This window comes from Panthera tigris, chromosome C1, assembly GCF_018350195.1.
Source record: "Panthera tigris isolate Pti1 chromosome C1, P.tigris_Pti1_mat1.1, whole genome shotgun sequence".
In the NCBI taxonomy this organism is placed as follows: Eukaryota; Metazoa; Chordata; class Mammalia; order Carnivora; family Felidae; genus Panthera; species Panthera tigris.
Window position 1 is genome coordinate 105,901,019 of NC_056667.1, and position 144,179 is coordinate 106,045,197.

At 40.1% G+C, this 144,179-nt stretch overlaps 1 protein-coding gene across 1 annotated transcript; it reads right to left on the minus strand.

The window, feature by feature from the left end:
- Positions 1-39,008: 39,008 nt before the first annotated feature.
- Positions 39,009-105,530, minus strand: LOC102970728 (filaggrin-2). Its single transcript, XM_042993876.1, has 3 exons — positions 105,393-105,530; positions 96,641-104,591; positions 39,009-39,115 (listed from the first exon to the last, which is right to left on the minus strand). The coding sequence occupies exons 1-3, from the start codon at positions 105,528-105,530 to the stop codon at positions 39,009-39,011; spliced, it is 8,196 nt and encodes a 2,731-aa protein (XP_042849810.1).
- Positions 105,531-144,179: the final 38,649 nt, after the last annotated feature.

The window sequence follows — 144,179 nt, forward strand, 5'->3', positions numbered from 1 at the left end:
TCCTTAACTTTCTGTCTGATGCTTTTATTGGCATGACCATTCATAGCCTGTATCCCTTGTTGCTGCCTACCTGAGGCTTTCTGCATGCAGGCTTGGTTGATCATAGTAGGCAGATGGGGGAGAGTGATGGAAAGTGCTCCTTGGGGACCCTCCAAGTGTTACATGTAGGTGACACAAAACACCTGCTAGCATGGGGGACATTGGGGATGGGGGTACATCTGAGCTTCAGGTATGGGAAGGGAAGAGCCAAGACATAGATAGAGAGCCCTTGGGTGTTGGGAGTCAGATCCAGAGCCTTTGCCTGTGTGTGCATGCGTGTGTGTGTGTGTGTGTGTGTGTGTGTGAGAGAGAGAGAGAGAGAGAGAGAGAGAGAGAGAGTGTGTGTGTGAGTGAGTGTGAGAGACAGACAGACAGAGGGAGAGGGAAGGATATATTTTTTAAAATTTTTACTCAAATTCAAGTTAGTGAACAGTGTTATATTAGTTTCAGGCGTACAATATAGTGATTCAACACTTCTGTACAACACCCTCTGCTCTTCATGACAGGTGCACTCTTGATCCTCATCACCTATTTCCCCTGTCTCCCCGTCCACCTCCCTTCTGGTAACCATCAGTCTGTTCTTTATGCCTCCACATTTTGGCAGAAGAAAGAAAATTACGGTCCCCTTTATGCCAAGCACAGTGCTTTGCATGCTTGCATTCATCACCTATTTCCTGGTTTCTCTCTCTGTCCCTCTCTCTTTTTCAAGAGGGAGGCATACTTTAGTGTGAATGTGATGAGTATGACACTGATCAGGCCCCTTTTTCTTCTCTGACTTTCCTCCAGCGCTCTTTCCTCATGGACTCTGATGAAGCCATACTGCTTCCTTGCTATTCTCTAAAACCTCCCAGGCATTCTCTTTCCTTAGGATTGCCATTAGGAATGCTTTCACCCCGAATATCCACTTGGTTTTATCCTTTATTTCCTTCAAGTGCTTGCTCAAGTGTTGCCTTCTAATAAGGCCTGCCTTGACCACTCCGTTTGGCACATGCTCCTAACATACTGTATGGTTGGCTTATTTATTATGCAGGGGTTTGAGCAGAGGAGAGACATGACCTGACTCACTGCTGTGATGATGCTTGACCGTGGGGAGCTGAGGTAGAACAAGGAAGATCAATCAGGTGAGAGGCAAGGGAATGGACGTAATCAGGGGTCTGGCTTGGATGACTGTGTATATGGTGGTGTATGCACTAGGAAAAGCAATCAAGGAGAAAGAGGAGGCTTGAGATGAGGGGAGTGATGATGATTTCTCATCTAATTTATTCCCATCAGATCTTTCTACCTCTTCATAGCCTAACTCCATAGCGCTCCCTGTCCCTCACCTTTCATTTACTTGTCAACACTTTACAATCTGATTATTGCACCTCTTTCAGTCTTTCTTGAGGGCTCCTCTTCCTTGGCCAGTGCTTAAATGTTTTTGCTCTCCAGAGCTCCATCATTAATTTCTCTGCATGTTTGGGTCAGTTTCCAGCCTTCCCACTTATTAAGTAGAGTAGTGGAGCATGAAAGAGGCAAGATATATTGTTCATAAATTTTTATTGGCTATTTTTTTTGCATTTGCATAGTCTGAAACCAGAAGCTTGGAAGTTCGATCTGTAAACTCAAAGGAATTGCAGTCACAGTGATGTGATGATGCTGTAACACCTAATACATCTCCTTAAAGGATCATGTATAATATAGAAATTTGCAGAAATGTTAGAACTTGAACTCTCACACTTAACACTCTAATGAACTCCACGTAACAAAATTTTTTATAATATTATTAAAATTTAAACTTATACTGCTAACATGCTGAAGAAGACATACACATTATCCTTCAAAAGAAGGTTAATATTAAGAAGGATTAAAGTAGATTTACATTTTTAAAGGATTTTTTAAAGTTTATTTATTGAGAGAGAGAGAGAGAGAGAGAGATAGAGAGAGAAGCAGAGAGAGAGAGGCAGGGAGAGGGAGAGAGAGAGAGAGAGAGAGAGAGAGAGAGAGAGACTCCCAAGCAGGCTCCACACTGCCAGTGTGGATCCTAATACAGGGCTTGAATTCACAAACCCACGAGATCATTACCTGAGCCTAAATCAAGAGTTGGCCACTTAACTGACTGAGCCACCCGGGTGCCCCAAATAATTTACATTTTTAAAGAAAAGGGGAGAGACATAACTCTGTCCTCAAAAAGGAGTTTTTACAATAAATTCCTGTACTTTATATTTTTCTTTTCATGTCTTTGCTTAGTTCCTCTTCTGCTGGTGTCTTGCTTAAGATAATGTTCCCTTTGTTCTATTTATAGGGTAGAGTGTTGGTACAAAATATAGTAACACCTTGTTTTTTTGCTTGCTTTCATTGTTACCTGTTGTCTCAGAGCTGCCATTTTGATAAATATCCTCATCCTGTCTGTACCTTCCACTGTCCCTCAGCTGACTATGGTAAGATTCCTGTCTATGCCTTACATTAAGCCCCTTGGTTTTGGTACTAAATGACTAGTAATAGTTCTACTCTCCTATTCTTTTTGGGCCTTTGCTGTTACCAGATAGGTAAGAACTGGAGACCCGAGCTCTGCTTTTGTGAACTTGATTGCCCTCTGTTCATACCAAGATCACCTGGAGAACTGGACATTATGATGCTGCTTTCTATTTACTAGAATTGAGCTGATTGTGGATATAGCTCACTTAAGTGGGTATTACTATGTTTCTATCTTCCAGTGTCATCGAGTTGAGTCCTGGTCCTTTATGGCCAGAAGTCATCTGTCCACTAGTTGATAAGTGCTTTCTATTTGAATATCCTGACTGAATTTCACAGTCACTAGAATGTCCATTGCTGGGTGCTTGTTTTCTAGTGGAAATGTATGATGGACCATGAGGGGAAGTAGATGTAGATTAAAAAAATGACAGGATTATGTGTCATTCAGGGGACTGGCTCTAAGTAGTTGGTGGTCTTCCACCTATGTTAGATCTACACTGACCATTAGTGTCAAATTAAATTTATAGCTTATCCTTGAGTATCCAAAGTTAAATCTTTGCTCCAGACCTTGAATGATCAGAGGTATACCCTGACTGTTCAAGACTAAGCTTGTTTGTACTTCTATTCCCAGATTTCAGTGGACTGGAATCAAGGCTGAGTTCTGTTGTTTTCATATTATCCATAGTCCTATCCTGTGCTTTTGTAGTTGATGTGTTTGTAGCTATAAACCAATCCTTGCTTTTATTTACACTACTGTGTATATATTATTAGGCCAAAATTAATCTTGGGTTTGACTTGTTTGGCTTCTAAATGTGCTGTTTCTTGCCTGATTATAATTATGACTGATTTGTTCCTCTAGAGAACTTCCTGGATTCTGACTACTTATGGGTTGACGTTGTCCATTTATGACTAGACCCTGAATTTCTTGCATTGTCTTCAGAATATTCATGGATGGGTCCTTTTTGGCTTATCTTATTGAGTTCCAGTTGTCCATGGCCCTCCTCATACTGTCCATAGGTTGATATTGACTCTCTATTTGAGTCTTTGTCACTACCTTTAAACTGACAATAACTATATCTACACTATCTATTTTTACTAGGATAAGGCTGTGTAGATGAAATTTGTCTGTAAGCTGACTTGCATGTCTGGATCTATTTTCTGATTGTTGGTGGCTTGACACATGTCTTCTGTTGTGCCAGACCTAAATTCCTCATGGGTAGACCCAAACTCCATTAGTGGGTGTCTGGTCATGATGAGATCCTGAATATCTATTATATTTTCCTGCCTGCTCCTAGTGGGAGGCTTGCCTTCTTGTTGGGTTGAATCCTGACTGTCCATGAGTGGCTCTCTGACCCCATTGCAATTCAGACTGTATGGTCCTATCTCCTTGTCTTCCTCTGTGCTGGACACATATTTCAAATGTCTGTATCCGGACCATCCATGAGTTAGTGCTGATGCTGTCCCTGAATCTTCTGCTTGTCCTTCACTCTCCCTGACCTGATGGGATACACAAAACTGAATCTTTGATGTCTGCTTGCCCTGTACCCAGATGATGATCATCTGTGTCCGGGCTGAGTCTCTAGAGCTGTGTCCTGTGTGTTTATGGAAAGATCTTTGTCTTCCTCTTATACTTGATCTTGATGGTCCACAGAATCAGACTCCCCACAAAGTCTCCTGACTTTCATGAGACCCTGAGTGTCAAGACTATTGCAGTTAGTCTCCCTCTTTCCTCTTGCTTTGTCTCACAGTCTGTGTCCACATAGCAATCAGCCTTTTAAATCAGCTTAAAAGAAATTTTAAATGTGCAAATCAAGAGTGTTACTTTCTTGCTTAAAACTCTCCAAGAACTTTCCATTGTACTTAGAATAGTAGACAAACTCCTTGCTATTATTCTCTTTGTGATTTGATCCTCATCAACCTTTTTCATTGTATTTTGTACCTTTATCCCCCTTGTTGATCATGCTTTAGACATACTCACTTCTCAGCTCAAAAGATTTTTCAGCCTGTAAAAGGGCAAGGACCTTGCCCTTTGATTTGATTGTTGGTTCTTTGTTTTCTGCATTGCTGACTTCTTTTTTTTTTTAATTTTTTAATGTTTATTTATCTTAGAGAGAGAGACAGAAAGAGAGAGAGAGAGTGCATGAGCAGGGGAGGCACAGAGAGAGGGAGACACAGAATCTGAAGCAGGCTCCAGGCTCCGAGCTGTCAGCATAGAGCCTGAAGCAGGGCTCAAACTCACGAGCTGTGAGATCATGACCTGAGCCAAAGTTGGACACTCAACTGACTAAGCCACCCAGGTGCCCCTGCATTGCTGACTTCTGTTTGTAATTCTGTTCTCTGCTCAGATGATGCCTAATACAAGTAACTTTCCTTCCTACCTAGACACCCTGACACCTTTATTTTACTATAGTATTTATTACCGTTTGAAATTTGTTTAGTGTCTGTCTCCCCCTACAAAATGTATAAGCTGTCTGAGAGAGTGATTTTGTCTGTCTCGTTCTCTACTATAAACTCAGAAGCTAGAATAGAGCCTGGCTTATAACAGGTAGGCACTTATTAATATCTGTTGTATGAACAAATGAATATTTTTATCTATGTAGAGTCTTCTTCATTATTCCTTAGCACATTGTTTACATTGTTTCCTTTGCATGCTTAGCATATTGTTCTACATATAGGAGGTAATATACTAAATTGTAGTTGCCATTTATGGGATTATCTCATGTTATGAGTTATCATTTTGAAGGAAATTTATTTTTTTCTCTATCTCCACAGCTTTTTCATCTTTGTGTCTCTAGCATGTATCAAAGTACTTATTTAATGCTAGAACTCAATACATATTACCTGAATAAATGTAATCACTAAATTAGAATTAGATGAATCATTGGATTAGAATTTAGTCATTGCTTATCTAGATAATAGAGAATCATGGAATTGGTCTCCTTAGATCACCTCTCCTTAGATCTACCTCAATGAAGACTTGTCTAAATTATCATATAGCCAAAAGGAGTAGAAGGACACAGAATTTCCTACATCTTTAGATTCAATAGCGCAGGAGGCAGTATGACTCATCTGTTCCACAGTAAGAGCTATATGATATTTGCATAAAACTCTCTGAAAATCGACAATGCTGAATCTCTTTTGGCCTGCCATGTCTTAGGGCTGTATAATGCAGCAATGCAAAGTGAGTGTAGAGCTATCTCAGAGAAGGCACATCTCTGTCCCCAATTTCCTCTCCATACAGGCTCTAATGACAACAGAGTAACAAAAATAATCAAAGCATGTATTGATGTTATGCCTTAGAGCACATTTCTAGATTTCTACCTTGGTTTATACTGAGTAGGAATAGTTGGATGGATTCCCTCTTACCTAGTTTACCAAAGATGTGAGTAAGATATGGACCAAAGTTGATGGCAGGATGCCGAAGGTGAAGAGAGTGACTTTAGCAAGCAGCTAAAGAGCCATGCTCAGGAGGAGCCATCTTTCATGAGATGGTCTGATTTATTCATAATCATATTCTGATTCACTGTATATCCACCTTTCTTTCTCTACTGTTTATTTCCCAGCGTTTTCAAGTATTCATTTCCCCTTGTGTTAGCAACTTCCAGATTTAGGTTGACATTAGTCCTGTGTAAAAGAAATTTCAGAGGAGGCTGTTTCTTCGTGTACATCTATCATCCCTTGAACTGTCTTGTGTCTTCCATATTGACCTAACAGATCCTTGATATATATTTGCTCAAGAACAGCAATCCTTGTCAGCATCTGTGCTGACAATGGATGGGCTTCTGAATCTTGATGATTCACGGGTTGCTAACAGTTTGCAGTGTGGTTAGCTAGCATCCTGAGGTGCTATTTCCTTGATTGTGTGGAGGTCACCATTTTAAACAGTGACTTGAACAACACTGTGAATAGATGGCAAACATGTATGTAAGATTCAAGATGCATGAAGATTGTATATGCCGGAATGAAATGGTGTGAAGCTTTAATAGAGGTCATTTGAATAGTGGTAGATGTTAAAAGCTGAATTTGGGAATAAAATAGCAATGTAAGCACAAGATAGAAAATATGTATTTTAGCAGAAATATGTATGAGACTGTGTGTGTGAGAGACAGACAGAGAGATAGAGATTGTGAGTGGGGGAGGGGCAGAGAGAAGGAGACAGAATCTTAAGCAGGCTCTCCACAATCAATGCAGCGTGCATGGCTGGAACTCACAAACCATGAGATTCTGACCTGAGTCAAAAATCAAGAGTCGGATGCTTAATCGACTGAGCCACCCAGGTGCCCCTTTACTTAGATGTTTAAAAGACTGAATCCTGGAATAATGAACCCTGTCCCCACTGAGAACTTTTTCTCTTCCCATTGTGACCAGAGTGGCACAGGTGTTTCTTAGTCATGTTGACTTGCACAGTGAAGCCAAGATTTAGTAAGGGGTGAAAGTGACCAAACTCCAAAGGCAGAGATCAGTGACAAATAATAATTTATATAATTTCAGACGGTTGTCCCATTAGCAATTCTGTAGTCTTCCTGCTCGATGAGCTGGAAAAGTAATATCCATTCTGTTTCTGTAAGGTCTCTCTGATGCTGATGTGGGCCAGTCATGGTTGGTCATGGGAAATGCCCTTTGAGATGTGTAACCATAATTGTAGGGCTGAAGAGGAGTTGCAGTTTTTGTTGAGTGGTTTCCAGAAGGAGGTATTTGTTACCACTTAAGGAGGAGTGATTTTGAAGTTGGTATTCCAGGTGAAATACTTTACTGTATTCCACAGCTGAAGCCAATAGTCCTGCACACCCATCAGGACTATTGGCTGCAGTGTCTGTTAAAAAATAACCCTGGTCAGGACTGTCTTAGTCTGGGCAGGATGATGGTCAGGCTGACCCCACACACATTTTGCAATTTGTCTCTGGTGTTCTTGCCCTCTGTGTTCACTACAATTGATTTGCTAGGTGATGCTCTGCTCTTAGAGGTGAAAGTGAGCCAGTTAGGGCAAGGAGAGTTTATAAGTTGGTAAAATACTCAACACATTCAATCTTTTTATTCACTGCTGCATCACTTGAGACATGGAAGGAGACATTCTTACCAGAAATGGTTGGAAAGACTGGAAGGTGAGTACTTTGGGAGGATGTCTCTATAGCTAAGTATCAGACACCTCCTTGTGGCTATTGAGGCAGGTGGGAAGAGCACAAAGAAGAGCTAGACCTCATGAAGGACTCTCCTGCCTCCCCCATAAACCCCATGTGGAGCCATGTTCTGGAAGGATAAATATAGTTCTGTGTAATTGAGGGAAGTTCAAAAGAAGAATCTCAGTATCCTGAGGTCATCATTTCATTCACAAGCATTTTTTGAGGGCCTACCTCATGTAGGGCACCGAACTAGTCATTGGGTTATAAGTACAAAGAAGACATGGCATCTGCCCTCAAGTGGTTCATAATCTAATGCAGGGTGTAGACATGCAGCAACCGCCTGGAATATGAGGTAATGATTCTAATCCAAGTGTTTCCAAATTGCTGTGTAATGACAGATGAGGGAGTAACTTGTTCTTCTCAGAAAGATCATGGAATGTCTCCCAAGAGGTGCTGCAGAAGCAGACCCTTGCTTGCTAGATTCTTCCATTCCTCACTGTATTCTCAGTGCTTTGCAGAATGCTGGACATGTAGAAGTACTCAATAATTACCTGTTGATCATGCATTCTAGGCAGGGGGAGCATCCTGAGAAGGGCAGTGATTCTCACAGTGTTGGTAACTATTGGTAGCCCAGTGTAGCTAGTTGATGGTGTGGGAAAGAATACGGGAAATGTGTAGGTAAGGAAGGCCACATGAGAAAGGTCTCATTTGGAGTACCTCATAGAGTGAAACAGGTCTTGAAATATTTTTGAATTAAATTAAGCTAAAATTTTTTGAATAGATAATATGTATAAAAGGCATAAAAGGATATACAAAGATGAATTTCATTCCTACCCCTGCCTGTCACTGCTGAGTTTTACTTACCTAGAGGCAATCAGTGATACTATTTTATCTGTAACTTTCCAGACATAGTCTGTGTACATCCAAGCAAATACTTGCATGTAAATATTTTTCCATTTCCCCCTGTAAGTGATGGCATATATACGTTCCTGGAACTTAACTTTTCTCACTTGATAATACCTTTTGGAAATTGTACTGGCACATAAGGAATGTCTTCATTTCTTTTTACGCTGGTTAGTATTCCATCCTGTGGGTGTACCCTGTTGTCTGAGGTGACTGGGGGTGTGTAGGGGGTGTCCTTTCATTTTGTTCTGCTTTCATTGCCACCCTCCCCCTTCCCCCCCCCCCCCCCCCACCCCCAGCCTATCTTTCCTTGTAAGAATCTTCACACTTGGAATCATGGTTTTCTGGTGACCTCTTGCTTGCCTCTTGGTAGTTTACCATTTTCTTATCCTTCATCCTGATCGTGGACATCATTGATCTGGCTTTGCTAGGACTCTGTCTTTGCCACGCTGTTCTCCCCCAGGTTTGATAGGATTAGTCAGGAGGCCTGAAATAGGTGGAGAGAGGAGGATTGTGCAGACTCACCAGCATAGGATTTGTTTTTTTCCAGCCCACATATAGCTTGGAGGAGAGTATTCAGGAGATAATGACAATAGTATCCTAAAGTATCCCGAGCTGTGAATCGCTCTACAGCCAGAGTACTCACTGAGGTGGGGTTCTGGAAGTCCTTCAAGGATGGCCTCACGTCAACAACAGTGCATGTTTGGGCTGAGGCTGTCAATTCCTTAAGGAGTGCAGGTCTTGTTGGGGGGAAGCCTGGCTCAGTCTCTCCACAGCATTTTCTAATTCTCTTATCAGCCTCTCTTTGTAGTGAGCTGCTTGCACAGTGTCCTGTCATTTCCTAGGGATTCCTCTCTATTTTAGGGGGTCTTCTCTATTTTAGGGTATCCTAAGCAACCTGGGAAAAATCTCTTGAGTCAGGAGCTGACATTTTTAGTGGTGGGCTCTGTGGCGGGAAGCATACCAGGGCAATGGTGTGGGACCCAGGGCCTTTGACTCTTGACTGCTTGAGGGTGAATTCCCTTCCCTCCTGGGGTACACCTCAAGGGAGTTGGGATGGTCTTTGCTTCCTCCCTTTGTTCAAAATGTTTGATTCACATTCCCTGGAACCCAGCTCTGCTCCCACTTTTTTCTCATCCTTTCTCTCTTGGACCTATTAGTGCTCATGCACAGTATATTTCTGTCACCCAAAATAATTTTTGCTGAATTACACATAATTTGTATATAGTGTGGCTATGTTTTATTGAATATTTTAATTTCCCTTATGCAGTTCCTGTTCTTTTTTTAAAATTTTTTTTTTTAACGTTTATTTATTTTTGAGACAGAGAGAGACAGAGCATGAATGGGGGAGGGGCAGAGAGAGAGGGAGACACAGAATCGGAAGCAGGCTCCCGGCTCTGAGCCATCAGCCCAGAGCCCGACGCGGGGCTCAAACTCACGGACTATGAGATCGTGACCTGAGTTGAAGTCGGACGCTTAACCGACTGAGCCACCCAGGCGCCCCTGCAGTTCCTGTTCTTAAGAAGCCTTTTGAGGAAAGTTTGTATGATGGGGTTGACTTAACATACCTATCGCTACATTGGTGCCCTTCTTGTGTAGACCAGGCCACAAGCCAGCCTGGAACCATGCCAGCTGCAAAGGTTCTAGAGTTGGCTCACCTGAGTGCCTCCCAGCTTTTTCCTTCACTTCTCTGTGACCTCAGGCAGCTACTTAGCCTCTCTGTTTCCTCATCATTAATATGAGGATAAAGTGCCTGTTTTAAAGGGCTGTTGAAAGTATTAAATAAACTAATCATGTCAGTTATCTGGCACATTACCTAACGTTTTAGTTATATTAAAACTCATAGATATTATTCTATAATTATCAGAGTTTAGTTGCCAACCTAATGTTCGCTGTTTTAATTGTGTGAATGTAGGTACTCGTATGTGTTTCCAGTAAGAGGGGATCTGAGAATGTAAATGCCTTTTTCAAGGACTTTTCCCTTTGAAGGTTATTTTCCTGGAGGCCCCATGAAGAATGGCTCAGGGGGCACAGTGTGATCTGAGTCCTACCCCGTCCCATATCTAAACTTCAGAAATCACCATAGGTCTCTGTCTCTCGGAGCACAGCTTCAGGGGAATTGTGGTTTCTGACTGAGTTCCTCCAACTAGTGCTTTTTGCTTTTAATCTGATTTCCTCTGTATTTCCAGAGGAATGAATGAAGAAGCCCTTACTGGAAAAACATAGCAAAAGAGCCAAGAATGTAGTGAGGAGAAATAGTAGTAGAGAAATGAGATTAGGGTGGGGATCCCACTCAGAATTTGCATTTGTTCCTTCTTTTTGTCCCTGACTTCAGATGTCCTGTGTTATGTGTTCTCTTCCCTCCAAATGAAAGATGATCTGCTATCTAAAGTCACATTATATGCAGTCAGCGAGACTTCATTTGGGGGGACACAGTTAAGTACCTGGCTGGGGTTTTGTGGGCCTGTGTGTAGGAACTTTTTAGCAGGAGAATGTGTGTCTGTAGGCCCTGGCCGCTCTGAGTCCCGCTCTAGCCTGCACCTGCAGCTCTGCTCCGTGAGCGCTAATCTTCCTTTCTTTCTGATTTCAGTCTCTGGTTATTTCTCTCCTTCTCTATCAAGACCCTCAGAGGTCAGCGTCCCCAAACTTAATTCCCAGGTGCTTTTTGTCTCCCTTTAAGCTTTCCCACCATCCTAGAGTGTTCTCCCTCACTCCTAAGATTATTTCATGATAATTTTGTGCTTCAAACCTTTTGGCATCTTGAGGTTCTCAGCATTCAGGGCACTGAAATCTAATCTTGCCATGTGGGATTGAAGGCAGAATTAGAAAGTAATTATCAGGGAGTTCTCAAATGACTAGCGGATGTCTAGGAGAGGGAAGCATAGGGGAGGAATACAAGTTACCTTTGGTGGGAGGGATAGGAAGAGCAGGGAAGATGAGCAAGGGATTCTACTTCTTCACATGCTTTCTGCATCCTAATCTCCTATTTTTTTCCGTGAGCCTTTTATTGAAGCATAATATATATACACAAAGATACACAAATCAGCAAGTGTATAAATTGATGAGTTTTCTCAAAGTGAACTCTCCATGTAACCAACACCCAGATTAAGAAACAGAACACTACCAGGGTCTCTGGGTGGCTCAATTGGTTAAGCGTTGGACTTCAGCTCAGGTCATGATCTCGCGCTCCGTGAGTTCAAGCCCCACATAGGGCTCTGTGCTGACAGCTCAGAGCCTGAAGCCTGCTTCAGATTCTGTGTCTCTCTCCCTCCCCTCCCCAACTCGTGCTCACTCTCTCTCTCTCAAAAATAAATGTTTAAAAAATTTTTTTAAATTAAAAATAAAGAAACAGAACATTACCAGCACCCCCAGAAAGCCCACAATTGTATCCCCTTCCAGGTACTCCTGACTCCCCAGAAGACTGTTATGCTAACTTCTAACACTGTAGATTAATTTTGCCTATTTTTGTACATAGCCATGGTTATTAATTTTCATTGTTCTACTTTATTGCATTATATGAATGCATTACAAATTACATATTTTTTCTACACTTGGATATTTGGGTAGTTTCCAGTTTTTGACTATTATAAATGGTGATACTATCTATGTACATTTTTGTACATGTGTTTTGCTTATGTAAGTATGCAAGTCTGTTCTCTTCATAGTTTGCTGAGAGTTTTTAACCAGAGTGGGTATTGAATTTTGCCATAACAGTAAAGGATTATTTGGTTATTGGCAAGTGACCTGTTATGTTTCCAAAAGAATATGTGGAAAGTATGAGGCTAAGGCAGAGAACCAGTAAGTCACAGCATTCACCATTGATTGTTTAATTTGGATATTTTTGCAGTCTACTCATTTGAACTCATGGGCCCATAGGACATGTCAGTGAGTTCAAGAGCCTCTGAGTCCTAAAGGCCAGACAATGATTGTAGACAATCTTTATTCCTGACCCAACTCCTGAGTTGTGTAGGGATGCAGTATTCCACATTGCCAGGAATAGAAGTCTTGGAGTTTTACTGCCAGGGATTAAAATCTAGTCCCAGCCTTACTTCCTGTATGTCCTTGGGCAAGTCAGTTACCTTACTTATTATGTTCTAATTGTCTCATCTCTGAAAAATGGATAATAACAGTACCTACCCCAAGGTTATTATGAAGATTAAATGAGTTAATCCAAGTATAATCTCCAGCAGAATGCTTGGCATATAACAAGCAGCCAACATATCATACAACTCTGTAATGGAATGTGCTACAAGATGTTACAGGTGCAGCTTTGGACTCCAGAATCAGAAATCTAGGCCTGTAGTTTTAACTCCTTGGAGAATTGTGACCGGCTTTTACAAGATTAATTTATAACACCTCAAAAAGTCAGAAACTTTAGCTTGGAGATTAGAGAGATTTTTGGTTGAATCTCAAATGAAATAAGTGTCTTCAGGGGCACTGGCTAGCTTAGTCAGTAGAGTGTGTGAGTTTAGTCTCTACATTGGGTGTAGAGATTACTTAAAGTTAAATAAAATTACTTAAAAATTAAAAAGAGTGGTATGATTCAGCTGTTCAGAAAGTAGATGACAAGAGAAATGAGTGTCTCAACTCTCTGTCCAGTGCTTGGCAAATGGTAGGCAGGCAAATTTTGGTTTTACCACAGTTTTTCTCCCATTTTTTCCACTGTTTTCACCCAAGAAGCTCAGGTACTTATAGAATACCTAAACCCTAAGAATAAAATTACATTTTAGAAAGGCTAACCAAAATTCTCTTTGGAAATAACTAGAGTTTACATAAATAAAATACTTGTTTATGAACTAAAAACAGAGTTAGTTTCACCTCCTTTTCATTCTGCTAGAATCATCAGAACGAATGGTTTGGTTTGTTTTTTTTTTTCTATGAAACCTTTCTTTTTTAACTCAGGATTGGAGACAGTCTTCCTGCATGCATACTCTGTTGAGAGTGCCAACTTAAACTGGATTCCTTTTGTTTCTAGTTAGGAGAATATGGAAATGAATTAATGAGAAAGGCTACAGTTGAGAATTTTATTTGCCAGTAGGCTTATGTTGATCAAAGCTTGGTGACTGAGTACTCCTCTCTTATTTTAATTTTATTTTCGTCCTCTATAAATCCTGGATCACCATCTCTTTCCCTTTATTTCTATTACTGTGGAGAATGGTTGGTAGTCACCAGTGAATGATTGGAGATAGATTAAACTCTCTGTCTTCAACATCCCCGACTGAGGAAAGTTTGACTCATGTCCTTTGATGTCCAGTCGGTCACTAGAGTTCTTATCTTCTCCACGCCCAGAAGCAAGACAGCCAGTTCTATGCTCTTCTTTGCTAAATCGCCTGAAGGAACAAGGATTTAACTTTCAACAAGCTGCACTAAACTTGGTTTCACTCACTCTTTCTGTTCCGTGAGTGACCTGGGCTTGACCTATGCTGTTCCTTACCTGATCCCTCTATGTTCCTGTGAGTGACCCCACTGTCTCCATTCCTCCTCTTCTGCACTCTCCTCACCAAGAGGGGGCTAACTCCTATGATTTTCATTCCTTTTCTCTTGTTACTAATGAATAATACTTAGCTTTGACCTTGATGCTGATGGTACAGCTTTCTGTTACCAGTGTTGGACTTGTCACTGATGGTCCTGAATTCCTGTGTACCATTCTAAAACAGTTGCTCCGTTTTGTCCAGTCTTAGCATGGACTCCTAGTAATGGTAGTTGTAATCTTTGCTTGGGTCTCTCAATGAGCATTCAGGGAACTTTAATGTTTAACACTGTTCAGCTACATCTCTAGAAAATTTTCCTTTTCCCTATCTACTCCTCCCCCTTCCCCACCATATCCTAGCTGGTTTAGAGCCTTTCTGTGCTTTTAAAAAATGTACAAATATGCTGTTTTTATTTTTAGAGAGGAATAATGATTTGCCTATTTACTTATTAAGAAGGATATTACAAAATGTTCAAGCACTGAAGAAACTATAAAAAAGAAATTAATACATTACCTCACATCCCACTACATAGAAATAACTAGTGTTATCATTCTAGGCATATTTCTTTGTTTATATACAAATGGATGGATTGATGGATAATAGACAAATAGACATATAGGCAGATAGAGAAAAATGGCATCTTATATTTCATACTATTTAAAATAAAGTTATTAAATTCAATTTTATATAAATTTCCAGAAGAAAAAGAAAATGAAGTGAAAGTGGAGTATTTTCTGGCCTTCAGATAAATATTTCTTTATCACAAGGGATCACAGTTTTTTGAATAATAACCTACTGTTAAGAAAAAGAATTATGAAAAACCTTGAGATGTGGTAGTTTATGTTTTAAAAACCTAAATGTTTCAAGTTTTGACTGTATTAATTGGCTTGGTTAATTGTGAGCAATTTTCTACTTCCTGTCACCTGCCTCTCTCCTCTTTCCTATTCTTTCCAATGAAAGGGCGAGGTAATGTCTACAGATTTGGATAATAGCATGTGTGTATATACACATCTATGTTGTTTTGTTATATATGCTGTTATCTGAATCTGTACACATTATTCTTTTTCTATTTTTATGTATAATTATGTTATGTGTTAAGATTTTTTAATATTTACATTCTATTGGCAAATATAATTCTCATAATTGTTAGCCTTTTTTGAACTCTTTTGAGTTCATATTTTAGGTTTATATGTTTGAGTGATAGCTTCACGGATGCCATATTCTCTGAGGTCTGTGACATTTGAGACCATCTGCTGCTTGAAGGACCCTGGCGAGGCACTATGTTCTTGATCACACTTTCCTTCAAATGCTGCTGTTGCTGTCAGCTGGCCTTGAATTTTGGGTAGCAAAACTTGAATCTGACTTTGTGCCTTGAGAAAATATCCTTTTTCTTCTTCAAGGTTTGGAAAATTCTTTAACTCTTAAGTTTAGTCATTTCTTTCAAGTTTATTTATTTATTTTGAGAGAGAGCAAAAACAGGGGAGGGGCAGGGAGAGAGGGGGAGGGAGAGGGAGACAGAGAGAGAGAGAGAGAGAGAGAGAGAGGGAGAGAATCCCAAGCAGGCTCTGCAGGGTCAGCGCAGAGCTGGACATGGGGCTTGAACTCACGAAACTGTGAGATCATGACCTGAGCCAAAATCGAAAGTCGGACGCTTAACCGACTTAGCCACCCAGACGCCCCTAAGTTTAGTGATTCAGTTGAGATATGTCATTTTATATTGATTTTTTTCTGGTTATATGATGGACCCTTTCTTGGTATCTAGCTAGTTTTTAATTCTGGGGAGTTTTCTTTGTTGTATATCTCTGAACACCTTCTCTAGTCCATTTATTTGTTTCTCGCCAAAGGTTTATCAACTATCTTCCTACCTTTAAACTTCTCGTTAGTAACTTTAATCTTTCTATCACTTTTCTGCACTTTCAGTAGGATTATTTTAAGTCTTTTCACCCAGTTAGTAACTTGATTTTGAGCTGTTTCTTCATGTTTGTAATTTATGTGTTAGATTTGCAAAAGGATTGTTACTAGGGATGTTTGTCTGACTTCCTACAAATCTAACTTAAAGCAGGCTGGCTTTCTGGGTGGTTTATTGTAGATAAGGGGTTGGTTTCCTGGTCAGGTTTCTGCAGTTTGTGGGTCAGAGTTCTATTATTTTTTTATTTTGAGAGACAGAGAGTGAGTGAGTGAGACAGAGAGAGAAAGAGAGAGAGCCAGAGTGCATGAGTGGGGGAGAGGGGCAGAGGGAAAGAGAGAATCTTAAGCAGACTCCATGCTCAGGATAGAGCCTGACATGGGGCTCAATCCCATGACCCCGAGATCATGACCTAAGCAGAAACCAAGAGTTGGATGCTCAACCGACTGAGCCACCCAGGCACCCCCAGAGTTCTGTTTTTATAGATGGTCTGGCCATTGTCTGGATGAAGGTAGAAACTGCCAGTCTTTTTAAAGACTAGGCCTAGAAATGGCATAAGTCACTTCCACTTTAACTCTGTTGGCCTGAGCAGTCACAGGACAGCCCAGACCAAGAATAGGGGAAATAGACTTCACCTGTTGATACCAGGAGTGTTAAAGAGTTTGTAGCCATTTCAGATCTGCCACAGGGTGCGTGTATTTTACCCCTGGAAATATAGTTCTCTTCTTATTCTTTAGAATTCTTCATGAAGGATTTAATGTGAAAATTGACTTATCTCTCATAGCTGACACATTATGAACTCTGTTCCAGGAAGATAGATACCCAAGGATACACACAAGAGAAATGCATACTCCTCAAGGTTCAGCCTCATATCCTGTCTGCTGTCTTATCCAGATGACCTCTGTGACCAGGGAGAACTTCATGAATTTCTTTTAGCCATTTAGTTTGAGACCTGGAAGAGTGGCTAGTCCAGCAGCTTGTTTTAGGTTTCCTGCTTCCAATCCCACTCTGATTCCCTCTTGGCATTTTATACTACCAGACATCTCAGAATGTATGAGAGATCCAGTGATAAAAAGAGAATTTTAAGCCTTTTTATACCATCACGGAAAGGCCCACCTCCTGTTCCTTTTGGTACCAGTTTTTTCTTGAATGATTTCAGGTTTACCTGTGACTGTGGAGTGAAATGGGGGTTGGTAGTGGTAAGGGGAGCTTCACTGTACTTTAGGCATCAGGGGCGCCTAAAGGGATCAGGTCAGAGATGGAGTTAGGCAGGTAGATGATCTAAATAAGTGAGGCCGCCTTCAGTTAGAGGGTATGAGGGCTGGTATCAGTGTAGCCAGTGGGTGGCAATCTTACTTCTCAAGTATTGCTGATTGTTACCAGAAGATGCTAATCCACAGATGCCTTAACTTAGAATTTTGAAGAGAAGTCCTTTCTTTGAAGCTGTCTGTGTTTTTATGTGGAATCATCTAAAACAAACTCAGATTCAGAATACTTGGGTTAACATGGTGCAAGCCAAGTAAAACTCATCTGTAGGCTAGATATGGCCCTCAGGTGATTAGTGTATCATCTCTGGTTGGCATGTGATTCAATGGTAAAATTCTTAGATAGTGCATTCATTTATAAAAGCATTGCGTTTCCACCTCAGACATGCTCTGTTTACTTAGAAGTCCAATCCAGAAATCTGGCAGATTACCCAAGACTCTTTCCACCTGCACGATCACTACCTTCTATCTGTCCCTGCATCATATCCATGTTATCTGTCATGTCTTTGACACTCCACACTGCTTTGCTCTTACTGATTAGATATTGCAGCAGTCTCCCAGCTAGTCATCTTGCCACAAATGTCACCCCCTTCCTGTCTTGCCACCAAAATGACCTCTTAAAATACAGATCTAGGGGCGCCTTGGTGGCTCGGCCGGTTAAACATCTGACTTTGGCTCAGGTCATGATCTTGTGGTTTGTGAGCTTGGGCCCCGCGTAGGGCTCTGTGCTGACAGCTCAGTGTGTCACTCTGCCCCTCCCTCACCTGCTCACGTGCGCACTCTCTCTGTCAAAAATAAATAAACATTAAAAAAAAATAAAATGCAGATCTAATTATGTGACTTCTCTGTTTAAAACCCTTTGTTGGTTCTTCCTGTCAGAAGATAAGAGGAGTTAAGGTGGCAGAGTGGTAGGGAGATCTTATGCTTGCCTCATCCCTCGAGACAGCTAGATAAATATCAAATCATTCTGAACAGCCAAGAAATTGATCTTAGGACTGAGAGAGCAAAACTGCACATCTAGAGGTATAAAAATGGTCACATTAGGGAAGGTAGGAGCTGCGGAGATGTGATTTGGGGGAGAAAAGAATCTCGGATGCTGCGGAGAGCAGGGAGCCCTGATCACAGAGAGGGGTGTAGAGAAAGAGCAGCACACAGGAGACTGCACAAGAGAAACACTTCCCCAGAATCATTGACTGGGAGAGTGAGAGGGGCTGATTATTGTGAGTTTTTACAACCAGTGGAGCTCAAAGGCTGGGGTTTTAGAAGTCCATGTCATGGAGGGTGTGGAACCCAGCAGGCACAGTGGTGCTCCCATGGAGGAGGGCGGAGGCCCTGGAGCACACAGCATGGTCTGAGGAACCTCTGAGTTGCACTGGGAGAGAAGGTTCCTTTTCTTGGAGTGCATTTGGGAGAGGTGGCACTGCCTCTCAGGGACAGAAGAGCCAGGGGATGCCATTGTGCTGTCCTGTTCATTAGCATAGGGGCAGAGACACCTGCTGAGGGCTGCTAACCTGGACGCTGGTGCTTTGCTGTGTTTTACTCTAAATTCCAAGCCCCTGTGTGTTTGTGCAACTGCCCTTCTGGGACAAATGGGCACCAGCCACAGCCCAGTGAGACCCTTCTCATGAGGATCATCGAGGGTCCATGGTGCACTGGATACCTAAAATTTGGAGTTTCGAAACTCAGCTGGTGTACCTGAGAGAAAACACAGGTGCACTGTGCTGCAGGGCAAGCAGACGGCCCCATCACAGACAGGATTGAGGCAGGGATATGAGGGAGGCCAGCACAGACAGGATCAAGGCAGGGATATGAGGGAGGCCAGTGCAGACAGGATCGAGGCAGGGGTATGAGGGAGGCCAGCACAGACAGGATCGAGGCAGAGATATGAGGGATGCCAGCGTAGATAGGATCGAGGCAGAGATACGAGGGAGGCCAGCGCAGACAGGATCGAGGCAGGGGTATGAGGGAGGCCAGCGCAGACAGGATCAAGGCAGGGGTATGAGGGAGGCCAGCACAGACAGGATCGAGGCAGGGATATGAGGGAGGCCTGGGACAATGAGAGGAGATTGTTCACTCTCGTGTGAGAGCCTCCCAGACAGTAGTAGTTGTGAACTCCCCTCTCTATAGATGAGGAGGTGCTGGTGCCACTTTTCCCTCCCTCCCAGACTAACTTTTGTGAGCAGCATGGGGCCCACAGTGGAGGCTTGAGCCTCTTACATCAAGGTCCCCTCTCCTGCACTCTGCAGATACTAATGAACTAGGGCAGGTGTGTCTGAGAGCCAGAGAGGCAGTGAGTCCCTCCCTCAGAAGGCCAGCACGGACCACACACACCAAGTCTACTGACCAGAGAGTGCTAAAAAACTTCAGTTCTAGTGAAAATAAGATCAGGCCTCTTTTAACAAGCAGACCAGAGCACACCTAGTTAAAACTCACCACACACTAGACAAAGTCCAAACATTCTCCACGACAGGCAAAGAGAAGCTCTGCAGAGGACTGACCTGAGGGAAAGAACAGCCAAAACACAGCAGCAGAGTGCACACAGCACACACCAAAAACATTTCCTGAAGCACCGGCACTTTCAGGAGCAGGAAACATAGCTACTGTCGAAAGAACAGAAGATAACAAATGTGGGTGAGGATGTGGAGAAATTGGGACCTTTGTGCACTATTGGTGGGAATGTAAAATCATACAGCTGCTGTGGAAAATAGTATTGTGGTTCCTTAGAAAATTAAAAATAAAATTGCTATATGATCTAGCAATTCTACTTCTAGATATATAGCCCAAAGAATCAAATCAGGATCTGACAGAGATATTTGCACACCCATGTTCATAGCAGCATTATTGTAAATAGTCAAAAGGTAGAAGCGAACTAAATGTCCATAGAGGAATGAATAAACAAAATGTGGTATATACAAAGAATGGAGTATTATTTAGCCTTAAAAAGGGAGGAGATTCTGATACATGCTACAATATGGATGAACCTTGAGGACAGTGTGATAAGTGAAATGAGCCAGTCACAAAAAGACAAATACTCTATGATTCTATATGAGGTATCTTAAATAGTTAAATTAATAAAAACAGAAGGTAGATTGGTGATTGCTAGGTGCCAGGGGGAGGGGGAAATAGGGAGTTATTGTTTAATGAGTATAAAGCTTCAGTTTTGCAAGATGAAAAAGTCCTGGAGATTGGTTGCACAACAATGTGAATACACTGTATACTACTGAACTGTGTCCTCAGAAATGGATAAAATGATAAATTTTATGTGTTTTTACTATAATTAAAAAACATCAGTCTTCTTACTGTGACTTCCAAGATGCTACATGATCTGATCCCTGCTTAATTCTCAAAAATTATCTCTTGCAAACTGTTTTCCCAACCTCCACCCCTGCAACCCCTACACCCCAGGGCACTTAGGGTTGGGAAAAACTTAAGGGATTTGGTTAGAAAATAATTTTTGGCTTTCTTATAGGAGTAGTGAGGCTAGTTCATTACTTCAAACTTCCTTTTTTATATCTAATTCCTTAAAAACCATTTACACCTAAGCCTTCCAACAGAGTTTGTATCATCACCTCGCTATAGCTGTTTCCAAGTCAAATGTCAAGTTACTAATTCAGTGAACATATTTCATTCCTCATTTTATTTGACCATTCTAGGGTACTTGAACTGTTGAAATGTTGATAACACTCTCTCCTTTACATTGAAAAGTACATAGAAATCAGAATCAGGTTTCATATCTTGCTTCTGCTGCCTATTTGTATGTGACTGTGGGTGGCTAATGGTAGGTTTTCTCGATATTCTATCCTTGGTTCTCACTCTTCACCCTCCCATTTCAATCATTCCTATAGCCTCATCCATAATGGCAAACATTTATTGAATGCTTATTATGAGCTAGGCACCATCTTAAGTATTATTCATGTATCACCTCAATTTTCACAACCATGTTAAGGTAGGTACTTTATTATCTATAATTTTTAGGTGAGGATACCAAGGCATAGAGATCTTGAGTAGTTGCTCAAAGTGTACAGAATATTAATGACAAAGCTGAGACTCTCCCTAGACAGCATTTGGCTCCAAAGTCTGTATTTTAACCAGTTCAGTAAACTACTTCTGTGTGAATTGCTCTGATATGAGCTCTTGTTTGATGTATAGACACACATATCCATTTGCTCAGGAAAGCTCTGCCTGACTCTCTCTTGGGACTCTCAAGCTCACAGTGTCCAAAATGGATCTTACCGTTTTTCCTTCTCTAATCTTACTCTTTACCTCATTGAATGACCTCATCCTTCATCCAGTTGCTGAAGGTAGAATCCTAGGAATAACCTTAGATTCCTTCCCCTTCTCTACCTCCAGATTCAATTGATGACCAAATTCAGTTGACTTCATTGTTCGTATGTTACTGTCATGAAGAGTGGTTCACACTCCTGTATTTCTCCCTTGCACCATTGCCCTCTCACAGACAGGCCTCTTTACCTCTTGTCTTCTCTAGGATAGAGAAGGTCCATACCATTTGATGTAGACATTTGATTAAGGAATTTCTCTGCTCACAATTCTTCTGTAGCTTATCTACTGGGTAAAATCTAAATAACCATTTGTAGTGAGAATTATAGAACAGTGTTTTTAAAACTATTTAGGTGTGAAAGATCAGGATTTACCTTTCTTAAGGGACTGAGACTTTCTTAAAATAAAAATGGTCATTATTGACAATAGCTGAGATATGGAAGCAGCCCAAGTATCCATTGATAGATGAATGGATAAAAAAGATGTGACACATACATACACATATATATACACACACACACATATACATACACACACATATCTACAATGGAATATAACTTAGCCATGAAAAAGAATGAGATCTCGCCATTTGTAACAACATAGATGGACCTAGAGGGTATAGTGTTAAGTGAAATGAGTCTAACAGAGAAAAACAAATACCCTAAGATTTCACTCCCATGTGTATTTAAGGAACAAATGACAAGGAAAAAAAGATACCAAAAAAATTGCCCTTAAATACAGAGAATCTAAAAACACAAAACTTGTAGATATAGAGAACAGAATGGTGGTTGCCAAGGGGAGGGGTGTTGAGAGTAGGTAAAATGGATGAAGGGGCTCAAGAGGTATGAATTTCTAGTTATAGAATAAATAAGTCATGGGGATGTAATGTGCAGCATGGTGACATAGTCAGTATTGTAGTGCATACTGAAAGTTGCCAAAAGAGTAAATCTTTAAAGTTTTCATTGTAGGGGCACTTGGGTGGCTCAGTTGGTTAAACTTCTGACTTTGGCTCAGGTCACGATCTCATGGTTTGTGAGTTCAAGCCCTACATCAGGCTCTCTGCTGTCAGCACAGAACCTGCTTCAGATCCTCTGTCCCCTTCTTTCTCTGGCCCTCCCCACTGGTTCTCTCTCTGTCTCTAATAAATAAACTTAAAAAATGTTCTCATTGTCATAAGGAAAAAAAATTATAACTTTGTATGGTGACAGATGGTACTAGATTTATTGTAGTGATCATTTCATGGTGTACACAAATATCAAATCATTATGTTGTGCATCTGAAATGAGTATAATGTTATATGTCTAGTAGACAACTAAAAAAATTAAGGAGAAAAAAATAAAATGTTTCCAGAAAGTCATCACTTAAAAAAAAAACAGAAAAAAAAAATACAGAGGACAAACTAGTAGTTGCCAGAGAGGAGGTGGGTAGGGGATTGAGTGAAATACATATGGGAGATTGAGGGTACACTTATCTCAATGAGCAGTGAGAAATATGTAGAATTGTTGAACCATTATAGTGTACACCTGAAAGTAATATAAGACCACAAGTTTATTATTCTTCAATAAAAAAATAAAAGTGGTCAAACCTTGAATATTGCACCACTGCTAAATTGTTATAAAAAGTTTCTAAATTTTCACCCTTAATTTCTGTGCTTACCTTGCTCTGCACCAAGAACAGTGTGCAGACCAACAATGGAAGGCAGGCCCATACTTTAAGAAGACTTGTCACATGAGACTGGCTGTGAAGTCTGATTGTGAATAATACGCCTATGTTGGTGTCTTTCACTTCCCTATTCTACTACTCTGTATCCCTCTGTCCATCAGATAAACTTGCCATGGATTGGTATACTTTGGAGGAAGTTTATGTGCAGGTAAGAGCGAGCTAGGAAAATGTCTGCACCTTAAGAGTGTCCCAGTGAAAGAAAAACTCAGACATTTAGTTATTTTGCATGAAGATCGTTGATTCACATGTGAGGGATTTGGCTGATTGAGTTAAGGAACAGTCAAAAACATGTTTCATAAGGGAAAGAGAGGACAGAAAATTGTAACTGGGATTTGCCCAGTGAATCTTGCTTGTATCTTTTTGGCTAAACCATTTTCTCTCAGCTAGCAAAGAGGAGTGTCTGGTGATTCCCTTGTTGAGTGGACAGAGATATGAAAGAAAACAATTTCAGTTGTCTATGGGTTCTTCTGAAAGTGTTGAGAGTTATACATACCTGGCTATCTCTGTTGTAATGACTGTCCATCATTCCATCAGTACCTCCACCTTAGTTATGCTAGGTCTGCACTGTTTCCCTCATTGTAATTTCTAGTTCTTCAGCCTGCTAGTTAGGCCTGACTCCTCTAGGGAAGGGCCTCAGAAGCTGAACTAGCTGGTTATGACACTGGAGGCAAGGTGGCAAATTGTGCCACAGAAATGGAGAGAGGAATTGTTTTCACATTCCTGATGGTGCAATTCAGTGAGGCCTGCACAGCTGGTACCTTCTATAGGTTTTGCAGCTTTGGTAGGGGTACCTGGGGACAGCACTTCAAACAGGGAAGGAGGAAGCCAGTAGGGGGTAGTGCCCCCTTCGAGTGGCTTGTGGAGAGCAAGCATAGACAGAATAATGTTTGAGAACACTTAGAAAAAAATGAGCTTGTTTGTTGCTTTTCATTAAATACCTGTCCACATTGGGGATCATTTAAACCTTGGCCGTTAATTTCACTTTATCTTGATCTGTTCAAGTAAAAGTGAAGGAGAGATAGCTTTTGTAAGTACTTTTATAAAACTCAGAATTAGGAGACTTGAGGACTAATTGCTGTTTTGGTATGGATTATTTGTGTGACACATGCATCTGCAGAATGGGAGCATTGGCCTAGATATTCTCTAATGTGCATTCTGGTCTGATGTTATGGAGAGGGAAAACTTGGGTATGGTTCTCACAGAGGGATATTGCTTCTAATGGTAGAACTTGTACACATTTGTACTGTTCTTTCTTTATTTCTTCACCTGCCAGCATCAACTCTTTGTGTTTTCTTTCCAGGGCAGAGAGGGCATTTTCTTTGTTGCTTTTCCTTTGTCAAAATATTTCAGCAAAAAAGTCTCTGCTTTCATTAATCTCCATTGGAAAACAGCTCCTAGTGTCTTTGGAAGAAGGACCTGTGGTTAGTAATTTCTGTGTACTAATCTTGGTTTGACTTGGCTAATACCCACTTGGGTTGATGTTTGGGTAATAATTATGGTGTGATTCATGATTAAGCTAAGCCTTTTTTCAACCTGAAGGTGATTGTGTGGGACAATGATTATGTTCTTTTTTCCTTGGGCTCTTTATTACTTTTGCATGGTGTATAATTGCCATTTGGTCATATATCTTTCTAGTGATATAAGAAAAAGATGTAATTTTGGCTATGGGGAAGTAAGTTTTCTGGGATCTATGACAAATAAGCATAGAAGAGACACATTATGACATATGCCCAATTGTTTATTTTGAATCTTTATGCAATTCACTTTTTGATTTTAATGAAGCCAGAATAATATAGAATTCCATTACAAGGATAGTCCAGAAAGATGTACTGAGCCCTGATAATAACATTGGAGGTTTGGCCACTAGAACAGTGATTTTATAATTTTTGCCACTAGAACAGTGATTTTATAATATTTTTCACAAAGATCAGTACACAAATCTACAAAGGTCCTAAAATTTGAACTCACAAAAGAAAAATGCTTACTTCAACCCCAACACCCAAAATACTGTGTTTTCTAAATTTAGGTCTAAATAACATTGTTTATTCCCATTCACCATTTCCAAACAAAGGCATAAATCTTCTAGAGAATAAACTAAACTATGCCCAAGGGAAGAAATTGTGTAACTTATTCAAAATAAAATGGTAACGTAAACCCTTTGGAAGTATAATGAGAAGTTTCTTGATGCAAAGTTATGTCTTGTTTCACTTACCTACTCTCAGTATTAATTATTTTTCTATTGGGTTCTCACTCATAATAATAATATCTTTCTAACTGACCAAATCCCAACTGTTTTGAATTATCACTTGAATGACTGTATGTTCGTGACTGCATATTACTGTCTGATATATTGGATGTTATAAATTCATCTCCAGAGTGAGGTCTGTTCCTGAATGGCATATTGGTGTAACCATAACTTACACGACCATACTGAGACTGTCCAAAATCTGAATCAGACTTCCTGCAATTTTCTCTCTGCCCTGGAAGAGACACTGATTTCTGGTAGAAATAAAACCCTGAGTTTTCAGAACTGCCATGTACATTGTCATGTTGTCTTCTTTGACTGGAACTGGACCGTTCCTGGACTGACCCTGACTGAGTATCTGAGTCTTCTGATTGTCCTTCACTGTCACTGGCCTGACCGGTTCTGGATCCCCGGTGTCTGCTGTTACCAGATCCAGAAGAGCTTTGTCCACGTCCGGCACCCGAATGTCTGGAGCTGTCGTCTGACTGCCGAAGGTGACGCCCTTGCGTTTCCCTGGTGGTGGATCCTGACTCTCGGTGGGCAGAGTCTGAGTGCCCACGGGAGGCTGTCTGCCCTTGACGGGACCCTAAGTGCCCGGATCTGTCTCCTGACTGCTGGTGGTGGCTCCCTTGCCTTTCCCTGGTGTTGGATTCTGGCTCTCGGTGGGCAGAGTCTGATCTCCCATGGGAGGCTGTCTGCCCTTGATGGGACCCTGAGTGCCCAGATCTGTCTCCTGACTGCTGGTGGTGGCGCCCTTGCCTTTCCCTGGTGGTGGATCCTGACTCTCGGTGGGCAGAGTCTGACCTCCCACGGGAGGCCGCCTGCCCTTGACGGGCCCCTGAGTGCCCAGACCTGTCTCCTGACTGCCCATGGCTAGACCCATGTTCCTTCCTCAAAGTGGACCCAGACCTTCCGAGGGTGTTTGAAGATTCTCTACCTGCACCTTCTGAATGTCCTTCGCTGTCGCTGGCCTGACTCACACTGGATCCCCGCTGTCTGCTGGCCCCGTATCCAGAGGACGATTGTCCATGTCCAGTGGTTGAGCGTCTGGAGGTGTCTGCTGACCGGTAATGCTGGGATTCTTGTTGTGCTCTTGTGCCGGATCTTGACTGCCCACGGGAGGAGTCAGTGTGTCCCCGAGAGGATGTCTCTCCGTGATGAGACCCTGATTGTGTGTAGCTGTCCACAGAGTGTCCATGACTAGATCCTTGTCCTCTTGTGGTACCAGAGTCTGACTGTCCATGGGCAGAATCAGAGTGCCCATGATTGTCTCCCTGCCTTTGTTGAGAGTGAGAGAGTCTAGAGCCGTCTCTCGCATGGCCATGGGCAGACCCACGTTGGTTTCCTGAACCAGACCCATACCGTCTGTCCAAATCTTCTGAGTGTCCTTCACTGTCGCTGTCCTGACTGACACTGGACCCTCGGTTTCTCACTGGCCTGGATTCAGATGAGGATTGTCGATGCTCAGGGTGTGAGTGTCTAGAGCCGTGTGCCTGAGTGGATGACTGATGGTGACGAGATCCTTGGTCCGAGTGTCCACCATCGGCTGCCTGACCCTCAAGGGATCCTGCCTGTCTAGAGCTGTCACGTGCCTGCTCAGGGAGGGATCCTTGTCTCCGTCTGGTGCTGGATTGAGACTGCCCGTGGGCAGAATTCAAGTGTTCTTGGGAGGGTATCTGGTAGAAATAAAACCCTGAGTGCTCAGAACTGCCATGTACATTGTCATGTTGTCTTCTTTGACTGGAACTGGACCATTCCTGGACTGACCCTGACTGAGTATCTGAGTCTTCTGATTGTCCTTCACTGTCACTGGCCTGACCGGTTCTGGATCCCCGGTGTCTGCTGTTACCAGATCCAGAAGAGCTTTGTCCACGTCCGGCACCCGAATGTCTGGAGCTGTCGTCTGACTGCCGAAGGTGACGCCCTTGCGTTTCCCTGGTGGTGGATCCTGACTCTCGGTGGGCAGAGTCTGAGTGCCCACGGGAGGCTGTCTGCCCTTGACGGGACCCTGAGTGCCCGGATCTGTCTCCTGACTGCTGGTGGTGGCTCCCTTGCCTTTCCCTGGTGTTGGATTCTGGCTCTCGGTGGGCAGAGTCTGATCTCCCATGGGAGGCTGTCTGCCCTTGATGGGACCCTGAGTGCCCAGATCTGTCTCCTGACTGCTGGTGGTGGCGCCCTTGCCTTTCCCTGGTGGTGGATCCTGACTCTCGGTGGGCAGAGTCTGACCTCCCACGGGAGGCCGCCTGCCCTTGACGGGCCCCTGAGTGCCCAGACCTGTCTCCTGACTGCCCATGGCTAGACCCATGTTCCTTCCTCAAAGTGGACCCAGACCTTCCGAGGGTGTTTGAAGATTCTCTACCTGCACCTTCTGAATGTCCTTCGCTGTCGCTGGCCTGACTCACACTGGATCCCCGCTGTCTGCTGGCCCCGTATCCAGAGGACGATTGTCCATGTCCAGTGGTTGAGCGTCTGGAGGTGTCTGCTGACCGGTAATGCTGGGATTCTTGTTGTGCTCTTGTGCCGGATCTTGACTGCCCACGGGAGGAGTCAGTGTGTCCCCGAGAGGATGTCTCTCCGTGATGAGACCCTGATTGTGTGTAGCTGTCCACAGAGTGTCCATGACTAGATCCTTGTCCTCTTGTGGTACCAGAGTCTGACTGTCCATGGGCAGAATCAGAGTGCCCATGATTGTCTCCCTGCCTTTGTTGAGAGTGAGAGAGTCTAGAGCCGTCTCTCGCATGGCCATGGGCAGACCCACGTTGGTTTCCTGAACCAGACCCATACCGTCTGTCCAAATCTTCTGAGTGTCCTTCACTGTCGCTGTCCTGACTGACACTGGACCCTCGGTTTCTCACTGGCCTGGATTCAGATGAGGATTGTCGATGCTCAGGGTGTGAGTGTCTAGAGCCGTGTGCCTGAGTGGATGACTGATGGTGACGAGATCCTTGGTCCGAGTGTCCACCATCGGCTGCCTGACCCTCAAGGGATCCTGCCTGTCTAGAGCTGTCACGTGCCTGCTCAGGGAGGGATCCTTGTCTCCGTCTGGTGCTGGATTGAGACTGCCCGTGGGCAGAATTCAAGTGTTCTTGGGAGGGTATCTGGTAGAAATAAGCCCCTGAGTGCTCAGAACTGCCACGTACATTGTCATGTTGTCTCCTTTGACTGGACCTGGACCGTTCCTGGACTGACCCTGACTGAGTATCTGAGTCTTCTGATTGTCCTTCACTGTCACTGGCCTGACCGGTTCTGGATCCCCGGTGTCTGCTGTTACCAGATCCAGAAGAGCTTTGTCCACGTCCGGCACCCGAATGTCTGGAGCTGTCGTCTGACTGCCGAAGGTGACGCCCTTGCGTTTCCCTGGTGGTGGATCCTGACTCTCGGTGGGCAGAGTCTGAGTGCCCACGGGAGGCTGTCTGCCCTTGACGGGACCCTGAGTGCCCGGATCTGTCTCCTGACTGCTGGTGGTGGCTCCCTTGCCTTTCCCTGGTGTTGGATTCTGGCTCTCGGTGGGCAGAGTCTGATCTCCCATGGGAGGCTGTCTGCCCTTGATGGGACCCTGAGTGCCCAGATCTGTCTCCTGACTGCTGGTGGTGGCGCCCTTGCCTTTCCCTGGTGGTGGATCCTGACTCTCGGTGGGCAGAGTCTGACCTCCCACGGGAGGCCGCCTGCCCTTGACGGGCCCCTGAGTGCCCAGACCTGTCTCCTGACTGCCCATGGCTAGACCCATGTTCCTTCCTCAAAGTGGACCCAGACCTTCCGAGGGTGTTTGAAGATTCTCTACCTGCACCTTCTGAATGTCCTTCGCTGTCGCTGGCCTGACTCACACTGGATCCCCGCTGTCTGCTGGCCCCGTATCCAGAGGACGATTGTCCATGTCCAGTGGTTGAGCGTCTGGAGGTGTCTGCTGACCGGTAATGCTGGGATTCTTGTTGTGCTCTTGTGCCGGATCTTGACTGCCCACGGGAGGAGTCAGTGTGTCCCCGAGAGGATGTCTCTCCGTGATGAGACCCTGATTGTGTGTAGCTGTCCACAGAGTGTCCATGACTAGATCCTTGTCCTCTTGTGGTACCAGAGTCTGACTGTCCATGGGCAGAATCAGAGTGCCCATGATTGTCTCCCTGCCTTTGTTGAGAGTGAGAGAGTCTAGAGCCGTCTCTCGCATGGCCATGGGCAGACCCACGTTGGTTTCCTGAACCAGACCCATACCGTCTGTCCAAATCTTCTGAGTGTCCTTGACTGTCACTGTCCTGACTGACACTGGACCCTCGGTTTCTCACTGGCCTGGATTCAGATGAGGATTGTCGATGCTCAGGGTGTGAGTGTCTAGAGCCGTGTGCCTGAGTGGATGACAGATGGTGACGAGATCCTTGGTCCGAGTGTCCACCATCGGCTGCCTGACCCTCAAGGGATCCTGCCTGTCTAGAGCTGTCACGTGCCTGCTCAGGGAGGGATCCTTGTCTCCGTCTGGTGCTGGATTGAGACTGCCCGTGGGCAGAATTCAAGTGTTCTTGGGAGGGTATCTGGTAGAAATAAAACCCTGAGTGCTCAGAACTGCCATGTACATTGTCATGTTGTCTTCTTTGACTGGAACTGGACCATTCCTGGACTGACCCTGACTGAGTATCTGAGTCTTCTGATTGTCCTTCACTGTCACTGGCCTGACCGGTTCTGGATCCCCGGTGTCTGCTGTTACCAGATCCAGAAGAGCTTTGTCCACGTCCGGCACCCGAATGTCTGGAGCTGTCGTCTGACTGCCGAAGGTGACGCCCTTGCGTTTCCCTGGTGGTGGATCCTGACTCTCGGTGGGCAGAGTCTGAGTGCCCACGGGAGGCTGTCTGCCCTTGACGGGACCCTGAGTGCCCGGATCTGTCTCCTGACTGCTGGTGGTGGCTCCCTTGCCTTTCCCTGGTGTTGGATTCTGGCTCTCGGTGGGCAGAGTCTGATCTCCCATGGGAGGCTGTCTGCCCTTGATGGGACCCTGAGTGCCCAGATCTGTCTCCTGACTGCTGGTGGTGGCGCCCTTGCCTTTCCCTGGTGGTGGATCCTGACTCTCGGTGGGCAGAGTCTGAGTGCCCACGGGAGGCTGTCTGCCCTTGACGGGACCCTGAGTGCCCGGATCTGTCTCCTAACTGCTGATGGTGGCTCCCTTGCCTTTCCCTGGTAGTGGATCCTGATTCTCGGTGGGCGGAGCCTGATCCCCCAAGGGAGGCTGTCTGCCCGTGAAGGGATCCTGAGTGCCCAGATCTGTCTCCTGACTGCTGGTGGTGGCGCCCTTGCCTTTCCCTGGTGGTGGATCCTGACTCTCGGTGGGCAGAGTCTGACCTCCCACGGGAGGCCGCCTGCCCTTGACGGGTCCCTGAGTGCCCAGACCTGTCTCCTGACTGCCCATGGCTAGACCCATGTTCCTTCCTCAAAGTGGACCCAGACCTTCCGAGGGTGTTTGAAGATTCTCTACCTGCACCTTCTGAATGTCCTTCGCTGTCGCTGGCCTGACTCACACTGGATCCCCGCTGTCTGCTGGCCCCGTATCCAGAGGACGATTGTCCATGTCCAGTGGTTGAGCGTCTGGAGGTGTCTGCTGACCGGTAATGCTGGGATTCTTGTTGTGCTCTTGTGCCGGATCTTGACTGCCCACGGGAGGAGTCAGTGTGTCCCCGAGAGGATGTCTCTCCGTGATGAGACCCTGATTGTGTGTAGCTGTCCACAGAGTGTCCATGACTAGATCCTTGTCCTCTTGTGGTACCAGAGTCTGACTGTCCATGGGCAGAATCAGAGTGCCCATGATTGTCTCCCTGCCTTTGTTGAGAGTGAGAGAGTCTAGAGCCGTCTCTCGCATGGCCATGGGCAGACCCACGTTGGTTTCCTGAACCAGACCCATACCGTCTGTCCAAATCTTCTGAGTGTCCTTCACTGTCGCTGTCCTGACTGACACTGGACCCTCGGTTTCTCACTGGCCTGGATTCAGATGAGGATTGTCGATGCTCAGGGTGTGAGTGTCTAGAGCCGTGTGCCTGAGTGGATGACTGATGGTGACGAGATCCTTGGTCCGAGTGTCCACCATCGGCTGCCTGACCCTCAAGGGATCCTGCCTGTCTAGAGCTGTCACGTGCCTGCTCAGGGAGGGATCCTTGTCTCCGTCTGGTGCTGGATTGAGACTGCCCGTGGGCAGAATTCAAGTGTTCTTGGGAGGGTATCTGGTAGAAATAAGCCCCTGAGTGCTCAGAACTGCCACGTACATTGTCATGTTGTCTCCTTTGACTGGACCTGGACCGTTCCTGGACTGACCCTGACTGAGTATCTGAGTCTTCTGATTGTCCTTCACTGTCACTGGCCTGACTGGTTCTGGATCCCCGGTGTCTGCTGTTACCAGATCCAGAAGAGCTTTGTCCACGTCCGGCACCCGAATGTCTGGAGCTGTCGTCTGACTGCCGAAGGTGGCGCCCTTGCGTTTCCCTGGTGGTGGATCCTGACTCTCGGTGGGCAGAGTCTGAGTGCCCACGGGAGGCTGTCTGCCCTTGACGGGACCCTGAGTGCCCGGATCTGTCTCCTAACTGCTGATGGTGGCTCCCTTGCCTTTCCCTGGTAGTGGATCCTGATTCTCGGTGGGCGGAGCCTGATCCCCCAAGGGAGGCTGTCTGCCCGTGAAGGGATCCTGAGTGCCCAGATCTGTCTCCTGACTGCTGGTGGTGGCGCCCTTGCCTTTCCCTGGTGGTGGATCCTGACTCTCGGTGGGCAGAGTCTGACCTCCCACGGGAGGCCACCTGCCCTTGACGGGTCCCTGAGTGCCCAGACCTGTCTCCTGACTGCCCATGGCTAGACCCATGTTCCTTCCTCAAAGTGGACCCAGACCTTCCGAGGGTGTTTGAAGATTCTCTACCTGCACCTTCTGAATGTCCTTCGCTGTCGCTGGCCTGACTCACACTGGATCCCCGCTGTCTGCTGGCCCCGTATCCAGAGGACGATTGTCCATGTCCAGTGGTTGAGCGTCTGGAGGTGTCTGCTGACCGGTAATGCTGGGATTCTTGTTGTGCTCTTGTGCCGGATCTTGACTGCCCACGGGAGGAGTCAGTGTGTCCCCGAGAGGATGTCTCTCCGTGATGAGACCCTGATTGTGTGTAGCTGTCCACAGAGTGTCCATGACTAGATCCTTGTCCTCTTGTGGTACCAGAGTCTGACTGTCCATGGGCAGAATCAGAGTGCCCATGATTGTCTCCCTGCCTTTGTTGAGAGTGAGAGAGTCTAGAGCCGTCTCTCGCATGGCCATGGGCAGACCCACGTTGGTTTCCTGAACCAGACCCATACCGTCTGTCCAAATCTTCTGAGTGTCCTTCACTGTCGCTGTCCTGACTGACACTGGACCCTCGGTTTCTCACTGGCCTGGATTCAGATGAGGATTGTCGATGCTCAGGGTGTGAGTGTCTAGAGCCGTGTGCCTGAGTGGATGACTGATGGTGACGAGATCCTTGGTCCGAGTGTCCACCATCGGCCTCTTCACCCTCAAGGGATCCTGCCTGTCTAGAATTGTCACGTCCTTGCTCGTGTCTATTTTTCCCTTTTCCTTTATGTCCTTTGGATCTTGTCTCCTTCCTTTTTTCATGGGTTTTTCCTGATTGTGTGGATTTTCTCAGTTTTTCTTCTTTTTCTTCTTGTACTTTGTCTTCATCTAAATCATCGTCTTCATCTCTTGTATGGTGTGCATGGTGGTTTTGGTTTTGCTCTGTTGCTTGGAAGTTCTGTCTTCTGTTTGACTCATAGTATGCTGTAGCCAACTTGAATACCATTAGAAAGTACTCAGTGAAGTCGATTTTCTTGTCATGGTCTAGATCAAGAATATGCATGAAGACATCAGCAGTGTCTGGGTCATCTGGATTCTGTACATATGGAAGATACAGGGAGATTACATGAGAGTGATTCACATGGTCATTTGAATAATCCAACCAACTGGTGATTCTGATTTTTGATAAGGAAATGTGGGACCATATGTGGTTTTGCATCTTTGCTAATGTTCAGTTTATGATTAGTTACAGGAAAGTGTAGATAATGGACCTAAAAACATATGTTAAATAGTAGTTGTGAAAAGTAATAATTTGGATGGGTCATATTCCTGTTTTTTCTTTTTAATATACATATGTTATGAAATCTATCAGTGCATTGTCTTTTTAGTGGAGCTTGTTAGCATTCTTGAGATTAGGAAACATAATATGAAGAAGTAATTTTTGGTGTTCAGTTTTTGTCATTAAGTATTTATATTTCTTTCATAGAAGATGAATGTGTGTTTGTGTGTTGTGCACATTTTTGTGTGCACATAGTATATCAAATGTGTAAAGAGAGGAAAATAATACTTGTTTTGAATTAAGATGAAGTCTCTTTTCTTTTCCAAAAGTAATAATTTACAAAGACTTCACAGATATTGTCACCATGCTGCTGCAAAACAAACATGATACACCCTTGGATCCTGGCTGATATCCCTTACCTTCAGGACTGGCCGAAACTCTCTTTCCAGGAGCTCCTTCAGTTCTTCCCTGCTCAGTGTGTCAGTCTCCTTGTCTGTTGTTGAGTACTCATGGAATAGGTCGATGATGGCATTGATGTTTTCCAGGAGAGTAGACATCTTTTGGTAGTAAAGGTGAACCTGGAAGGAAGAAATAAAAATGTACTTTTGTGTGTCTTTTCTTCTTATTCTTCTTTAAAAAAAAAAAAAAAGATTATTTAGTTGAGAGAGAGAGAGTGCGAGCAGGGGAGGGGTGAGAGATACAGAATCCAAAGCAGGTTCCAAACTCTGAGCTGTCAGCACAGAGCCTGATGTGGGGCTTGAACCCGGGAACTGTGAGATCATGACCTGAGCTGAAGTGGATGCTTAACTGACATAGCCACCCTACTGCCTCTGTCTTTTATTTTTCTAAGGTCTTATCAATTATTAGATTGAATTTCCACCTTTGTTTAAAATTAACATTTCATGATGTATACAGTATTTTTAATTGGATAGGGTGGCTTTAATAGCTTCTCAATATTATACATTTTTTTTGTTGTTGTTGACTGGCTTTCATTTTGCCACTTAATGAAGAGCATTTAAGGCATGCTCAGTTTATGTAATTGGTGAACAAAGAAATTACTAAGCAGGTCAATAAATCTAAGTAAGCATTTATTTTATAAAAGCATTGTAATGACATCTAAATAAGCATTTATTTTATAAAAGCATTGTAATGACTACTTTAGAAGTTATAAAACCAGACGAAACTAATATGATATAGGAAACAATAATGTGAAAGACATGACTGAAATCAAGCTAAAGTATGTATGGACCTTGGATTATTTTATGAGAGGAAATAGGTGTTAATTCTTGACATTGTTAAACCTGTATTTTGATAAGTTTATGAGTAACCACTAAAATAGTGCAGTTTATAACTTCTCAACCATAGAGAGGAAAAATAAAAATTAAAAAAAAATAAGCTTCAATCAATGCATTGGAAACCAGGAAAGAAGAAAATAAGAAGCATAGATAAGGGAGAGTAAACAGAAAGTGTAAAATATAAAAGTAGGATTACATATAATTTTATCATGAATTATGTATGTGAATTGATCAGACTGGTTGGCTAAAAGACAGTTTGTAAAGATTGAATTAAAAAATACATTTGTATGCTTTTTACAAAAAGAAATTAAGATTTTTTTCAGGCACTGTCATTTATGTTGATATTCCAGACCTTGAACTTATGTGTAATTGTGCTGTCCCCAAAAGTCTGCATCTCAAGGATTGCACTTTCTGACCTCCTCTTATACTCTGATTTCAATAATTCTGTGGCCTCATTGTTTATTTCTGCTTTATGTATTCACTTCCCTCTTTACTCTGGTTAGACATTTGGTTAATCTCTGTCATTGCTTCTAGCATGTACCCCGTCTTTCTTGTACTTACTGGCAAAAGCTCAACAGTGACTTTTTGTACTTTATCTCACAAGAAGTCCTTGAGTTTTATTTCATTGAGAGCTTGGAAGCCAATGAAAAGAATTTCCTCACTTTGCCAATTTCTGATCTTCCAGCCTCGTGCATCTGTATCCACAGACTTTAACCAGCAGTGATGTTGTGTATGTGTACAGTCTGTGCTCCTGTCCTCTGTTTTGGCACTGGAACCCCTTTGCCTACTCAAACAGTTTGCTTTTGCAATTGTCGTCCTTCTCTACTGGATATATTCATATATCCATACTGATGTGGCTCTTTTAAAAATTTTTTAATGTTTATTTACTTGAGAGAGAGAGAGAGCGAGAGAGTGATAGAGCGAGAGCGAGCAGGGCAAGGGCAGAGAGAGAGGGAGACACGGAATCTGAAGCAGGCTCCAGGCTCTGAGCTGTCAGTACAGAGCCCGATTTGGGGCTCAAACTCATAGACTATGAGATCATGACCTGAGCTGAAGTCAGACGCTTAACTAACTCAGCCCCCAGAATGATCTTTTAAAAACATGCATTAGATTATCTCATTCTTTATGCTGAATACTCTCCAATTACTTCTGATGTAGTTAAAGTAATGTACAAATTCTACTATGCCTCTCTTTACATGGTTTACTCCATCTAGCTCTCTGATGTCACCACACACCACTGTTTTTTTGTTAAATATGCTCTAGGCATACTAGCTTCTTTTTATTCTTTGAAACAAATTGACTCCTATTTAGAATCTTGCCCTTTGCTTTGGCTGGTTCCTTTTGTCATTAAGATCTCAGTTTAAAGGAGAATTCCCCAGAGAGCTCTTCCCCGGCCTTCTAATCTAAAATTCTCTCCTCCCATCACTTTATTACACCACTCTCTTATTTTCTTCATTGTTCTTAGCACTATTTGAAATTCTTGTTCATTTATTGTTTACTGGATGTCTTCTTCTACTAAATGCAAACTCCTTAGAGTAGGGAGTTTATATTGTCACTGCTGCATAATCAGCCAAGTGCAGCACTTGGCAAATAGAAGGCAGTTTGTATATATTTATTGAATGAATGAATAAATGGAAACTCCAGCAATACAGAGAGTATTGAGTAGCTTCATAGGAAACACATTTATGCTTCATTTTCCTTTTATATCAAAATAAGGTTTTAGTAACAGTTCCACTAAAAATGAAGATCCTCAAACATCCAGAACATTTCCCTCAGAGCACACATGCCTCCCGTATTTCCACCTTGCTTAATACCAAGTAGGCAAAGTTAGATGTATTCCCTTTTACTTACGTTCTTCACCAGAAGAATAAGTAGAATGTAGCCTGAAGGAGCTTTGCTGGGTGCTGAAGTCTGGGATAGTGGCCCTTTTATAGCAAGTCCATCCAGGGAGGAGCCATTCTCTGTAGGATGGTCTGAATCACTCCTAACCAAACCCAGATCCACCCGTATCTCCACCTGTATTTCTCTAGCAGTGTGTTTACCTCCCAACTTCCTCACGTACTCTTCTGTACTTGTTTTACCAAGTTCCAAATTTAGTTTTACATAAACCCCATGTACTGGATGTTTTGAGGAAGGTTTTCTTTGGTGTGCAGGGTCCACACCTTCTACTTTTTTTTTTTATAACCCCCACTTTGACTTGGTAGGTGCTTGATAAATATCTATTGATAAATATACTTTCTTAACTGTGTCTTTAGAGAAGTAAAATACACATTTTGAGATCCTCAAATTGAGTTTGGGGTAGAAAAACATCACAGGTACCCACTGCATGTCCCTTTTTATCTATGAATTCTATGTGTGGATACTGGGAGAACTTGGCATGAAATGAATATTGGTTTTCTAGAAGTTATGGTAAACAGAGGAGAGATAGGCAAATTTAATTTTGATTTTTCAAAAGGAAGCAAGAAAATGAGCTCTTAAGTTAAAAGCAGTGATCACCAGAAGCTAGCATGACTTTATTAGACAAGAACCATTAATCTAATTTTACATTGTTTTCAAGGTTATTACCTTGGGATATCAGAGATATGTTCTACCTACTCTTTCTATAGGTTAAACTGTGGGTTTTCTCACTTATTCTCATAAATATACAGGAGGCTTCTTTTCTTGGCCTCTCCTTTGATTTCCAGACTTTTATGTTGAACAGACTATGGCTCCATTCAGATGTCCCCTGGTTACTTCTGCCCATGCTATTCAAAACTGAGCTCATTGTCATGGCTTGCACCAAAGTGTACTGTCTTCTAGAAGTCCACATATTGGTTACTGACATCCCTATCCACTGAGTGTCTCAAGCTATTCCCAGTCACTTTTCATTTCTCCCTCTCATTTACCCCTCATATGCTGCCACATCCTGCCAGTTCTCTGTAGATTACCTTCCTGCACATGTAGGCCTGTTCTCTAGAGCTGCAGTTTTAGTTCTGAACTTCATCATCTTTCACATGGCTGTTTGTAAAAAGTGTCATAACGAGCCCCTCTGCTACAGGCTGCCTGATTCATCTTCTGATTTTATCACATCATTCCCTCTTGTAGAATTCCAACGTTTTTCTAGACCTAGACGCTCCTTCACAATAGACATAAATCTGTATCTTTCCAGCTGCCTCTCTTACTGTTTGTATTCTATGGGAAAGTCACTCTAGACTGATCGACATTTCTTGGATGATCCTTTAATGGTCTACCACTATTTAAAATCTCTACATGCTGTCCTTACTACCTGGAGTGTCTCTCAGTCGTAGCTTCTCCTCATCCTTTAAAACTATCTGGGATCATCCCCTCCTTCATAAAGCTTAACTGAAATCTCCATATAGATCACAGTTTCCTCATATGCTCTATATTTATCTTTCTTGTGGCATTGGTGATATTTTATTGTAATTATTTACTTATGTGTCTGCACCCCCTCCTTTCCCATTTTGTGTTTCTTCTCACCCTGGTATTTACTGGGTCTGAGTCATCTTTTGTATCTTATGAGTTTCTGGAGAATGATAAAAATAAGATGTGTAAGGAGGTGGCCAATCTTATTTAGGGCCAATGAGATAGAAATATGTATGAGTTTTAAAAACTGGGTTTAATGCTCTTATTTCCAACGAAACCATCAGTTCTTTCATTTGTGGAACATTAGTTAACATCTACAAGACACAGGGCTTCATTTTTCTCTCCTTTTCTTCTTGGGTTTAATTGTCTTTCTGGGCCAGTAGTTACTGTGTTTTTGTCTTTCTCACCATGCTATAATAATAAAAATAACCTGTATTGCTTAGATTATGTGCTGAGGATGGGCTAAGATTTTGCACGTATCACTTCTAACCCCCAGAACAACCCTGTGAGGTCATTACTATTATCCCTATATTTGAGATGAGGGAACTGATAGTGGTAGGATACCCGCAGTTACCCAGTGAGTAAGTTACAGCACCAGGATTCAATCCCAGGTCATTGTGAATCCAACTCCCACATTATTTCCACTGTCCCACACAACTCTGGGTGTGAACTTTTCTCCTTTTTTGTTAGGTTTATTTATCTTTTTAGTGTATTAAACAGCGGTTTCTCTGAAATTACCCTAAGTCCTGGGTGAACTTACTTGCGGAGACCATTGTAGGGGCAGCAGAAAGACTCGGCTGTGGCATATGAGCTCGGAAAGGTGGAGTCCAGAGAGTGGCAAGGATGAGGCAAGCTGGGATCTGATGTTTTAATGGCAGAAGACCAAAATATTAGATTCATATAAATATGGAGGACAGTCTGTTGGTCTGCTCCAGGACTATTTTCTTGGCCACGATCATAATCATTACATCTTCATCAGTCACTTGGATGAAAATATGGGCACCTGACAAATAATTTTAGGATAGACTGAAGCTCCAAGAAGATTTTAGCATGTCACAACACAGCTCAGACATAATAATAAATCCTCCTGAAAGAAAAGTAGAATTCTGACTTTGGGTCTAAATTAACCTTTGCAAGGACAGGGTAGAAGACATAAGTAAAAGCAGGGATACTGTGATGGCAGCAGTGTGATGTAGTATCCAGAAGGTAATGCTGATTTAGGCTGCATGAAAGAAGCACATTAGCTAGAACAGAGTAAGTGGTGCTGGTCTTCACTTGGCATTTGCCAGATTGTTTCTGTAGGTTTTTGTTCAGTTATATATGGTCACTTTTCAGTAAAGATGTGGACAACTTGTTATGGGTTCCGAGTAAAGTAAACAGGATGATTGGCCAGATGGGTGGTAAAGGGAACTGAGTGAGAAGTAGATGGATGGGAGATAAGTGTCTGTCTTCAATTATATGAGTGGCTGTTACATAGAATTAGGATTATACATAGGTTATATAAAAAAGTCAGATAAGTGGGTAGAAACTGCAGGGAAGCATATTTGACTCTGTATAGGGAAGAACTTTTTACTAGTCAGAATTATCCAAACATGAGAAGAATTATCTTTGGAGATAGTGAGTTCCCTATCACAGCCTAGAAAATTTTGAATCATTTGAGAAGTTGGTAGTCAAGTAGTCTAGCCTCATCATATTGTAGTTGATGACCAGCAGGTCCAATGTAGTGTTGCTGATGAATCAGAAAGTCAGGACCCAGGCCTCCAACTCAGGACTTTTCACTGTAAATCCCCTTTGCTTTGCATCAGGTTATATCAGCTATCAGAGATGAGCATGAGACCAGGGATATTTTGGAGGGGGATTATTAAGTAGAGGAACATTGGACAAATGCCTGATAAATTCCTCTTTCAACCTGAGAGCTATGATTCTGTTATTCAAGTAAGTTTCTTTGCCTGACTTGATTCAGATGACGATTTGATCAGTGCAGTTTAATAACTGCAGGGTGACAGGACTATCAGTTCCATTTTATAGCATGAACTGGAAGATAGCACTTGGCTTTCTGTACCCCACTTCCTGCCAACACAGCTGATCCTTTTGCATATTAGTTTTTTACCCTTAGAATACCAAGTAGTTTTTCCCTCTAAACATTTTAAATTACTGCCATGGAACAGTGACCTCTGAGATATGGGGCATCTTCTCTATCCTCAGAACTTATTCTTTGTTTCATTGTTACTAGATGATGAAATGGTTTCAGAAGCATTGTAGGTGTCCAGTTACATATTGTGGCTGCCAGAGTGTGTTGGGGGTAAAGAAAACTCCCCAAAAGTTAGCAGTTATTGACAAATCCCAAATTACAGGATTTCAATTACAATCATTCAAGTGGTTGCCCCTCCCTTTTCCTATCCAATGGGCTGGAAAGGCCTTATGTTGCCATTTGGCCTCGGGGCTGCTGATGTGGGTCAGATTGTCACGATTCAAGGGACCAGCCCTTTGAGATGGGTGACAGGCTGTGGGAGTGAAGGGGAGTTGGAATTTGTGGTTAAATGATTTCCTACAGGAGTTGTAGTCATCTCCTGGGAGGTGCTATTTTGGGTTGGCACCTTTCCATGTTGGATATCCACTTGGATTCCTTGGCATGGTAGTCGCCATGTACCTGCTTAGCCCTACAGAGTGGAGCACAATCTGGCAAGAACACCTGTATTCGCAGCTTGTATTTGCCAGGACAGAGGTGAAAGAGAGAAAGGTAGATCCCATAAAAAAATTTCAATTTGTCTTCAGTGACCTCAGAGTCTGCTTTCATTAGCCTCTTCTCTGTGTGTGTGTATGTGTGTGGAGAGAGAGAGACAGAGACAGAGAGACGGAGACAGAGAGATGGAAAGACAGATTGAGAGATGGAGAGATGGAGAGAATGAGGGAAGGGACACTAGAGTGGAGGGAATACAAGTGAGAAAGAGCTTTTTCCAGATAAAGCCATTAAAATTTTTTTAATTCCCCTCCCCAAATTTAATTCCAGTGTAGTTAATATACAATGTTATATTCATTTCAGATATATAATATCGGGATTCAACAGTTCTGTACATTACTCAGTGCTCATCAAGATAAGTGTACTCTTAATATAAACAAGCCATTTTATGCCAGTCTGGATTGCCTTGCAGTTTTTTCCATGCCCAACACAGTTGTTCCCAGGCACTCACTGACAGTTTCTATGAGGTATGGAGAAGACATACTGTGTGTGTGTGTGTGTGTGTGTGTGTGTGTGTGTGTGATTTCTGCATCTGCAGTAGCTGGAATACCATGTATTACACTTGCCCAGTGAGAATATGTGTGAGAGACAGTCACAGAGAAAGCAATGATCAAAGGCAGGTCTTTTGAACAGTGGAGACATATTCTTCAGGAAGCGCTTATATCAGTAAATGTTATTTTTCTAAAAATCATGATGGACATTTAGGCTTTTTCCACAATTTGGCTATTGTTGAGAGTGCTGCTATAAACACTGGGGTACAAGTGCCCCTATGCATCAGTACTCCTGTATCCCTTGGGTAAATTCCTAGCAGTGCTACTGCTGGGTCATAGGGTAGGTCTATTTATAATTTTTTGAGGACCTCCACACTGTTTTTCAGAGTGGCTGTACCAGTTTGCATTCCCACCAACAGTGTGAGAGGGTTCCCGTTTCTCCACATCCTCTCCAGCATCTATAGTCTCCTGATTTGTTCATTTTGGCCACTCTGACTGGCGTGAGGTGATATCTGAGTGTGGTTTTGATTTGTATTTCCCTGATGAGGAGTGATGTTGAGCATCTTTTCATGTGCCTGTTGGCCATCTGGATGTCTTCTTTAGAGAAGTGTCTATTCATGTTTTCTGCCCATTTCTTCACTGGATTCTCTGTTTTTTGGGTGTGGAGTTTGGTGAGCTCTTTATAGATTTTGGATACTAGCCCTTTGTCTGATACGTCATTTGCAAATATCTTTTCCCATTCCGTTGGTTGCCTTTTAGTTTTGTTGATTGTTTCCTTTGCTGTGAAGAAATAAGATACCATATGTTTTCACTCTTATGTGGATCCTGAGAAACTTAACAGAAACCCATGGGGGAGGGGAAGGAAAAAAAAAGAGGTTAGAGTGGGAGAGAGCCAAAGCATAAGAGACTCTTAAAAACTGAGAACAAACTGAGGGTTGATGGGGGGTGGGAGGGAGGGGAGGATAGGTGATGGGCATTGAAGAGGGAATGTTTTGGGATGAGCACTGGGTGTTGTATGGAAACGAATTTGACAATAAATTTCATATATTAAATAAAATAAAATAAAATAAAATAAAAATCATGATGGTTCATTAAACCATCTATACAACTGCAGAGATTGCCAGAGGCATTGCATTCTAGGGTGTGATGGATGTATCTATGCAGTTGCTATGTTATATTTATGAAAGTTGTTCTTAACAATTAATGATAAAAGTAAGAACAGAAAAAATGATAGAAGGAATAATAGAAAAGCAACAGATCACCCCATGTAGTTAAGGGAAAAGTTTTTCTGACTTAACTTTTGAATGGTTATGAGAAAGGACAGTATGAGATCTTTAGAGTGGCCATGTCAGCAGTGCCTAGTATCAGCAGTAAAGGAGGGGCCATCACCATTCCTCGTCCCATAGAAACATTGAACTGTGGTGACAGTGGTGCAGCACTGGGAAAACTGGAAAAGAAGGACCAAGGAGCAAGCCAGGACAGAGACATGATAGCCGTTCTGACCAGATTTCACCAGTGTCTTCTGTTCACACAGGATCTAGAATAGGCCAGCAATTACAGATCAATGTGGAAGATTAGGAGGGCTAGAATTGGAATAAGTGCCCACTCCCCTTTCCTACCTGCTCACTGTATATGTAGGGATATTGTAGACAGGTGGATAGACTAGAGTGTATTCTAGAGGGGGAAACAGGTGTCAGAGGGAAGTTCAGGTTAAGAGACAGGTCACAGTGTTCAGGGATCATTAATTCATTCAACAAACATTTGTTACTAGCTGACTGCTCCCTAGTCACGATGCTTGTCATAGGCCTATCAGTGAAGTCATGCTCCCTGGCCTCAAGGAGTTCATAATCTAATGAAGAAACAATGTGACATGTGTTATAATAAAGGTATTTACAAATTACTGCAGAAAGATGAGGAAGCAACTCATTCTCTTCTATTTTTTAAAATTTCCCCCAACTTTATTGAGGAATTATTGGAACATGATAGTTGTATATATTTAAAGTGTATATGTGATGATTTAAACATGGAATGATTATCAAGATAATTAACACATCCATCACCTCACATGTTTTCTCTTGTTTGTGTATGTGTGGTGAGAATACTTACAATGTGTTCTCAGCAACTGTTAAGTATATGATGTTGTATTACTAACTATAGTCATCATGTTTACAAGAGATACCCAGAACTTATTCTTTTTATAACTAAGTTTGTACCCTTTGACCTATGTCTCCCATTCCCTGACCACCACCCCTGCCCAGCTCCTGGTAACCACAATTATTGTTCTTTGTGTCTATGAAATTGATGTGTTTTTTTTGTTTGTTTGTTTTTAGATTCCACATATAAGTGATACCATACAGTACTTGTCTTTCTTTCTCTGTCTGACTTACGATACTTAGCATAATGTTCTCCAGGTTCATCTATGTTGTTGCAAATGGCAGGATTTCCTTCCTTTTTTTTTATGGCTGAATAATGTTCCATTGTATGTATATACCACATTTTCTTTATCTGTTCATCTGCTGAAGGACATTTAGGTTGTTTCCATATCTTGGCTATTATTAGTAATGCTTCATTGAACATGAAAGTGCAGATATCTCTTAGAGATACTGATTTCAGTTCCCAGGAATTGGGTGGGGTTTCTTGATCATATAGTAGTTTTATTTTTATTTTTTTGAGGAACTGCCATATTGTTTTCCATAGTGGCTATACTAATTTACATTCATATGAACAGTATATAAGGGTTCCCTTTTTTCCACATCCCCACTAACATTTGTTATCTCTTTTCTTTTTGACAATAGCTATCCTAAAAGGTGTGAGATTGTGGTTTGTTGTGGTTTTGATTTGCATTTCTCTGATAATTAGTGATATTGAACATCTTTCCATGTACCTGTTGAGCATTTGTATGTCTGTTTTGGAAAAATGCCTCTTTAGATATTTTGCCCATTTTTAAATTGGATTATTTTCTTTTTTTTTTCCTTTTAACTTGTTTGAATTGTTTTTTTTTTCTTCCAAGATTTTATTTAAATTCAAGTTAGTTAACATATAGTGTAGTATTGGTTTTAAGAGTAGAATTTAGTGATTCATCACTTAGATATAGCACCCAGTACTCATCATAACAAGTAAACTCCTTAATGCCCATCACCCATTTAGTCCATCCTCCCACCCGCCTCCTCTCCATCAACCCTTCCTTTGTTCTCTATAGTTAAGTCTCTTATGGTTTGCTTCTCACTTTTTTTCACTTCCCCCATGCTCATCTGTTTTGTTTCTTAAATTCCACATATAAGTAAAATCATAGGGTATTTGTCTTTCTCTGACTGACTTATTTCATTTAGGATAAGTTTGCTATTAACCTCTTATCAGATATATGGTTTGCAAACATTTTCTCCCATTCTGTAGGTTGCCTTTCAGTTTATTGCTTGTTTCTTGTGCTGTGCAGATGCTCTCTAGTTTGATGTAGTCCCATTTGTTTATTTTAGCTGATTCCCTTTTAGAAGATCCAGACAAGGTGATATTTGAGCTCATCTTTAAAGAATGAGCCTTTGGATTGTGTGGGAGAAAACAGGGCAGTGGACCTGGAAGACTATATGGAAAGGCCTCAAAAGCCATGCTAAGTGATGGGGATGTTATCATATTTACGTTGGAAAGCAACTGAAGAGTTTTTGTTATTATTTAAATTTTATTTAGTTAACATACAGTGCATTATTGGTTTCAGGAATAGGATCCAGTGATTCATCACTTACATATAACACCCAGTGCTCATCACAAGTGCCCTCTGTAATGCCCATCATCCATCTAGCCCATCTCCTACCCACCTCCCCTCATCAACCCTCAGTTTGTTTCCTATCATTAAGAGTCTCTTGTGGTGAAGAGTTTTAAAAAAATGTTTTTTTAAGTTTATTTATTTGTTTTCAGAGAGGGAGCGAGAGAAAGAGAAAGGAGATAAAGTGCAATTGTGAGCAAGGGGAGGGGCAGAAAGAGAGGAGAGAGAATTCCAAGAAGGCTCGCAGTGCTGTCAGCACAAAATTCAGTGTGGAGCTCGACCTGAGCTGAATTCAAGAGTTGGATGCTTAACTGACTGAACCACTCAGGCTCCCTGTGGTGCAGAGTTTTTAAGTAGAAAAGTGATAGGACCAGATTTTTACTTAGTAAAAATAATTCTGCTAAGAATATGAATGGTGAATAGAGTTTGACACTGGCAAGGATGCAGACAACTTGAAAAAGGGAGGGGGGATAATGAGGTTTCATACTAAAGTGTTAGCAGTGGTATTGAAGGGAAGAGGTATTCAGAAGTAGAGCTTGACAGTGCATTAGATGTGGAGGCTGAGGGAGAGCAAAGCACAAGGGGCAATAGGTCAGAGTCTTGGGAAGACAGGTTAGGAAGGGACAATCTCAATAAAGTAGAACTGAATGACGAAGAAGCCAAGTACAGTCGCTCTCCCTCTCGCTCTCCCTCTCGAGAGGAAGAGAGAGAGGGAGAGTGAGCGAGACAGATTTAGAAGGGCATGTGATGGGCAGCTGGTACCAACAGGACCTTAGGGTTCATCTTTCAGGCCAGGATTTTAATTTTGGAAGTAGGGAAGACCAAAAAATAAAAGAGATTCTAACGTGAGACACTCAAAGACAAAGAACCAGGCAGAGACCTTGTTACCGTAACTGATAGGCATCAAAGCTAAATTATCAGCACAGATGATCTGATACTGATTCCTGAGTTCTGAGGAATGTCCATCCTTAAATTCCTCCTGCTGAAGGTCAGTATTTGTTCTGGGTGCTGGGAAATCTGAACTCCTGGTACCTGAAGACCCTTCCATCTACTCTTCACCCACTTTTTATCAGCTTGGACTTGAGTCCCCTGCTTGCAAGTCTCTTGTTTATTCATCCATCATAATTTCCTGCCTACACCCTGTAGATTAGGCAGATGCTTGATTGATAACCTCCATGATTATTGGTATAGCTAGCTCCAGACTCTGACTACACCACACCTCTGTCACCCGGGCGCAGCCAGGGGAGGACCCAGAGTAGTGTACGTGGCTTAGCTGCAGGGCCAGCAGTGTTGCATGGTCGAATCACCTGGGAGTTGATGGGTTCAGAAGGTGAACATCAGAACCACTCTGAAGTTATACTGGCATATTATTTACAACTTGTGCTTACAGCAAAAGTTAAAAACAGTCATGCAGGACTCTAAAGTACCATATGTCCCCAATAGTCACTGAGACCCAAGCCTCCAAAGTCTTTAAAGTGTGACTGTAAGATGAATGAGATTCTTCTTGTTACTTTTCTAGATTTTCACATCACTGGTGATCTTGTTGAAGTAGAGATGAACTCTTGCCCCACCAACATGTCTCCCTTTTTGTCAGCATTGCCTGAAATATGACCATATTTTTCCAATTTCTTAGAGCATTCATTTCAGGGGATATCCAGATAACTTGGGGCAAAGTCCCCTGGGCTGGATCAGACAACTTTTTTGGCATCCCGTATTGCCTATTATTGAATGGGTGTGTCAGTCTGGAGCCCATATCTTTTGTCTGCAGTTTTTTCCAGGATGACTTCTCTGCTCTTCTGTGGCAGTTCTTGAGAAATTGAGGTAGTTTTTGCCCTCAGTTTTTATTTAATAATTTTAATCCATATTTCCCTGATTCTACCTCTTTAACTCATTCTTTCATTTTTCCAACCAGAACCTCAGTTACTCTTGCAAAGTGTACTGTGGCAGTAAATATATATTTATGTTTAAGAGCAATTCACGAAAACTATTTTTAGTTCTTTTTACAGTACAGATTTAGTAATTCAGGCAATTGGTTTTTTTTTCCATGAAATTCCAAATTATAAGAATTTTTTAGATGAGGTACATGAAATGATTGGATTCAAATAACACTGTGGTCACAGTATCAGAGCTTTAGTAAGTGCCACAATCACAAAATCCATGGTACAGTTTTGAGAGCACTGTGTTGCAAGCTGCACAGACTTGCCTCTGATTGTTGGCTACTCCAGTTACTGGGTCTGTGACTGAGCAAATTTCCTAATCTCCCCGAACCTGTTACCTCATCTTTAAAGTAAGGATGATAATGTACACTTTGCATGGTTGTCACAGTTATTAAATGAATTACATACAATGGTTTGACACTGTGCCTGATATTAATAGCAGGTGTCCAATAAATGGTAATTACTAATATTATGTAATTCTGAAATCTTATGGAATTAGAACCCAGTATAAGGCATTCTTTTTTTAACGCATTTTTATTTTGATTTAATTTTTACATGTGTATGGTTTCCATCAAGAGAGAAGAGCAGAAAATATGTATCTTTTTCTTTTCTTTTTCAAGGACTTTTCCTTCAAGAGTTGACCCTGTCTCCCTGAGATTATGAAACTTATTGGAGGTCCTATAGGAGCAGTGTGATCTGCTGGATTCCTTTACTAAATTTAGGAGATAAGGGAGATGGTTTTCATTTGTTTCAGGAAGAGAGTAGCTTTAGATGAATAGTGAATGATAAACGTAAATACTAAAAACTTGGTGAAAATTACTCTAGGTACATTTATTGTTTGCCTCCCTTGTATACATTCTACCTTCCACAACAGTCCCTGATTTTCACGGGGTCATTCCCTCAATGCCCACTCTTACTCAATGTGGTTGTGGTGGGGTGGAGGGTCTACTTTTGACTTGGAAGGTGAAGAATGCTACTTGGTTATTAGTGGGCAGTGGTGTGTGGGCATGTAACCTGGGTTAACTAAGGCAGAGTGGATCTCAGGACTGCCGGCAAGGAGATATCATTCCATGCTCCTCCACCCCCTATACCTTGAGATTTGAGCCTGGAAGCTTGTAGGCTGAGCTGCTGCAGCCATCTTGTGACTGTATGCCAACAGTCTGCCTGAAAATGGAGTCAGCAGAGAGAAAAGTAGACCTGAGAGACTGAGAGATTCACTCAACCATGATGATACCCTTTGAGCCTACAAGATCCATCCAAGACTTTTCAATTACACAAACCAATACATTCTCCTTTTCATTTATCAAAGTTTTAGTTGAGTTTTGCTGATTGCTTTTGACTATGTTCCGCATTTATAATAAATATAAAAAACAAGATAACTAGGGCATATTAGGGAAAGAGTGGTAATAGTGAAAAGGGAGGAGGAATGAACAAACCCTCCTGCCCATTCTTTCGTGGCTCACCTTCCCTCCAAAGAAAAGACTGAGCCAATATCAGTCACATAATAGTTTATTTTTAAAGGGTATATTCTTTTGGGAGCAAGAGCAGGGGGCCCATCTGAGGATGTTGGGGACCTGCTTCTAGGAACTTCTGCAGAAGTAGATGTGTGAGTCCGTGGCCCCAGCGCTGTTCAACTTTGGGAACTACCTGACTATCCTGCTTTAGAAAATGATTTAACTGCCCCCTTGTCTAACTTTCCTTTTATCTTCTCAAGTCAGAGATCCAGACTCCAGATCCATTTGTTCTTAGGTCTTCTAATCTCTCCTAGGCCTTCACCCTTCCCAAGGATGTTCATCCCTTCTCACATTCCATTTTATGATCTTATACAGTTAACCATTCATAGAATTTAGCCCTAGACTTTTTGCTGATTTGAGACTATCAGCACCTAGGATACCGAGGTCTATTTTTAAATTCCAGTTGTAGAGATTTGAGTCAACTGTATTCCTCACTTCATGGCATATGTCAGTATTGGTCTATGCAGATTCTTTTTTGGAATGGTTGATTGATTGATGAACTCTTATTTCCATTTTTCACTGTCATTCCTCCCTATACTTCCCCCAACTGACAGTTGCTCTAATGAGTTTACTTTGTATCTCTTAATTTGTATGGGTTCCTTAAGAATATGCATTGTTATATTTGTGTGCATAGTTTTCTTTTATATACATCCTCCTATGTGGTAGATCTCATTCTGTTTCTTACCTTTTTTCACTTTGTCCATTTTGCTTTATGTATATTTAGTCCATCACCTGTTACTGTGCCACTGTTGTGCACTATGCACTCCCCCCAGTGATGGATGCTCAGATTGCTTCTAGTTACCCAGTGCCAAAAACAATGCCATGATGAATATCCTCTTATATACATCCATTATGGGTCTATGAGAAGTGTTTTCTGGAGGCTGTAAACACAGAAGTAGAGTTGCTGAGTGGTAGCATGTGTGTATGCTTGATTTGACTGAACACTGAGATCACCCTTTGGAACAGTTGTACGCTTTGCTTTCCTCCCAGAAGTGCCTGAGGTTTCCTAAACCCACGTTCATCTCTTGACGCTTAGTATTATCTAGTCTATTTCACTGTTATGTCAGCTTGTGTTTCTCTAATTAATAAGTTTGAGTACCCCAATGTATATTTCTAAACTATTTTGATTTCCTGTTCTGTAAATTGCCTCTTCAAATACTTTTACCATTTTCCAGTTATTTTATTTTATTTATTTTTTACTTGAAGGAGTTCCTTGTATGTTCTAGATACTAGTTCATTGTTAGATTTAGACATTGCGAATAATTCTCAGTCTGTTATCTGTTAACTTTATTCATGGTACCTTTCACTGATCAGAAATCATTATGATGTAATAAAAGGTAATCGCTATTTTTGTTTTATGTTGTATGCATGTAAAGTTCTATCTACAATGTCCTTTCCTACAATGTCCTTCACAATGGAATATTATTCAGCCATCAAAAAGAATGAAATCTTGGTATTTGCAACAACATGGATGGAGCTAGAGAGTATATGTTAAGTGAAATAAGGTGATCAGAGAAAGACTAATACCATATGATTTCACAATGGGGAATGTAAGAAACAAATAAGCAAAGAATAAGGGAAATACATAGGTATTTTCCTATATTTTCTTCTATTTACGTTATTGTTTTAAGTTTTGCATTTAGACGTTTATTGTATTTGGAGCCTATCTTTGATGTAGTTTTAGGCACAGATCCAGTTTTATTTTAATCTATAGCATTAGCTAGATTTGCAACTCCATCTATTAAATGATCTATTCTTTTCCCATTGATATGTGGTGCCCACATTACTGTATATTCAATTCCCTTGTAATGGTTATATTTCTAAACTCTTCATTTATATTTCATTGATCTATTTGTTACTGCAATAATATACCCTTTTATATTTTTATTATGGTTGTGTAGTATTTCCTAATACCTAGTAGGGCAAATTCCTCCTCTTTGCCCTTCTTTTGAAATGTTGACTTAACCTATTCATGGATCTTTATTCTTCCATAAAAATTTTAGATTAAGGTTAATCTAAATTTTAGATTAAGAGTGGCTCAGTTGGTTAAGTGTCTGACTCTTGATTTCAGCTCAGGTCACAATCTTATGGTTGTGAGATTGAGTCCCATGTGGGGCTCTGCACTGGGCATGGAGCCTGCTCAAGATTCTCTTTTTCCCTCTTCCTTTGCCCCTTCCCCCCAACCCCTGGTCTCTTTCAAAAAAAATTTTAGATTAAGGTTATCACCTTTCTCAAAAAATTCAACAAAACATTTTGAAGTATTTGTGATTGTATTCAATTTATGGATTAATTTGATCAACTAATTTGGGATAAATGGATATAGTTATAATATTAAGTTATCCCAACCAAGAGCTGAAATGTCTCTCCATTTATTCAGACAATTTTCTGTATTATTTATTAGATCCCCAAATTTCCTCCATGAAGAGGTAATGTATTGTCATTAATTTCTAGTTACTTTATGTTTTTATTGCTACTCTGCATATATTTATTTAAAAATTTTTTTAATGTTGGTTTATTTTTAAGAGACAGAGTGCTAATGGGGGAGGGGCAGAGAAAGGAAGACTCAGAATCTCAAGCATGCTCCAAACTCTGAGCTGTCAGCCCAGAACCCGATGGAGGGCTCAAACTCACAAACTGTGAGATCATGATCATGAGCTGAATTCTGACACCCAACTGACTAAGCCACCCAGGTGCCCCTGAATATATATTTTTTAAAATCTTCTGCATAGCAAAGGAAGCAATCAACAAAACTAAAAGGCAGCCTATAGAATGGGAGAAGATAATTGCAAGCAACATATCTGATAAAGGGTTAATATCCAAAATATATGAAGAACTTCTAAAATCCAACACTCAAAAAACAATAATCCAATTTAAAATGGGTGGAAGATATGAATAGACAGTTTTCCAAAGAACACATCCAGATGGCCAATAAGACACATGAAAAGATGCTCAACATCACTCATCATCAGGAAAATACAAATCAAAACCATGATGAGATATCACCTCACAGAATGGCTAAAATCAACAACACAGGAAACAACAGGTTTTGGTGAGGATGTGAAGAAAGGAGAACGCTCTTGTACTGTTGGTGGATATGCAAATTGGTGAAGCCACTCTGAAAAACAGTATGGAGGTTCCTCAAAAGTTAAAAATTAGAACTACTTTATGATCCAGCAACATACCAATTCAAAGGGATATATGCACCCTGATGTTTATAGCAACATTGTCTACAATAGCAAAATTATGGAAAGAACTCAAATGTCCATCAACTGATGAATGGATAAAGAAGATGTAGTGTATACACAATGGAATATTATTCAGCCATCAAAAAGAATGAAATCTTGCTATTTGCAACAACATGGATGGAGCTAGAGAGTATATGTTAAGTGAAATAAGGTGATCAGAGAAAGACTAATACCATATGATTTCACCATGGGTAATGTAAGAAACAAATAAGCAAAGAATAAAAAGGAGAAAGAGAGGCAGAAGCAGAGTTAAGAGTTAAAACAGATTCTTAACTACAGAGAATAAACTGATGGTTATCAGAGGAGAGGTGTTAGTGGGGGGATGACTTTTAATTCTTTTACGTTGACCTTACCAAATTATCTTATTGTAATGATTGGTTGATTGTGTTTTATTTTGTTTTTATTTTTAAGCTGGAGGATCATACCATCTACAAATAGTGACAGTCTTTTCTCTCCTTTTTCTCCCCCAATCAGTATACTTCTTATTTCTTTTTTTTTCCTTTGTATCATTGGGCAGGATACCTCATTCTTTGTTAAATACTAACAGTGATATTATCCCTGGCTATTTATTTATTTATTTATTATTTTTTTAATATGAAATTTATTTTCAAATTGGTTTCCATATAATACCCAGTGCTCATCCCAACAGGTGCCCTCCTCAAATGCCCATCACCCATCCTCTCCTCTCTCCCACCCCCCATCAACCCTCAGATTGTTCTTAGTTTTTAAGAGTCTCTTATGCTTTGGCTCCCTCCCTCTCTAACTTTTTTTTTTCCTTCCCCTCCCCCATGGTCTTCTATTAAGTTTCTCAGGATCCACATAAGAGTGAAAACATATGGTATCTGTCTTTCTCTGTGTGACTTATTTCACTTAGCATAACACTCTCCAGTTCCATCCATGTTGCTTCCAAAGGCCATATTTCATTCTTTCTGCCTTTGTTTCTAAAGGGAATGCCTCTAAAGTTTCTTCATTAATTATGAGGTATATTATAAATTTTGATGTATAACTTTTACCACGTTAGTAAACTGCCTATTTCTAGTTTGAGTTTTTATTTCTGATGCACATTAAGATTTGTCAAATACTTTTCTGCTTTGAGAGAAATATGCTCTTTTTTCTCTTTTAGCATATTAATGTGGCAGATTACAAACCTGGGTTATCTGATTTGGAATCATTTTTGGATTCTTGGTATAAACCTGGGTGGATAATGATATATTTTTAAACACTTTGTTGGATATAGCTAGGTAATATTTTATTTAGGATTTTTGAATATGCTTTCATAAATTAAATGAGACTGTAATTTTATTGTATTGTTCATTCATATCTAGTTTTAGAATCAAGGTTACTCTATTTTATAAAATTTGTTGGGGAGGTATCACTTTATTCTTTTATTCCTTCTTGCTGTTCTCCTGTGCCTTCATTTGAATGTTTAGCACATTTATTTTTACCCTCTTTTCCCCTAATAAGTGTATTTAATGCCATAAATTTCCCTCTAAGAACTGTTTTATGTCTGTTTCACAAATTTTTACGTGTAATATTTTCATCATAATTTAGTTTTAAGTGCTTTTAAGTTCTCTTTATTATTTATTTTTAACCCAAAGACTAGTTGGTTTCCAAAAATATGACTTTTTATGACTTTTTTTGATATCCATTTGTTATTAATTATTTATTGTATTACAGTCAGAGACTATAGGCCATATGATATTGATCTTCAGGAATTTATTCTTTTATTGCTTGAATGGTCTGTTTTTCAGACTATATCATCTGAAGAATACATACTCTCAGTTTGGGGGATGGAATTCTGTATGTTTGTAATAGCTTGAGCTTTTACTCTATTTTTAGTTTTTTTAAAACAGCTTTATTGGTGTATAATTGATGTATAAGTAACTGCACATATTTAGTGAATACAAGTTGATGAGTTTCCCCATATGCAAACACCCTTGATCCCTTTACCACAGTGAAGGTAATAGGCATATCCAACACATGCCAAAATTTCCTTATGTCCTCCCTCCACCCCCCTTTTTCATGGTAAGAACCCTTAACATGAGATCTACCCTCTTTTTTCTTTCTAATTTGAGTATAGTTGACATACAGTGTTACTTCAGTTACAGGTGTATGAGATAATGATTGAATTATGATCTCTTAACAAATTTTGAAGTGCACAATACTATATTATTAAATATAGGCCATCTGTTGTAGAGCAGATATTTAGAACCTATTTTTCTAGCTTAACAAACTTTTTACCCATTGAACAGCAACTCCCTATTTCCCCCTTCCTCCAGCCCCTGACAACTATATTGTATTCTCTATTTTCATGAGTTTTACTATTTTAGATACCTCCTGTAAATGGAATCATGCAATATTTGTCCTGTAACTGGCTTATTTCATTTAGCATAATGACCTCCAGGTTCTTCTATGTTGTTGCAAATGGTAGGATTTCTTTTTTTTTTTTTTCTTAAAGCCTAAATAATATTCCACTTTAAGTGTAAACAACATTTTTCTTAAATTTTTTTTAATGTTTTTATTTTATTTTTGAGAGAGAGAGAGAGAGAGAGAGAAAGCACAAGCAGGGAAGGAGCAGAGAAAGAGGGAGACACAGAATCTGAAGCAGGCTCCAGGCTCTGAGCTGTCAGCACAGATCTCAATGTGGGACTAGAACCCACGAACTGTGAGATCATGACCTGAGCTGAAGTCAGATGCTTAACTGACAGAGGCACCCAGGTGCCCCTACAGCATTGTTTTATTTATTTGTTAATGGACACTTGGGTGGTTATAAAATTTTGTAGATATTTGACATCTCTGCTTACTTTTTGCCTGCTTGGGCTATCAGTTTCTGAGAGTGCATGTTAGACTTTTAAAATCATATTTATTGATTTGTCTATTTCTCCTGCAATTCTGTTAGTTGTCTGTTATATTTTGAGCCTGAGCATTAGCTGCACATATATTTTGATAGTTGTATCTTTTTTGTTCCCTATGTTTTCCAAGATTTTTTTCAGGTACTAAGAGCTCTTCTCCAGCTACGTTTGGTTCATATTTGTCTGATTTATTTTTTCATCCTCTTATTTGCAACTATTCTATGCCTTTTGTGGCAATCGTGTCTCTTGTAGATAGCATTTTGTTGAATCTTTTTTGTTGTTATCAAATCTGAAAGTTCCTGTCATTTCATTGGTTAGTTTAGTCCATTTACATTTGTGAAATTATGGTAATATTAAGACTTATTTCTGCTATCTTATTTCTTACTTCCCAAGGGCTGTAGGTTTTCTTTTTGTGATAAGCTGAACTGCTATTGTTTTGTATTAACAGATATAAACTCAGATTGGATAAATAAATAACCCACATTTTTCCATATATTTTTTATTAGAGACGTACCTACAATAAACCTACAATGAAAGGATGAAAAGAGAGGAATGGAACAGATATGCCAGGAGAACACTAATAAAATTAATATCGGAAAGAATTTTTAAAAATTTTATTTTAAATTTTTAAAATTTTTAAAAATGTTTATTTATTTTAGAGAGAGACAGAGTGTGAGTGGGGGAGGAGCAGAGAGAGAGGAAGATACAGAATCTGAGCTGTCAGCACAGAGCCTGATATGTGGCTGGAACCCATGAACTGTGAGATCATGACATGAGCTGAAGTCAAATGCTCAACTGACTAAGCCACCCAGGCACCTCCAGATAGAATTAAAGGTAAAACATATTAGTAATTAAAAGCATACCATATTGCTAAAAGGAAGAATTCACAAAGAAATATCTCTTAACCCTAACACTTTTAAGCACCTAATATTTTTTTGAGGTTTATATATAAAGTAAGAACTAATTGCAATAAAGAAAAAATGCACAAATCTATAATTAATAGTAGGCAACCTTTACACTTTTGTTAAAAGTCAAAATCATTAAAAGATATAGAAGACTTGAGTAATATAGCTAACAAGCATTCATAATTTGATAGCTATGTAGTTGGTCCTCACGTAACACACAGAGTTGGGGCACTGACTCCTGCAGAGTCAAAAATCTGCCTATAACTTTTGACTTCCCCAAAACTTAACTACAAATATGCTACTGTTAACTGGAAGCCTTACTGATAATATAAACAGTTGATTAACACACACTTTCTATATTATATGTACTATATACTATATTCTTACCATTAAGTAAGCTAGAAAAAAGAAAATGTTATTAAGGAAATCATAAGGAAGAGAAAATACATTTACAGTACCATGCTGTATTTATAAAAAAATGCATAAAAATGGACCTGTGCAGTTCAAACCTGTGTTGTTCAAGGCTGAACTATATATCTAATTCTGCTTTCAACAGAGAATATGCATTCTTTTCAATAGCACATGCAAAGTGAATAAAAATTGACCATATATTAGGCTACAAAGGAAGTGTTAACAAGGTGCAAAAATTGGATATCAGACATACCACAGTAATTAACTAAAATGAAAAAAATAGAAGTCAAAAATGAAGGATAGGTAAAACAAAATCCAAGTAATCCATATATCTTGAAATGTTAATTTCACACATATCAAAAACACACCTCTAGGTAATTCATGAGACACAGACGAAATAAAAATGGATATGCAAAATATCTGGAATCAAATGACAACTAAAGCAATATATTTAAAATCCATGAGATACAGATAAAGCACTCAGAAAAGAACTTACAAGCTTATATACACTTATTAGCTACAAAGAAAAATGGGGAAAAAATTAAGCTTTCAGGTAGAAAAGGAATGGCAAAACAAACCTAAAAGAAATAGAATGAGGAAGATAATAATGATAAAAGCAGAAATTGATGGTGAAAACTTCTATGTCTTTCACAAAACCATGAACATCTTTTTAAAAGAATAATAGCATAAATAAGAGAAGAGCAAACAAAAATGACTTTAAAGAACAATAAAAAAAAACCTAACAGGAATAGCTACAGGTAAAATAGTAATTTCAAAATAAGTACTATGAGCAACTAAATACTAATCAAGTCCAATGGATTCTTTTTTCAGAATATATAAACCACCAAAATTTGCCCAGGAAATCTATATTTCTGTTTCTTTTTGGCTATTTCAAGTATGAAAGATTGACTGTTTCATGTGGATGGAGCTAGAGAGTATTATGCTAAGTGAAATAAGTCAGAGAAAGACAAATACTGTATGATTTCACTCATATGTGGAATTTAAGAAAAAAAAAAAACAAACAAACAGCAAAGGGGAATAAAAAGAGAGAGGCCATCCAAAAACAAACTCTTAACTATAGAGAACAAACTGATGGTTTCCAGAGGGGCAGTGGGTGTGGGGATGGGTTAATTAGGTGATGGGGATTAAGGAGTGAATTGTGATGAGCACTGGGTGTTGTATGGAAGTGTTGTAGCACTATATTGTACACCTGAAACTAACATTACACTATATGTCAACTAACTGGAATTTGAATAAAAACTTTAAAAAATAATTTAAAAAATTAGATCAATTTTACTATGAATACAGAGGTGCAGATATCCTTTATTTTTTATTTTTATTTGTTCATTCATTCATTCATTATTTAGAGAGACAGCATGAGCTGGGGAGAGGGGCAGAGAGAAAGAGAGAACCTTAAGCAGGCTCCATTCTCAGTGCAGAGCCTGAGGTGGGGCTTGATCTCATGACTGTGAGATCATGACCTGAGCCAAAATCAAGAGTCAGACACTTAACCAACTGAGCCACCCAGGCACTCGAATTTTTTTTTTTATTTTAAAGATTTTTTTCCAGAGATGCAAATACCCTAATAAAATATTAGCATATAAAATCTAGGAGAGTATCAAATATATTTCACAAGGACTAAATAAAGTTTACCAGATGATTGCCGGATCAGTTCAACCTTTGAAAATCAATTAATGTAATTCATAAAATATGTTGGGAAAAAAAAAGGAGACCATCCCTCTAATTCTCTCAATGGATTGAAAAAAACACATGGTAAAATTCAAAACTCACTTGTGGTAAAATTCTCAGTAAACTATGACTAGAAGGAGACTTCTTTGATCTGATACAGGTTATTTAACACAGAAACAAAAAATTGTAGCAAACATTATGAAGCATTGTAGAAAGATAACATTGATAAGACAAGGATACTTGCTATCACTAGTATTTCATAGCCCTAGCCAGTAAGAAATGAAGTAGCAGTTCTGCTTCTGGGTAGGTACCCAGAAGAATAAAAAACAGGATCTTAAAGAGATAATTGCATACCTGTATTCATAGCAGCATTTTTCACAATAGCTGAAAATGTAGAAAGAACTCAAATATCCAAAGACAGATGAATTAATAAACAAAATATGGTTTATACATACAGTGGAACCTTATTCAGCCTCAGAAAGGAATGAAATTCTGATACATACATATGGGTTCCTGGATGAACCTTGAAAACACACTGTATGAACAAACTAAGCTGGACACAAATGACAAATATTGTATCATTCCACTTACTTGAGGTCTAGAGCAGCTAAATTCATAGCGACAGAAAATAGAATTAGTTGCTAGGAACTGGGGGTAAGGAGAATGGGTAGTTATTGTTTCATGGATAGAGGTTCAGTTTAGGAGAATGAAAAAGTTCTGGGGATGGATGGTGGTGATGGCTACACAACAATGTGAATGTGCTATTGCCACTGAGCTGTATAACAAAAGATAACTAAAATGGTAAATTTTATGTTTGTGTATTTCACTACAAAAAAAGAAGTGAGAGATATATATGGAAAAGGAAGATAATTTATGTATCAGTTTCAGACAAAATGTACCGAAGAAAATTGATATTCAAAGAAAATAAGAAGCTACAAGATAGCCAAATACACAATTAGCATAAACAAATTAGTAACTTTCTATATAATAGAAATTGTCAATTCAAAAATTAAATAGAAAAATCCCATGTACATTAACAACTAAAATAGAAAGCGTCCTCAAGTAAGGCTAATGAAAAAGCACAATATCTTTCTAGGAAAAAAATTTTTAAAATTTACAGAAGGACATAAAAGAACCCTTGAATAAATTGAGAAATATAGCATGTTAAGATGGCAGTTAGTCTCCATATTAGTTTAAACATTTTAATGCAATTCCTTTTACCATCCTTGAGAGAATTTCTATAGAATCTGATAAAATTCTATAGTTCATGTAGAAGCATACATATATAAGAAAAGTCACTGTTTCTTTGGAATACAAAAACAAAGTGGGTAGAAATTGGCCCCCAGTGATCTACACATTTATTAAGTTTTAATTAAAACATGGTGTGGAGGGGCACCTGGGTGGCTCAATTGGTTGAGTGTCTCTGCCTTTGGCTCAGGTCATGATCTCACGGTTCATGAGTTTGAGCCTGGCATCGGGCTTGCTGCTGTCTGCTCAGAGCCTGCTTTGGAGCCTCTGTCCCCCTCTCTCTTTGCCCCTCCTCTGTCCATGTGTTCTCTCTCAAAAATGAATACACATTTAAAAAAAATTTAAAGAATAAAACATGGTCTGGACAATGGACTAGAGGAAAAGACCAGGAACAGACTTATCTATAAATGGGATTTTGGGATATGCTAGAGGAGGTGTTTCAAATACATGGAGAGCTTATTATTGAAAATGGCATGGGGGGGCGCCTGGGTGGCTCAGTTGGTTAAGTGGCCGACTTCGGCTCAGGTCATGATCTCATGGTCTGTGAGTTCGAGCCCCACATCAGGCTCTGTGCTGACAGCTCAGCTCCTGGAGCCTGTTTCAGATTCTGTGTCTCCCTCTCTCTGACCCTCCCCCATTCATGCTCTGTCTCTTTTGGTCTCAAAAATAAATGAACGTTAAAAAAAAAAAATAAAAAAAAAAGAAAATGGCATGGGACAATTTTCTGATGATAAAACCAAATAGATAACTCTATAGAGAAAATCAGATCATGCCTCATGCAAAAATGAATTCCAGATGGATAAAAGACACACCCAAACAAAGTAAAAAAGGCTCTTAAGTTATTTGAAGAAGATAAAGGAGAATGAAAAATAAATTTTTTATTTCTAGTAGAAGATGCATTCTTGAATATGTCCCTAGAAACTGAATTCATATAGAAAAAGGTAGATACACTTAATGACATAAAAATTTTAAATTTTAAATTTCTTGTTTGACAAAAGGCACTATATGGTAAAAGAGAACTGTTGAATCAGAAAATATTAGTAATATATTTAAAGCAAAGACTTGATATTTGAACTACATAAAGAGATAAGATATCTAGATGCAATAACCAAATAAAAGGATCAAGGATTAAAATAAACATTTCTTAGAAAACCATTTTTACATCTTTTTATCCTGTATATTGCTTAACTAATTATTATAATCATAGTTATTTTTACTACTTTTGTCTTTTAACCTGAATACTAGCTTTATAAATGATTAATCCACTACCTTTACTATATATATGTACTTTTTTTAAAATATGAAATTTATTGTCAAATTGGTTTCCATACAACACCCAGTGCTCATCCCAACAGGTGTATATGTACTTTTTAAAAATGTTTATTTTTGAGAGAGAGAGAGAGAGAGAGAGAGAGAGAGAGAGAGAGTGCATGAGCCAGGGAGGGACAGAGAGAGAGGGAGACACAGAATCCAAAGCAGGCTCCAGGAGCTGAGCTGTCAGCACAGAGCCTGATGTGGGGCTCGAACTCACGAGCTATGAGATCATGACCTGAGCTGAGGTCAGATGCTTAACTGACTGAGACCCCCAGGCACCCTATATATAGGTACTTGTACAGTGGCTTTCTTTGATATATTTTCTTATTACTAATTAGTACCCTTTCTTTTCATCTTCTTTAGAAGTCTCAACATTTCTTAGAAGGCTGGTTTAGTGGTGATTAGCTCTTACTTTTGCTCTGGAAAATTCTCTCTCCTTTGATTCATAATGATAACTTTTCCCTGGTAGAGTATTCTTGGTTAGAAGTCTTTTTCTTTCAGCACTTTAAATATGTTATGGTATTCCTTTTTGGCCTGCAAAGTTTCTGCTGCAAATCTGCTCGTAGTCTTATGGGGGATTCTCTTGTATGTAGCAAGTTATTTTTCTCTTGATGCTTTTATGATTCTCTCCTTTAACTTTTGACATTTTAATTATAATGTGTCTTGGTATGGGTGTCTTTGTGTTCCTCTCATTTGGAACTCTCCAGGCTTCTTGGAGATCAGTATATGTTTTCTTCTCAAGGTTAGGGAAGTTTTCAGCCATTATTTCTTCCAATAATATTCCTGCCACATTTCACATCTTGTAAAATGTGACATCAAAAACATAAAACATGACAGGGGAGAGTAAAAATATTGTTTTAGTATGAGATTAAACTTTGGTTGTTATCAAATTAAAATAGGCTGCTACTGATATAACATATCTGTATGTAAGCCTTATGGTAACCACAAAGCAAAACCTTCTGTAAATACACAAAAGAGAAAGAGAAAGAAATATAAACATACTACTAAAGAAAGTCAATAAACCACAAAGGAAGAGAGAAAGAGAAGAAAGGAACAGAGAGGATCTATAAAAACAACCAGAAAACAGTTAACAAAATGGCAGTAAGTACATACCTGTCAATAATTGCTTTAAATGTAAATGGACTAAATTCTACCATCAAAAGACATAGTGGCTGAATGGATAAAAAAACCCATCTTTATCTGCCTACAAAAGGCTCATTATTTCTTCTTCTCCTTGTCCTTCTCCTCCTCCTCCTTATTATTTATTATTATTATTATTAGAAAGCACACAAATGGTGGAGAAGGGCAGAGGGAGAGAGAGAGAGAGAGGGAGAATCTCAAGCAGGATCCACACTCAGCACGGAGCCTAATGTGTGGCTTGATCCTATGACCCTGGGATCATGACCTGAGCTGAAATCGAGAGTCAGAAACTCAACTGACTTAGCCACCCAGGCACCCCCAAGAGACTCATTTTAGATGTGAGGACATATAATGACTGAAAGTGAAGGGATGGAAAAAGATATTCCATGCAAATGGAAACCAAAAGAAACCTGGAGTAGCTATATTACATCAGACAAAATAGACTTTAAAATAATGACTATAGTAACAGACAAAGAAGGGCAGTATTTAATGATAAAGGGATCAATCCAGCAAGAGAATACAACATTTGTAAGTAGTTATGCACCCAACATAGGAGAACTTAAATGTGTAAAGCGAATATTAACAGGCCTAAAGGAAGAAATAGACAGCAATTCAATAATAGTAGGGACTTTAGTATTCCACTTACATCAATGGATAGATCATCTGGTCAGAAAATCAATAAGGACACATTGTTTTAAATGACACATTAGACCAGATTGACCTAACATATTTACAGAATAGTCCATCCAAAAGCAACAGAATATACATTCTTCACAGGTGTGCATGGAACATTCTCCAGGATAGATCATATGTTAGGCCACAAAACAAGTCTTAATAAATTTAAGAGGATTGAAATCATATCAAGCATCTTTTCCAGCCACAATGGTATGAAACTGGAAATTAATTACACGAAGAAAAATTTCACAGATATTTGGAGATTAAACAACATTTAAACAACTGAACAATAAGTAGGTGAAGGAAGAAACCAAAAGATAAATAAAAAATATCTTGAGACAAACAGCAGTGGAAATATACTAAAATTTATGGGATGCAACAAAATCAGTTCTAAGAGGGAAGTTCATAGCAATAAATTCCTACCTCAAAAAATAAGAAAAATCTCAAACAAACAACCTAACTTTACACCTCAAAGAACTAGAAAAATGACAAATAAAACCTAAAGTTAGTAAAAGGAAGAAAATAAAGATTAGAGCAGACATTATTGAAATAGAAACTTAGAAGAGATCAATGAAACTAAGAGCTAGTTCTCTGAAAAAATAAACAAAATTGACAAACCTTTAGCTAAGCTCATTAAGAAAAAAAGAGAGAGGACTCAAATAAGATCAGAAATGAAAGAGAGGTTACAACTGATACTACAGAAATACAAAAGATTATATGAATAATCATATGCCAACAAATTGGACAACCTAGGAGAAATGGATAAATTCCTAGAAACATACAACATACCAAGACTGACTCATAATGAAACAAAGTCTGAATGGACTTACTACAAAAGGAGATTGAATAAATAATAAATCTCCCAACCAACGAAAGTATAGGGCAAGATAGCTTCACTACCAAACATTCAAAAAAAGACTTAATACGAGTCTTTCTCAAACTCTTCCAGAAAATAGAAGACTCTTCCAAATTCATTCTATGAGGCCAGCATTACTCTGGTACCAAAACCAGACAATGACACTACTAGAAAAGAGAATTACAAGGCAATATTCCTGATGAACATAGATGCAAAAATCCTCAAGAAAATATTAGGAAGCTGAATTCAGCAATATGTTAAAAGGATCATTTACCATGACCAAGTGGGATTTAAGATAAAGGAGCCAAGAAAATATTTTGGTGAAAGGATAGTTTATAAAATGGTACTGGAAAAATTGGACAGCCACATGCAAAAGAATGAAACTGAATCATTATCGTACACCTTACATAGAAATTAAATCAAAATGGATTAAAGATTGGAGCACAAGATCTGAAACCATAAAACTCCTAGAAAAAAACATAGGCAGTAAGCTCCTTTACATAGATCTTGGTGATGATGTTTCGAATCTTACACTAAACACAAAAGCAACAAAAGTGAACATAAACAAGTGGGACTACATCATGCTAAAAACCTGCACAGCAAAGGAATCCATCAACAGAATGAAAAGGCAACCTATAGAATGGGAGTAAATATTTGCAAATCATATATTTGACAAGGAGTTAATGTCTACAATATGTAAGTAACTCATACAACTCAATAGCAATATAACACTTGATTAGGAAATGGGCAGAAGATCTGAATAGCCATTTTTCCAAAGACATACAGATAGAAAACAGACACATGAAAATATGCTCTACATCAGTAATCATCAGACAATGAGAGATCACCTCACATCTGTTAGAATGGCAATGATCAAAAAGATAAGAAATAGCAAGTATTGGCAAAGATGTGGAGAAAAGGGAGCGCTTGTGCACTGTTGGTGGAAATGTAAATTGGTACAGCCACAATGGAAAATTTAAAGTAGAATTACTGTATGATACAGCAATTTCACTTCTGGGTATTTATCCAAAATGAAAACACAGGCTTGAAAAGACATAGGCACTCACATGTTCATTGCAGCATTATTCACAATAGCCAAGATACAGAAAAACCTAAGTGTCCACTGGATGAATGGGTAGAGAAAATGTGGTAGATATATACAATGGGATATCATTCAGCCATAAAAAAAGAATGAGGGGAGCTAAGATGGCAGCATAGTAGGAGGACAGAGGCTTGCTTCATCCCTTGAACACAGCTAGATAACCATCAAATCATTCTGAATACCCATGAAATCAACCTGAGGACTGACAGAACAAACTTCACAACCAGAGGTAGAGGAGAGGACACATTGAGGAAGGTAGGAAGTGAGGAGACATGGTTTGGGGGAGAAATGGATTGCAGGTGCTTCAGAGGGGAGGGAGCCCTTGTTGTAGAGAAAGGTGAGAGGGTGAGAGAGGGAGAGAGAGAGAGAGAGAGAGATAGAGAAAGAGTGGGGGGGGGGGCAGGCACACAGTGGAATGCACAAGAACACTTTCCAAAAGCCACTAGCTGGGAAAAGGAGAGGGTCTGATTTTGTGAGTTTTTGCAACAAGTGGAGCTCAAAGACTGGAGTTTTAGTGGTCTGCAGGCCTGGCTGGGATAGAGCCCTGAGGGCACTGCCCTACTCCTGAAGTGAAGGCAGGCAAGCAACCCATGGGAAGATGGCACAATCTGAGGAATGCTAAGGTGAATGAGGAGAGACTGCTCTTCTTGGAGCACATCTGTAGGAGATCATGTTCACAGAGTTGCCTCTCAGGGACAAAAGATCCAGTGGGCACAATTTGCCTCCCTGCCCCCCAGCATGGGCTCAGAGATACCTGCTGAGTGTGGCTAAATCAGATGCTGTTTATCTTGCTTTACTCCAGATCCCATGGTCCTATGCTCTGGCATGAGTGCCCTTCTCAGTCAAACCTCCATCAATCCCAGTGCATTGATACCCTCCCCCAGAAGACAGAAGACCAGTACAGGCCCCCACCACACCAGGTCCCTAAAGTTTGGACCTTTAAAAAGTCAGCAGGTATGGCTAGGATAGAGCCTGAAGTGCACTGTGCTGCTCCAGGCAGGCAGACAACCCAAGACAGCGTGAAAACAGTGATCTGAAAAATGCCTGGGATGTGTGAGGAGAAATTATTTGCTCTTCTGGGAGTGCTTCCTTGAGAACAGTAAGCAGTGAGTCCTGTCTCTGGGAAAAAAAGGAAGTTTCTGGTGTCATTTGTCTCCCCCACACCTCAGGATAAACTAACTTCAGTAAACATCACAGTGCCAACACAGGCTGCTTAACCTGCTTACACTGAGCCCCACCCCCCTGAGTTCTGCTGGTACTGCTTTTCTTGGGCAAGTGTTCCTATGCACGAGGGCAGCAGGCCCCTTCCCCAGAAAACCAGCAGAAACCTCTGCATGCACCATGTCTATTGACCATAGCATTCTGCAAGACTTCAGTTCTAGTGGAATTAGTATCAGGTCTCCCTTAACAAACAGACCAGAGCATGTCTGTTCAAGCTCACTACACTCTGGCCAAGGTCCAAATACTGCCCACTGTAAGCAAGGAGAACCTCTACAGATGACTCACCTGAGGGGTAGAGCAACCAAAACACAGCAGCAGAGTACACGCAGCACACACCAGAGACACTCACTGAAGTGCTATGCCCTGGACAGTAAGTGACCTCTTCATGAAACCATTACTCTCAGGAACGGGAAACATAACAGGCTTTCCTAATACACAGAAGAAGACAGAGATCTAGACAAAATGCCAAGATGGAGGAATTCACTCAAAAAGAAAGAAAAGAAAAGCTTGTGGTGAGAAATATAATCAAAACAGATATAAGTAATTTGCCTGCTGGAGAATTTAAAGCAATAATCATAAGGATACTCACTGGGCTTGAGAAAAGCATGGAAGACATCAGGGAGACCCTGATGGTAAAAGAGCTAAAAAACAATCAGGTAGAATAACTGAGATTCAAAACCGACTGGATGTAATGACCACAAGGATAGAAGCAGCAGAGGAACAAATAAGTGATAAAGAAGATAGAATTATGGACAATAATGAAGCTAAACAAAACAGAGAAGGAAAAATTATGGATCACAAGAGTACAGTTAGGAACTCAGTGACTGCATCAGACCTAATAACATTCTTATAATAGGAGTCCCAGAAGAGGAAGAGAAAGAAAAGGGGGAAAAAGGTTTATTTGAGGAAATAATGGCTAAAAACTTCCTTAACCTGGGGAAAGAAATAGACATCCAAATCCAGGAGGCACATAAAATTCCCATCAAAGTTAAAAAAAAAAAAAAGCAGACCAATACCAAGACACATTGTAGTTAAATTTGTAAAATATAGTGATAAAGAAAAAATCCTAAAAGCAGCAAGGCAAAAGAAGTCCCTAACTTACAAGGGAAGAACCATACAGCTAGCTGCACATCTCTCCACAGAAATTTGACAAGCCAGAAGGGAGGGGCATGAAATATTGAACATGCTGAATGGAAAAAATATGCAGCCAAGAATACTTTATCCATCAATGCTATCATCATTATAGAAGGAGAGTTAAAGAGTTTCCCAGACAAACAAAAACTAAAGGAGTTCATGACACTGAATCAGCCCTGCAAGAAATACTAAAGAGGATTCTGAGGGAGAAGGAAAGTACAAAAGTGACAAAAACTGGAAAGGAACAGAGAAAATCTCCAGAAACAATGACAAAACAAGTAATACAATGGCATTAAATTCATATCTATCAATAATCACTCTGAATATAATTGGACTAAATGTTCCAAAAGACATAGACTATAAGAATGGATTAAAAAAACCCCAAAACCTCTCTATATGCTGCCTACAAGAGACTCATTTTAGGCCTAAAGACACCTGCAGATTGAAAGCGAGGGGACAGAGAAACATTTATTATGCAAATGGATGTCAAAAGAAAGCCAGAGTAGCCATACTTAAATAGACAAGCTAGACTTTAAACCAAGATATAATAAGGGTTGAAGAAGGGCACTCTATCATAATAAAGGGCACTATCCAATAAGAAGATCTAACAATTGTAAATATGTATGCCCTCTACTTGGAAGCACCCAAATACATAAAACAATTAATAACAAACATAAAGGAACTCATTGATAATAATACCATAATAATGGGGGACTTTAAAACCCCATTTACATCAATGGACAGATCATCTAAGCAGAAAACCAACATGGAGACAATGGCTTTGAATGACACACTGGACCACGTGGATTTTTTTGTTTGTTTTTGAGAGATTGGGGGAGAGAGAGGCAGAGGGAGAAGGGGGTGGGGAGAGAATCTCAGAATCTTGAGAATCTTGATGTGGGGCTCAGTCTCACAATCGTGAGATCATGACCTGAGCCAAAATCAAGAGTCAGACACTTAACTGACTGAGCTACCGAGGTGCTCCTATGGACCAGATGAACTTAACAGATATTCAGAACATTTTATCCTAAAGCAGCAGATTACACGTTACTTTTGAGTGCACATGGGACTTTCTCCAGAATAAACCACATACTAGGTCACAAATCAGGCTTCAACAAGTACAAAAAGATTGATATTATACCATGCATATTTTCTGGCCGCAATGCTATGAAACATGAAGTCAACCAAGAGAAAAATTTAGAAAGACCATTTATGGTCTATAAATACATGGAGGTTAAACAATATGCTACTAAAGAATGAATGGGTCAACCAGGAAATTAAAGAAGCAAATACATGGAAAGAAATGAAAAGGAAAACATGGTGGTTCAAAACCTTTGGGATGAAGCAAAAGTGATCATAAGAGGGAAGTATATCGCAATATAGGTCTACCTCAAGAAGCAAGGAAAGTCTCAAATACAAAACCTAACCTTACCTAAAGGAGCTAGAGAAAGGACAACAAAGCCTTAAGCTAGCAGAAGAAGGGAAATAATAAAGATTAGAGCAGAAATAAATGATACAGAAACCAGAAAAACCAAACATACAAAACAAACAAACAAAAACCCACAGTAGAGCATATCAATGAAACCAGGAGCTGGTTCTTTGAAAGAATTAATAAAATTGATAACCCCCTAGCCAGACTTATCAAAAAGAAGAGAAAGGACCCAAATAATAGAATCAGAAATGAGAGAGGAGAGATCACAACCAATACCACAGAAATACAATTATAATAGAATATTATGAAAAATTATATGCCAACAAATTGGGCAATCTGGATGAAAGGGATAAATTCCTAGAAACGTATAAACTACCCAAACTGAAACAGGAACAAATAGGAAATTTGGACAGACCAATAATCAGCAAAGAAATTGAATCAGTAATAAAAAATCTACCAACAAACAAAAGTCCAGGGCCAAATGGTTCCCAGGGGAATTCTACCAGACATTTAAAGAAGAGTTATAATACCTATTCTTCTCAAACTGTTCCAAAAAGTAGAAATGGAAGGAAAACTTCCAAACCCATTCTCTGAGGCTGGCATTACCTTGATTCCAAAACCAGACAAAGATCCCACTAAAGAGGACAATTACAGGCCAATATCCCTGATAAAAATGGATGCAGAAATTCTCAACAAGATACTAACAAATCAAATTCAGCAGTACATTAAAAGAATTATTCACCATGATCAAGTGGGATTTATTCCTGGGCTGCAGGGCTGGCTTAATACTTGCAAATCAATCAACATGATACACCACATTAATAAAAGAAAGGATAAGAACCATATGATCTTCCCAATAGATGCAGAAAAAGCATTTGACAAAATACACCAGCAATTCTTGATAAAAACCTTCAATAAAGTATGGATAGAGGGAATATACCTAAACATCATAAAGACCATATATCAAAGACCCACAGCTAATGTCATCCTCAATGGGGAAAAGCTGAGAGTTTTTCCTGTACAGGGATGTCCACTCTCACTACTGTTATTTAATGTAGTGTTGGAAGTCCTAGTCTCAGCAATCAGACAACAAAAAGAAATAAAAGGCATCCAAATCAGGGAAGAAGTCAAACTTCTCACTATTTGCAGATGACCTGATACTCTATAAAGAAAACCAGAAGACTCCACCAAAAAATAGAACTGGTATATAAATTTGATAAGTTCTGATATGTGTACACACACACACACACACACACACACACACACCATGTAATATTATTCAGCCATCAAAAAGAATGAAATCTTGCCATTTGCAATGATGTGGATGAAACTAGAGCATATTATGCTAAGCCAAATAAGTCAGAAAAAGACAAATACCATATGATTTTACTCATATGTGGAATTTAAGAAATAAAACATGAACATGGGGCAAAAAAAGGAGGCAACCAAGAAACAGACTCTTAACGATAGAGACCAATGAGCGTTCTTGGAGGGGAGGTGCCGTGAGGGGATGGTTATTAAAGAAGGTACTTGTTATGATGAGCACCAGGTGTTGTATATAAGTGATGAGTTGCTAAATTCTACACCTGAAACTAATATTACACTGTATGGTGACTAACTGGAATTTAAATAAAAATTTGAGAAAGAGAGGGACCTGTGTGACTCAGTTGGCTAAGCATCTAGTTCTTGATTTTGGCTCAGGTTGTGATCCTGCTGTCGTGAGATTGAGCCCTGCATTGGGCTTGTGCTGAGCATGGAGCCTGCTTGGGGTTCTCTCTGTCTGTCTGTCTCTGCCCCTCCCCTGCCTGTTCTCTCTCTTTCTCTCAAAATACATAAATAAACATTTAAAAACCCAAACAAACAAAAAACAAAACTTCAGAAAGAAAAAAGGAGTGAAATTGTACCATTTTGACAACATGGAGGGAACCTAGAGGCATTATGCTAAGTGAAATAAGTCATATAGAGAAAGACAAATGCTATGTGTAGATATAAATGAATGAATGAATGAATGAATGAATGCCAAGCTCATAGACACAAAGAGCATATTGGTGGTTGCCAGAAGTGGGAGCTGGGCGTGGGTGGTGGAAGAAATTGGTGAAGTGTTAAATAAATGTTCATCTATGGTCAAGCTTTGTGAATAGTAACTATTCAGTACTTCCCTATGTTTAGGATGACTTATTTCCTTTATTTATACCTAACAGTTGATGGTAATGGCAAAGAAAAAACCTAACAACACAATAAAATTTAGAAAAGGCACTAACTCACTGGTATTCAGGAAAATGCAAATTAAAATGATGATAGATGCTATTATTTACCTAAAATATTGATAAAACTTCCAAAGTTGATAATATAAAGTTTTGGCCCAGGGTTGGGAAAAGGGAACCTCTAATAGGAATGTAAATTGGTAGTTACTTAGAGGTTGATTTGGCAATATCTATTAAATTTTAAATTCAATTGCATACACCCTTTGTGCAAGTAATTTCATTTCTAGGACTCCACCCTAAGGAATACACAAGCGTGGACAAGGAGACAAGGGCAAGATATTTATTGCAGCATTGTTTGTAATACTAAAAAACTCCAAACAACTTAGATGCCCACCAATAGATGAATGGCTAAATTAAAATTTAGCATATCCATATCATGGAATTCTATTTGACAAGTTAAAAGAACAAACTAGATTTATATAAATCAACATCTCCAAATATTCAGTGAAAAATGTATAATGAAAAATAATAAATACAGTGTAACATCTTTTATATAAAACACACACACTAAATGTTATATATTTTCTTTTTGTCTCTGTTTATGTGTGTAAAAATATTTTAAGGTATCTGGAGGGAATCAAATTCAGCTTTCCGGTGGTTATCCCTGGGGAGGGGAGGGAAGGGGTTGATCTGAGATGAAGGTCAGGGGAGACTAGGTTTATGCACAAGTATTCTAATTTTTAAAAGGAAAAATGTATTTTTTATTATTTCATAATTAAAATTAATTTTAAAAATAGTTGCTATTATTCTGTGGTATATTTGTGTTGAAACAATGCATTGTATGTACTGATGGTTTGCACAGTAGTTTTTATGCTTATGTGTTGGTGTGAGTTTTATTTATGATAGTAAATTGACTCATTGTACTAGCAGGCTTGCATGTTTATGTAATATGCAGATATATGAAAAGAAAAAAATATTGAGACTACTTAAAAATCTGGACTCCCATGTTCAATTCTCTTTTAACTTCAGTCAATACCTACAAAAATTCATTTTTCTTTGGTCTATTTCCAAAAAGAAAGACTATGGTAGAAAAAGCCCTGGGCTGGGATATGGTCTGCACTTTGTTCTGATTAAACAGTTGATACTTATTAGTTGTATGAGATTGGGATTTACTTTCCCCAAACAAAAAACAAAGGAATTATCATGGGGTCTCTAACTTGGCAATATCTAGGAATGGACTTTTCAGGGTCCCTGAAATTACAGGAAACAATGATGTGTAGGTAGGGATGTGCATGTTTTTTGATGGGGACGGCATTTGAGAGAGAGAGTCTTAAATGGTTCTGGAACAACAAAAACAGCAGAAGGTTTAGAGCCATTGATCCAGCTGATCTTCATTGTCCTTTTCAGCTATGAAATTCTGTTGAAGGTAGTCACTGAGTCTCTTTTATACTGTCCTTTTCTCTTTCCACTCATCAAACTCCTAAAACAGAGACAAAACAGTTTAAAAGTTTCATCAATTATAAAATAAAGACTAATAATACTTAATTCTCAAGGTCAACATGATTATTAAATGGAATAATCTATGTAAAGCCCTTTACCACCATCTGCACATAGTAAGCTAACAACAAACAGATCTTTTAAAGAATTGTAATGGAATTTGTTAGTGTTAAAACAGCAGCCTTGATTCCTTACACCAATAAATAAGCTAGTCCTGTGGATTTTTCACTCCTTGGAAAATTGTGAAGCAATTAATGTTTAGGGCTGGAAAGCTCTGAAAGGTGAGCTCTGAGATTAAGAAAATCAGCTGAAACCCAATAAAATGAGAGTTTTAGCTTTTCCTAAACCTGGAAAATGATAGGCAGTCAATATTAGTTTTGTCCAGAGTTTGGCTTTGTATTCCAAAATTTCCTCACTTTTCTTACCTAGAGGATCCAAGGCCTAGAAAGCTTATTCAAAACCTATCAACCAAGAATAAAATTCCGTGTTTTCAAGTGCTTGCTAAAATTTTCTATGGTGGCAGTTCGCAAAATGCCTTGGGGTACGTGTGAAGTCACAGTGTATTCTTTTCATCCTAATATCAAGACATTATTTGTCTTTTTTTTTCATTGCCATTCTTTCACAAGTGTATAGTAGAGTTTTCCAGAAGCAGAGTATAACAAACAAAAATTATTAAAAAGCAATTCTAATACCTGCTAGGTCTCTTAAAGTACGTTAAGGGGTTAAATTATGAGTCCACCATAACGCTTCTTAAAAATTCCTTCTGTGTTCCATTTCTCTCTTATTCTATAGTTGGCTCCAAACTTTTCTGTGTATACGTTGTACTTTTGTAAGTGTAAACATGAGTTGTTTTAGATGTTATTTTTAATCGATATTTTATTTAAAAGGACATATACATATCATTTATAAAAGTCAAGCAACACAGGGGCACTGGGTGGCTCAGTCGGTTAAGCATCTGACTTCGGCTCAGGTCATGATCTCGCGGTAACCCCTCTTATGCACACCAGGTAACCTCTGTCATCTTTTACCTGGATTATCATAGTAGTTTCCAGATTGATCCTCACATTTCCAGTCTTGCTTCTCTGCCACAAAAAAAATTTTTCTGAAATGAATATATGATCATGTGATTTTTTAAAAAGGCCTTTGATGATTCTTCATTGCTTATACATGAAGACAAAAATTCTTACCAAGGCTTATAAGGTTCATTGTGATCCAGCCTCTGCTTATCCTTCTAGCATCATTTCTTGCTGTGTTGCCATGTACAACCTGTGTATTAACTGTGTGGAATTATTTTCACATTTCCTAAGCTCACCATGGTCTTTTTTATTTTAGATCTTCCACAGACTTCATATTTATATATGCCTGGATTAGTCTTCCCAAGCAATCCTGAGTAACTCCTGGCCCTTTCTGGAGACCCACTGCAAAGTTCTCCTTTTAAGATTTCTTTGAATCCTTTTTCTTCACTTTTAATCAGCTTATCACTTCACTGCAAACACAGTCCCTTGGTAAGTCATTTATAGCACTTGCTACAATATTCATGTCTATTGCTTTCTCATATGTTAGTCTCCTCAGTGAACATGTAAACTCCTAAAGGACAGGGACAGTGTCTTTCTCATATTTGTAACTTTAGTACCAAGTATAGTGTCTGTCAACTAAGTAGTTATTAACTTCCTTCCAATGAATGAATGAATGAACGAGTGACCCTGGTGTTGCATTGACAACACCCACATTATCTGGATCATCTGGATTCTGCCACCAAACTAATCAGAGAGGGATTGCTGATCAGCCTATCCCACATTCTCGGATTACTTGTTGAAGGAGTGCTGTAGAAATGTTAGTATTTTGTCACACATAGGTGGAGCTAAAACATTTATTCCCACAGGCTTGGCTAGCTGAGCCTGACAAAACTTGTTGGAAAGGTGTTAGGAGAAGTGAGGAAGGATTTGGAAGAAAAGAGCAGTAGGAACTAGACAGTAACATTGCTGGAAAATAAAGCTCTCAGGTATTCCCCTACTCCAAATATTCAAAACTGGAGTTTATGTGGTGTGCTTTGAGAGGCAACATTAACCCTGATCCAGCCAATGGAATTGCACCAATTGGAAACAATTACAGGCTGTAATGAATGTTTTATTGCTACTTGGAATAAATTAATTTGAATGAAATGCGATTTTGTTTATTGGTTGATTGGCTTTTAAGACATCCAGCCAGAGAAGCAGTTCAACAACATCAGAGCTGATAAAAGTCATCTTGAGAATATGAGGAAGAAGGGTTGAATGGTTTTATTAAAGCCCTTTTGACAAAAGGGAAAGACACTGCTAAGTGAGGTATTGAGAAGATGTTAACATTTAAAAAATTCAATAATCTCTCTCTTATCTCTATCTATCTATCTATCTATCTATCACTTATCATCTGCCTGCCTACCTACATATCTACCTATCTACCCACCTACCTATGTTTATCTAAAAGAAGAGACATGAACTGACTTTTAGAGGAAAGAAGGTAAGGGAAACCAGCATTGGATGTGTGCTCTCTGGGTGTCAGAATTTTGTATTGTGTAGCCTGAGGGATAGACGACACCTGGGCTTTTGTGTTTGTGGGGTCTGATTTCAATGCTGCTTTGCTGCTTACCAGTTGTGTGGATTTGACTAAGTTTTTGTTTTTTTTTTTTTTAATTTCTCTGACCCTCAATTTTGTATTTAAAGTATGGATAATTTTTTATGTGCAAGATTGTTATAGGGAAAGTGAAACATAGAAAGTAGGCATTCAATAAATTTTAGGGTTTTTTCCCCTTTGATCCACAATAGAATAAATAACGCAAATATTGAATGTTTTGTAGTAAGTAATAGCAGCAGACTAGAACTCAGTTTTTTGATCCCCAGCCCTAGAGGAATCTTGAAGTAATGATTTTAAGCTGGTGGTAGTCTGCCTATACTGTTATATGAGTTCTTGAGCTCCTTAGGTCCTGTTTTTGTTTTTGTTTTTTTTTTTTCAGCCCAAGCAGATTATCTCATTTGTATATTTCAGTCTCTCTATATTTCCTCTTTTCTTTTTTTTAAATTTTTTTTTAACGTTTATTTATTTTTGAGACAGAGAGAGACAGAGCATGAACGGGGGAGGGTCAGAGAGAGGGAGACACAGAATCTGAAACAGGCTCCAGGCTCTGAGCTGTCAGCACAGAGCCTGACGCGGGGCTTGAACTCACGGACCGCGAGATCATGACCTGAGCCGAAGTCGGCCGCTTAACCGACTGAGCCACCCAGGCGCCCCTATATTTCCTCTTTTCTAATAGCTGTACTATGGAAAATTGCTTCTCTTACCTTTCATGTCTATGTTCTAATGAAGGACTGATAGCCAGTCAACCCTTAAAGCTTTAATCCTAAAGAAAGGAGGAGGTAAAGCCAGAGACACATCTAAGTGATTTGGAGTGACAGGATGACTCTCCACTCTATTCTCTTCCTAATTGCTGTACTTTATGGTAGGCAGTCAGGAGGACACAAGATTTTTATCAATGTACATCATGAAGAAATGGAAAAATCAGCAATAGAAGAGATATTTTAAGATATCTAAATAATCTTTTAAAAAGGGACTCATTTCCCTTGCAAATTCCATATTTCCTTGTGCTAGATGGCTTTATAATACAAGATAATACTTCTAAACTTCTATGGATAACTCTATGTGCTTGTAAGCAGAGCTTCACTCACTTTCACTTACCATGCTTCCCAAAGATTAGGTAAGATGTTGCTTAAGATAACTTTGAGAGTTTGCATTAGTGGCCTTTTAATAATGCCATATTATTTATTATCACAGAGGGAGCTGTCCTCTGTTTACTGGCTTGGTTTATTTCCAGTTGAATCCAGAATTGTCTCAATTTTCATCCTTTCTCTTGCTCATTGCTCCTGAAGCTTATACCCTCATGTTTAATTGCATTAGATTGTTCAACACAGGTTGCACTCAGTTTGAGGTATTCTATTAGAAGGTCCTTTCTGGTTATGAAAACTCTTATAACACAGGGCACCAGGACTTATATTCCAAAAAAAGCAACTATGCATGTAGTATCTCTGGTACACACTGACATCCAATTTCCCACATCCAAATGTTTCTTTACCTAGAAAGCTTGGAAGAAGAATAGTTTTGCCTTGTTTCTTCTAATTTGGCCACTCAAAGTCCCCCTCTTGTTTTGGAATACTTTTGGTGTAACTTATAAGGTACAACTTATAAGTTACAATTGGATTAAAACAAATTATTGAATGTTTTAGTGATCTGGAATATAAATTTTTTTGCATTACATATAAACTTCAAATGAATGCAGTCAAAGGATTATAGGAATCATTTGTAAATATTTGATCTATATATTTATACATACACATATATACACAGAAACACATACAGTAGCGGCAAATTAAATTGATTCAGGAAACTGGTAAAATTTCAGACACTTCTAAATTTATACTCAGAGATTAAAGAATGTAACATTACAGATGTATGGACAGAACCCCTAGCAGAGTAGAAAGAGGCTTGAGAATCAGAAATGTATACCCTGGTGATAGCAGCTAGCATGATATAGACAGGTTAATCTCTCTGTCATATATTTTACCTACAATAGAAATTGTTTGGATGACATTAAACATAATATTTAAATTTCTTTTTTCCTTCATTTTTTTGTTACAAGTTTTTATTTAAAAATTTTTAAATTTTTTAATGTTTTTTATTTATTCTTGAGAGAGAGACACACACACACAGAGTGTGAATGGGGGAGGGGCAGAGAGAGAGGGAGACACAGAATCTGAAGCAGGCTCCAGGCTCTGGGCTGTCAGCACAGAGCCCGATGCAGGAGTTGAACTCACGAACTGTGAGATCATGACCTGAGCTGAAGTCGGACGCTTTACTGACTGAGCCACCCAGGTGCCCCTACAAGTTTTTATTTAAATGCGAGTTAACACATGATGTAATATTAGTTTCAGGAGTAGATTTTAGTGATTCATTACTTATATTAACACCTAGTGAGCATCACAACAAGTGCTCTTCTTAATACCCATCACCCATTTAACCCATCCCCTGCTCACCTCCCCTCCATCAACCCTCAGTTTGTTCTCTATTGTTAAGAGTCTCTTATGGTTTGTTTCCCTCTGGTTTTTCCTTCCCCTATGTTCATCTGTTTTGTTTCTTAAATTCCACTGTGAGTGAAATCATATGGTATTTGTCTTTCTCTGACTTATTTCTCTTAGCATAATACACTCTAGCTCCATCCACATCATTGCAAATGGCAAGATTTCATTCTTTTTGATGGCTGAGTAATATTTCATTACACATATATACCACAACTTCTTTACTCATTCATCAGTTGATGGACATTTGGGCTCTTTCCATAATTTGGTATTGTTGATAGTGCTGCTATAAAAATTGGGGTGCATGTGTCCCTTTGAATCACTATTTTGGTATCCTTTAGGTAAATCCCTACTAGTGCAGGTGCTGGGTCATAGGGTAGTTCTATTTTTGTAGTTGTTGTTGTTGTTGTTGTTGTTGTTTTAATTCAAATTTTATTAGCTAACATACAGGACAATATCAGTTTCAGGAGTAGAATTCAGTGATTCATCACTTACATACAACACCCAGTACTCATTACAGCAAGTGCCCTCCCTAAATACACGTCACCTATCTAGCCCATCTCACATCTACCTCCCTTCATCAACCCTCAGTTTGTTCTCTATTTTAAGTCTCTTGTGGTTTGTACCCCTCTCTCCTTTTTGCCCCCTCCCATATGTTTTATTTCTTAAATTCCACATGAGTGAAATCTTATGGTGTTTGTCTTTCTCTGACTTCTTTCACTTAGCATAATACATTCTAACTCCATTGACATCATTGGAAATGGGAAGATTTAATCCTTTTTGACAGCTGAGTAATATTACATTATATTATACATGAAATTATACATATCCATTCATCTTTATCCATTCATCAATTGATGAACATTTGGGCTCTCTCTAGTTTGGCTATTGTTGATAATGCTGCTATAAACATTGGGATGCATGTACTCTTCTATATTTTTTATTCTTTGTGTATATTCTTAATAGTGAAATTGCTGGGTTGTAGGGTAGTTCTATTTTTAGTTTTTTGAGGAACCTCCATACTGTTTTCCAGAGTGCTGCACCAGTTTGTATTCCCACCAACAGTATAAGAGAGGTCCTTTTTATCTGCATCCTTGCCAATACCCATTGTTTCTCATGTTGCTAATTTTAGCCCTTCTGACAGGTGTGAAGTGAACCCCTTCTGACAGGGGTTGTATTCCCCTGATGATGAATGATGTTGAGCACCTTTTCATGTATCTGTTAGCCATCTGGATGTCTTCTTTGGAAAGTGTCTATTCATGTCTTTTACCCGTTTCTTAACTGGATTGTTTGATTTTTGGGTGTTGAGTTTGATGAGTTCTTTAATTTTGGATACTAACCCTTTCTCAGATATGTCATTTGCAAATATCTTATCCTATTCCATACGCTGCCCTTTTAGTTTTGTTGATTGTTTCATTCACTGTGCAGCCTTTTTATCTTGAGGAAGTACCAATACTTCATGTTTGCTTTTGTTTCCCTTGCCTTCAGTGACATATCTAGTAAGTTGCTCTGGCCAAGGTCAAAGAGGTTGCTGCCTGTGTTTTCCTCCAGGATTGTGATGGCTTCCTATCTCACATTTAGGTCTTTCATCCATTTTCGATTTATTTTTGTGTATGGTATAAGAGATGGTCCAGTTTAATTCTTTTACTTGTTGCTGTCCAGTTTTCCAAACACCATTTGTTGAAGAGACTTTTTTCCATTGGATATTCTTTCCTGCTTTGTCAAACATGGGTTGACTATATAGTTGTGTGTCCATTTCTGGGTTTTCTGTTCTGTTCCCTTGATCTGTGTGTCTGTGTTTGTGTCAGTACCATACTGTCTTGATGACTACAACTTTGTAATATAGCTTGAAGTCTGGAATCATGATGCCTCCAGCATTGCTTTTCTTTTTCAGGACTGCTTTGGTTATTTGGAATCTTTTGTAATTCCATACAAATTTTAAGATTGCTTGTTTTTCTCTGTGAAAAATGCTGTTGTTATATTTTGATAGGGATTGCATTAAATATATAGTTTGCTTTGGGTACTATAACATTTTAACAATGTTTGTTTTCCAATCCATGAACATGGAATGCTTTTCCATTTCTTTGTGTCCTCTTCAATTTGTTTCATGAGTGTTCTATACTTTTCAGAGTACAGATATTTTACCTCTTTAGTTAGATTTATTCAAAGATACCTTATTGTTTTTGGCGCATTTGCACGTAGAATTGATTCCTTGATTTCTTTTTTTGTTGCTTCGTTATCGGTGTATAGAAATGCAGCAGATTTTTACACGTTGATTTTATATCCTACACCCTTGCTGAATTCATGTGTTCTAGCAATTTTTTGGTGGACTCTTTTGGGTTTTCTACATAGAAAACCTTTCTTGCCCTTGCACCTCTGCACATGCACAGAGAAGAAGCAGTATGTGGCTGGGGCGGATAGCAACCTCCAGGGGAATTGGCCGGTGGTATACTGCACCAGAGCAAAACAATGGATATGACTGGCTGCTGCTGCTGGGGCTGGCTGGGGGGAGAGAGAAATCTCTGACTTGCAGAATCAGAGAGGGGATGAATAGGGCGGGAGGGAGGAAAACCACAGAGCACACAGGCTACTGGCAGTGACAGGTCTGAATGCCTGGGGTGAATAGGCAGGAAAGGGCTTCCATGGATGGAGAGGCCAAGGCATTGCCTGATTCATTTCTGTGGATGTCGGTCAAAAATGGCAGTGAGTGCACAAATGTCATTTGCAAATGGTGAAAGTTTGACATCTTTCTTGCCAACTTGGATGCCTTTTATTTCTTTTTGTTGTCTCATTGCTGAGGCTAAGACTTCCAGTACTATGTTAAGTAGCAATGGTGAGAGTGCACATCCCTGTCTTGTTCCTAACCATGGAGGAAAAACTCAGTTTTTTCCCATTGAGAATGATATTAGCTATGGTTCTTTGATATATGGCCTTTATGATGTTGAGGTATGTTCCTTCCATCCCTACTTTGTTGAAGGTTTTTATCAAGAATTGATGCTGTATTTTGTCAAATGCTTTTTCTGTATCTATTGGGAGGATCATATGGTTCTTATCCTTTCTTTTATTAATGTGGTGTATCACGTTGATTGATTTGTGAATATTGAACTATCCCTGCAGCCCAGGAATAAATCCCACTTGATCATGGTGAATAATTTTTTAAATGTACTGTTGAATTCGATTTACTAGTATTTTGTTAAGAAGTTTTGCATCCATTTTCATCAGGGATATTGGCCTGTAATTGTCTTCTTTAGTGGGATCTTTGGTTTTGGAATCAGGGTAATGCTGGCCTCAGAGAATGAGTTTGGAAGTTTTCCTTCCATTTCTACTTTTTGGAACAGTTTGAGAAGAATAGGTATTAACTCTTCTTTATTATTGATGTTGTTATTATTATTATTATTATTATTATTATTATTTCTTTTTTTTGGCTTTTTATTTTATTTTATTTTTTTAAATATGAAATTTATTGTCAAATTGGTTTCCATACAACACCCAGTGCTCATTCCAACAGCTCCCCTCCCCAATACCCATCACCCCCCCCCCCCTCCTTCCCACCCCCCATCAACCCTCAGTTTGTTCTCAGTTCTTAAGAGTCTCTTATGTTTTGGCTCCCTCTCTCTCTAACCTTTCCTTTTTTTTTTCCTTCCCCTCCCCCGTGGTCCTCCACCAAGTTTCTCAGGATCCACATAAGAGTAAAAACATATGGTATCTGTCTTTCTCTCTATGACTTATTTCACTTAGCATAACACTCTCCAGTTCCATCCACGTTGCTATAAAAGGCCATATTTCATTTTTTCTCATTGCCACGTAGTATTCCATTGTGTATATAAACCACAATTTCTTTATCCATTCATCAGTTGATGGACATTTAGGCTCTTTCCATAATTTGGCTACTGTTGAAAGTGCTGCTATAAACATTGGAGTACAAGTGCCCCTATGTATCAGCACTCCTGTATCCCTAGGATAAATTCCTAGCAGTGCTATTGCTGGGTCATAGGGTAGATCTATTTTTAATTTTTTGAGGAACCTCCACTCTTCTTTAAATGTCTGGTAGAACATGGGAAGCCATCTGGTCTAGGATGCCTTGTTTGCTGAGAGGTTTTTGATTACTGATTCCATTTCCTTGCTGGTTATGAGTCTCTTAAGATTTTCTGTTTCTTTCTGTTTCAGTTTTGGGAGTTTGTGAGTTTCTAGGAATTTGTCCATTTCTCCCAGATTGCCCAGTTTGTTGGCATGTAAATTTTCATAGTAGTCTCTTATAAATGTTTGTATTTCTATGGTATTGGTTGTGATCTTCCCTCTCATTCATACTTTGGGTCCTCTCTTCTTTTTGAGAAGTCTGGCTAGGGGTTTATCAATTTTGTTCATTTAAGTTTCATGATTTGTTCTACTGGTTTTTTTGTTTGTTTGTTTGTTTCCATGCCATTTATTTCTGCTCTAATCTTTATTATTTCCCTTCTGCTGGTTTTAGGCTTTATTTGCTGTTCCTTTTCTAGCTCCTTAAGGTGTAAGGTTAGGTTGTGTATTTGGGACCTTTTTTGCTTCTTGAGATAGGCCTGAATTTCAATATATTTCCCTCTAGGACTGCTTTTGCAGCATCCCAAAGGGTTTGTGCTGTCTTGTTTTCATGTTTATTGGATTTCATTCATTTTTAAAATTTCTTCTTTAACTTCCTGGTAACCCATTCATTCTTTAGTAGGATGTTCTTTAACCTTCATGTTTTTGAGGGCTTTCCAAATTGTTTTCTGTGGTTGACTTCAAGTTTCATAGAGTTGTGATCTGAAAATATGCATAGTATGACCTTGATCTTTTTGTACTTGTTGAGGACAGATGTGTCCCAATAAGTGGTCTTTTCTGGAGCATGTTCCATGTGTACTCAAAAAGAATGCGTATTCTACTGCTTTAGGATGAAATGTTCTGAATATATCTGTTAAGTTCATCTGGTCCAGTGTGTCATTCAAAGCCATTGTTTCCTTGTTGATTTTCTGCTTAGATGATGTGTCCATTGCTATAAGAGGAATGTTAATCTCCCTTATTGTATCATTATCAATGAGTTTCTTTATGCTTGTTATTCATTGATTTTTATATTTGGGTTTCTAAGTTGGGGGCATAAATATTTACAATAGTTAGATCTTCTTGATGGATAGACCCCTTAATTATGATATAATGCTCCTCTTCATCTCTTGTTGCAGTCTTTCTTTTAAAATCTAGTTTGTCTGATAGAAGTATGGTTACTCCAGTTTTCTTTTTTTAAAATATAATTTATTGTCAAATTGGCTTACATACAATACCCAGTGCTTATCCTAACAAGTGCTCTTCTCAGTGCCCATCACCCATTTTCTCCTGTGTCCCACTGCCCCCATCCACCCTCAGTATGTTCTCTATATTTAAGAGTCTCTTGTGGTTTGCCTCCCTCCCTCTCTGTTTGTAACTGTTTTTTTCCCCCCTGCCTTTCCCCCATGGACTTCTGTTAAGTTTCTCAAGATCCACATATGAGTGAAAACTTATGATATCTGTCCCTCTCTGACTGACTTATTTCACTCAGCATAATACCTTCCAGTTCCATCCACATTGCTGCAAATGGCATGATTTCATTCTTTCTCATTGACAAGTAGTATTCTATTGTATATATAAACCACATCTTCTTTATCCATTCATCAGTTGATGGACATTTAGTCTCTTTCCATAATTTGGCTATTGTTGAAAGCGCTTCTATAAACATTGGTGTACATGTGCCCCTATGCGTCAGCATTCCTGTATCCCTTGGGTAAATGCCTAGTAGTGCTATTGCTGGGTCATAGGGTAGGTCTGTTTTTAATTTTTTGAGGAAAATCCACATTGTTTTCCAGAATGACTGCACCAATTTGCATTCCCACAAACAGTACAAGAGGGTTCCCATTTCTCCACACCCTTGCCAGCATCTGTAGTTTCCTGCTTTGTTCATTTTAGCCACTCTGACTGGTGTAAGGTGGTATCTCCCTATGACTTTGATTTGTATTTCCCTGATGAGTGACGTTGAGCATCTTTTTATGTGTCTGTTGGCCATCTGGATGTCTTTTTTGGAAAAGTGTCTATTCATGTCTTCTGTCCATTTCTTCACTGGATTATTTGGTTTTTGGGTGTTGAGTTTGGTAAGTTCTTTATATATTTCAGATACTAGCCCTTTATCCGATATGTAATTTGCAAATATCTTTTCCTATTCTGTCAGTTGCCTTTTAATTTTCTTGATTGTTTCCTTTGCAGTGCAGAAACTTTTCATCTTGATGAGGTCCCAATAGTTCATTTTTGCTTTTAATTCCCTTGCCTTTGGAGATGTGTCGAGTAAGCAATTGCTGCAGCTCAGGTCAAAGAGGTGGTTGCCTGCTTTCTCCTCTAGGGTTTTGATGGTTTCCTGTCTCACATTTAGGTCTTTCATCCATTTTGAGTTTGTTTTTGTCAATGGTGTAAGAAAGTGGTCTAATTTCATTCTACTGCATGTTGCTGTCCAGTTCTCCCAACACCATTTGCTAAAGAGACTGTCTTTTTTCCATTGGGTGCTCTTTTCTGCTTTGTCAAAGATTAGTTGGCCATATTCCAGCTTTCTTTTGGTGCCCATTAAGCTAGATGGTTCTCCATTCCCTCACTTTCAGTCTGCAGGCGTCCTCAGGTCTAAATTTAGTTTCTCATAGGCAGCATACAGATAGAACTTGTTTTTTTTTAATCCATTCTGGCACCCTGTGTCTTTTGATTGGAGCATTTAGTCTATTTACATGCAAAGTGATTATTGAAAGATATGAATCTAGTGCCATTGTGTTACCTGTAGATTTGGTGTTTCTGATGATGTTTTCTGGTTCTTTCTAGTCTTTGCTGCTTTGGGTTTTTTTTTTTTCTCTCCACTTGAAGAGTCTCCCCTTAAAATTTCTTTCAAGGATGATTTAATGGTCACAAACTCCTTTAGTTTTTGTTTGTCTGGGAAATCCTTTGTCTCTTCTATTCTGAATGTCCGCCTTGCTGGACAAAGAATTCTTGGCTGCATATTTTTCCTATTCAGAACATTGAATACATCCTGCCACTCCTTTCTGGCCTGCCAAGTTACTGTGGATGGATCTGCTGTGAACCTGATCTGTCTTCCCTTGTAGGTTAAGGGCTTTTTTGCCTTGCTGATTTCAGGATTCTTTCCTTGCCTATGTATTTTGTGAATTTGACTATGATATGTCCTGGCAATGGTCAGCTTTTGAAGAATTTAATGGGAGTACTCTGTGCTTCAATTTTGATGTCTCATCCTTCCTCAGATTAGGGACGTTTTCAGCTATAGTTTGTTTGAATAAGCCTTCTGCCCTTTTTTTCCTCTCATTTTCTGAGATTCCTATGAGTTCCTTAAGTCTGCCTTTGTGATCCTTGAATTTTGTTTCCCTCTTCTTTTCAGCTTCATTGTTTTCCATAATTTCATATTCTCTGTCACTAATTTGTCCCTCTGGCTCATCTATCCTCGCTGTCATGGCATCCTTTCGGGTTTGCATCTTGGATATAGCATTTTTAATTTTGACCTGAATAGATTTTAGTTCTTTTATCTCTACAGAAAGGGATTCTCTTAATTTTTTATTTTTTTTAATTTTAATTTTTTATGTTTTTTTTTTTTTTTAATTTACATCCAAATTAGTTAGCATATAGTGCAACAATGATTTCAGGAGTATATTCCTTAGTGCCCCTTACCCATTTAGCCCATCCCCCCCTCCCACAGCCCCTCCAGTGACCCTCAGTTTGTTCTCCATATTTATGAATCTCTTCTGTTTTGTCCCCCTCCCTGTTTTTATATTATTTTTGTTTCCCTCCCCTTATGTTCACTGTTTTGTCTCCTAAAGTCCTCACATGAGTGAAGTCATATGATTTTTGTCTTTCTCTGACTAATTTCACTTAGCATAATACCCTCCATTTCCATCCACATAGTTGCAAATGGCAAGATTTCATTCTTTTTGATTGCCGAGTAATACTCTGTTGTATATATATACCACATCTTCTTTATCCATTCATCCATTGATGGACATTTGGGCTCTTTCCATACTTTGGCTATTGTTGATAGTGCTGCTATAAACATTGGGGTGCATGTGTCCCTTCAAAACAGCACACCTGTATCCCTTGAATAAATGCCTAGTAGTGCAATTGCTGGGTCGTAGGGTAGTTCTATTTTTACTTTTTTGAGGAACCTCCATACTGTTTTCCAGAGTGGCTGTACCAGTTTGCATTCCCACCAACAATGCGAAAGAGATCCTCTTTCTCCGCATCCTCACCAACATTTGTTGTTGCCTGAGTTGTTAATGTTAGCCATTCTGACAGGTGTAAGGTGGTATCTCATTGTGGTTTTGATTTGTATTTCCCTGATGATGAGTTTTGTCGGGCATTTTTTCATGTGTCGGCCCTTTGGATGTCTTCCTTGGAGAAGTGTCTCTTCATGTCTTTTTCCTATTTCTTCACTGGATTATTTGTTTTTTGGGTGTTGAGTTTCATAAGTTCTTTATAGATTTTGGACACTAACTCTGTATCTGATATGTCATTTGCAAATATCTTCTCCCATTCTATCGGTTGCCTTTTAGTTTTGCTGATTGTTTCCTTCACTGTGCAGAAGCTTTTTATTTTGATGAGGTCCCAGTAGTTCATTTTTGCTTTTGTTTTCCTTGCCTCTGGAGATGGGTTGAGTAAGAAGTTGCTGCATCCAAGATCAAAGAGGTTTTTGTCTGTTTTCTCCTGGAGGATATTGATGGATTCCTGTCTTACATTGAGGTCTTTCATCCATTTTGAGTTTATTTTTGTGTATGGTGTAAGAAAGTGACCCAGGTTCATTCTTGTGCATGTCGCTGTCCAGTTTTCTCAGCACCACTTGCTGAAGAGACTGTCTTTATTCCATTGGATATTCTTTCCTGCTTTGTCAAAGATTAGTTGGCCATATGTTTGTGGGTCCATTTCTGGGTTCTCTATTCTGTTCCATTGATCTGAATGTCTGTTCTTGTGCCAGTACCATACTGCCTTGATGATTACAGCTTTGTAGTATAGCTTGAAGTCTGGGATTGTGATGCCTCCTGCTGTGGTTTTCTTTTCAAGATTGCTTTGGCTATTCGGGCTCTTTTCTGGTTCCATACAAATTTTAGGATTATTTGTTCTAGCTCTGTGAAGAATGCTGGTGGTATTTTGTTTTTGTTTTTTTTTAATGAAATTTATTGTCAAATTGGTTTCCATACAACACCCAGTGCTCATCCCAAAAGGTGACCTCCTCAATACCCATCACCCACACTCCCCTCCCTCTCACCCCCCATCAACCCTCAATTCTCAGTTTTTAAGAGTCTCATGGGCTTTTGTAGCAATGTGGATGGAACTGGAGAGTGTTATGCTGGTGTTATTTTGATAGGGATTGCACTGAATATGTAGATTGCTTTGGGTAGTATCAACGTTTTAACAATATTTGTTCTTCCTCTCCAGGAGCATGGAACCTTTTTTGATTTCTTTGTGTCTTCTTCAATTTCTTTCATAAACTTTCTATAGTTTTCAGTGTATAGATTTTTCACCTCTTTGGTTAGATTTATTCCTAGGTATTTTATGGTTTTTGGTGCAACTGTAAATGGGATTGATTCCTTGATTTCTCTTTCTGTCACTTCATTGTTGGTGTATAGAAACACAACCGATTTCTCTGTGTTGATTTTATATCCTGAAACTTTGCTAAATTCATGAATTAATTCTGACAGTTTTTGGTGGAATCTTTTGGGTTTTCCATATACAGTGTCATGTCATCTGTGAAGAGTGAAAGTTTGACCTCCTCCTGGCTGATTTGGATGCCTTTTATTTCTTTGTGTTGTCTGATTGCAGAGGCTAAGACTTCCAATACTATGTTGAATAGCAGTGGCAAGAGTGGACATCGAAAGGGATTCTCTTTTATCTTCACTGCCTCTGTCAAGGCCAGCTAGTATCCTTATAATTGTTATTTAAAATTTTTTTTAATGTTTATTTTTGAGAGAGAGAGAAACAGAGTGTGAGCAGGGGAGGGGCATTGAGAGAGGGAGACACAGAATCTGAAGCAGGCTCTAGGCTCTGAGCTGTCATCATAGAGCCTAACGTGGGGCTTGAACTCACAAACCGTGAGATCATGACCTGAGCTGAAGTCCACTGCTTAACTGATTGAGCCACCCAGGCACCACTTTATAGTTGTTATTTTAAATTCTAGTTCAGAAAGCTTACTTATTATTTGTATTGATTAAATCCCTGGCCGTGAGTCCTACTTCCTCTTCTTTCTTTTGGGGTGAATTTCTCCTTGTCATTTTGTCCAGAAAAGAAGAGGAAAAAACAAGTAACAAAGAGCAAAAGCAAAAAACTTCCCTAAAAAAAAAGCCAAAAATGAAACAAACAAAAAAAACAAACTAGGTCCTGGGCGTGTTTTGGTCTGCTTGTTAAAAAAAATCTAGATCCAAAAATAAAAATAATGTAAAATAAAATAAAATGAAAATGAACTAACAAAAAAGTTTTTAAGTTAAAAAAAAATACACACATACACACACACACACACACACACACACACACACACATATATGTATATGGGTGCCTGGGTGGCTCAGTCAGTTAAGTATCTGACTTTGGCCTTTGGCTCAGGTCATGATATCACAGTTCATGAGTTAGAGCTTCACATCAGGTTATCTGCTGTCATAACAGACCTCGCTTCAGATCCTCTGTGCCTCCCCCCCCACCCCTTCCCTACCAGTGTGCGTGGTCTCTCTCTCCAAAATAAGCATTGAAAAAATCTAATATATATATATATATATATATATATATATATATATATATATATATGTGTGTGTGTGTGTATACATATATGTATATATATGTAATAAAAAATTTTAACAAAGAAAATAAGTGAAAATTAAAAAAAATAAAGAGAAAAATAAACATGAAATTAGATCCTGTTTCTGCTAGAGCTGAACCTTTGTGTCACTCTTTGGTCAGTAGACTAGGTTCAAGCAAGTCCTTTCTGGGGAAAGGGCCTGCTGTATTTATTCTCAGGCTGACTTCTTTCAGGGGAAATGCATCTTCCGTTGCAGGTGTTGGGGCTTAGTGTAGGCAGATCTGGCTTCCAGTAGGTGGTGCTGTGTTGCTTTCACTGCTGATTGGTTGGATGAATATAGTGGAGCCCTGCTCTCTAGCCCCAGAGCATAAAGACTGTGTTCCCCTCTCTTCAGGGAACCCTCGCAGAAGAGCAATCAATAACCCCTCTTTTGTCCCCAGTTTCCATCAGAACCCTGTGTTCACATTGCCTATATCTAAGCTTTTTAATCTCAGGCACGTGACTGAGTTTCAAAACTCCAAATTTTAGGGACTTCCACTCCAGAGATGCACTCTGTTCCTCTGGGGGAGGGTCTCACTGTGCCTTTTGCCGGGAAAGTGATCCCACGACCTCACAGCTGTTCAGAAGTTATGTCAAAACATAGCAGAAAGCCGGAACCCCTGCTTGCTACCTTCAGTCCCAGTACCCTTCCCGTATGCCTGAAACAGTGTAGCACATTGGCACCACCCATCCTTCTTTCAACCCAGGGGATCCTCAGACCATGATGTCATTCCTGGGATTCCTCCCCACTTTGCCACCTAAGCACCTTTGAGCCAGGCACATCTCCCACTATAGTAGACTGCTAAAAGTTCAGATTTTGCTATCTGCTGCTTATAATACTCTGCGGTAGCTTCCATAAACAGGCTCCCTCTCTGCTGCTGTAACCACAGCTTTGTCTCCCCCAAATCATATCTCTGCACCTCCTGTTTTCCGGAAGGTGGTCACTTTTTTACTTGCAGACTTGTGGTTTTGTTCTCTCAGACCTGTAATTGATTTCTTGCCTGTTCAGAATGATTTGATTACTATTTAGTAGTGTTGGAGGGATGGGACAAGCTTAGGGTCTCGCTGCTCCTCCGCCATCTTAACTCTCCTAAGTCTTCTAGTACTAAAGTAATAATGGTGAGAGTGGACATCCCTGTCTTGTTCTTCACTGTAGAGGAAAAGCTTTCAGTTTTCCCCCATTGAGGATGATATTAGCTATGGGTCTTTCATATATGGGCTTTATGATGTTAGAGTAAATTCCATCTATCCCTACTTTGTTGAGGTTTAAAAATTTTTATTTCTTATTTTTAATCAGAATTGGATGCTGTCAAATGGACTTTGTCAAATGCTTTTTCTGCGTCTATTGAGAGGATCGTGTAGTTCTGATCCTTACATTAATGTGGTATATCACATTAATTTGTGAATATTGAACCATCCTTGCAGCCCCGGAATAAATCCCGCTTGCTTGTGGTGAATGATTCTTTTAATGCACTTTGGGATCATTTTGCTAGTATTTTGTTGAGAATTTTTACATCCATGTTCATCAGGGATATTGGCCTGTAATTCTCTTTTTTAGTGGGATGTTTGTCTGGTTTTGGAATCAAGGTGATGCTAGCTTCAGAGAATGACTTTGGAAGTTTTCCTTCCATTTCTGTTTTTTGGAACAGTTTGAGAAGAATAGGTATTCACTTCTTTAAATGTCTGATAGAATTCCCCAGATGGGAAGCCATCTGGCACTGGACTTTTATTTTTTGGGAGAATTTTGATTACTTATTCAATTTGTTTGCTAGTTATCAGTCATTCCATATTTTCTATTTGTTCCTGTGTCAGATTTCGTAGTTAATGTTTCTAGGAATTTATCCATTTATTTCAGACTGCCCAATTCGTTGGCATGTAATTTTCATAATATCCTCTTATAATTGTTTGTATTTCTGTGGTGTTGGTTATGATCTTTCTCATTTGTGATTTTATTTATTTGTGTCCTTTCTCTTTTTGATAAGTTTTGCTAGGGGTTTATCAATTTTATTAATTCTTTCAAAGAACTAGCTGTAGGTTTTATTGATGTATTTTTTCTTATATCATTTATTTCTGCTCTAATCTTTATTATTTCCCTTCTTCTGCTGGCTTTAGGCTTCATTTGTTCTTTTTCTAACTCCTTTAGTTGTATGTTAGGTTGTGTTTTTGAGAGTTTTCTTGCTTCTTGAGATAGGCCTGTTTTGCTATGTGCTTCCCTCTTATTACTGCTTATTACTGCTTCTGCTGCATTCCAAAGGTTTTGGATCATTATATTTCTATTTTTATTTGTTTCCATGTATTTTTAAATTTCTTCTTTAATTTCCTGGTTAACTAATTCCTTCTTTAGTAGGATGTTCTTTAACCTCCATGTAGTCCTTGCCTTTCAAAAGTTTTTCATGTGGTTGACTTCAAATTGTAGCATTGTGGTTGAAAAATATGCATGGTGTGACCTCAGTATTTTTGTATTTGTTGAGGCCTGATTTGTGACCCAGTATGTGATCTGTTCTGGAGAATGTTCCATGTGCACTTGAAAAGAATGTGTATTCTACTGCTTTAGGTTGAAATGTTTTGAATATATTTCTTAAGTCCATCTGGCCCAGTATGTCATTCAAAGCCATTGTTTCCTTATTTATTGATTTTCTGCTTAGATAATCTGTCCATTGCTTTTAGTGGTGTGTTAAAGTCCCCTTCTATTATTGTATTATTACCAATGAGTTCCTTATGTTTATTATTAATATTTTTTTATATTTGGTTGCTCCCAAATTGATGGCATAAATATATAATTGTTAGATCTTGTTGGATAGACCTCTCTATTATGATATAGTGCCCTTCTTCATCTCTTATTACAGTCTTTGTTTTAAAATCTTATTGTCTGATATAAGTAAGGCTACTCTGGTTTTGTTTTGATGTCCACTAACAGGATAAATGGTTCTCATCCTCTGACTTTCAATCTACAGATGTCTTTAGGTATAAAATGAGTCTCCTGTATGCAGCATATAGATGGCTCTTGTTTTTTGTTTGTTTGTTTTTGTTTTTGTTTTAATTCATTCTAACACTGTATATCTTTTGAATGGAGCATTTTGTCAATTTTTATCACAATGATTATTGATAGATATGAATGATACATATTATTTTATTGAATGACATTTTATTTTACTACATGTTTTGTCATTGTTTCTGGAAATTTTCTATAATCTTTTATAATTTTTTAATAATCCTTTATAATCTGTAACTTTTGATCCTTTCCTTCCCATTCAAATAATCCTCTTTAGTATTTCTTGCAGGGCTCATTTACTGGTAATGAACTCCTTTAGTGTTTGTTTATCTGGAAAATACTGGTAATGAACTCCTTTAGCGTTTGTTTATCTGGAAAACTCTTTATCTCACCTTCTGTGCTGAATGGTAGCCTTGCTGGATAGAGTATTCTTGGCTGCATATTTTTCCCATTCAACTTGTTGAATACATCATGCCACTCCCTTCTGGCCTGCCAAGTTTCTTTGGAGAGATCTGCTGCTAACCTTGTTTGTCTTACCTTGTAAGTTTGGTATTTCTTTTCCCTTGCTACATTTATGACTTTTTTCCTTATCTCTATATTTTGCAATTTTTACTATGATATGACTTGTTGTTGGCCTGCTTTTGTTGATTTTGATGGGAGTTCTCTGTGCCTCCTGCATTTGGATGTCTGATTTCTTTCCCAGAGTAGGGAGGTTTTCAGCTCAAATAAACATTCTACCCCATTTCCCCTCTATTCTTCTTCTGGGACTCTTCCTATAATACAGATGTTACTATGTTTTATGGAGTGGCTGAGTTCCCTGAGTCTACCTTCATGACCCAATATTTTTCTTTTTCTCTTGTTTTTAGCTTCATTATTTTCCTTAATTTTATCTTCTCTATCACTTATTCATTTGTCTTCTTCTTTCCTTGTGGTCATTATTTTCAGCCCATTTTGCATCTCAGTTTTAGCAGTTTGTATTTCAGCCTGACTAGTTTTTAAGTCTTTTATCTCTGTGGTAAGGTACTCCCTTGTGTCTCCTATACTTTTCTCAAGCCCTGCTGGTATTCTTATGATTGTTGTTTTAAATTCTGAATCAGGCATATTACTTATATCTGTTGTGGTTAGATCCTTGATTGTGACCCTTTCTTATTACTTCCTTTGGGATGAATACTTCCATCTTGGTATTTTGTCTAGGTCTCTATATTCTTCTCTGTGTTAGGAAAGCCTGCTGTGTTTCCTGCTTCTGAGAGTAATGGCTTTATTCAGAAGATGTCATATAGTATCCAAGGACTGGTTCTTCAGTATGTGTCTCTGGTGTATGCTGTTTGCACTTTGCTGCTGTGTTTCCCTCAGGTCAGTCCTCTGGGAGTTTCTCCTTACCTGAAATGGGGATTATCTGGACCTTTTCCAGAAAGTGGCAAGTTTTAACTAAGAGTGCTTTTGTCTGCTTGTTAAAAGAGGCTTGGTGCTTATTCCCCTAGAGCTGAAGCCTTTTGGCAGTCTGTGGTCAGTGGACTTGGTGCATGGGGTGGGGGGTGCTGTTCTTCTGGGGAAGGGGACCATTGCTCTGGTTCTCAGGCACACTTGCCCTAGAAAAGAAGCACCTGCAGAGCTCTGTGAGGTGGGGTTGGTCTAAGCATCTCAGGCCTTCACTGTGGGCAATGTGTTGCTCACTGAAGTCAGTCCATGCTGATGGGTGGGGGAGAACAATGGTGCCAGCTCTCTCTCTCTCGTCCCCAGACAAGGGAGTTCACATTTGCCACTGTCTGGGAAGCCCTCCTAGAAGAGCAAACAATCTCCCCTTGTGTGTTACAGGCCTCCCTCATATCTCTCCTCTCACTCTTTCTGTGTCTCTGTGTCTACCCAGCTGTGCAGTGCACCTGTGTTTTATCCCAGGCAGGCCAGCTGAGTTTCAAAACTCCAGACTTTAGGAAATTGGCATGGTATGGTCCTGCAGTAAACCCCTGGGGGTGGATCTCACCTCACTGGGGTTGGTGCTGGTTTGTCTCAGAAGGTCAGTAGCATCAACATGCAGGAGCTTGGAGTTTAGATTAAAGTGCAACAAAAGCCTATATCCAGGTTAGCTGCCCTCAGCAGGTGCGTCTGCCACCTATACTAAGGGGTGGGGGATACAATGTTACCCACTGACTCTTTTGTCCCCTGAGAGACAGTATCAGCTCTCCCAGATGCACTCCAAGAAGGGCAATCCATCTTTTCCTGTGCATCCCAGGGTATCCTCAAATTGCAGTGTCTGCTCCCAGGCCTTTGCCCTCCTTCTCCAGAGGAACACTGCAGTGCCCACTGAGTTCCACACCAGCCACAGTGCAGACTTCTATAATTCCAGTCTTTGAGCTCCGCTGGTTGTAAAAACTCTTGATAATCAGCCCCTCTCATTTTCCCAGTCAGTGGCTTCGGGGAAGTGTTTTCCTTGTGTGATCCCTGTGTGCGCGCTCTCTCTCTCTCTCTCTATCTCTCCCCCCCTCTCTCCCTCCCTCCCTCCCCACCTCTCCATGATCAGGGATCCCTCCCCTCCCCTCTTTTTTCCCCCAAATCACATCTCCACACCTCCTACCTTCCATGATATGACCTCTTCTCTCCTTCTGGTTGTGCAGTTTGTTCTGTCAGACCTCAGATTTATTTCTTGGGTGTTATATCACAATAATTTGATATTTATCTAGCTGTCTGTCAGTCCTCAGATCTATTTCTTGGGTGTTATATCACAATAATTTGATATTTGTCTAGCTGTCTTGAGGGACAGGTAAGCATAGGGTCCTCCCATTACTCCATCCTCTATGCTCCCTCTACCAATATTTAAATTTCTTCTTATTTTTTAATGTTTGTTTATTTTTGAGAGACACAGGGAGGCATAGCATGAGCAGGGGAGGGGCAGAGAGAGAGGGAGACACAGAATCAGAAGCAGGCTCCAGGCTCTGACCTGTTAGCACAGAGCCTGATGCGGGGCTGGAACTCACAAACCATGAGATCATGACCTCAGCTGAAGTCAGATGCTTAACCGACTGAGCCACCTAGGCACCCACCAATATTTAAATTTCTAATGGTGCTCTGATAATTAGTATTTACTTAGTGAATGAGTGGTGAATGTATGAATTGATTATTATTTAGGATTAACTATCATAGACTCAGTTATTTTTTTTCTGTGTACATTAATAGTACATTAAGTATTTTATTTTTTTTCACTAATAAACTAATATGACTAATGTTCTGTTGACCACATAGCACGGTGGTCAAAGTTTATATCATATTGCTTAAAATATTAAAAACTAGATAGAATATATTCTGAGTATAATAAGAAAACAGAGCCCATGTTTTGTTTTTCATATAACTTCTGCCCCCAATAGGGACACCCACTGATGAATTTTACTTCAGTTTGAATTTCAAAAGTGGAGGTGGAAGAAAAGTAGCTTCAGTTTTTTGGGGGAGGAGAGAATGATAGGATACCAGATTCTGATTTAGGGCATTATCATTCTTTTTGGTTAGATTAAATAAGTCTTGCTTGGATTATTTTCTTTCAGTCTGTAAATTGTGGGGATGATGTTTAAAGTCCTTATGAGTTATAGTATTCTGAACATTTTCTTTAGATTTTATAGTAAACTTTCTACTGAGGTTAGTATCTTTTGTATATATTTTCTATTCCTTTTTACATATTTTGCTATTCATAATAAATGTATGTATTGTTTTCCTCCTAAGCAAGAGTATATTTTTTATTGCTTTTTTTTTTTTTCATTTGGAAACTTCAGGACTCCATTAGCCTCCACTCCCATTAGCCTGCATTGATGGGGGAGGGATTTCAATTAGTGTATTTATCAGAGAGAGTCTATGGTGCATACCTCTTATTTCCAGAGTTTAGGTTTCTCAAGTCATGTTTGACAATGGTTGTTGTAATGATCATGATTAACTAAAACATCTGACTTCTCAGTATAAACCATCTCTTCCTATAAATGCTTTGGATAATGATTAGATTGAGGAGAGGACTAGATGTAGTTGAGTTTCACCTTTTCTGGACTCTTTGTTATTGGTGTCTTGATGCTTCACTTACATCTGGGTGTCCAGAGGCAGAAGAACGAAATGTGCATCTGTCCCCGGGACAGGGAGCTGTATTTGTGTTTGTGAGGATAAAAGAGAAGAGAAACCTTACCTTGATGTAAAATTTATTGACAATTTTATGCAATATAGGAGATCATGACAATAAATTCAAAAATAGTAGTATCTAGTTCCAGTGGTGGCACAAAAGATGCAAATATTCTGACTCATCACCTACTATAACATTCTTTGTTCAGAACATGGAATGTGTTACAATATTATTGGAGAAATTTTGGCTCCAAAATCATGTTTCTTAGCTCCCTGGATAGGTTTGTCAGTGGTCAATTAAAATAAAATCTGGAAAGTCCATAATCTGAGTCTGAGAAATTTTTTAAAAATGCTCATTTTATCCTAAAGCACCCAAATGACTTTGTCATATAGTTCTGAATATAGTTCCAAATGCTATTTACTTCTTCCATTTATTGTTTTCTAACCAAAGAGCTTAGTGATTGTGGAGCCTTACAAAAACCTTGCACCAAACAAAAGAAATGAGTACAGTGCTACAGTTAAATAAAAGGACAGCTATATACCCCCCCCCCACCAAAAGAAAAGATCATGTATCTTAATTCCATGTTGTATGTCTCATTTCTTTTTTGGGTTCTTATTTGAGCTAGTTTGTTTTCTGTTGGTTTCAAATTATTCAAAGTAATAATACCTTTGTTCTTGGACATATTCATAGAGTGGAGTGTTACCTTCTAAGTAAAAGGAACCTGATTCTGTTCTCCCCCTTTTATGGCAACCTCTGGCCTCAGAGTTTCTTGTATGCATGTTGTCCACATCCTGACTATATATACTGATGCTTCCTAACAAACTTGATGTGGGCCCTTGCTTTTGTTTTTCCCCACTCCGTATGGTTTTACTGCTTGATGAATGTCTATACCCATATTTTTCACTTCCTGTAGGGTCTTGTCTATTAAGAGAGTGACTAGAAATGAACCCTTGCCTCCTGCTTCTGCTATCACTTGACTGCTCATAGCTGTCACTTGATTGGTCATGGCTATATACTTGTCTTTCATTGGTGCTGAATCCAGATTGACCCTGGATGTCTACTGATTGTCTATTACTTGATCCTTGTCTTACTAAACTTGTGCTGGATCTTATCTGCTCATGAGAAGATGTATCTCCTAAATGCTCCTGGCTGGATTCATGCATACTTATATTATTGAACTCCGACTGTCCATGAGTAGATCCTGATGATTCATGAATCTGTTTCCCCCAATCTTTGGAATTCCCTTTATTACCACTATGGGATCCCTGCCTAAGAGCTGAACCAGATTTTGAATGGCAATGAGCTGATATAGATTGTCCATGGCTGAATATAGAATGATTGCTTGACTGCCACCTTCCAGATTGAACATGAGTGTCACTTGATGGTTCATGACTTACTACTGAATGCCTATGACTAGATCCCTGCCTTCTAGTTACACTGGATGCAGACTGATTATGGGAATCAGCTGATTGTCCATGACTTGAACCTTGTCTTTCTGTTATTTCAGTTGCTTTTGATTCTGTATGGTCATAACCAGAAATTAATTGTCCATGTGTAGACACTTGATTGTTTGCAGCTCTCTCTGTTGACCTCAAAGGGCTAGAATTGTGGCTGCTTGTTCTGCTGCCCCCAGAGGGTCCATACCCAGACTGCCCATAATCATATTCAGCACTTCCATAACTGCCATGTTTCCATCCTTGACCTGATCCATGTCTTTGTCTTCCACTAAGCTGTGACTGAGAATGACTTACTCTAGATTGGTGATGACTGCTATGTGAATGCATATTTATGCTATCACTGGTGTGTCTATGAGTATCATGTGACTGTGTATGGCTGGATCCACCTTGTTCTGTTGTGCCAATTCCTAACGGTCCACGAGAAGATGTGGTGTGCCCCTGAGCTGAACCTGAGAATGTAGATTTGTCTCCAACATGTCTATGGGAGGATGCCTGTATTCCTGATCTTCTGGAACTAGGTTGCTTATGAATTGAAGTCTTCCCTTGTTCAATTATGGAACGTTTAGAACTATCTCCTGACTCTTCAGTACTAGAACCATGTCTTCTGGTTGTATTACTAACTGTGTTTTGGGGGATAGAACCAAAATGCCTATGACTAGAAACTGAGTGTCCTTGTGACACACCTGAGTGCCTTTCAGTGTCGCTGGACTCACTCACACTAGATCCCTTTCTTCCAGTCCACCTGGATTCTGCGCTGGTGGCTTGTCCATGACCAGACTGGGCAGGTCCAGTGGTGTCTCCTGTCTGTGGGTGAGTAGTTCCCAGTCTACCTTCATGGGTAGATGTTGACTCACTAAGTTGAGATCCAGCATGGCCATGAGGGGACGCTGCGTGTGTCTGTGGGACTCCTGAAGGCCTTCCCCTGTCCCTGGACTCACTGCTCCTAGATCCTGTTCTTCCCGTCCTACTGGATTCTGTCCTGGTGGCCTGTGCATGACCAGACAGTGCATGTCTAGTGGTGTTTACTTGCTGTCCGTGAGTAGTTTCCTGTCTTCCTTCATGGGTGGATCCTGACTCTCCCTGTTGGAATCCAGGGTGGCCATGAGGGGACCCTGCCTGTGTCTGTGGGACTCCTGAGTGCGTTTCCGTGTCACTGGACTCACTGATGCTAGATCCCGTTCTTCGGGCTCTACTGGATTCTGTCCTGGTGGCCTGGCCATGACCAGACTGGGCATGTCTAGTGGAGTCTTCTACCTGTCTGTGAGTTGTTCCCTGTCTCCCTTTCAGTGTGGATCTTGACTCTCCCTGTTGGAATCCAGGGTGGCCATGAGGGGACACTGCCTGTGTCTGTGGGACTCCTGAGTGCCTTTCACTGTCACTGGACTCACTGACACTGGATTCTCTTCTCCCAGTCCTACTGGATTCTGACCTGGTGGCTTGTCCATGAGTGAACTGGGTATGTCTAGTGGTGTCTCCTGCCTGTCTGTGAGTAGTTCCCTGTCTTCCTTCCTGGGTGAATCCCGACTCTCCATGTTGAGATCCAGCCTGGCCATGAGGGGACTCTGTGTATGTCTGTGGGAGTCCTGAGTGCCTTTCCCTGTCACTCAATTCACTGGCACTGGATCTGCTTCTTTGGGTCCTGCTAGATTCTGTCCTGGTGGTCTGTCCAAGACCAGAATGAGCTTGTCTAGTGGTGTCTCCTTGCTGTCTGTGAGGAGTTTCTGGTCTTCCTTCCCGGGTGGATCCCGACTCTCCATGTTGAGATCCAGCATGGCCATGAGGGGACCCTGCCTGTGTCTGTGTGACTCCTGAAGGCCTTCCCCTGTCACTGGACTCACTGCTCCTGGATCCTGTTCTTCCTGTCCTACTGGATTCTGACCTGGTGGCCTGTCCATGACCAGACAGTGCATGTCTAGTGGTGTCTCTTTGCTGTCTTTGAGTAGTACCCTGTCTTCCTTCCCGGGTGGATCCTGACTCTTCATGCTGAGATCCAGCCTGGCCATGAGGGGACTCTGTGTGTGTCTGTGGGAGTCCTGAGTGCCTTTCCCTGTCACTCGATTCACTGACACTGGATCTGCTTCTTTGGGTCCTGCTAGCTTCTGTCCTGGTGGCCTGTCCATGACCAGATTGAGGTTGGCTAGTGGTGTCTCCTTGCTGTCTGTGAGTAGTTTCCCATCTTCCTTCATGGGTGGATCCTGACTCTCCCTGTTGGAATCCAGGGTGGCCATGAGGGGACCCTGCCTGTGTCTGTGAGACTCCTGAGTGCCTTTCAGTGTCACTGGACTCACTGACACTGGATTCTCTTCTCCCAGTCCTACTGGATTCTGACCTGGTGGCTTGTCCATGAGTGGACTGGGTATGTGTAGTTGTGTCTCTTGCCTGTCTGTGAGTAGTTCCCTGTCTTCCTTCCCGGGTGGATCCCGACTCTCCATGTTGAGACCCAGCATGGCCATGAGGGGACCCTGCCTGTGTCTGTGGGACTCCTGAGTGCCTTTCACTGTCACTGGACTCACTGACACTGGATTCTCTTCTCCCAGTCCTACTAGATTCTGACCTGGTGACTTGTCCATGAGTGGACGGGGTATGTCTAGTGGTGTCTCCTGCCTGTCTGTGAGTAGTTCCCTGTCTTACTTCCCGGGTGGATCCCGACTCTCCATGTTGAGATCCAGCATGGCCATGAGGGGACCCTGTGTGTGTCTGTGGGAGTCCTGAGTGCCTTTCCCTGTCACTTGATTCACTGACACTGGATCTGCTTCTTTGGGTCCTGCTAGCTTCTGTCCTGGTGGCCTGTCCATGACCAGATTGAGGTTGGCTAGTGGTGTCTCCTTGCTGTCTGTGAGTAGTTTCCCATCTTCCTTCATGGGTGGATCCTGACTCTCCCTGTTGGAATCCAGGGTGGCCATGAGGGGACCCTGCCTGTGTCTGCGGGACTCCTGAGTGCCTTTCAGTGTCACTGGACTCACTGACACTGGATTCTCTTCTCCCAGTCCTACTGGATTCTGACCTGGTGGCTTGTCCATGAGTGGACTGGGTATGTGTAGTTGTGTCTCTTGCTTGTCTGTGAGTAGTTCCCTGTCTTCCTTCCCGGGTGGATCCCGACTCTCCATGTTGAGATCCAGCATGGCCATGAGGGGACCCTGTCTGTGTCTGTGGGACTCCTGAGTGCCTTTCAGTGTCACTGGACTCACTGACACTGGATTCTCTTCTCCCAGTCCTACTGGATTCTGACCTGGTGGCCGTTCCATGACCAGACAGTGCATGTCTAGTGGTGTCTTCTTGCTGTCTGTGAGTAGTTCCCTGTCTTCCTTCACGGGAGGATCCCAACTCTCCATGTTGAGATCTGGCATGGCCATGAGCGGATCCTTTGTTTGTCTGTGGGTCTCCTGAGTGCGTTTCCGTGTCACTGGACTCACTGATGCTAGATCCCGTTCTTCGGGCCCTACTGGATTCTGTCCTGGTGGCCTGGCCATGACCAGACTGGGCATGTCTAGTGGAGTCTCCTACCTGTCTGTGAGTTGTTCCCTGTCTCCCTTTCAGTGTGGATCTTGACTCTCCCTGTTGGAATCCAGGGTGGCCATGAGGGGACACTGCCTGTGTCTGTGGGACTCCTGAGTGCCTTTCACTGTCACTGGACTCACTGACACTGGATTCTCTTCTCCCAGTCCTTCTGGATTCTGACCTGGTGGCTTGTCCATGAGTGGACTGGGTATGTCTAGTTGTGTCTCTTGCCTGTCTGTGAGTAGTTCCCTGTCTTCCTTCCCGGGTGGATCCCGACTCTCCATGTTGAGATCCAGCATGGCCATGAGGGGACCCTGCCTGTGACTGTGGGACCCCTGAGTGCCTTTCAGTGTCACTGGACTCACTGACACTGGATTCTCTTCTCCCAGTCCTACTGGATTGTGATCTGGTGGCTTGTCCATGCCCAGACTGGGTATGTCTAGTGGTGTCTCTTGCCTGTCTGTGCGTAGTTCTCTGTCTTCCTTCCTGGGTGGATCCCGACTCTCCATGTTGAGATCCAGCCTGGCCATGAGGGGACCCTGCCTGTGTCTGTGGGACTCCTGAGTGCCTTTCACTGTCACTGGACTCACTGACACTGGATTCCCTTCTCCCAGTCCTACTGGATTGTGATCTGGTGGCTTGTCCATGCCCAGACTGGGTGTGTCTAGTGGTGTCTCTTGCCTGTCTGTGCGTAGTTCTCTGTCTTCCTTCCTGGGTGGATCCCGACTCTCCATGTTGAGATCCAGCATGGCCATGAGGGGACCCTGCCTGTGACTGTGGGACTCCTGAGTGCCTTTCAGTGTCACTGGACTCACTGACACTGGATTCTCTTCTCCCAGTCCTACTGGATTGTGACCTGGTGGCTTGTCCATGCCCAGACTGGGTGTGTCTAGTGGTGTCTCTTGCCTGTCTGTGCGTAGTTCTCTGTCTTCCTTCCTGGGTGGATCCCGACTCTCCATGTTGAGATCCATCATGGCCATGAGGGGACCCTGCCTGTGTCTGTGGGACTCCTGAGTGCCTTTCAGTGTCATTGGACTCACTGACACTGGATTCTCTTCTCCCAGTCCTACTGGATTGTGACCTGGTGGCTTGTCCATGCCCAGACTGGGTGTGTCTAGTGGTGTCTCTTGCCTGTCTGTGCGTAGTTCTCTGTCTTCCTTCCTGGGTGGATCCCGACTCTCCATGTTGAGATCCAGCATGGCCATGAGGGGACCCTGCCTGTGTCTGTGGGACTCCTGAGTGCCTTTCAGTGTCACTGGACTCACTGACACTGGATTCTCTTCTCCCAGTCCTACTGGATTGTGATCTGGTGGCTTGTCCATGCCCAGACTGGGTGTGTCTAGTGGTGTCTCTTGCCTGTCTGTGCGTAGTTCTCTGTTTTCCTTCCTGGGTGGATCCCGACTCTCCATGTTGAGATCCAGCCTGGCCATGAGGGGACCCTGCCTGTGTCTGTGGGACTCCTGAGTGCCTTTCACTGTCACTGGACTCACTGACACTGGATTCTCTTCTCCCAGTCCTACTGGATTCTGACCTGGTGGCTTGTCCATGAGTGGACTGGGTATGTGTAGTTGTGTCTCTTGCCTGTCTGTGAGTAGTTCCTTGTCTTCCTTCCCGGGTGGATCCCGACTCTCCATGTTGAGATCCAGCATGGCCATGAGGGGACCATGCCTGTGTCTGTGGGACTCCTGAAGGCCTTCCCCTGTCACTGGACTCACTGCTCCTAGATCCTTTTCTTCCTGTCCTACTGGATTCTGTCCTGGTGGCCTGTCCATGACCAGATTGAGGTTGGCTAGTGGTGTCTCCTTGCTGTCTGTGAGTAGTTTCCCATCTTCCTTCGTGGGTGGATCCTGACTCTCCCTGTTGGAATCCAGGGTGGCCATGAGGGGACCCTGCCTGTGTCTGTGGGACTCCTGAGTGCCTTTTACTGTCATTGGACTCACTGACACTGGATTCTCTTCTCCCAGTCCTACTGGATTGTGACCTGGTGGCTTGTCCATGCCCAGACTGCGTATGTCTAGTGGTGTCTCCTGCCTGTCTGTGCGTAGTTCTCTGTCTTCCTTCCCGGGTGGATCCCGACTCTCCATGTTGAGATCCAGCATGGCCATGAGGGGACCCTGTCTGTGTCTGTGGGACTCCTGAAAGCCTTCCCCTGTCACTGGACTCACTGCTGCTAGATCCCGTTTTTCGGGTCCTACTGGATTCTCTCCTGGTGGCCTGTCCATGGCCAGAACGGGCATGTCTTTTGTTGTCTCCTGCCTGTCTCTGAGTAGATCTTTCATTTTTACCTGTGGGAATTCCTCCTGATTTTTCATGGTCATTTTCATAATGCTCCCAGGTATTTGCTGAATATGTCTCCCATTTATCTGTCTGGGCTTGACTGTCATTTTTGTGGTTATGTTTTGTGTCCTGTGGTGTAGAAGTTCTTCTTTCCTGACTTGATCCTTGCCTTTGTTGCCTATGTCCATGAATGCTGTCGTGATCTTCAGTCTCTTTTGCTCTTATACTGTGTCTCTTGCTTCTCTCATTATCCCTTTGAGTAGTTTTCTTTGGGCCTGTTTCTCTTATCTGAGTGTAGGCTGAATCTGATATGGGTCTTCCATGTTTTGGACCCTCTTTTCCTGAACTAGTGTGAGAGCTTTCTTTTCCCCTTACCCTAGATTCATGTTGTTTATATCCAGAAGATTCCCCTGAGCTAAACCCATGTTGATCATAAGTAGAAGACTGATTTGTGCTATCATGTTGATCAGGGTTAGAGGACTTTCCTGAGCAGGATCCTTGGCCAAAATTGGAGGATTGCACTGAAGTGGAACAATGTTGACCACAGCTAGACTGATCTGATCTAGACTTATGTTGTCCAAAGCCCGAAGAATGACCTGAGCCAGTCCCAAAGCTAGGGGACTGATGTGAGCTAGATCCATGTCCAGAGCCCGAGGATTGACCTGTCCCAGACCCATGTTGTCCAGAGCTAGAAAATGGACCTGCACCAGACCCTTGTTGTTCAAAGGCAGAGGACTGACTTGAACCAGACCCATGTTGACCAAAGCCAGAGGATTGGCCTGAGCCAGACCCATGCTGTCCAAAACTAGAGGAATGACCTGAGCCAGACCCATATTGGCCAAAGCCAGAAGACTGACCTGAGCTGGATCCGTGTTGTCCATAGCCAGAGGTCTGACCTGAACCAGACCCATGCTGGCCAAAGCCAGAGGACTGTCTTGAGCTAGACCCATGTTGTCCAAAACTAGAGGACTGACCTGAGCCAGACCCATGTTGTCTAAAGCCAGAGGACTGGCTTGAGCCAGAGCCATGTTGTCCACAACCAGAGGACTGTCCTGAGCCAGAGCCATGTTGTCCAAAACTAGAGGACTGACCTGAGCCAGACCCATATTGTTCAAAACCAGAGGACTGACCTGAGCCAGACTCATGTTGTCCAAAGCCAGAGGACTGGCTTGAGCCAGACCCGTGCTGGCCAAAGCCAGAGGACTGGCCTGAACCAGAGCCATGTTGTCCAAAACCAGAGGACTGACCTGAGCCAGACCCATATTGTTCAAAACCAGAGGACTGACCTGAGCCAGACTCATGTTGTCCAAAGCCAGAGGATTGGCTTGAGCCAGACCCATGTTGGCCAAAACCAGAGGATTGACCTGAGCCAAACCCATGTTGGCCAAAACCAGAGGATTGACCTGATCCAGACCCATGTTGGCCAAAGCTGGAGGACTGACTTGATCCAGACCCATACTGACCAAAGCCAGAGGACTGACCTGAGCTGGATCCATGCTGGCCAAAGCCAGAGGGTGGTCCTGAACTAGACCCATGCTGACCAAAGCCAGAGGATTGTCCTGAGCTTGACCCATGTTGTCCAAAACCAGAGGATTGACCTGATCCTGACCCATGTTGTCCAAAGCCAGAGGTCTGACATGAGCCAGACCCGTGTTGTCCAAAGCCAGAGGACTGGCATGAGCCAGAGCCATGTCCAAAGCCAGAGGACTGACATGAGCCAGATCCATGTTGTCCACATTTAGAAAATTCCTTTGAACCAGACCCTTTTTGATGAGAGTTTGAAAAGTGTCCACAAGAACCAGATCCATGTTGACCATAACTAGAAGACTGACTTGTTCCAGACCCATATTGTTCACAGCAAGAGGACTGACTTGAACCTGTTCTCTGTTGTCTTCCACAGTTCTGTGTCTGACCACATGCTCTAGATCTGTATCCTCTTTGACTAGAAGACTGACTACAGAAGCTAGGCTCATGTTGACCACATCCAGAGGACTGACCTCCCGAGATACATCCACGATCTTGTCTTCCACTACTTCCTGATTGATAACCTGACTGAGTGCAGCTAGATTGATTTCCTTGCCCTCCAAATCTACCTTCCTGACAGGAACTAGAAGTATTTTGTGGACTTCCACACCCACCCGAATTGCTGGAACCACATCCATAGCTTTGTCTTCCACTGTCTTCTGAACCTTTAGAGCTAGACCCAAGCTTTTGTCCTCCACTATTTCTTGACTGAGTAGAGTTTGATTCATGCCCACCAGCATCCAGTCTATGTGACAGACCACCATGACTTTTCCTCCTCTCACTCTTTGACCCAGATCCAGATTCTGATTCATATTCCTTCCCAGATTCCCTGGTGGGGCTAACATGTGACTTGTTTCTTCTATCCCCCAGCTCTCCAGAGCTGGAACCATGTCTTTCTTTGTCACTATTCCACGAGTGACCAGACCCACGGTGTCTTTTCTCAGATTTCTCTTGGTTCTCTGAGCTAGATAAACCACCTTGCCTTCCCAGCCTCCTGGAATTTGACCCATGTCTGTGTTTCACACTTCGCCTCAAGCCCTCAGAACCATAACCATACTCCTCTCCCTCCCTCCAATTTGAATGCCTGTAACCTGATTTCTGTCCTGGTGCGTCTTCTTCATCCTCTTCTGTTTCACTTTCTTCCTTATGGTGTCGGTGACCACGCCTATGCTTCTTTGACCCTGAAGCTTTGCAGTATTCTTTGCTGAGAACCTTGTTGCAGGCCATAGCCAGCTTGAATACCATCAGAAGAAACTCAGTAAAGTCCAGTCTTCGGTCATGATCTCGATCTAGCATGTGCATGATGACATCCACTGTGTCTGGATCATCTGGGTTCTGTATACAAGTGACATACCAAAGGAGCTGGTCAGCTTAGCCCACATAGTCAGCTAAAATATTCAAGTAGAAAAAAATAAAATAAAATATTCAAACAGAGCTGTGGAATTGTGGATGTTTGACAATAGGTATTTTTAATCCAGTCAAGGGTTACTTTAAGCTAAAGCAGCCTAATAATTATGATTCAGCAGGTGAGAAGAGGTAATAGAAAAGAACTATTGGGTTCTCCAACAGAATACAATTTAAGGACCTAAGGTAGGGGACTAGGTACTCAGGTATATACAAGAAGCAATTGAATAAATCAAGTTTAGTACCTGGTATATTTTAGTTTTTCATAAATTTTAAATATTACATGCTAATATATTCTTTGTTAGAATCTATAATTTTAAAGTTATTAGCTGAGTCCTTCCCAAGTAAATGGGAAAAAAATGCTTGTTTTTTGTTTATAATTTTTAGTAATTCTGGCTACTTAGTCAGATCTCCTTGTAGACATTTCCCTTTATACTTTTTCTTCTTTTAACTCATATTTTAGCACAAATTTATTTTCTGTTATTTTTCATAAGGGGAGACCTGGGAGCATGAAAAAGTCTGAAGGTCTATATGGTGGGGGTAAACAGGAAAATGAGGGAAAAAATCACCGTTATAAAAATAAATTCTGCTCCAACAGACTCTCTGATGTGCCCAAGAAGTACCACTCATAGTTTGCCCAAAGACTACTGAGACTGTGCAATTTTTAGCTACTCTTTGGTCACATAACAGAGAATGGATAGGACCCTAGCAATCTTGGTAGATGGTTCTCACCTTCAGAATTGGACGGAACTCTTTCTCTAGAAGTTCCTTTAGCTCATCCTTGCTGAGTGTGCCACACTCCCCATCTTGGTTGGTATATTTGTAGAAAACATCAATGACTGTGACAACACTTCTTAAGAGGTCGGTCATCTTTTTGCAAGTTTAAGTGTACCTGAAGATAAAAGAAACAAAAGACCCTATTATTCATTTTGTTTTTTAAAAAATTTATAAGTAATTCTAACTTTAATAATAATCATTCTAGTTTTTCAAGTCTCTTACACTTGACAAATACAACAAATAAGGAAGGGTTGAGGATCTGTCAACACAGTAATAACTAACTTTGTTAACTTTGAGTTACTTTGCTAAGATTGTCATGGCATGTTACTGGCTGAACTGGGATAAGCACTCAGATCTCCATATCCTGGGTGGATATATTCCTTACATAATGTCTCTACACTTTGTGTACTTTGGTGTTCTGAGTGTTGTCCTGGAGCTTCTAAAGTTTCCAGAACCACTCAGATGTATTGTCCCCGTCTCTCTGGTTAGTTTCACTGGTTCTCTTGAGTTAAAAGTGACAGACCTTCTATCATACCTACTTCTCCTCTGGCCACCAGAAGCTAAACAGGACTACTAAGGCCTTCAGCAAATAGAAAATGGTGCTACAGAAGCATGAGATAGCCCTTATCAGAGCTCAGGTACTATCCTAATCTCAGCCTTGACCAAACACTGTGCTTTTTGCAGTAACCAGAAAGAAAGACTCAGCAATGCAGGCAGTGGTTTGACTAGTAGATGATTTGATCTTGGAGCCCCAAGGACTTACATTAAACAGGGAAGGGACTCTACACCAGGGCTGACCTCCGCCCTATTTGAGCTGGGCAATCCAGAAAAAAAATGTCATGCAAAAGACTGGGAAGAGAGTGTGGAATGGCCTAGAAGAAGGCAAATTTCTTGCATTATTCATCTTGACAACAACAGATTTATTCTAAAAAGACCCCAGGATAAAGTAAACTAATCAAAAAATTAAAAGAAAAGAAAAAGAGACAAAAATGAAAAGGCCAAATATATATTAACTCTGGCTTAGCTCTTACTCCTGGATTTCTGCTGTGGATAACAATCAACCAAATATTCATCAGTATAGCTGGATGAATTTTCTCTCACCTGGTTCACCAAAGGAACACGTAGGATAAAGCTTGATGCAGCTTGCAGGGTGACCAGTGGATTGAGATAGTGGCCCTTATATAGCTAAAAATGTGTGGGTGCTGCCCTCTGTGGGATGGACTGATTCATTTCTAATCAAATCTAACCCCTCCTTTGTCCATGTTTATCTTCCTACTTCTTCGCATTCTTATCTTTGATATGATTGCAGAAAGGATGGTGCTGGCCCAGCTTTCAGTATGAGGACATGTTACAGAACACTTTTTTTAGCGTCATGCACTTGTGAAAAACAGACTGTGTTTTAGAGGACTTGTGTGGTTCATTCCCTTTATCTAGTACCCACAATAAATAGCAATGTGTAAGATACTTGGCGGGTGTGCAGTAAATGTATATTCACTTGAAAATGAATATAGGCCATTAGGCTTACCTAATTCATACCTTTTTGCATTAATAATACCTACCATTTATTGAGTTTACTATGTGCTAGATATTGTGCTGAATACTTTTTATGTATCATTTTATTTGATCTTTATAACATTTCTATGATATTTTATTGTTCATTCCAAGAGCAATCATTCAGGGAGCATGAGTCCTCTTCAAGATCACACAGCCTGTAGGTGGAGGAACCAGGGTTTGGGCCTGTAGCTACCTTATAACCATTCTCTTAACCATTATGCTGGCTTACTTTTGTGTATCTATCACATACACCTATTATATGGAAAATGATGCACTGTTTTAGGAGCGTCAGGCCTACCCAAGCAAGCACAAAAAATATGAAAGAGTGATATAAGAAGTGCTGCCAGCCAGGAAGACAAGAAACATATTCTCTGGCTCCCCGAAGGCTCTTTTCTAAGCTATAAAAGTTATGTTAATATGCTATACACAAAAGTAATGTTTCAAGAACTATTCACGGACAAATCTAGAATGAGTTTTCTTCTTGGGATATTTTTCTAGCATCCTGCTATCCATTGGTTATTTGGCAGCTTTGGGCCTAGACCTTTGGGAGAATATCATTTGTATACATAGTCTATCAAATATAATACTTTAGGGAAGTGAAAATAATCAGAAAGTTGTGTTAGGCATGGAGAGGCAGCTTTTCTGCACTTTGTCAGCACGTGATGCTGATGCTTCTGCTTCATGCTGCTGCTGCTAAAGACAGCAGCTACATGTGCTAGCTTTACATACTTACCTATTTATTCTTTACAGTAACTACACCATTCTCATTTTACAGATAAGGAAAGCACAGAGAAATTTAATAATTTGTCCAAAATCACAGCTAGTAAGTGGCAGCACTGGGATAGAAACCCATGCTGTCCAGTGTGAAAGCTGGGTGCTTAACCACATCTGTACCACGTATGTGGGGGAGGGGTCGATTTCTATCTGGGTGCCCCTCCTGCGAAGCTGTCTTACATTATTCACCGCACCATCTGGACAGTGCCTAGAACTTAGTAAATACTTAAAATGGGTGCCTGTTCACAAAATAATGGTTATACTACTGAGATATATCCATTGATCTCATAGCCAGGGAGCCTAGAACCAAAATGGCCACACAGAAAGTTGTGCTGCCTCTTGGATATCGTGGTCATTTTCAATGGTAGGCATCTTTTGGAAATGTGCTTGTTTTTGTTGTGATAACCGCTATTTCAGGACAACTTTCAGACCCCAGACTCTGTACCAAGACAGGTTCTAAAGCCATCCTTGCATAGCAACTCCAGTTTAGAACTTTGAAGCCAGTTCCATTGCTTGCTTCTGTGTGTTCTGTGTATTCAGGTGTCTCTTCCTTTTCTGACTTGTTTAGCATAATAACGGGAAGAATAGACTCAGAAGTCAGAAAGATTTGAGCTCCAATCTCAGCTCTGTCTTTTCTTGGCTGCGTTCCTTGGGCAGTTACCTAATCTTTTGAGCCTCAGTTTCCCAACTTTTATAGTGGGAAATACTACAAAACACTGACCTCACTGGTGGAGATTGCTTAAGATTTATTACATATAGGAGGCACTCAATCATGTTAGATAAATTAAATTAGGAGCCAAAACTAGGCCTTTAAAGGCAGAAATACTACTTTGTCAAAAGCATGACAAGTCATGATTCTTTTTCTTAAAAAAATAACAATTTTATTGAGATATAATTAACACACCATAAAAATTAGCCTTTTAAATTGTACAATTCAGTGATTTTTAGTATAGTCACAGAGTTGTGTACCTAAGTCAGGTTTGTTGTGATGTCTGTGTCCTTAAGCAAGTTTGCTCACCAATCCTCCAGTTTTCCCTCTATACTAATCAGAAGGAGGGTGTTCGTGTCAGAGTGCAAGTGGACTCATGTCACACCATTTTAACTACAGTTCTGGGGAACAGCTAGAGTTCTACCAGAGCCCCACTGTTTGGAAAGGAATTATGGTCTCTAAGGATCCATTGGATGACACCTGCAAAGACTTTGGCCTGCCTGGGTTCTGAAAGGCAGCTTGGTCCAGTGAAACAGAACTCTGGAGCCTGGAGCTAGAATGTGGTCTCTGCTACACCAATTCTCTGGGTCTGAGCCTCTTTCCTGCCGTATTCTACTAATCTTATCACCCTCTGCTTATTCCACATTTACACTGCTCTGGGCTCTCTTAGATTTTGGGCCCATTTGGTGAAACTTGTGCATTATTGGCGACAGGATTATCTTGAGGCAGAAGCAGTAACTTGGAATATTAAAAATAACTGTAATTGCATCTGTGAAAGTGATAGCTTTTGGTTTTCTTCACTGAATGTCAGCTGAATTTTGTTTCCACAGCTCATCCTGTACAAGGGTGAGGGGTGCTTCTTTAAGTTAGAGTAGTTCTGCTTTGGCTTCCTGTTCAAATGGAATTCCTAAGGACTTGCCTTAGGGCCTGAGTGGGGCTGTGCCTGTCGTAACAACTAAGCATTTTCTCTGCACTGGGACTCTTAGTAGCCCTGATTTTGGGGTTTCTCAATGAACTCACCTTAGAGCTGATACCCAAGAGCTGCTCTAGGGGACATGATACGTATTAAATGCCTCTCTAAAAGCGGCTCTTGGTATGGTGTGGTAGGAAGAATGTTGACTTTGCAGTAAGACAGACTGTTTCTTTACCACAAGCTCCAACATACTCCCTGTAATATTTTGGGCAAGTTTCTAAATCTCCATCTCTGATTCTTCACTGTGGGATAATGAGGAGGACCTGATAGGAATTTAACATATTTTCTTTTCTTTTCCTTCTTATTCTCAAGGTTAATCTGATTGGTAGAAGGTTATTGATAGCATTTGGGGGTGATGGTTCCTGGATATGATTCTTAACTCTCTTCCCTTCTGGTAGCCTCTCTTCCTAAATGAAATCAGAGGCCAGTGGGGTTGAACGATTGGAACCCAGCCTTCAAAGGAGTTTTACATTTCTATTATGAAGAGTCCATGGGGAAGGTGGAACCACTAGCTTCATTAGCTGAGAGTGCCCCCACTCCCAGATTCCTTTCTTATTTTCCCGAATTTTGCTGATATCTCAAGACCCATGTGCTGGAGCAGCAATCTCACAAAGAGATGCCTACCGACAACCACACCCAGGCTGTCAGTCTGGAATAGGAAGCTTCAGCAGCTTCTGTCCAGATTTAACTGAGATGTACCACCTGGGACCTCTAGATGCTTGTTGAAATCTACTCAGGGCCATTTCTGAAGACCATTTCTGTGTCTCAGACGCTTAAATGGTCCTTGCAGCCACAATATCAATAACCTGTAATGACATTATGGATTTGGAAACTTCCTGGCTATATAAACTTGACTTGAAAGGGGAGGGACTTGGATTACCACTGGAATGCTCAGATTCACTAGATGATCTAGAATTTGTATTTGGACAATCTGAAAGGTATGATTATTAAGTAAGGCTGCTGATTTTTTTCTTAAAACAGCCTAGAAAACGTACCAAAAGTAAGTTCCCTGAAAGGCTGTAAGTAGTGCCTAGAATGTTGGGAGAGCTCCTCCTTCAGAGCATTTAGAGCAGTGCATCCATTTAAATATTATTTAGTAGGTGAAAATGTTGGCATTTTAAGCATGAATTTGATTTGGGAATAATTTATAAGACTTTGGAACCAAGTTTGGTAAATAAAGAGAATAACTGATAAAGTTTAAAAAAGAGAGTCTATTGTTAAGTGTGAATGAATTTAAAGTAACCAGACTGATTTCTTCAGTCCAGTGGTTCTCAGCAATTCATTTTACTTCAGCAAACATTTTCCGAGGACTTTTCTATGCTCCCATTACCCTTTTGTTTGTGGGAATATGCTTTCAGTGGTAAGGCAGTCCAAGATTATGTGCAACAGTATAATAAAGCTAGATCAACTTTGAGGCTTGGCTTAGGGCTTTGGCTATCAGGAAAACTGCTGAATATTTATGTTTGTCTTCAAGAAAATTACATTGGTTTAGGATTATTTATGAGACTGGAATTTTCTATCACTCTCTTTCAGTGATCTTGGTACTCTCCTGTTTGAAAAACTATTTTGCTGTTTAGGATTTCCCAGGATGCATTGTGCATACATGTGCACGTGCACACACAAATATATAGATGTGAATATGCATCTATCCATCCCTAAATCATCCATAAAGTTTAGCTAGGGACAGACTTGCTCTAGAATATCCAATATGACTGATCTTTCATGCCTTCTGGTTAGAAGAAATTGACAAAAATTGTATTTTAGGCTGCCTGGGATGGTATCTTTGAATAGCACTAGAGAAAAATAAATCTAAGACCTTTATGAATTATAGTCATCAGGCTTAGATTTTGTTAATTTTGGATTAATTTTATTGATTGTTGCCATTACCTATGACCATTTCATTTGTTTCCCTTTAAAATTAATTATGTTTATTTTACTAATTATAAATAAAGTCAATCCACCCATGTGCTAATTCCTTGCCTCTGGCACTGACTATGCCTCAGAGCTTGGGTCTTCTGGGATTATTCAGTTTAAATTACCTCTGAGCATCTGGACTCTAAACGGAAGGATAGCAAAGTGGGATCTATGGAAAACCATATCGACAGTGTCTCATTTTTGTTTCATTGGGAGGTTTTCTTCCTTGGGGACTGGTGTCTTGAATTAGGGATACTAGCTCACCAGGTTAGCAAGGTAATTGCAAAAGGCAGAGAGTGTAATTATTTTGTGTAACTATTAAAGGATGACTAAAGGTTCAAGGATTGACTTCTAATCCAATTGCTTCACCCACTGCCCCTAGTATCATGCAGGTCAAAACACATGGAGCAGAACTGCTCCCTGAGGGTTGAGGACCCCTGGCTGAGGGAGACAAATATTTAGCTTTTTAAGATGTTCATAGATGGCATTCTACTCACTTCTGAGATGTTTATGGCTTGAGAGGCAGATGAACTCATGGAGAGTGGGGCTTGGGCCTTTGCCACAAGAGAAGAGCCTGTTAACCTAGACCTCTGCCAGGGCCTTCCTCACACACATTTCCTAAGTCTGGTCCATGTAGAATAATTCAGGGCAACCACAAGGTAGGACTCTTGAAGGAAAATGTTTCTTGGGTTCTCCCTAAAAACTAAAACAAAATCTATTTGCAAAATTGTTTAGCCCAACGATGAAGCACACAAACCTTGGAATCTCACAAATCTGGGTTGGAAGTCTGCCTCTGCCACCCACTACTTGTGTGGCTTAATGTGTCTGTAAATATAGGGAATTTTGTTCATAGGGTAGTTATAAAATTTAAAAGAAATAAGTCAAATGCCTAGAACAAAATAGCCATTCAGTAAGAGATAGAGATTGCTATTTATTAACTACACCCCCGCCCCTTTTTTTTTGCATTTGATTGAAATATTGTAACTTTCTTTGTCCATTTTGTGGGTGATACTATCAACATGAATGTTGCTTTTACTAGTTTGTTTTGAGAGCCAAAATCTTATGTCGGAAATTGTGCTGGGGATTAATCTGCTTTTCTAGACACTGCGTACTGTAGAAGGTGACCTGTGATTAGTCTGCTTGGAAAAAGGACATGGTTCAGATTCAGTTGGCCAGCAGGTCACATTTATTGAAGGTAATTATGATGCCAATAATCGTGATGCTGTTTGTGGTGGTAATGATGACAACACAAACTCTGTTCATGAAGGGGATAGAATCCTCAGATCAGACCTATTTATTTTTGCAGCAGGTCAAAGCATAGGACCGAGATTTGCCTGAAGGGTACATAAGATTGTCTCCTTTCTCTTCCATTCACTCTATGACTGCAGGGTCGGGGGGAATGGAGACTGTCTATGGTGTATTTATCTTGCTTTTCTAATGTATAAACTTTCTCACTCTGGTTATGCTCTAGCCCCTGGAAGCCCCTTTCTGGTTGTTTAGCCACCTCATCTTCACCAGAAAGGTATTCTCTTCCCAAATCTTGAGACCATGGATTCTTTTGAGGCTTTATAGATAGAAAAATATTTCTGTCCCTTCTCTCATAAAGAAGCCAGATTCCTACCAGTCTCTAATGAATTGTGGATTTATGGATTTCTCCACTGCCTCTTCCCCTCCTACCCCCATAGAATTCTGATAGATAGGTATCAGAATGTGTGGTTTGGATTGGTCTGAAATGTCAGGAGACACTTGCTGACTAAGGCATATTTTGCAGCTTTAGAAACCTCCTCTACCTGTATGTAAAATAAAGCTGAGCTATCAAGTTCAGCTGATTTGACCTGCTAGCTGCTTAAGCCTGCCAGTGCCTGGAGTTCAGTTGAAGCAAAGCCCAACCCAAATTAGGTCTTTAAGTAAAGGCAGAGGCAAGTTGAGTCAGGTGCATACCAGCAAAATTCAGATCCTGCCTGCTGTAGGGCTGGTTCTCTCATCTATTAGTTCTACAACCCAGCAAGCTAGGGCTGAGGCACGGCTGTTTGTCAAACAGCATTGTCAGTGATAAGGCAGGCTGGATCTCTATTCTGAGAATGGTAGTGAAGGAAGGGTCCTTTGTATATTAATTTAAATATAGAGTCTATACTTCTACCCTAAGAAATGCAGAGGTTGGCTGTCCTAAATCACACCTGCATCAAGTACATGGCAGAGGACTGCACTTCAATCCTTAGCCAATTTGAAAAGAGAGTCCCATATGCTTTATTCTTATATCCAAGAAATATTCACAAGAGAAGATGTGTGCTGGGTCATTGGAAAAGGAATAGGACAAAAAGTACCAAATATACACCCAGTGCTCATCTTCTAGACACAGTCACAATAATAGGAGGGCCAACCCCCAAAACTTTCTGTGAAAATATAAAAGGTAAATGTGATACAGTACAATACTAGGCCATTCTTGATTCTTTATTTCATACCTTAAAGCAACAAATCCTACAGATTCTGCCTTCAGATTATAGCCAGAATCTGCACAATTCTCACCATCTCCACTGCTACTATCTAGGCTCAACTGCCACCATTTTTTGCTGGTACTGTAAGCCTCCTAACTAATTTGATGCTTCCACTCTTAACAGTGAACAGTGTGAACATTTCAAAACAGAAGGTTGAGCATGCCTCTCCTCTGCTTAACACCCTAGAGTGCCTTCCATCTTGCTCAGAGTAAGCCATAGGCCTGAGAGGGGCTGCAAGGTCTCTCACCTCACCCTGCTACTCCCCTTACTCTCTTTGCTGGGAGACACTCGTCTCCCATCTTAGAGTTTCCTCTCTATGGAATATTCTTTCACAGCTATTACTCCTCTGTCTCCTTTAAGTCTGTGCTCAGTTACTGCCTTTGGATTCTTGCTTCTGGAGTAATATGGATTGGATTTACCCTCCCATGTTTGTCAGCTAAAATCTAGTTTAAAAAGGAAATAAATATTTTTGTAAGTTGGACAACATGCAGAACAGGGGAAATAAATGAGGTGATCCCCAGCTTGAAGCCTAGAGAGAGTTTCCAGGCTGCAACATGAGAGGAAACCTAGGTGAGGTCAATTTCCCAAAAGGACATTACACAATTCTAAGTGTGATATGAACCAAAACTGAACAGAACTGCAAGGAGAAATGGTAGTTTATAGTCAGAGATTTCAAAACTCCTCCCTCAATAATTGGTAAAATAAGTAGAAAATTAGTAAGGGTATAGAAGTTCTTAAAGATCACTATCAACCAAGTTGACCTAAGTGACATTTAGAACACTCAACAACAGCAGAATAAACATTTTATTTATTTATTTTTAAAGTAGGTTCTATGCTGGGTGTGGAGCTTGAACTCAACATGGGGCTTGAACTCATGACCCTGAGATCAAGACCTGAGCTGAGATGGAGAGTTGGATGCTCAACTGACTGAACCACCCAGGCGCCCCTACACATTATTTTAAAGTGCACTTGGAACATTTATCTAGAATGACTGAATTCTAGGCATAGAGCAAGTCTCAATAAATTCAAATGATTCAAATCCTACAGACTATGTTCTCTGCAGCAGAAGTAGGAATTAACAGATATCTGGGAACACTCAAATATTCAGAAACTAAAACATCAAAATAACTTATGGTTCAAAGAACAACAAATCAAAGAGGAAATTAGAAAGTACTTTCAACTGAGTAGTAATTTTAAACACCCACAAAATTTGTGAGTTACAGTTAAAGCATGCTTAAAGGAAAATTTATAGCACTAAAATATCTATACTAGAAAAGAAAAAAAGGCCTCAAATCAATTACGTAAGCTTCCACTTTAAGAAACTAGAAGAAAGGGGCACCTGGGTGGCTTAGTCGGTTGAGCATCTGACTGGCTCAGGTCATGATCTCACTGTTTGTGTGTTTGAGCTGCACATCAGGCTCTGTGCTGACAGCTCAGAGCCTGGAGCTGCTTTGGATTCTGTGTCTTCCTCTCTCTCTGCCCCTCCCAGCCCACACTCTGTCTCTCTGTCTCTCTCAAAAATAAATAAACACTAAAATATATTTAAAGTTGAAAATGACCTATAAATATTAAAAAAAAGAAACTAGAAAAAAAAGGGCAAATTGCACTTAAAGTAAGTAGAAAAAAAAGAGATAATTAAAGACAAAAGAATAAGTCAATGAAATAGAAAACAGAAGAATGGTAGAGAAAAAACAGGGAAACCAAGATCTGATTCTTGGAAAAGATCAAAAGAATTGAAAAACCTTTAGTCAGACTAATTAGGAAAAGAGAGAAAGAGTGAGAGAGAGAAATGACATGTATTTTCAATATCAATATCAGAATGAGAGGATATCACAAAGAGATAAATCGTTTTATGAATAGCCTTAGTGTTTAAGTTAAATATGTAGTTAAAAACCTCACATGCACACAAAACCCCCCTCTAGACCCAGATGGCTTCACTGGTGAATTATATCAAACATTTAATGAAGAAATAACACCAATTCTCTATACACTCTTCCAGAAAATTGAAGAGGAGGGAACACCTCCCAACATATTCTATGAGGCCAGCATTATCCTGATAGCAAAACTGGATCAAGACATTATAAGAATAGGAAAAATGCAGACTAACATCCCTCATGAACATGGATGCCAAAATTCTTAAGAAAATTGTGGCAAATAATTTGACAATATATTAAAACTATAATATGTTATGGTCAAGTGGAGTGTATCCTGGGAATGCCAGGCTGATTCAACATTCAAAAATCAATCAAGGTGGGGCACCTGGGTGGCTCAGTCGGTTAGGCCTCCGACTTCTGTTCAGGTCATGATCTCACAGTTCGTAGGTTTGAGCCTGGCAGGGGGCTCTGTGCTGACAGCTCAGAGCTTGGAGCCTGCTTCGGATTCTGTCTCCTTCTCTCTCTCTGTCCTTCCCCTACTTGTGCTCTCTTTCTCTCTCAAAAATAAACAAACTTTAAAAAAATCAAGGTAATGTATCATATCCAAACAGAGAAGGAGGCAAACCATAAGAGACTCTTAAATGCAGAGAACAAACTGGGGGTTGATGGGGGTGGACAGCTGGGGACGTGGGGAATATGGGTGATGAACATTGAGAAGGGCACTTCTTGGGATGAGCACTGGGTGTTGTATATAAGTGATGAATCAGGGGAATCTACTCCTGAAGCCCAGACTACACTGTATTTTAGCTAACTTGACAAAAAAAAAAAAAAAAGTAATGTATCATATCAAAATATGAAAGAAGACAAACCATATTATCATCTCAATAGATGCAGAAAAAGCATTTGATAAAATTCAGCATTCATTTGTGATAAAAATCTCTTAGCTATGAGATGCCTGGGTAGTTCAGTCAGTTAAGCCTCTGACTCTTGGTTTTGGCTCAGGTCATGATCTCATGGTTTGTGGAATTGAGCCTAGTGTCAGGCTCTGCTCTGGCAGTGCGGAGCCTGCTTGGAATTCTCTCTCTCCCTTTCTCTCTGCCCCTCCCTCTCTCTCTCGATCTCAAATAAATAAATAAACTTAAAAAAATCTCTTCGCTAAATTGGAATAGAAGTAAACTTTCTTGGGGCGCCTGGGTGGCTCAGTCAGTTAAGCGTCTGACTTCAGCTCAGGTCATGATCTTGCGGTCTGTGAGTTCGAACCCCGTGTCGGGCTCTGTGCTGACAGCTCAGAGCCTGGAGCCTGCTTCAGATTCTGTGTCTCCCTCTCTCTGCCCCTCCCCCACTCATGATCTGTCTCTCTCACTCTCAAAAATGAATGAATGTTAAAAAAAATTAAAAAAAAAGGAAGGAAACTTTCTCAGCCTGATAGCAGGTATCTAGAAAATTCCTACAGCTAGCATTTTACCTAATGGTAAAGACTGAATGCTTTCCCTTTAAAACTGGGGGTATGAATCTCACCACTCATATTCAGTATCATAGTAGAGATGTTAGCCAGTACCGTAAGGCTACAGGTGGGAAAGGAGAAAGTAAAACTTTATTTATTTGTAGATAATGTGATTGTCCATGTAGAAAATCCCAAACAACAACAACAAAAAAAAACCCTGTACTAGAACTAATAAGTGAGTTTTATCGAGTCCCAGGATATAAGGTTAGCATACAAAAATTGATTATATTTCTATATAACATTAATAAACCATTGAAATTAAAAGTATCATTTACAAGAGCACCAGAATCATGAGAACTTAAGTATAATTTTAAAAAATATGTGCAAGATATGTGTGCTGAAAACTACAAAACACTGATGAAAAATCAAAGGAAAACCTGTATAAACGAAGTTACCCATATTCATGGGTTCTAGGCTTCCAAGACTCAATATTAAGTTATAAATTAAAAAAATCATACAGATTCAATAAGATCCTTATAAGAATGATAATAGGCTTTTTGTTTTGTTTTGTAGAAATGGGCGAGTTGATTCTAAAATTTACAGGGAAAGGCAAAGAAACCAGAATGGGCAAACAACTTGAAAAAGAACAAAATTGGAGAACCCACATTGACTTCAAGACTTTCCGTAAGCCACAGTGATATAGTATCTTATTGACAGAAAGTTAGTCATACAAAAGAATGGGATAGAGTAGAATATCCAGAATTTTTTTTAAAAAAAAACTTATTTATTTTGAGAGAGAAAGAGAGAGCAAGGGAGGGGCAGAGAGAGAGGGGAAGAGAGAGAATCCCAAGCAGGCTTTGCACCAGCAGTGCTGAGCCTGATGGAGGGTTCGGACTCATGAACCATGAGATCATGACCTGAGCAGGATGCTTAACCCACTGAGCCACCCAGGTGCCCCATCCGGAATTTGTTTTTAATTCAAGTATGACACAGTGTTATATTAGTTTCAGGAATGCAATATAATGATTCAGTAATTCTATACATTTTTCAGTGCTCATAAAGATAAGTGTACCCTTAATCCCCTTTATCCATTTCACCCATCCCCCCCCCCCCACCTCCTCTCTGGCAACCACCAGTTTGTTCCCTATATTTAAGAGTCTATGTTCCTTTTGTTTGTCTTGTTTCCCCACGTTCACTTGTGTTGTTTCTTAAATTTCAGAAATTGACCAAATTCTTAGATGATCAGTTAATTTTCAACAGAAGTGCAAAGGCACAAATTGAAGAAAGATAGTCTTTTCAACATATTATGCTGGAGCAATTGAATATCCATATTAAAAAAAAAGAAAAGGAAAAAAAGAAACTATGGTTTATCTTTGCATGATATACAAAAATTACCATAAAATGGATTGTAGATCTAAATATCAAACTTAAATGAATAAAATTTAAAAAAACATTCTTTCAATGTTTACTTATTTTTTTGAGAGAGAGAAAAAGAGAGAGAGAGAGAGAGAGAGAGAGAGAGAACGAGCAGGGGAGGGACAGACAGAGAGGGAGACACAGAGTCTGAAGCAGGCTCCAGGCTCTGAGCTGTCAGCACGGAGCCCAACATGGGGCCCAAACCCATGAACCACGAGATCATGATCTCAGCCAAAGTCGAACGCTTGACCAATTGAGCCACCCAGGTGCCCATAAATTAATAAAAATTTCAAAGAAAACATAGGGAAAAAGGCTTTGTCCTTGAATTAGGCCAAATTTTTTAAATTGATTTTTTAGATGTGACACCGAAAGCATAATTCATGAAAGAAAAAATGGTAAACGGGGTTTCATCAAAATTTAGAACTTTCCTTTGAAAGACAACTATTAAGAAAGTGGTAAAACAAGCCACAGACTGGGAGGAAGTATTTGCACATCATGTATCTGATAAAAGACTTATATCTAGAATTTATAAAGAACTCTCAAAACTCAATAACAAGAAAATAACTCAATGAAGAAATTGGCAAAAACAAATGAGCAAATGGAAGAGACAGAGAGAGAGAGAGAGAGAAAGCGAGCATGACAGAGAAACCAAGAAACAGATTCTTAACTATAGAGAACAAACTGATGGTTACCAGAGGGGAAGGTGTGGGGAGATGGGGGAAATAGGTGATGGGGATTAAGGAGTGCACTTGTGATGAGCACTGGGTGTTGTGTGGAATTGTTGAATATTGTACACCTGAAACTAATATTACACTGTTTAACTGACTTGAATTAAAATTAAAAAAAATTTAAAATTTTGAATGGACCCTTCACTAAAGAAGATATGTTAATGGCAACTGAGCATATGAGAAGATGTTTAATATAATTAATCATGAGGGAAGTGCAAATTAGAACTTAAGTGAAATACTGTGACATAATTTTTTAACAAATCTGATAATACCAAATGCTAGCTAGGGTGCAGAGCAACTGGAATTCTCAGAATGAAAAAATGGTGCAGCTACTTTGGAAAACTAAATTTCTTATAAAGGTAAACATACACTCACCATCTGATTTAGCAGTCCCACTCTTAGATATTTACCCATGTGAAGTGAAAATTTATATTCACACAAAAACCTAAATGCAAATGTTTATAACAGCATTAGTTGTGATAGCCAAAGACTAGAAACAACTAAAGTGTCCTTCACCTGGTGCATTGCTCATTCAACACCCCCCCCTCCAAAATAAAACTGTGATCTATTCATAGTAATTTGCCACAAAATTGATGAATCCCAAATCCATTTTGCTAAGTGAGAGAAGCCAGGCTCAGAAGGATGAATTCTGTGTATAATTCCATTTATATGACATTCTGGAAAAGGCAAAGCTATAGGGGCAGAATTGGATCAGTTGTTGCCAGAGCCTGGGTTGAAGAAAGAGGTTGACTACAAAGGAAAACAGAAGTATTTTTTTTTGAATAATGGAACTTTCTATATGTTGATTATGGTGGTGGTTATATGGCTATTTGCATTTGTCAAAGCTTGCAGAACTGTACACTAAAAAGATTAAATTTTAATCTATATAAATTATATCTTAATATAAAAATTTAAATAAATTAAAAAAATATTGTCTTCATAATAACACCTTTTCTGACCCCTTTATTTAATATCACCATTCTTTTCCAGCATTCTCATTTTCACTTCTGTTTGATTTTTTCCATACCACTTATCATCGTCTAACATCCTGTATAACCTACTTATAATATCTGTTTTATTTACTGCTATATTAAAAAATGCCTAGAATAGTTCCTAGCACATCATAGATACTTAAAATATTTGTTGAATAGATGAATAAATAAGTGAATGAATGATTTGGTATCAGGAGATCTGCATTTTGCCTCATCCCCTTCCTGTTTGTATTCCTTGGATAAACCACATAAACTCTCTTTGCTCAACTGTCTAATCTATAACATGGAGTGATAATATAAACATTATTTATCTCAAAGGGCTTTGTGAGGATAAAATTAAAAAAATTATAAAAACTTATTATAAACTCTGTAGTATATGAATTAATATTGTCATCATTGTTATTACTTTTTAAAATCCACACAATCTTCAATTTTTTGTTTACATAATTCTTCTCTTTTCTCCACTGATAAAACATTAATAATCCCACTCATACAACTTAGCACCCAGGCTTACATTGATCTAAAATGTGAAATGTTTTGTTAACACAACTAGATTTTAAGTTCAGTGAGGACAAACTATAGTTCTATATCATACATTTTAAATTATTCCTGATGAAATGATCTTATTCTTTTCATTCATTAAATCAAGAAATCAACCTGTGCAAAGCCCCTGAGGTAGAATGGGCCTGATAAGTTCAGGGATCAACCAGGAGGCAAGTGTAGCTGGAACAGAGTGACTAAGAGAGAGAGAATACTGAGAATGTATGGTTCACATCTCTAAGCCTTGGATACTGGCTTTTACTTTAAGTGAGAAGGGGAATTAATGTCAGATTTAGAACAAAGAGGTTATCTGATTTCCTTTTAAAAGCTTCTTTCTACCCACTTAGGTTGAAAATAGACTGTAAGGGGGCAAAGGAAGAATCGGGGAGACAAGTTATGAAGCTACTGCAATATTTGTTAAATATATATTCATGTTTGATCAAATTTGTCCTTATTTAAATAAAGAAACAAAGCAGAAAAATTTCATGTATTGTCAAATCACCTGTTGTCAGGCTTAGAAAATATGGTCATTTTATTCTATTGCCTAACCATCTAACATGGGAGACATAATAAGTACTAAAGAGACAATTGTTGGTGGATTTGAATTATTGTATTAAGAGGACTGAAATCAGTGTAGCCTTCTTGAATCACCTAAGATTATCCTGTTTTGCTCTTTGGGCCTATGGAAAGAGATGAATGAATCTAGGACCTCTTATAGCAGGAAGTTTTAGTTGTGAGATCACCAAGTTGTGTGGCAGAACCACCTAGGGCTGCTGTGCCACAAACACCCTCCCAGTGTTCTAGTGTTGCTATGCTGGGTTACAGCACCAGTCATGAACACTCAGTACAGTACATGGAGACTTCTGCATATGTGCCTCATCCTGACTCTCAGCATAGGCCAGGTCCCTGATCAGCAATCCCACCTGCTTCATGGAATGGGATACAGCTGTATTCTCCACTATGGATTTATTTTTAGTGTCTAAAAATTTTCATTTAGCAAGGAAATTTAGACTTCCAGGGCAACAATGGAGGCCTCACAAGTGAGTTTTCTTTACTTAAGAGCACAAGTTCTGGGGGTACCTGGGTGGCTCAGTCGGTTGAGCATTCGATTCTTGATTTCAGCTCAGGTCATGATCCCAGGGTCATAGGATGGAGCCCTGTGTTGGGCTCTGTGCCGAGCATGGAGTCTGCTTAAGACTCTTTCTCTCTGTCTGTCTCTCTCTCTCTCTCTCTGTGTGTCTCTGTCTCTATCTGTCCCTCTGTCCCTCACTGCCCCACCCCACTCTAGGCTCACTGTCTCTCAATACAAAACAAAACAAAACAAAACAAAAACGCACAGTTCGGAAGCGGATTAGATTTGGATTTGATTCTTCTTTGTGCTACTTGGTTGTGTTACTCTGGGAAAGTGATTGAACCTTCCTGACCATGGAGTTTCCTCAAATGTAAAATTGAGATTCATTCATTCAGTTGCTCATTCACACAAAATGTATTTAGTGAGCATGAGCTAGACAGACACTGTGCTGAATGCTGGGAATACAGTGGTGAATGAGTAGATATGACCTTTGCCTTCAGAGCATTTATAGTGTAAAAGATAGTAATACTAAGTACCTCATGGTGTTAATCTAAGGATAAATAAGAAAATGTGTAGCATATACCTTGGGTCATCTTTCCTACTGCTACTTTTTCTAGAAACTGCCCATTTCCTTCCAAGTTCTGTGCATAGTTATTTGGTCCAGATTATCCACCTGACCAAGCTAGGCCAATGGGTACCTTCCCTTGGAATTCAGTATTAGCACTATGTGATTCCATTGTTAGTCTCTTCCCAGTGTCTTCAATGGAGATGACATTAACCCCTGAAGTATGAATAACCATGTAGTTTGGGAAGCAGGGAAAAATAACCTCTACCAAGAGAGAATAATGAAGCATGGAGCAGAGGCACAAGGAAGACTAGAGACCAAATTCAACAATACATTAAAAAGATCATACACCAGAATCAAGTGGGATTTGTTCTAGGGATGCGAGGATTTTTCAACATCCAAAAATCAATCAATGTGATAACTGCATTAACAAAATTAAGGATAGAGATCATCATCTCAATGGATGTGGAAAAACATTTGACACAATTCAACATCCATGTATAATAAAAACTCTCAACAAAGTAGAGAATGTACCTCAACATAAAAAAGGCCGTGAGTAACAAACACACAGCCAACATCATACTCAATGGTGAAAAGCTGAAAGCTTCTCCACTAAAATTAGGAATAAGACAAAGATGTGCATTCTTGCCACTTTTATTCAATATGTTATTGGAAGTACTAGCCACAGCAATTAGGTAAAAACAATAAAAAGTCAAATTGGAAAAGAAGAAGTAACACTATCACTATTTTCAGATGACGTGATACTGTGCATATAAAATCCTAAAGACTTCACCAAAAACTGTTAGAAGTGATTAGTGCAGTAAACCTACAGGCTACAAAACTAACACACAGAATTTGGTTGTGTTCCTAGACACTAATAATAAGCTATCAGAAAGAGAAATCAAACAAGTAATACCATTTAAAATTGCATCAAAAAGAATAAAAATACCTAGGAATAAATTTAACGTAGGAGGAGAAAGATCTATACTCCGAAAACTATAAGACATTGATGAACAAAATTGAAGATGACACCAAAAAAATAAACGGAAACATATATTGTGTTCATGGATTGGAAGAATTAATATGGTTAAGATATCCATACTATGCAAAGCAATCTACAGGTTCAGTGCAATCCCCATTAAAATATCAATGGCATTTTTTTCTCAGAATTGGAGCAAAGAATCCTAAAATTTGTATGGAACCAGAAAAGACCCCAAATAGCCAAAGCAATCTTGAGAAAGAAGAATAAAGCTGGAGATGTCATGCTTCCAGATTTCAAACTATACCATAAAGCTATAGCAGTAAAAACAGTATGATAGTGGCATGAAAACAGACACATATATAAATAGAATAGAATAGAGAGTCCAGAAATTAACCCACACATATAGGGTAAATTAATCTGTGAAAAAGGAGGGAAGAAAATACAATGGGAAAAAAACTTTTATCTTCAATAAATGATGTTGGGATATCTGGACAGTTACATGCAAAAGAATGAAAGACATTCAAAATGGATTAATGGATTTAATCATTAATTAATTGATTAATACATTCAAAATGGATTAAATACTTAACTGTAGGACCTGAAACTATAAAACTCCTAAAAGAAAACATAGAAAATAAACTCTTTGACATTAGTCTTAGCAATATTTTTTGGACCTGTCTTCTCAGGCAAGGGTGATGAACGCTAAAATAAACAAGTGGGACTACACAAAACTAAAAAGCTTGTGCACAGTGAAGGAAACCACCAACAAAATGAAAAGACAACCTACTGAATGGGAAAAGATATTTGCAAATCATACATACATAAGGGGTTAATATCCAAAAAATATAAAAACTTAACAGAACTTAATATCAAAAAAAAAAAACAATTAAAAAATGGGCTTTTTCAAAAAGGCAGATGACCAACAAGCACATAAAAGACTCACAGTGTCACTAATCATTGGGGAAATACAAATCAAAACCACAATATGATACTGCCTTATACCTGTTAATCACACTAAATTGTAATATTTAACGTTACCTATCTTCTAGACTACTCCCCGGGGGGTAGGGGCATGTCTTATTTTTCATGATATTCCAGCATCTACACATGCCAGGCACATAATATGAGAGTAGAAAATGATTGAACAGAACCAAACAAAACCTTAGTAACTTACTATTGACAGAGTGTTCTTTCATAATTAGTTCATTTGATCTTCATAATAGCCACTAGAAGTATTATCATCTCCATTTTGCTTATGAGGAAATGCTCAAAGAGGTCAGTTGAGTTGCCTCAAATCACACATATGGAGAAGGGTAAATATACTCAAACCGAGATTTTCTAACCTGAAGTCCATTATTTTCTTCATTAGAATCATGTGATTATTTATATAATGGTCATTATGGTAGACAGAATGGCTCCTCAGATATGTTAAATTAAGGATATTAAGATAGGAAAAGTGTCCTAGATTATCCAGGTGGGCCCAGTACAATCCCAGGTGTCTGTATACAAGGGAGGCAAGAGGGTCAAAAGTCAGAGAGAGGAGATGTGACAGTAGGAGCAGAGGTCAGAATGATGTGCTTGAAAGGTGGAGGAAGCATCCTTAAACCAAAGAATGAGGTTGCCTGTAGAAGCTGGAAAAAGCAAGGAAATGAATTATCTCCTAGAAGTTATAGAAGGAATGCAGCTTTGCCAACACCTTGGTTTTAACCTGTAAGATCCATTTTGGACTTCTGACCTCCAGAACTGTAAGAGAAAAATTTGTGTTGTTGTAAGCCACTAGACTTGTGTTAATTTATTACAGTGGCAACAGGTAACTAATATAGTAATAATTTATTATTAGTCTGTGTCTGTGTTGTATAGACCTTTAGATACTACCAGATGGCATAGTTTCTATCTATTCAGTTCCCACGTCATCCTTAGTCATAAATTTTAGGGTAGTAATGATGTAGTTTGAAAACTACCTACTGATTGATTTCAGTACCATTGATGTGGACACTGAATAAGTGTCTGTTGGTTAACTGATAAACATTCTGGGCTCTATAAATGTGAATGTCCAAAATCAGATACAGAGACTTAAGATGGCAGAGTAGTAGGAGGACCCTCTGCTTGTCTCATCCCTCAAACACAGCTAGGTAAATATCAAATAATTCTGAACACTCAGGAAATAGATCTGAGGACTGACAGAACAAACTGCACAACTAGAGGAAGAGAAGAGGCCACATTGTGGAAAGTAGGAGGTGCAGAGACATGATTTAGGGGAGAGGAGAGTATATATACATGGGATTGCACAAGAAAAACACTTCCCCAAAAACACTGACTGGGAAAATGTGAGGGGCTGATTAACATGAGTTTTTACAATCAGCAGAGCTCAAAACCTGGAGTTTTAGAAGTCCATGCCATGGTCAGTGTGGAGCCCACTGGGCACAGCAGTCTATCTGTTGGATAGACCCTTTTCTTATGATATTGTGTCTTTCTTCATCTCTTGTTACAGTTTTTGGTTTAAAATCTAGTTTGTTGATATAGGTAAGTATGGCTATTCCGGCTTTCTTTTGAAATGAAATGAAAAGATGAAATGAAATGAAAAATTGTTCTCCATCCCCTCACTTTATTTTTTTTTAATTTAAATGTTTATTTTTGAGAGAGAAAGACAGAGTACGAGTAGGGGAAGGAGCAGAGAGAGGGAGACACAGAAACCGGAAGCATGCTTCGGGCTCTGAGCTGTCAGCACAGAGCCCTATGCGGGGCTCGAACTCACGAACCATGAGATCATGACCTGAGCTGAAGTTAGACGCTTAACTGACTGAGCCATCCAGGTGCCCCTAAGAGCTAGTTCTTTAAGGAATTAATAAAATTGATAAACCCTTAGACTTACCAGAAAGGAAAGAGAAAGGATACAAAGAAATAAAATCACAAATGAGAGAGGAGAGATCACAGCCAACACCACAGAAATACAAACAATTAATACAGAATACTATGAAAAATTAAAATTAAAAATAAAAGACCTGTACTCTGAAAACTGTAGAACTTATTAAAGAACTTGAAGAGGACACAAAGAAATGGAGAAACATTCCATGCTCATGGATATGAAGAACAAATATTGTTAAAATGTCTATACTACCCAAAGCAATGTACACTTTTCAATGCAATCCCTATCAAAATACCACCAGCATTTTTTTCACAGAGGTAGAATAAACAAACCATTTTAAAATGTGTATGGAACCACAAAAGATCTCAAGTAGTGAAAGCAATCTTGAAAATGAAAAGCAAAGCTGGAGGTATCACAATTCCAGACATCAAGCTATATTACAAAGCTGTAGAGATCAAGACAGTATGGTATTGGCACAAACACAGACACATAGATCAATGGAACAGAATAGAAAACCCAGAAATGGACCCACAACTGTATGGTCAACTCATCTTTGACAAAGCAGTAAAGAATATCCAATGGAAAAAAGACAGTTCCTTCAACAAATGGCGTTGGGAAAACTGAATGACAACATGCAAAATAATGAAACTGGGGGCACCTTGGTGACTCAGTTGGTTGAGCATCTGACTTCAGTTTGGGTCATGATTTCACAGTTCATGGGTTCCAGCCCCACATCAGGTTCTGCACTGACAGCTCAGAGCCTGGAGCCTACTTCACATTCTGTGTCTCTCTCTGCCCCTTCCCCACTTGTGAGCTCTTCTCTCCTCTCCCTTTCCCTCTCCCTCTCCCTCTCCCTCTCCCCTTCCCCCCTCCCCCTCCCCCTTCCTCTCCCTCTCCCCCGCCCCATGTCTCTCTTTCTCAAATAAATAAACATTTGAAAACATTAAAAGAATTGGGTAACCTGGATGGCTCAGTTCGTTAAGTGTCTGACTTCCGCTTAGGTCATGATCTCATGGTTTGTCAGTTCAAACCCCACGTCAGGCTCTGTGCTGACAGCTCAGAGCCTGGAGCCTGTGTCAGATTCTTTGTCTGCCTCTCTCTCTGCCCATCCCCTGCTTGCATTCTGTCTCTCTCTCCAAAATAAATAAATATTAAAAATTAAAAAAAATTAAAAGAACGAAACTGGACCATTTTCCTACGACATACACAAAAATAAAAAGTGAATGAAATAACTAAATGTGAGATAGGAAACCATCACAATCCTAGGGGAGAACACAGGTGGCAACCTCTTTGAAATTGGCCATAGCAACTTCTTACTAGACACATCTCTTGGGCAAGGGAAACAAAAGCAAAAATGAACTATTGAGACTTCATCAATATAAATAGCTTCTGTATAGCAAGAAACAATCAACAAAACTAAAAGACAACCTATGGAATGGGAGAAGATATTTGCAAATGACATATCTGAGAAAGGATTAGTATCCAAAATCTATAAAGAACTTATCAAACTCAACACCCAAAAACAAATAAGCCAGTTAAGAAGTGAGCAGAAGACTCGAATAGACATTTTTCTAAAGAAGACAGATGGCTGCCATGAAAAGATGCTCAACATCACTCATTGCCAGGGAAATACAAATCAAAACGACAAAGAGATACCACTTCCAACATGTCAGAATGGCTACATTTAACAACATGGGAAACAATAGATATTGGTGAGGATGGGGAGAAAGAGGAACCCTCTTATACTTTTGGAGGTTTCTCAAAAAGTTAAAAATAGAGCTACCCTATGACCCAACAATTGCACTACTAGCTATTTACCCAAAGGATACAAAAATATTGAATTGTGAGGCATATGCACTCTGATGTTTATAGCCATATTATCAACTATTACCAAATTATGGAAAGAATCCAAATGTCCATCAACTGATGAATGGATAAAGAAGTTATAGTATATGTATGTGTGTATATATAATGGAATATTTATCAGCCATCAGAAAGAATGAAATCTTGCCATTTGCATATGACATGAATGAAGCTAGAGTGTATTGTGCTAAGCGAAATAAGTCAGAGAAAGACGGATATCAAATGATTTCACTTATATGTGGACATTTAGAAACAAAACAGATGAACATAGGGCAAATAAAAAAAGGAAGGGAGGCAAAGCATAAGAGATTTTTAACTATAGAGAACAAACAGGATTCCTGGAGGGGAGATGGACAGGGGATGCATTAAATGGGTGATGGGTATTAAGGATGCGCTTGTTGTGATGAGCATTGGGTGTTATATGTAAGTGATTAGTCACTAAATTCTGCTAAAACTAATATTGCAGTAGATCTTAACTAACTAGAATTTAAATAAAAACTTGAAATATTAGGGGCACCTGGGTGACTCACTCAGTTAAGCATCTGACTCTTGACCTTGGCTCCAGTCATGACCTCACAATTTGTTAGTTTAGCCCTTCATTAGGCTATGTATGCATTGTCAATGCAGAGCCTGCTTGGGATTCTCTGTCCCTCCCCTGGTCACGTTCATTCTGTCTTCCTCTCTCTCTCTCAAAATAATAAACAAATAAATTAAAAAAAACTGGAAACATTAAAAAAAGGTAAGGGGGAGAAAACTGTTAAAAGGTACAGGGAAACTCTACTATTTTTGCAACTTCTTTTTTTTTAATATATGAAATTTATTGTCAAATTGGTTTCCATACAACACCCAGTGCTCATCCCAAAACATGCCCTCTTCAATACCCATCACCTACCCCTCACTCCCTCCCACCCCCCCATCAACCCTCAGTTTGTTCTCAGTTTTTAAGAGTCTCTTATGCTTTGGCTCTCTCCCACTCTAACCTCTTCCTTCCCCTCCCCCATGGGTTTCTGTTAAGTTTCTCAGGATCCACATAAGAGTGAAAACATATGGTATCTGTCTTTCTCTGTATGGCTTATTTCACTTAGCATCACACTCTCCAGTTCCATCCACATTGCTACAAAGGGCCATATTTCATTCTTTCTCATTGCTACATAGTACTCCATTGTATGTATAAACCACAGTTTCTTTATCCATTCATCAGTTGATGGACATTTAGGCTCTTTCCACAATTTGGCTATTGTTGAGAGTGCTGCTATAAACATTGGGGTACAAATGCCCCTATGTATCAGTACTCCTGTATCCCTTGGGTAAATTCCTAGCAGTGCTACTGCTGGGTCATAGGGTAGGTCTATTTTTAATTTTTTGAGGAACCTCCATGCTGTTTTCCAGAGTGGCTGCACCAGTTTGCATTCCCACCAACAGTGCAAGAGGGTTCCCGTTTCTCCACATCCTCTCCAGCATCTATAGTCTCCTGATTTGTTCATTTTGGCCACTCTGACTGGTATGAGGTGATATCTGAGTGTGGTTTTGATTTGTACTTCCCTGATGAGGAGCGATGTTGAGCATCTTTTCATGTGCCTGTTGGCCATCTGGATGTCTTCTTTAGAGAAGTATTTTTGCAACTTCTTGTGAATGTATACTTATTTCAAAATAAAAAGTTCTTTTAAAAAGCAAAAAAAAAAAAAAATCCAGTACAAAAAATGACCTCATGATCTTTGTGTGAGGCTTGTGAACTCTGGGATGAGACTTGTTTGTTGTTTCCCCATTAGACAGATGAACTCAGTGTGTAATCATCTTCAGTGAGAGATTAATTTAGTAGAGATGGAAAATATCACCCTGATAGGATTTCTCAGGGGCCTACATGGAGTCTTAAGTGAATTTGTGCAATATCTCAACTCTAGATATCTGCTGATCAATATTCCCTATTCCTATCACTTCTACACACATATGCAAATAGTCTTTTTTTATTTCCCTTAATATTTATCATTTTCTTTCTCTGTATTCATTAGCATCCTGTTTGGCTATTGACAAAGGATAACATAATGACCTCACTAAACAATTTATTCATAAGACAATAAAATATTATTTCCCCTTGTTTGGGAAGATTGAACTCTTTCACTACTTTTTAAAAGTTATAATGGATTTTATTTTTTGAAAATGTATTTATTTACTTTTGTGTGTGTGAGAGAGAGAGAGAGAGAGAGAGAGAGAGAGAAAGAGAGCAAGGGAGGGGCAGAGAAAGAGGAAGAGAGAATCCCAAACAGGCTCTGCACTGACAGTGCAATGTGAGGCTTGAGTTCACGAACCATGAAATCATGACCTGAGCCGAAATCAAGAGTCAGACGCTTAACTGACTGAGCCACCCAGGTGCCCTGAAGTTATAACTTGTTTTAAAAAGGGAGAATTAGAGAAATTTGGACAACTGTACCAAGGCCCTATCCTAATATGGCATTAATGCCTGGGGTAAAGTTCCTTCCTCCCCAGTGAGCAGGGAAATTCCACTGGGAACAGGAGTGGGAAGAATAGACAATAAGTGATATAGGATATGACATATAATATGACATATGTATATATGTAATATGTGATATTACATGTATCTATAATATCTTTATATAGGTATATATGATATGACAGATGGTGATAAGTACTGTGGAAAGAAACAGGATAAGGAGGAGCAGGAGTTGGGGTGTATTTTGTATGAGGTGTTCAGGGAAGGGCTAACTTAGTGACATTTGGGTAAAGGCAAGAAGGTAATGAAGGTTCAAGTCATGCTCCCTGGGGAAGAGTTTTATGGACAGAAAAAGCGTAAGGGCCCTGTGGTAAGAGCTATTTGGTGCATTTAAAGAACAGCAAGGAACTAGTGTGGATGGAATGGAGTGAGCAGGGGAGACAGGTATAGAGGATGAGGTTAGAAAATGGTGGGGAGTGGGGTGCCTGTGTGGCTCAGTCAGTTAAGGGTCTGATCAGGTCATGATTAGTGAGTTTGAGCCCTGCATTGGGCTCTGTGCTGACAGCGTGGAGCCTGTTTGGGATTCTCTCTCTCTCTCTCTCTCTCTCTCTCTCTCTCTCTCTCTCTCTGCCCCTCCCCTGCTTGTGTGCTCTCTCTCTCTCTCTGTGTCTCAATAAATACATTAATTAATAAAAAAAAAGAAAGTGGTGGGGGCAAGGTCTTATATCATAAAACAGTAGTTGGGTAGGAAAGTTTTTTTTTTTTTAATGTTTATTTTTGAGAGAGCGCAAGCTGGGAAGGAGCAGAGAGAGGAGGACAGAGGATTCAAAGCACGCTCTGAGCTGACAGCAGCTTCAGCACAGTGAGCCAATGTGGGGCTCAAACTCAAGAAATGGGAGATCATGAGAACTGAGCCAAAGTCGGATGCTCAACTGACTGAGCCACCCAAGTGCCCAGGGTAGGAAAGTTTTGAGGTGTGAGATAGGCCAAACTGTAAGCTTGACCAGGCACAAATAACAAAGTTATTTCAGATGTATTATAAATCAGGCAAAAGAGAAGATAGAGAGTATGCCTGGCAACCCTAGGCTAACACATCCTCATTTGCTCCATGTTTGTGATAAAATCGATGTAATGGCAATAAAAGAATGACTAGGAAGAGAAGTCAGATTTTAGTGCAGAGTCCATAAAGTTCTTATTACCATATGCTTATTATGTGTCAGGAATATATTGAGCACTTGAAATACAGTATTTCTTTAACCCTCACTAATATCCTTCCTTTACAGGTGAGTTACAGAGAGGGTAGGCAGCTTTCCTTAAATCAAATCAGGGTTTCACTTCAGGTAGTCCGGTTGCAGAGTCACAACGGTAGGCACCCAATGTGTGCCCTAAACTAAGTACCTGTTAGGCAAGGCAAAGGTGGCCCTTTGAACTTTGCCACATCTTAATAATTTGCTAAATTCTGTATATACAGCTGGCTTTGGAGTCAGCACTACCTGTGCATGAGATTCCCCATGGTGTAGTAAAGAACCTTCTTCTCAAAACTAGTGGCTGAGTATGATTATGATGAATCACTTCTTAGGAAGGTGTTAAGGAGGATCCAGGGTTTGCCCATGATGTGTTCAAATCCCATACCCACTGCTGGTCTCATGTGAATGAGCACTGCCAAGAATGCAAAGGTTTTGTCTGAGATTACAGCATCTGATTATGTGGGAGCATGGTGGGAATTATGGCACCTAAGAAGTCTCCTCTCAAGAATGCAGGAAACATTTTAGGGTGATAAGATCCAAGAATCCAAGGCCATTGAGTCTGAGGTATCCCCAGCTATTTTTCCAAGTGACATTGCCAAAGAAAAGAGAGTTGAATGGAGGTCACAATAATTAGATGTTGTTTCTTTTTTTCCTCTCAAAAAGGATGGGGATAGCTATGTCACCACAAGGCCTGGTGTACCCATCTGTTTTTGATTAGGAAAAGAGAGCCATGGTGAGGATTATGGGAATAAGAGACTTAATATAGGAATTATAGATTATGTGACTGTGGGAGGAGCTGAGAGAATGAAGGTCTCCCAAGAACTGGAGAAAAAGTCACTGTGAGGAAATTCTAGAAGCTGTCATAACTGACCACTGTGACTTCCTAGGAATGGCTCCCTCTTTGCTCCCACCTCCACATTTCACAGAAGTTTTTTTCATTGGCAAACTATAATCTGGATTTATATAGGGAGGGTTTCTGGGAAATGTAGTTCTTAAATTTAGAAAGGCATGGTGGTGGTGATGGTGCCAAGTTTGTAGTATAAAGTGTGGCAAACGTGCAATCTCCAAGAATGCAAGGATCAAGTGATGAAGAGAGTGATCCACAAGCTTCTCTAACCAGTACCCTCCACTTTTTGACCTGCATCCTTATACAACACTTGCTGCTCAGAACCACTATTTGGGATCTGTCTTACCGTCTACACACAGGAAATCTGTCTATACACAGAGGAAATTGTTCAACTCCGCTTCCACTCAAACATTGTTTTGCTTGTTTGTTTGTTTTTACCTCCAGTTCTAAACTATTAACACTTTCATTGAGCGGTAAGTCAAACACCAGTCTCACTCTCAACTTTTAGAGAAAATAATGATCATTTCTTAATTTCTTGTAATCCTTTGGAAACTTACCTCTTTCTGCACTTCTGTTCTCACATTCTCTTCCAGTGGAAAGAGAGGTTTGGTCCAAGGTTAATTGTTGGTGTCCTGGGTCCCAATCCTCCCATATTTTCATGGAACTATCTTCCTCTATCTGTCAATCTTGCTCTTTCTCTTTCTCTCCCATTTCTCTATGTAGTTCCTTATTCTCCTTAGCATAAAAACATGTTCAGGTGTGTGCCATATTAAAAACAATTTCTTCCTTGACCTCATTTCATTTCTTTATTTTCCTGCAGAGTGAAGCTGCATGAAAGAGTAGTCTCCTCTTAACTCTTCCTCCACCTTTCCTAATTTTACTACATACATTTCAGTATAACTTTGATTCCCTTTCTGCCACACACCACTGCAGTATTAAAATCAAGGCCACCATAACTGCTGAATTCAAAGGCCATTTTCAGTCCTGACATTTTCTTGGTCTCTCTGTAGCATTTGAACATTTGACCCATCCTTGATACCATCTCTTCTGTTGGCTCCTGTAATATACCACTATCCTCTAATCTCTTATTATTTTTTTCACACTTCATTGTGATATTGCCTTCTTTCCTCAGTGTAGCCTTTAAGGATCGTATTCCCCTGTGCTCCATATGAAATCCTCTTCTTTTATTTATCTGTACACTTTTTATAACTTATTAATATCCATGGCTTTGATCTTAACCCAATTTGTCTTCCTTCATGATTTGATTATTTTTTTGGTAGTGATATACTTTCATCCCTTTCTCTTTCTCTTTTTTTATCTATTGTAGGTTTTTTCTTTGTAGTTACCATGGGGCTTGAATAACACTTCGTATTATAGTCTGTTTTGAGCTGATAACAACTTAACTTCAATCACATATAAAAAGTCTACACTGTTACCACTTCTCCCCTCCTACACACTATGTTATTGATGTCAAAATTTTCTTCTTTTTATATTGTGTATCCATCAACCAGTTTTTGTTGTTAGAGTTTTTCTTTTTTCTTTTGGCTTATATAGTATAATTTATTTGTATAGAATACATTTAAAGGATGGAATATCAGGTTCAAAGACTATATGTATTTTTAATTTAATAGATGTTGTTACATGGCTCTTCAAAAAGCCATAACAATTTACCTAGCACAAGGTATGGAAGTGCCCATTTCTTGCATCCCAGCCAGCAATAAATGTTATCTGTCTTTTGAATTTTTTCTTGTTTTACACTGGGAAGTGATATCTCACTGTTGTTATAGTTTTTCTAAATATTTTTGCCTGTTAACTTTTATACTAGAGTTAAACATGATTTATGCACCACTGTTAAAGTATTATGTTATTCTGTATTTGTCTATCTATATATACTTAGCTTTACCAGTCAGATGTATACTTTAATATGCTTTCATGTTTCTGTTTAGCATTCTTTTATTTCAACTTGAAGAGCTCTCTTCAGCATTTGTAGTAAGGCAGGTATAGTGGTGATGAGCTCCTTCCTTTTTTGTTTGGGAAAATCTTTATCTCTCCTTCATTTTTAAAGGACAGTTTTGTTGGGTACAGTATTCTTGGTTGGCATTTTCTCTTCTTTAACACTTTGAATATATCATCCCATTTTCTATAGTTTCTGTTGAGAAATCTGCTTATAGTTTTATGGGGGTTCTCTTGTATGTGACATTATTTTCCCCTTGCTGCTTTCAAAATTATCTCTATGTCTTCCACACTTTTGACAGTTGAATTATAATTTGTCTTAATGTAGACCTCTTTATATTCAACCCATCTGGGATCTTTGATTATGAATTTGGATGTCTGGCTCTCTCACTAGATTTGGGAAGTTTTCAACAATTATTTCTTCAAATAACCCCTCTGCACCTTTCTCTTTATCTTCTCCTTCTGGAAATCCCAAAATACACATTTTGGGTTGTTTGATGGTATCCCATAAAGTTCTGTTGACTTTCTTTACTCTTTTTCATTGTTGTTGTTATTGTTGTTCCTCTAACTAGGTAATTTCATTTTTTTTTTAATGTTTGTTTATTTATTTATTTATTTATTTATTTATTTATTTTGTATTCACATAAGCAGTTTTTTTTTAATATATGAAATTTACTGTCAAATTGGTTTCCATACAACACCCAGTGCTCATCCCAAAAGGTACCCTCCTCAATACCCATCACCCACCCTCCCCTCCCTCCCACCCCCCCATCAACCCTCAGTTTGTTCTCAGTTTTTAACAGTCTCTTATGCTTTGGCTCTCTCCCACTCTAACCTCTTTTTTTTTTTTTTTCCTTCCCCTCCCCCATGGGTTTCTGTTACGTTTCTCAGGATCCACATAAGAGTGAAAACATATGGTATCTGTCTTTCTCTGTATGGCTTATTTCACTTAGCATCACACTCTCCAGTTCCATCCACGTTGCTACAAAAGGCCATATTTCATTTTTTCTCATTGCCACGTAGTATTCCATTGTGTATATAAACCACAATTTCTTTATCCATTCATCAGTTGATGGACATTTAGGCTCTTTCCATAATTTGGCTATTGTTGAGAGTGCTGCTATAAACATTGGGGTACAAGTGCCCCTATGCATCAGTACTCCTGTATCCCTTGGATACATTCCTAGCAGTGCTATTGCTGGGTCATAGGGTAGGTCTATTTTTAATTTTCTGAGGAACTTCCACACTGTTTTCCAGAGTGGCTGCACCAATTTGCATTCCCACCAACAGTGCAAGAGGGTTCCCGTTTCTCCACATCCTCTCCAGCATCTATAGTCTCCTGATTTGTTCATTTTGGCCACTCTGACTGGCGTGAGGTGATATCTGAGTGTGGTTTTGATTTGTACTTCCCTGATAAGGAGCGACATTGAACATCTTTTCATGTGCCTGTTGGCCATCCGGATGTCTTCTTTAGAGAAGTGTCTATTCATGTTTTCTGCCCATTTCTTCACTGGGTTATTTGTTTTTCAGGTGTGGAGTTTGGTGAGCTCTTTATAGATTTTGGATACTAGCCCTTTGTCTGATATGTCATTTCCAAATATCTTTTCCCATTCCGTTGGTTGCCTTTTAGTTTTGTTGGTTGGTTCCTTTGCTGTGCAGAAGCTTTTTATCTTCATAAGGTCCCAGTAATTCACTTTTGCTTTTAATTCCCTTGCCTTTGGGGATGTGCCGAGTAAGAGATTGCTACGGCTGAGGTCAGAGAGGTCTTTTCCTGCTTTCTCCTCTAGGGTTTTGATGGTTTCCTGTCTCACATTCAGGTCCTTTATCCATTTTGAGTTTATTTTTGTGAATGGTGTGAGAAAGTGGTCTAGTTTCAACCTTCTGCATGTTGCTGTCCAGTTCTCCCAGCACCATTTGTTAAAGAGACTGTCTTTTTTTCCATTGGATGTTCTTTCCTGCTTTGTCAAAGATGAGTTGGCCATACGTTTGTGCGTCTAGTTCTGGGGTTTCTATTCTATTCCATTGGTCTATGTGTCTGTTTTTGTGCCAATACCATGCTGTCTTGATGATTACAGCTTTGTAGTAGAGGCTAAAGTCTGGGATTGTGATGCCTCCTGCTTTGGTCTTCTTCTTCAAAATTACTTTGGCTATTCGGGGCCTTTTGTGGTTCCATATGAATTTTAGGATTGCTTGTTCCAGTTTCGAGAAGAATGCTGGTGCAATTTTGATTGGGATTGCATTGAATGTGTAGATAGCTTTGGGTAGTAGTGACATTTTGACAATATTTATTCTTCCAATCCATGAGCAGGGAATGTCTTTCCATTTCTTTAAATCTTCTTAAATTACCTTCATAAGCTTTCTATAGTTTTCAGCATACAGATCTTTTACATCTTTGGTTAGATTTATTCCTAGGTATTTTATGCTTCTTGGTGCAATTGTGAATGGGATCAGTTTCTTTATTTGTCTTTCTGTTGCTTCATTGTTAGTGTATAAGAATGCAACTGATTTCTGTACATTGATTTTGTATCCTGCAACTTTGCTGAGTTCATGTATCAGTTCTAGCAGACTTTTGGTGGAGTCTATCGGATTTTCCATGTATAATATCATGTCATCTGCAAAAAGCAAAAGCTTGACTTCATCTTTGCCAATTTTGATGCCTTTGATTTCCTTTTGTTGTCTGATTGCTGATGCTAGCACTTCCAGCACTATGTTAAACAACAGCGGTGAGAGTGGGCATCCCTGTCGTGTTCCTGATCTCAGGGAAAAAGCTCTGTTTTTCCCCATTGAGGATGATGTTAGCTGTGGGCTTTTCATAAATGGCTTTTATGATCTTTAAGTATGTTCCTTCTATCCCGACTTTCTCCAGGGTTTTTATTAAGACAGGGTGCTGGATTTTGTCAAAGGCCTTTTCTGCATCAATTGACAGGATCGTATGGTTCTTATCTTTTTTTTTGTTAATGTGATGTATCACATTGATCGATTTGCGAATGTTGAACCAGCCCTGCATCCCAGGAATGAATCCCACTTGATCATGGTGAATAATTCTTTTTATATGCTGTTGAATTCGATTTGCCAGTATCTTATTGAGAATTTTTGCATCCATATTCATCAGGGATATTGGCCTGTAGTTCTCTTTTTTTACTGGGTCTCTGTCTGGTTTAGGAATCAATACTGGCTTCATAGAATGAGTCTGCAAGTTTTCCTTCCCTTTCTATTTCTTGGAATAGCTTGAGAAGGATAGGTATTATCTCTGCTTTAAATGTCTGGTAGAACTCCCCTGGGAAGCCATCTGGTCCTGGACTCTTATTTGTTGGGAGATTTTTGATAACCGATTCAATTTCTTCGCTGGTTATGGGTCTGTTCAAGCTTTCTATTTCCTCCTGATTGAGTTTTGGAAGAGTGTGGGTGTTTAGGATTTTGTCCATTTCTTCCAGGTTGTCCAATTTGTTGGCATATAATTTTTCATAGTATTCCCTGATAATTGTTTGTATCTCTGAGGGATTGGTTGTAATAATTCCATTTTCATTCATGATTTTATCTATTTGGGTCATCTCCTTTTCTTTTTGAGAAGCCTGGCTACAGGTTTGTCAGTTTTGTTTATTTTTTCAAAAAACCAACTCTTGGTTTCATTGATCTGCTCTACAGTTTTTTTTAGATTCTATATTGTTTATTTCTGCTCTGATCTTTATTATTTCTCTTCTTCTGCTGGGTTTAGGCTGCCTTTGCTGTTCTGCTTCTATTTCCTTTAGGTGTGCTGTTAGATTTTGTATTTGGGATTTTTCTTGTTTCTTGAGATAGGCCTGGATTGCAATATATTTTCCTCTCAGGACTGTCTTCGCTGCATCCCAAAGCATTTGGATTGTTGTATTTTCATTTTCATTTGTTTCCATATAGTTCTTAATTTCTTCTCTAATTGCCTGGTTGACCCATTCATTCTTTAGTAGGGTGTTCTTTAACCTCCATGCTTTTGGAGGTTTTCCAGACTTTTCCTGTGGTTGATTTCAAGCTTCATAACATTGTGGTCTGAAAGTATGCATGGTATGATCTCAATTCTTGTATACTTATGAAGGGCTGTGTTGTGACCCAGTGTGTGATCTGTCTTGGAGAATGTTCCATGTGCACTCGAGAAGAAAGTATATTCTGTTGCTTTGGGATGCAGAGTTCTAAATATATCTGTCAAGTCCATCTGATCCAATGTATCATTCAGGGCCCTTGTTTCTTTATTGACTGTGTGTCTAGATGATCTGTCCATTGCTGTGAGTGGGGTGTTAAAGTCCCCTGCAATTACCACATTCTTGTCAATAAGGTTGCTTATGTTTGTGAATAATTGTTTTATATATTTGGGGGCTCCTGTATTCGGCTCTTAGACATTCATAATTGTTAGTTCTTCTTGATGGATAGACCCTGTAATTATAATATAATGCCCTTCTTCATCTCTTGTTACAGCCTTTAGTTTAAAGTCTAGTTTGTCTGATATAAGTATGGCTACTCCAGCTTTCTTTTGACTTCCAGTAGCATGATAGATAGTTCTCCATCCCCTCACTTTCAATATAAAGGTGTCCTCAGGTCTAAAATGAGTCTCTTGTAGACAGCAAATAGATGGGTATTTTTTTTTATCCATTCTGATACCCTATATCTTTTGGTTGGCACATTTAGTCTATTTACGTTCAGTGTTATTATAGAAAGATATGAGTTTAGAGTCATTGTGATGTCCGTAGGTTTCATGCTTGTAGTGATGTCTCTGGTACTTTGTCTCACAGGATCCCCCTTAGGATGTCTTGTAGGACTGGTTTAGTGGTGATGAATTCCTTCAGTTTTTGTTTGTTTGGGAAGACCTTTATCTCTCCTTCTATTCTAAATGACAGACTTGCTGGATAAAGGATTCTCGGCTGCATATTTTTTCTGTTCATCACATTGAAGATCTCCTGCCATTCATTTCTGGCCTGTCAAGTTTCAGTAGAGAGATTGGTCACGAGTCTTATAGGTTTCCCTTTATATGGTAGAGCACATTTATCCCTAGCTGCTTTCAGAATTTTCTGTTTATTGTATTTTCCAGTTTCACTATGATATGTCATGCAGAAGATCGATTCAAGTTATGTCTGAAGGGAGTTCTCTGTGCCTCTTGGATTTCAATGCCTTTTTCCTTCCCCAGATCCAGGAAGTTCTCAGCTATTATTTCTTCAAGTATACCTTCAGCACCTTTTCCCTCTCTCTTCCTCCTCTGGAATACCAATTATACGTAAATTATTTCTCTTTAGTGCATCACTTAGTTCTCTAATTTTCCCCTCATACTCCTGTATTTTTTTATCTCTCTTTTTCTCAGCTTCTTCTTTTTCCATAATTTTATCTTCTAGTTCACCTATTCTCTCCTCTGCCTCTTTAATCTGAGCTGTGTCGTCTCCATTTTATTTTGCAGCTCGCTAATAGCATTTTTTAGCTCCTCCTGGCTGTTCCTTAGTCCCTTGATCTCTGTAGCAGTAGATTCTCTGCTGTCCTCTATACTGTTTTCAAGCCCAGCGATTAATTTTATGACTATTATTCTAAATTCACTTTCTGTTATATTATTTAAATCGTTTTTGATCAGTTCGTTAGCTGTTGTTATTTCCTGGACGTTTTTCTGAGGGGAATTCTTCCATTTTGTCATTTTGGATAGTCCCTGGAGTGGTTCGGAACTGCAGGGCACTTCCCCTGTGTTGTCTGGAATAACTTGTGTTGGTGGGTGGGGCTGCAGTCAGACCTGATGTCTGCCCCCAGCCCACTGCTGGGGCCACAGTCAGACTGGTGTGTACTTTCTCTTCCCCTCTCCTAGGGGCGGGATTCACTGTGGGGTGGCGTGGCCCGTCTGGGCTACTTGCAGATTTCCAGGCTTGTGGTGTTGGGGATCTGGCTATTAGCTGGGGTGGATCCGCAGGGTGCACAGGGGTGGGAGGGGCAGGCTCAGCTCTCTTTTCCTTTGGTGATCCGCTTTGGGAGGGGCCCTGCGGCACCAGGAGGGAGTCTGACCCGCCACTGGAGGGATGGATCCTCAGAAGCACAGCATTGGGTGTTTGAGTGGTGCAGGCCAGTTCCCTGGCAGGAACCGGTTCCCTTTGTGATTTTGTCTGGGGGATGGGTGAGGGAGATGGCGCTGGCGAGCACCTTTGTTCCCCACCAAGCTGCGCTCTGTCATCAGGGGCTCAACAACTCTCCCTCCCATTGTCCTCCAGCGCTCCCGCTCTCCGAGCAGAGCTGTTAACTTATAACCTTCCAGATGTTAAGTCCCACTTGCTGTCCGAACACACTCTGTCAGGCCTCTCCACTTTTGCAAGCCAGACTCAGGGGCTCTGCTTTGCCGGCGGGCTGCCCTCCACCCCGACTCCCTCCCGCCAGTCCGTGTAGTGTGCACCACCTCGCCGCCCTTCCTACCCTCTTCCGTGGACCTCTCGTCTATGCTTGGCTCTGGAGAATCCATTCTGCTAGTCTTCTGGCGATTTTCTGGGTTATTTAGGCAGGTGTGGGTGGAATCTAAGTGAACTGCAGGACGCAGTGAGCTCAGCATCCTCCTACGCTGCCATCTTCCCAGAAGCCTTTTCCTCACTAGTATCTTTTTTAAAATGTGTCATCCTTAGCGAAATTCAGTTCAAAAGATGTAGTCTAGCTGCCTAAGATAGACTATTAGTATAAAGCTAGACTTCTAATGCATCCTAAGATTGTATCCATTTTTTGGCAATTATATAACAATATGAAATCATACCAAGTTGATTGTGGGAGATGGACTACTGGTCAACCAATTCAGTCTTATCCTACACTTGTGATCTTGGGTTTTTTTGGACTCAAGGAAAGAACTTTACATTTTCCCCCTTAACATCTTGTTTTATTCAGCCCATCAATACAACCTGCTAAGATTATTTTTGTTTTTTGGAGCTAGTACTGACTTGAAAATGTTTATCATCTTCTTTAGCTTTCTGCCATCTGCAAGTTTGATGAATCCAAATAATTAATAAGATGTTAATTAGAATAGGATGTGGATAGAATGCTACTATGATACATAAGCTTTCTCAAGAAAGATACTGTTTCATCAATCACCATATTTTATCTTGGAAATTACATAATTGTTTATGTTTCCAAGTGTCCTTTTGCCAGGGATCTTGTCAGATGCCCTGAAGTACAATGACATACATTTAAATTAGAAATGAAAATAATTTTATTGAGTTAAAATGGAATGAATAAAGAACATGGCTTTTATACAAAGTATGCCCAAGGAAGTAGCCTTAGAAACTATCTTGCAAGATAGAACTTTTAGAAAAAAAAGTTGAAAGAGAAATTGGAACAATAGGTGGGAATATAAATGGCTATAGATGTGACCACCAGAAGAAATTTAAAAATGGGAATATAGAAAATAAAAGGAAGAAACTAAGGGAAGGGACTCAACCAGAGTTCTGTTACATATCTTCCTTTTTTCAGCATTGAAATAACCCTATGAAATAGATTTGAAGGCTTGAAGAAGTAACTTGCCTGTCAGAGGTGGAGCTGTGATTTAAACCCAGATGTCTTGACACTAAAAGACTAAGATTTTTTACTGTATTGGGCTGCTTGGTTAAGTAAGGCTGCTTTTAGGGAGAATCTAGAAGGAATAAAACCCAGCATTGGTGGCTTTGAACCTATTTGGAATAAGTTCAGAGAATGGATCTTGGACTCAGAGGGATTTTTCTTCTTCATTGAATAAGAATGCTAAGCCTGAATTGTTAGCCTAACCTTAAAGTACAGCTCAAGTTAGAAAACAGCAAGGAAGGGCTGAGACATAATCCAGGTCCAGGACTGAAAGAATGATCCTTCCAGCCAGGGGGAGAACCATCAATAAACTAGCAACTGAAGTTGAGACTTGGGCTTGAGACTGTTTTTCACTGCAGAATGAAATTGGAGGGAAAATAGATCATGCCGGAACCAGTCCCAGGAGCTCGTTCCACAGATAGACCTCAGGTACTGAGCTGGATGCAGAGATGACTAAGTAGATATTCTTATAGATGAAGCAATTGAGGGCCAAAGCATTAACTAACTTGCCCACGGTTACATATCCAATGTGTGGAAGATGAAGAATTTGAAGCTAGGCCATCTGGCTCCAGAGCCCACTCTGGCCACTGCTGCTGTGTTATCTCTTTATGTCATCTCCTCTGTGAAACTTTCTCTGAGTCCCCATCTGGCTTCCCATAGAGCTAAGTTATACTTTCATAGGTATTCACCTTGTACCTTTAATTACCTTGCATTCTTGTTTATTTGTCTTTTCTTTTTTTTTTTCCTCAGACAGAGTGAGCTCCTCAAGAGCAGAATTGAAGCCTTTTGTTCCACTTGCCTGTCCACAGTAGCACAGTGCCTGGAATTAGTGACATCCAACAAAGGTTTGCTTGATAGATGTCTTATAAGATTATGGGCTCTAATCACCTCTGCCTCTACTATTCTTAGGAAGAATAGTATTTTATAGGAAGGATATCTAGTGGTTTATAGAATCAATTAGAAGGCTAAAGACTGTGTTAAGAAAACAGGCAGGAAATTGGGGCATCTGGGGCCTCAGTCTGTTAAGTGTCCGACTTTGGCTCAGGTCATGGTCTCAACAGTTCGTGGGTTCAAGCCCCATGTTGGGCTCTGTGCTGACAGCTCAGAGCCTGGAGTCTGCTTCAGATTCTGTGTCTCCCTCTCTCTGCCTCTCCCCTGCTCACGCTGTGCCTCTCTCTGTCTCTCAAAGGTGAATAAATGTTAAAAAAAATTTAAAAAAAAAGAAAAGAAAACAGGCAGGAAAATAGGGAAGTTAGGCAACAGAAAAAAAAAAACCAAACAAAACCTGTTCAGAACCTGGTTGTGTAAAAGAAAAAAATCAGTTATTACAGGTAAGACACTTAGAACAGTGTTAGTAACCTTGTAACGGAGTGATAATGTTTACTATTATGTGTGCTGAGTCTTGAAGGATATCAGGTTCACCAGCTGGAGCAAGATGGACCAGCATATGCAAAGGGCCTGGTGTGTTAAGGGAGTTTCTGGAAGCCTGATATAGCCAGGGGATAAGATATACTAAAGAGGACAAAGCAGAGGTAAAGCACAGCAAAAGCTGAGTTTGGCAAAGGAGGACAGAGATCAGGCCTGGGAGGGCCTTGTGAAACTTTATCAGAATAAAGTCCTTATTTAGAATGTGTTCTAAGGTCAAAGGGGAACCAGTGGTGTCTTCTAAACAGGGCATGTGAGGTGCTCTGTACACATAGGTCCTGATTGTATTTCTTGAGATCCATTTAGTCACAAATGATTGGGGTTCATTAATCACATAGGACAGAAGACTGTGTGACTACTCAGCACTGTTGAGGACCCATATGAAAAATGCTAAAGGTTACACGTGAATCCTGACTACAGTTTTAGAAGCACATTTGAAGCCATGACTGCTAGTGATCCTCAGGGTCTGGGCATCTCCCTTGGCAAGTTCATTGTGGGCTTGGTTTGAAGGATTGGGTCATGGTCATCTG

What these genes read in the sequence shown, in the direction of transcription:
- LOC102970728 (XM_042993876.1), bottom strand. Translation starts at nt 105,530, where the DNA reads ATGACCGACCTCTTAAGAAGTGTTGTCACAGTCATTGATGTTTTCTAC. An exon ending in AGTTCCGTCCAATTCTGAAG is followed by an intron (nt 104,592 to 105,392) that starts GTGAGAACCATC and finishes ACTTGTATACAG; the next exon opens with AACCCAGATGATCCAGACAC. An exon ending in CGACACTGAAAGGCACTCAG is followed by an intron (nt 39,116 to 96,640) that starts GTGTGTCACAAG and finishes ATTATTTGTCAG; the next exon opens with GTGCCCATATTTTCATCCAA.